This window comes from Phyllobates terribilis, unplaced genomic scaffold (assembly GCF_046119375.1).
Source record: "Phyllobates terribilis strain yellow unplaced genomic scaffold, ASM4611937v1 Scaffold_9__5_contigs__length_417890890, whole genome shotgun sequence".
Lineage (NCBI taxonomy): Eukaryota > Metazoa > Chordata > Amphibia > Anura > Dendrobatidae > Phyllobates > Phyllobates terribilis.
Genome location: NW_027362769.1, coordinates 108,499,277 through 108,640,346, shown reverse-complemented (window position 1 = coordinate 108,640,346; position 141,070 = coordinate 108,499,277). Strand labels below are relative to the sequence as shown.

At 42.9% G+C, this 141,070-nt stretch overlaps 1 protein-coding gene across 1 annotated transcript; it reads right to left on the bottom strand.

Annotated features, from left to right (window-relative positions):
• Nucleotides 1–19,545: 19,545 nt before the first annotated feature.
• CHN1 (chimerin 1) lies at nt 19,546–140,036 on the bottom strand. Its single transcript, XM_073646898.1, has 14 exons — nt 139,718–140,036; nt 139,543–139,629; nt 122,290–122,328; nt 118,957–119,012; nt 106,122–106,153; nt 102,101–102,214; nt 77,832–78,120; nt 40,843–40,920; nt 33,591–33,675; nt 28,235–28,408; nt 27,109–27,186; nt 26,612–26,749; nt 25,050–25,155; nt 19,546–20,677 (listed from the first exon to the last, which is right to left on the bottom strand). Exons 2-14 carry the CDS (start codon nt 139,598–139,600, stop codon nt 20,506–20,508), a joined length of 1,419 nt encoding a protein of 472 aa, XP_073502999.1. The 5' UTR covers nt 139,601–139,629; nt 139,718–140,036; the 3' UTR covers nt 19,546–20,505.
• Nucleotides 140,037–141,070: the final 1,034 nt, after the last annotated feature.

Genomic DNA, 141,070 nt, shown 5'->3' with positions numbered 1-141,070 from the left:
GCAGGGGAGTCTTCTGGCTGGCACGGTCCTTCCTTCTTAGGTTGCACGGGCCACAGTCTCTGCACCACCTCTCGATGGTTCCCCTCATGCCTACCCAGTGGAACCGCTCGCGCAGCAGGAACTCCAGCTTCTTCCATCCGAAGTGTCCAGCCCCGTCGTGGTATGCCTCCATCACCATGGCTGCGTCTCTTCGTGGCACCACTACTTGCCAGATTAGTTCATGCGTCCGGGAGTTAACCATTCTGCGGCACAACTTCCCCTTGTAAAGGAACAGTCTACTCTTTTCTGCCCACAGTTGCTTGGCTTCCTCCGGAGCGTCTGGGTCAAGGCGAGCCTCTGGCCGAGTCAGCATCTCCTTCACCAGCCGGACGGCAGGGTCACTGTCCTGCGTTTCCGCCCAGTTGTAGTGAGGTAAGGGGTTAAACGTAGCGCTTTGCTTACTCCTTACCCGATGGGAATACTGGATAGTCCCATGACGGTGAAACGCGGGGAGTTCGACTTCTTCCAGTCCCTCTGGATCTTCTCCTACGTCCGGTAGGTTTGGCATCCTGGACAGGGCGTCCGCGTTGGTATTGGAGCGTCCTGCCCGGTATTTGATGGTGAACTCGTAGTTGGACAGGCGGGCCATCCATCTCTGCTCTAGGGCACCGAGTCTTGCCGTGTCCAGGTGTGTCAACGGGTTGTTATCCGTGTACACGACGAACCGGGAAGAAGCGAGGTAGTGCTTAAAGCGTTCGGTGACTGCCCACACCACTGCCAGGAACTCTAGCTTAAATGAGCTGTAATTCTCAGGGTTTCTTTCGGTGGGTCGCAGTTTTCGGCTGGCGTAAGCGATTACTCGCTCTTTCCCCTGCTGGATCTGGGACAGCACGGCTCCTAGCCCGATGTTACTTGCGTCGGTGTAGAGGATAAAGGGCTGGCTGTAATCCGGGTACGCCAGGATTTCATCCCCCGTGAGGGCCATCTTCAGCTGGCGGAAGGACTCTTCTTCCAACTTCTCCCATCTGAAGGGCGGCTTCTGGTTCTTGGCCTTCCGGGACTGGCCTATCAGGAGGTCTTGCATAGGAGCTGCCTTTTTGGTGAAACCGGGGATGAACCTGCGGTAGTAGCCTACCAACCCGAGGAACTGCCGCACTTCCTTTACACTGGAGGGACTTGGCCATTCCTTAATTGCGGTGATCTTATCAGGGTCGGGAGCCACTCCGTCAGCGCTCACCACGTGTCCCAGGTACTGCACCTTTGGTTTCAGGAGGTGACACTTGGAGGGTTTCACCTTTAGGCCGTAGTTTGCCAGAGCTTCAAACACTTCCGCCAGGTGTTTCAGGTGATCCTCGTAGGTCTTGGAATAGACGATGACATCGTCCAGGTATAACAGGACCGTCTCGAAGTTCCGGTGTCCCAGACAGCATTCCATCAACCGTTGGAAGGTTCCTGGTGCGTTGCAGAGTCCGAACGGCATACAGGTAAACTCGCTAAGTCCCATCGGGGTGGTGAATGCAGTCTTCTCCCGGTCCGCCTCTGCTACAGGAACCTGCCAGTACCCACTAGTGAGATCCAAGGTAGAGAAGAAGTTAGCAGATCTTAAAGCAGCCAAAGACTCCTCTATCCTTGGTAAGGGGTACGCATCCTTGTGTGTGATACGGTTGATTTTCCGGTAATCTACACACATCCTCATGGTGTTGTCTTTCTTTTTGACTAAGACTAGTGGAGCTGCCCAGGGGCTACAGCTATCCCTGATCACCCCAGCCTCCTTCATGTCTCTAAGCATCCCCTTGGCGTGTTGGTAGTGTGCAGGGGGTACGGGTCGATACCTCTCTTTTATGGGAGGATGGTCTCCCGTGGGGATGTGGTGTTCTACCCCCTTTACTCACCCGAAGTCTAACGGGTGTTTACTAAACACTCTCTCGTACTCTTGAACCACCCGATAGACTCCCTGTTTCTGGTGTGAGGGAGTGGAGTCAGTACCCAAATGTAGTTGCTGACACCAGTCCTCCATTGGTTTCTTAGAGCCGTTACCTTCCTCTGGTTGAGATGGAGGCAAGGATTCCACGGCCTGTACAGAATTCTGGTTTATGGTGAACAATTTGGCTAGCGTGGCATACCGGGGCAGGTGTACTTCTCTCTCCCCGATATTTATGATGCGAACGGGCACCCTCCCATGGCGTACATCGACCACCCCCCGTGCTGTCAAAATGGTGGGCCTACTGTCTGAGTAGACGGGTTCTACCATTGCTTGGTAGTCTCTACCTCTCAGACCAATAGCTGCCCGACACCAAATCATCATCTCACTTTTTGGGGGCATGGCAATAGGGAACAGGTCACACATTCTCACGCTACCAATCTCACCGCCGGAGAGTTCCACCTGTTGCCGTCGCATCAGTGCCCGGATCTCTTTTTGGAGCACTCGCTGCTCGCCGGAGCTGGCGTTCTTGGCAACCTGCTGTAAAAGGAAAATCACCTCTGCAAGACAATTTTCAATCACATTAGTTCCCAAGGTTATTCTAGGGTGACTCTCATGACGGTCTATGTCCACTATCATCAGTCCTTGTGCCGCCAGTTCGACTTTACCGATCTTAATGGTCACTTCTTTGAATCCCACCTGCGGCACGGGCTGACCATTGCTGGCGATGATACTCAGGTCGTCATCAGCTCCCACAGGCCCTGCCGACAAGGGCGCCGCCTCCTGATGGTAAGTGGTAGTGGGGCGTCTGTGGGTCACAACGCCACCTGGTGCCGGTTCTCGGAGCACCCGGATGGCTCTGTCCTTGAACTGTGCAAATCCCAGATGAGGGTCCTGTAAGGCCATTGCCCGCAACTGGGTTCGGTGGGCATTGCATAGTAGACCCTCAATAAATTGTTCAGTCAACAGTTTATCTTCATTTCTCACGCTGTCAGGGTCTGCCTGCTTAATGGCTCTCAGGGCCTCTTGCAGGTTTAAAGCATAGTCTCTTATACTCTCATGTGCCTGCTGTTTGCACCCGTAAAATCTGAGCTTTATTTCGGCTGAGGTGTGGGTGTCAAATGTGTCTTTCAGCCGGGCTAGTATCTCTCTGACAGTCCTCTTCCTCCCAGGTGGCCAGGACTTTACCTCCCTTTGGGCTGCCCCGATTAATTGGGCCACCAGGATGCTCACTTTTTGCTCCTCTGTGAGGGGGTATACCTGGAAGAGGCTATCCAGTCTTTCTCTAAAGTCATTTAGAGTATGTGACTCCCCTGAGTACTGGGGTAGCCAGGTTGCCCCCGGGATATAGGGCATGGTGAATGGCATGACTGCTGCAGCGGTTGCGCTGGCGGTGGCTGTGGCAGTGGAGCTCCCCTCGGTGTCCGGCATCCTCCTCCCCCCTAGTGGACCGTGGCCTACCTTGCGATGCTCTTCTTCCGTAGGCCGCGGCTCCGCAGTCGATCGTCGGGGTTGAGGACCTGGCGTCGCGCTCCGATGACGTCAGCGTCGCTCTTCCTTCCTTCCAGGACCTTGCGCGGCGTCAGCGTGGGGCGGAGCTTCGGATCTCGCGCGCTTTCGGCGTCCACGCCCCTCTTCTTCCTGTGCGGCGTCCCGAAGATGGCGTCCGAAGGCGGGAAGCAGCTGCGGATGGCGGGAAGAAGGCAGAAGACGGCGGGAAACGGTCCAAGATGGCGTCTGATGGCGGGAATCGGCTCCGGACGGCGGGAAACTTCACCACAGGTAAGTTCAAAAGTCTTTTTCAGGCACGCAGTACCCGGTGGTTGCGGGCACGAAATCCTGCCGACTACGCCAAAGTTGACGCGGCCCCTGGGCCTGTGCTGCTGCTGCTGTGCAGGGGGAATACCCGGAGCCGGATCGCTGGGGGTTGTAGTTCTCCGTGGCGGTGACCCGGTCCGTGCCCAGGGCGGTCAAACCAGTGGCAGTCTAATTGTTGAAATAAGTGTCCGACTACGCCACCCGTGGATTGCGGTCAGTGGGGACCGCCGCTGCGCTGCCGACCGCTGAGGCTGATGTTGGTTGCGCAGCCGAGTATGGGATAACTCCCCACGGGAGGAGTATTGCCTCAGGGCAGCTAATGTGGATGATGATGGGAGTGATGGTGTGAGGGTCCCAGTGCTAATGGTGCTGGAGCGGCAAGGAATCACAGAGACGTGAGGTGCAGTTCAGGGTCTTTACTGATGGTACAAGACAGACCCTCCCGGGAGTACTGGCTAGTATAAGGGGCCTGGTCAGTCTGTGAGCAAGCAGGAGTTCCCCTGGCCAGGTGGAGTTGTAGGCCTCCCCGTTAATCTGCACTCTTCCTGGCTACCTTGCTGTCAGCGGTTACAAGTAGCCCACGTCCCTGAGTATACCGTGTGGTGCTCACCCGTATGGCTGGTGACTTGGGGCCTTCTGTTAGCCTCCGCTCCTGGATGGCGGCGCTGGTCCCTTCTCTGTGACTGAGCCTCCGGGCTTCTATGGCCAGAGGACCTGGAATCCCCTGCCGGCTGGTTTCTGCTGCTGGACCTGGATGTCTCCACAGCCTCGGACTCCTGTGTCCGGTTTTAGTATCTTCGTCCAGGGCGAACTCTCCTCAGCTCCAGCCCCTGGACTTCAGCTACTGCTCCTCCAGAGCTCCTGATCTCACTTTCCCTGTGTCTGCAGCTTCACTCTGACTCTGACTGCTCTAATCCCGCCCAGACCCAGTTTATAAGGGCAGATTCCTCCCCTCCCAGGTCTGGGCGGACCGTGTTGCATGCTTAGGGATCCTGACCAGAGAAACCTCCCACTTGCTCTCAGACATAATATCTCTATTACTGTGGCAACCAGACCCCTGGGGTGTCACATATACATCACAGGAGGGGCTGGGTGAAAATACATCACAGGAGATGCTAGGGGTACAGATATCACAGGAGACGCCGGAGAATATATACATCACAGGAGGTGCTGGGAGCATATATACAGTACATCACAGGAGGGGCTGGGAACATATGTACATCACAGGAGACGCTGGGAACATATATACATCACAGGAGATGCTGGGGTATATACATCACAGGAGACGCTGGGAACATATATACATCACAGGAGATGCTGGGGTATATACATCACAGGAGGGGCTGGGTGAAAATACATCACAGGAGATGCTAGGGGTACAGACATCACAGGAGAGGCCGGAGAATATATGCATCACAGGAGGTGCTGGGAGCATATATACATCACAGAAGGGACTGGGGGCATATATACATCACAGGAGGGGCTGGGAACATATGTACATCACAGGAGATGCTGGGGCATATACATCACAGGAGGGGCTATGGCTAATGCTGCGGTTGTCGTCAGAGCGCACTGACCATGCCCACATAGGACGTCCTGACTCTGGCAAATATCAGGATGTAAGCCTTCATTGCACGCACCGCAGTGTTCAGTAGTGAAAACTGCATGAGCATGCACTCAGTGTCGGAAGCAATTAAAGGGCTGGCGTTTTGCCGGCCGTCAGCCTGAGCACTGTGGTTCCCGGGAATCTGCCCAGGGGCTAAACAAAAGGACGTTGTGGGCTGTAAACGGCCCCTGAGCCGGAGGTTACCCACCTCTGCATTGGATAAAGGATATTCAAGCATAACAATTACATTATAGGACAATGCTTGCTCACATTTATAGAATGAAAATAGAAAGCGTCAGTTGAAAAATCCTTATTTAAGACAATGCTCTTATTGTACTAGATGTAACGTGCTGAGAGGTAAGGGTGGATTGGAAGTGGAAAATTCACATTGTAACTGTGGTCATAATCAGTGAGCATGTCATCCCTAATCGCTGCCCAGTCAGCAGCTGATAACATGGCAAATCTCAACTTTCAGCTGAATGCAGGAGATATGCTCAATCACTGTCGTCACTTGGAACCATTACCATGTGGATTATATTCGCTCACGACAGGAATCAGATTGACTCCAAATAAATATTACATGCACCAAAAAAGAACGGCAGAGCATCTTCTCCTGGTACGTGGGTGAAAGATAATCATATGTGGATAATCTTACATTAAATACAACATGTAAGATGTAACATAGATTTGATAATAAATTATTACTCCATCTAGCCGACACACAGACAGAAGAGGGCCCCTGTACAAGAACATTGGATGGGTCCTTTGCAGTACAATAATGCACCACTTTATGTGTGTCTATTAGATGCTGTTTTGTAGGTGCTAGTGGCCCCCTGTGCAGCTCCGCAGGTTGCATTAATGATATATCCAAACATCATTAATGAGATATGCAAACCCATATATCCATTTTATATCTATAATTCTTGTTTTCTTTACATTTTACACAGTGTACCAACTTTTTTGGAATTGGGGTTATATCTATTCACATCTACCTCTCCATGTCTGTATGTCTATTTATCTATGTCTACCTCTCCATCTGTCTATCTCTCATAACTTTCTATCCTTAGTGATTTAACAGGTAGACGCCTGCCCCCTACTGTCAGTTTTGTGTTACACATTGTAACCATGAGAGCAGGTCATCTGGACTCTTCTCATGGATGAACCCAAAGCTCGTGTATGGCAAACAATCATATCCCAGCTGTTATTTTTACACTGTAGGTTACAATATATATTTGAGCTTGCACATTTCACGAAAAAGAACAATAGTCTAATTGCATCTTAAATATTGGTCAAGATTAGTAAATCTGTCCCATTGTGGGGTAAGTTAGAGAGATAAAAGACTCAATGATAAAAGTGCTACAGCTCCTTAACGTTTGGAAACATTACTGTTAAAATCCCATTTTAGACTCAAAACAAACCCCCCATACAATTGTATTGACCTGCAGTAATAGTGTTAATCTGCAGCTAAATATCATTTTAAACATACAGTAGTATTCAAAATAATAGCAGTGTGTTCAAAAACATGAGCTAAGCACAAAATATTTATACTAGTTTTTATTTCCATGCATTGGGAACATTGCACACTGTTTTCGGATTCAAAACATGAAGAAAAATGTAATTTTTAACTACTTTACAGAAAATAAAAAAATGAACATTGGGCTCTTCTAAAATATAGCAGTGTCTGCATTTGTCTTTACAAACTTATAATATGTACTCTTTTTTTTGAAGATTTAGCTTTTCTGTCAATCAGTAACCTAATATTTAGTTGTATACCCACAGTTTTTTAGAACTGCTTCACATCTATGTTGCATAGAGTCAACCAACTTATGGCACCTGTCAACTGTTATTCCTGCCCAGGATGCTTTGACTACATCTCACAATTGTTTGCTATTTGTTGGCTTTGCCTCAGAAATGGCATTTTTGATGTCACCCCACAAGTGTTTTATCGGATTAAGATCCGGGGATTGGGCTGGCCACTCCATAACCTCAATTTTGCTGGACTGGAACCAAGATTTTGCTCATTTAATGTATGTTTAGGGTCATTGTCTTGTTGAAACACCCATTTCAAGGGCATATCCTCTTCAGCGTAAGGCAACATAACCTCTTCAAGTATTTTAATATATGCAAACTGGTCCATGATCCCTGGTATGCGGTAAATAGGTCTGGCACCATAGTAAGAGAAACATGCCCGTATCATGATGCTTCCACCATGCTTCACTGTCTTCAGAGTGTACTGTGGCTTGAATGCAGAGTTTGGAGGTCGTCTGACGAAGTGTCTATGGCCCTTGGACCCAAAAAGAACAATTTTACTTTCATCAGTCCACAAAATGTTTCTCCATTTCTCTTTAGGTCAGTTGATGTGTTCTTTTGCAAAATGTACCTGCTTCAGTACATCTTTTTTTTTTTCTTTTAACAGTGGGACTTTTAAGGGACTTCTTTCTAAGAGATTAGCTTCACAGGCGTCTTCTAACTGTCACAGTACTCACAGGTAACCTGAGATTGTCTTAGATCATCCTGGAGCTGATCATTGGCTGAGCCTTTGCTATTCTGGCTATTCTTCCAACCATTCGAATGGTAGTCTTTCGTTTTCTTCCACGTCTCTCTTTCCATTTTAAAGCAGTGTAGATCATTTTAGCGGAACAGCCTATCATTGTCTGCACTTTTTTATAAGTTTTACCCTATCCAATCAACTTTTTAATCAAAATACGCTGTTCTTCTGAACAATGTCTCGAATGACCCATTTTTCTCAGGTTTTCAAGGAGAAATGCATGTACAATCCCTGGCAAAAATTATGGAATCACCGGGCTCGGAGGATGTTCATTCAGTTGATTAATGTTGTTGAAAAAAAGCAGATCACAGACATGGCACAAAACTAAAGTAATTTCAAATGGCAACTTTAGGGCTTTGAGAAACACTAAAAGAAATCAAGATTAAAAATGTGGTACTCAGTAAAGGTAATTTTTTTCAGACCAAGCAGAGGGAAAAAATTATGGAATCACTCAATTCTGAGGAAAATATTATGGAATCACCCTGTAAATTTTCATTTCTGAAACTAACACTTGCATCAAATTAGATCTTCTCGTTAGTCTGCATCTAAAAAGGAGTGATCACACCTTGGAGAGCTGTTGCACCAAGTGGACTGACATGAATCATGGCTCCAACAGGAGAGATGTCAATTGAAACAAAGGAGAGGATTATCAAACTCTTAAAAGAAGGTAAATCATCACACAATGTTGCAAAAGATGTTGGTTGTTCACAGTCAGCTGTGTCTAAAATCTGGACCAAATACAAAGAACATGGGAAGGTTGTTAAAGGCAGACATACTGGTAGACCAAGGAAGACATCAAAGCGACAAGACCGGAAACTTAAAGCAATATGTCTCCAAAACAGGAAATGGACAACAAAACAAATGAGGAACGAATGGGAGAAAACTGGAGTCAATGTCTGTGACCGAACTGTAAGAAACCGCCTAAAGGAAATGGGATTTACATACAGAAAAGCTAAGCATAAGCCATCATTAACACCTAAACAGAAAAAAACAGGGTTACAATGGGCTAAGGAAAAGCAATCGTGGACTGTGGATGACTGGATGAAAGTCATATTCAGTGATGAATCGCGAATCTGCATTGGGCAAGGTGATGATGCTGGAACTTTTGTTTGGTGCCGTTCCAATGAGATTTATAAAGATGACTGCATGAAGAGAACATGCAAATTTCCACAGTCATTGATGATATGGGGCTGCATGTCAGGTAAAGGCACTGGGGAGATGGCTGTCATTACATCTTCAGTAAATGCCCAAGTTTACATTGATATTTTGGACAGTTTTCTTATCCCATCAATTGAAAGGATGTTTGGGGATGATGACATTATTTTTCAAGATGATAATGCATCCTGCCATAGAGCAAAAACTGTGAAAACATTCCTTGAAAGAAGACACATAAGGTCTATGTCATGTCCTGCAAATAGTCCGGATCTCAATCCAATTGAAAATCTTGGGTGGAAGTTGAAGAAAATGGTCCATGACAAGGCTCCAACCTGCAAAGTTGATCTGGCAACAGCAATCAGAGAAAGTTGGAGCCAGATTGATGAAGAGTACTGTTTGTCACTCATTAAGTCCATGCCTCAGAGACTGCAAGCTGTTATTAAAGCCAGAGGTGGTGCAACAAAATACTAGTGATGTATTGGAGTGTTCTTTTGTGTGTTTGTTTTTCATGATTCCATATTTTTTTCCTCAGAATTGAGTGATTCCATAATTTTTTCCCTCTGCTTGGTCTGAAAAAAAATTACCCTTACCGAGTACCACATTTTTAATCTTGATTTCTTTTAGTGTTTCTTAAAGCCCTAAAGTAGCCATTTGAAATGACTTTAGTTTTGTGCCATGTCTGTGATCTGCTTTTTTTTCAACAGCATTAATCAACAGAATGAACATCCTCCGAGCCCGGTGATTCCATAATTTTTTCCAGGGGTTGTACAACATGTGTTGGCTTCACCCATAAATAAGGGCCACCTGATTCACACCTGTTTCTTCGCAGAATGATTGACCTCACTAACTGAACTCCACACTGCTATTATTTTGAACACATCCCCTTTAAATTAATTACTCAAATACACAGACTCAAAAACCTGCAGATCATGAATGCTGAGTCTGATGGTTTTCTTAGAAGCTACTGCACCAACTGGTAAATTATTTGACATGTGGTAATATAATTTATACCAAAAACAGTAATTAATCTGGTTAGTTATATTGGACTGCTATTATTTTAAACACTACTGTATGTGGCCGCTTAATTGGAAGTTTAGCTGCAGGGAGAATATGAATTTTTTTACTCCCTGCAGCTGCTCACTTCCAGTCATCGGGACGATGCTGGGGCTATGAACAATCAGCACTCGGTGCACAGTGAACGTGCTGCAATCACGACTAGAAAACCTTGAATAACATCCTGCTCAGCAGCGCGCGCGCGTGTGTGTGTGTGTGTGTGTGTGTGTGTGTGTGCGTGCGTGCGTGTGTGTGTGCACACAGCAGGATATCACTCAAGAAACAGGAATGATTTCTGCACGCTCACTGTGTACAGGGTACTGACTTTTCACAGCCTCCAGTACTGCCCCACTCACTGGAAGCAAGTGGCTGCAGAGAGAATATCACTTAATTTTCTCTCTGCAGCTGAACATGTTTGAAATAGTAGTTACCTGCAGATTAACACTATGGCTGCTGGAAAACACCCTTTTTCCCTTTTGCTTACAGGTTCCGTTTAAAGAAACCCCAGCTTCACCAACATATGACATTATATAATATAGAAGAACAGAGCACAGAGTCACGTGTTTATGTAGAGTTCATACTGTATGCGGTCTCCACTAGAAAAAAATTATATCCCACTGTCAAAAATGTGGCCACCAACTAAACAAAAACAAATTAAGAATAACTAATGTATTAATAGATAATGCATTTCACATTTCTTACCGGTGCTGAGCCTTTGTTATTGTAAAATCCAATATGTTGTAAGCCCCCCTAGTGTAATAACCACTTTTTATCGATCGCCCAAGTCCTTACACTCAAAGGTTTAGTCATCAGCGCAGGAAACACTTTGTACATTGTTCTAGTTAGTACATTTATAAATACACATCACCTTCATGAATTCCTGCAGGAACGTGTTGATACTTTGGTGATTACAGCTGATCTTAGAACGCTTATATACAAAATGTACCGCCATCGGCTTCCCTTACTTCTGGACACTGCAGTAAACAGGATGGTGATTTACAACATTGGTGCATTGGGGTGATCTTGCAGTAAGGATCTACATAATATTATCTAGGATTGCACTGTGGCTGGAATGGAAGGCATAGGGCCAGTCATGTGATGGGGGTCTTGTAGATGCCATGCGGCATTATAAGTGTCATGGGGAAATTGGGGTTCTCATGGAGGACCAGCTGGCATCAGGGACATTTTGTGGGGGAAATCTGGCTTGCATGGGAATTATGTTTTGTAAAGATGAGGAGCATGAGCAAAAAAAACTCTGCAGAGGAGTGTCACAATTAGAAAAAAATAAGCCTATGTGTTAGGGTTGTTGCTTGAGTCTTTAAGAGATCAGGGGCACGAGCACTGATGCAGGTTTGTAATGCCAATGTTACCACCTTAAAGAAGCAGTCTAAATAAACATTTGACTAAGGCTAAAAAAAACGACTTCTGGTTCACACATAGGGCCCAGTTCATCGGCATTGTTCACACCGGTCATGATGGGGCATATTAGAGTTGGACACTCATGGTTCTTGAAGAGGTAACGCTTCTTCATAAATCTGGAGGATCTGATGAGTGGCGTGCGCCTCCGTGTCCTGCGGAAGAAATCTCACTCCAGTCAGGTACTGGAGTGAGATTTCTGGCATAAGGAATGAGACAGCACATTATGGTTTCCCACTCCAGTCCCCGCCCATTTTGGCGGAGATGGGAGAAACTGGTGTGAAACTGAAAACTTCACAAACTTTAGGTGCATTGCGCCTAAATTTAGCGACTTTCTAAAGCTTTTACTTGCTCCAGAATCCTGGAGCAAGAGTTTTTTCTGAATCGGGCCCATAATCTTTAGTGATGGCAATCGGTAAGTGTTTTAATGCACCTACACTACATAACACACATTTAGAAAGGATGAGGGACTTACAGTTTTGTCGGAAGTTCTTCTTAAAATAGGCTAAATAATACAGTCAAACTGTTACTGATCATACACCAATATTAGGAATAATACCTCCAAGTCATGACCACATAATATCACCACAAAGGCTAAATAACATTAATATACTTTTACTGAATTAAACAAAGTCCAATATTACCTCCATACATTGACCACATAGTTCTATACAAGAGCTCCACAGTTAATACACTACTGTAAAGTCAGTGTCTTAAAGGGGTTGTCCACTACTAGGTCAACCCCTTCTCACTCTGAATGTTAAAAACACCTATATTCACCTCTCGTGCCGTCGCCATTCCAGTGGTGTCGGCACTTGCATTCCCGCGGCTCTCGTGACGTTGTTACTTCACTCGAGCTCTGCGCCCAATCAGCGCTGGCGTCACTGTCCCTTCCTTCGGGCGTGTAAGTAATCATGAGGGAGTCAGAGCTGTGGCTATCCGCTCACCTCCTCTTGATTACTTATACCTTCAAAGGTGCAGAATACGCAATGTTAAACGACTGCCAACATTCTCGCCAATGGGCGTTGGTTTAGCGGCCTGTTTACACAGGCAAACCCAGCTCCAGCACTGAACGATCAGCAATATATCGGTTAGTACACATAGGCTGCCATTGTTCTCAGCAGCACGGGTTCTGTTTACCCACCAGCACAAAAAAATAATTTCACCCAAGGAACGAGTGTTTTGCTTGTTCATCGAGTGATCGGCAGCCTGTTTAGACTACATAATTATACTGCAGCTAGGAATGCTCATTCACAATAACAATGCAGTGTAAATGGACCTTTACAGGTTATGTCTTGCCTGGAGTCACTCTCTTTTATACAGTGGTGGCCAAAAGTATTGGCACCCCTGCAATTCTGTCAGATAATACTCAGTTTCTTCCTGAAAATGATTGCAATCACAAATTCTTTGGTATTATTATCTTCATTTAATTTGTCTTCAATGAAAAAACACAAAAAGAATTGTCCTAAAGCCAAATTGGATACAATTCCACACCAAACCTAAAAAAGGGGTGGACAAAAGTATTGGCACTGTTTGAAAAATCATGTGATGCTTCTCTAATTCGTGTAATTAACAGCACCTGTAACTTACCTGTGGCACCTAACAGGTGTTGGCAATAACTAAATCACACTTGCAGCCAGTTAACATGGATTAAAGTTGACTCAACCTCTGTCCTGAGTCCTTGTGTGTACCACATTGAGCATGGAGAAAAGAAAGAAGACCAAAGAACTGTCTGAGGACTTGAGAAACCAAATTGTGAGGAAGCATGAGCAATCTGAAGGCTACAAATCCATCTCCAAAGACCTGAATGTTCCTGTGTCTTCCATGCGCAATGTCATCAAGAAGTTTAAAGCCCATGGCACTGTGGCTAACCTCCCTAGATGTGGACGGAAAAGAAAAATTGACGAGAGATTTCAACGCAAGATTGTGCGGATGGTGGATAAAGAACCTCGACTAACATCCAAACAAGTTCAAGCTGCCCTGCAGTCCGAGGGTACAACAGTGTCAACCCGTACTATCCGTCGGCGTCTGAATGAAAAGGGACTGTATGGTAGGATACCCAGGAAGACCCCACTTCTTACCCCGAGACATAAAAAAGCCAGGCTGGAGTTTGCCAAAACTTACCTGAGAAAGCCTAAAACGTTTTGGAAGAATGTTCTCTGGTCAGATGAGACAAAAGTAGAGCTTTTTGGGAAAAAGCATCAACATAGAGTGTACAGGAAAAAAAAAGAGGCATTCAAAGAAAAGAGCACGGTCCCTACAGTCAAACATGGCGGAGGTTCCCTGATGTTTTGGGGTTGCTTTGCTGCCTCTGGCACTGGACTGCTTGACCGTGTGCATGGCATTATGAAGTCTGAAGACTACCAACAAATTTTGCAGCATAATGTAAGGCCCAGTGTGAGAAAGCTGGGTCTCCCTCAGAGGTCATGGGTCTTCCAGCAGGACAATGACCCAAAACACACTTCCAAAAGCACTATAAAATGGTTTGAGAGAAAGCACTGGAGACTTCTAAGGTGGCCAGCAATGAGTCCAGACCTGAATCCCATAGAACACCTGTGGAGAGATCTCAAAATGGCAGTTTGGAGAAGGCGCCCTTCAAATATCAGGGACCTGGAGCAGTTTGTCAAAGAAGAATGGTCTACAATTCCAGCAGAGCATTGTAAGAAACTCATTGATGGTTACCGGAAGCGGTTGTTCACAGTTATTTTGGCTAAAGGTTGTGCAACCAAGTATTAGGCTGAGGGTGCCAATACTTTTGTCTGGCCCATTTTTGGAGTTTTGTGTGAAATGATCAATGATTTGATTTTTGCTTCATTCTCTTTTGTGTTTTTTCCTTGCAAGCAAATTAAATGAAGATAATAATACCAAAGAATTTGTGATTGCAATCATTTTCAGTAAGAAACTGAGTATTATCTGACAGAATTGCAGGGGTGCCAATACTTTTGGCCACCACTGTACAGTGCTGCTCACAATTATTGGCACCCATTAATTTTTTTCATAAACGGTACAATATCTTCAGAGATGAATTGAAATGTACCAAAGTTATATCCTCAGGATTTTTTAATTAGTGGTCCAAAGTATTACAACAATAAAACATCGTTTTTCAACTTCCATGTTGCAATTTCAAAGAAGAAACAGAATAACCAGCATGTGCAGCAATAAAGGCACCGATAATTAATTCTTTGTTGCTCACCCTTTGGCATTGCTGACAGCCTTCAAACGTTTCTTGTAGTCATCTATAAGCTTCTTTCACTTCTCAGCTGGAATTTTCTCCCACTCTTCCTTTGCAGTTCGTTCAAGGTCTTGATTGTTTGCAGGGTTCTTTTTCCCAATGGCAGATTTCAGCTCACCCCAAAGATTTGCAATGGGATGGAGTTAAAGACTCATTGCTGGCCATTTTAAAACAGTCCATTTTTTATTTTTCAACTATTCCTGGGTACTTTTGGATGTGTGCTTTGGGTCATTGTCTTGCTGAAGGACCTATGATCTTCGACTCAAACCAAGTTTTCTTACATTGGGTAGGACATTTCGCTCTAAAATCTCTTGATAATGCTCTGATTTCATTATTCCTGAGAAAAGGTCAAGGCCTCCAGTAACAGACGCAGCAAAACAACCCCACAACATTATGGATCCTCCACCATGCTTAATTGTTGGTAAGGTGTTATTTTCCATATAAGCTTCATTGTGCCATCTGTAAAGAAACTGTTGCTTTGCATTGCCAAAAAGCTCTATTTTTGTTTCATCTGTTCACAGAACATTTTCCCAGAAGGATTGTCGTTTGTCAAGGTACTCTTTGGTAAAAATCAGTTGTCTTTTTTTTCCTTTTTATGTCTTTTCTTCAGCAATGGTTTCTTCCTTGGCCTTCACCCATAAAGCTTTGCTTGGTTTAGTGTGCGACATATGGTACTTGTTGAAACCATGACTGTTCCAGGTTGCCCTTCTGGTCTTTGGATGTTTGAAGTGGTATTTTTTCCACCATTCGCACCAACCTTCGAAGACATCTCGTCAATTTTCCTCTTTCCCCCATGTCCAGGGAGGTTTTTGATGCTTCCATGCTTGGCAAACTTCTTAACATTGTGCACTGTTGAAACTGGGATACCAAGGTCTTTGGAGATGGACTTATACCCTTTGGAAGTCTTGTGCTTGCTAATAATAGCAGTTCTGATGTCCTCAGATAGCTCCTTTGTCTTCACCATTGTGACAAAGGAACAGGGCCTACCATGTGGCTTTTTAAAACATTTAAGTCATCATTCATTGGCTAATTCATGTCACATGGGCACCGACAATTTATCACAGGAGAATTGTTTTTGTGATTTACCACAGGTGGGTCAAATTATGTTTCCATACTAAATTAATGTTAAGGATGCCAATACCAGTGAGACAGCAAGCTTTAGGTTTTTCTATTTTCCCCTCCCATTGTTTTTGGTTTTAAATTATTGTTTATCATTTGCTCTTTTGTATTTAACACGAGTCTCTATACACAAAAACTGTTTCACTTGATTCATTTTTTTCAGGAGATATTCCACATTATGTACTTAGACTTCATGGGTGGCAATAATGATGAGCAGGCCTATAACTATCCCAGACAGTTATATTTGTACAAACCTCATGAACCATTTTCATGAATTTGGCACACAAAAAAAGTCAGCAAATAACACAAGACAAAAAAAGAAAGACGACTTCAAAATGATGAATAGTGACCAAAGTGCACAGTGTATACTCACTTATCCTACACAGCGCTGGGCCTAAATACACATCTGCACTTTGTGATACCTGAATAAATCCTCTAATCTAAGCATCAAGTTGCCATCTGTCAGCTTTGTCCTTTGGGAAAATAATTCATTTACGCATTCATTTCCTTGCACAATTAAGCTTTAAACATTACATTTCGGTGAATGTTACAAATGTAACACTTGTATTAGATAAACCATGTAGAAATTGTTCTTCAAGAGCTCAGAACAGTCTGTGAGAACACCAGTTGATGCCAAGCAAAAAAAAAAATTGTTAATTTTTTTTACGCCTTTAAAGGCATGATTCTATTTGAGACCTGAAAACTAAGTTTAAAGTATTGCAAAAAAAACATAAGCAGATTTTGATGCAGATTTCATCCTCAGTAATTCTGCAGCATTGCTCCGGTGCTAAACGCCGAACATGGACTACTCCCGGAAGTCCGTTGCAATGAACCGAACCTCTGGAATAAAGTTTGGGTCGGGTATCAGAAACTGAACTTTATTGGGTCTGCTCATCCCTATTAATCAGTATCGCATCTGTATTTTTAAGCCAAAACAAGATTTTTAAACACAGCAATCTGGCTAATTTAGTTTGGAAATTTAGGACCAAATTCATCATTTCTTTTTTTTTTGTTTAAAGTATTTTTTTCTTTTATTCTCTTGCGGTATTCGTTGATTTTTTTTGTACCAGGTTCATTAATTTTGTGCAAAATCAAAAGTGCTATTTTATTTGTCTAACATTTTTTGCCCCTTTTTGGAGCAAAAACTTGCATGTTCCATTAAAAATGTTGTGTTCAACTTTAACATTTGCGCAAAAATTTCAGGCATATGAAAAAAAAACAATAACAAGTCACTAAATGGAGTACCTTTGCGCCAAAATTTAGCGATTTTTTAAAAAGTCACAAATGATGAATTGGCTGCAAACATCTAGAAAAACAAAACCACACCAACACTAAGTGGTATGAATGGACCAAAGCAGCGCCTGCAGCAAGACTTCATATTGTTTTTCTTCAATTATTTTTTTGGTAAATCAAAAACTGGCTTAAAATCCCAAAAGCAGGCAAAAAAAAGCCAGGTACATATGCAGTAATGAATTAGGCTCATAATGTATGGTCACCAGCAATATTCTGTGTGTGTTGAATGTTTTTTTTACAACAGTCTTGTTATCGTTTTCCATTGTTATAAGAAGGTAATGTGAACAATGAAAGAATCCCATTTTGATTTCAATGCAATTACTTTTGATCCCTTTATTATTTTATAGGAAAGCTCCCAAGTGATCTCATAGTCAAAAAAAGTAGATGGTACTTAGGTCAAGCATGCGACAGCGCACTACTAGTCAAGAGATGTTGGTTATACTGCAGTGAGAGGCCTTAGGACATACTCAGGACTGCGGAAATTGTTGAATCCCTGAAAGAAATAGAGGGGTTCAGGAAATAGAAAGTGCTGGTAGACCGCTTCCTCCTGATTTCAGTTGACTTCTGAAGTGGCCATACAAATATTTTTTTTCAGAGAGGATTCGGCAATTCTAAAAGTCATTATCAATCCTGTAACGAACCTTGCTACATGACTTATGATAAGAAGCCAAACCAGAAAATCCCTGTAGAATGCAAGCCCGCAAAAGCAGGGTCCTCTTCCCTCCGTACCAGTCTATCATTGTTAGTTTGTTTACTGTAAGTGATATCTGTATTTTGTATGTAACCCCGTCTTATGTACCGCACCATGGAATCAATGGTACTATATAAATAAATAATAATGTACAGACACGTGTTTTAGGTGTTTGCCCTTCATCAGTGCTAAGCAGACAGTTTGATTCGGCTAGGTGAGAGGCCTCTGAGAAGGAGTCTAAGGCCACGGCCCCACTATCAGTATTTTTTCTCAGGAATGGGAGCCAAAACCAGGTGAGGAACAATCAGAGAAAAGGTATAATAGAAACAAGTCACCAATTCTACATTTTTCACCCACTCCTGGTTTTGGCTCCCACTCCGGAGAAAAAATACTGACCAAATACTGATAGTGGGGCCGTGGCCTAAGGGATAACATTTTTCCTTGTGGAGATTGCCATGTCGGCGTAAGGAGACTTCTAGACCATGCAATACTGTCTGGGAAACCAAAGTCAGTATCGAACCTATAAAAGAGCGTTGCCATGTTGTTTAGGATAAGAAGGTAAGTCAGTCACTCCATTTGCAGACATGTTTCAGGGGAGTTGCCCTTCATCAATGCAAGGCAGAATGTCTTATTTGGATGGGTGAGAGACCACTGACATGAAGTCTAACTATTTGCAAACATTTGTCTACAAATGGTATGTCTGGGTTTTCACAGATAGAACTCTTATAAAAAATGAACGTCTGAATGAGCCCTTAGCTTGTTTTTATTTCTCATCTTCCATTTGCCCCTACCTTAGTCCCCGCCTCCTGTCGAATTGAACATGAAGAGGAAGTGAGATCAGATGCAGCCTGGACTTCCTCTTCATGTTCAATTTGTCCGAAGGTGGAGACAGTGACGGCAGCGCTGATTAGACACCAGGGTCACGTGTCACAACAATCACACGAGAGCCCTGCACTGCGAGTGCTGACACTGCTGGAATGGCGCCGGCACGGGAGGTGAGTAGAGGCTTTTTTATTTTATTGGGGCCAAACATTTAGATCAAGAAGGGGTTGTCCAAGTTATGGACAACCCCTTTAATTAATACAATTCCTCATTTTTTTTATTTATTTTTTACTTAAAAAAAAAAAAAAAAAAAAGTGTTAGAAAAAATGCAATGTTTGTTTTATTTTTCTTAAAATGTCAGATTCGTCCAGAAGGTGCGCCATAGTGAGGAAGTTGAGCGAAATGAACGAAGCACACAGAGATGGGCTGCTCTGCTGGAATAAGAATCTCTTGTCGTGGTAGAATTGAAGGTTTATACTAAACCACGCGTTTCGATGCCGGACCGGCTTCTTTCTCAAATGAATAGTCAACTATGTTCCATGTTGAGGAAGTTGTTGAACACTACAAAGAGGAGGAATAATGGTGCAGAACTCCCACCGGACGTCAGAATTACTAAAAATTCCCATATTGGTCTGTAATGATCCAACCAGGTAAAAGTCTACGTTCCGCAATGCACGAGATGGATCATTACACGAGGAGGTAACGCGTTTCAAATCAGGAATCTCATTATTTTATATTGATCTATGAAGGACATTGAGTTTACTTGGGGCGTCATGGGATCCTATAATTTCGGTGTATGCCGCAGGTTAAATCCTTGGATTATTCTGTGCTCTTTATCCTCTTCAGTGAATCCATGCTTATATACAGACTGTTGAATAGACACAGACATGGGTTTTCTAAAATCTAGGTTTAATAAATTAATAGGTGCATGCCAGATGAAAAATACAAAAATACATAAAAAAAAAAATAATTAACCATTGCAGCACATACCGCCATCACCACACAAACAGGTCAGTAAACATTGTAAAAACATCATCTCTCGATTCATGGAAAAAGAACAAAAAAAAATGAACCTGCCATAATATGCACAAAAAAAAAAAAAAAGAAAAGATGAAAGGAAGAGAAAACTGTGCGATAGAAATGTTATTAAGGTAACCGCTTCACAAACTCATTATCCTAATAGGATTATGCTGAACATAAAAGAAGAGAATCACAATAATGTTACACCGGGGAACAAACATGCTGATTTACAGTCACGACCCGTTTAGCTAGAAGATATCTTTTTAAGGAGAGCTCCGACAAAAACGGAGACATACATGCAGCCATTTACAATCTCGGTTACACTGTAAACCACGGAGCAGTAATGGCCGAGGGGGAGACATTACCGCTTTCACAATAGCATTGATTGCCACAGCTAAAACAATATAGAAACGGCGTCATTTCTGTCCTGTGTGTACAAAGCGCTAGTAAAGTGTACCCTAAGCCTTGATAAAGCGGAGGCAAAAAGTGTCTGATGCCTCAGTGATGTGACTAGCTCAGGCCGCATGCTTATGAATTCTGGCTTGGTCCACGACTTGTGCTCCTCCGGGTTCCTCATGCTTGAGTGATACTTAGCGAACCAGGAGGAGATCTACTAAATACTGTCTACAAGATGGAAGCCTCTACAAAGTGCGTCATGCCTCATTGAAGTCCTAGTGAACTGACAGATGGTTTCCTGGCTACTAAGAGTCCAAAGTATGGTTGGCGCACTACACATAGGTGACGAGCACACTTTAACGGTACGCTGTAGGGATCCGCCTTTCCTTCATCTTCCGGGATTACTGCTCATATTTTTTATTTTCATTTTTTCTGTTCAAAATAAGATGTCTTCGTTCTTGATGAGCATTTCCACCACTAGTCTCTGATAACGGATGTCATTTAGTGCCGCCATGGCATCCAGCTCTGGCGCTCGCATTAGAGTCGGTCCAAACACTATGCCAAGGTTCTCTGCGTTCATTAAGTTGTCCTTCTCGTTGAGAGTTACCCTGCAGGGGATACAAAATTACATCTCATTATGCCAGTCGTGCATCTAAATTAGGGGTTATCTGTAGGGCATTGCAGGAAAACCAGAACATGCAAATAAATCCACTTCTGCCCCAAAAGCATAGCGGACCTTTCGGTTCTAGTTTATCACAGGCGGTGACATTACTCAGAGGGAAAGACCTATTAGAGGTTGCTAAGACACGGCCTCATCGCTGTCATCCTGATGCCAAAAGGACGCGAGAACGCAATATAGTGCGGATTGTCTAATGAGTTAGTCGTAATAAAGCCTGTCACACTGCAGTGTAACAATGACGGTATTACTCACATTACACACGGATTTACATTAATACAAAACGAAAGGCCACACAGGGCACATCTGCACTAAGTCCTATTGTAATGGGACCATCCAGACTTGGAGCAATGGAGGAAGAAGGGGATTGTAAAACATTTTAGGGATGTCCATTGTTTCTAATAGGCAGTCTTACATATAGTGTAGTATTACAAGCCCATCATTTCAAGGGTTATTCCCAGGATTGAAAGTTATGTCCTATCCATATACTACAGGGGATAACCTAATGATTGCTGGGGGTCCAACCGTTGATCCACCTCAATAATCACGAAATGGCGGCTTGGAAACCACAAGAATGGAGCTCTGCAGACCTGTCTTGAATGAAGTGGTGGGGTGCATGGTGGAGCTCTGCTGGGAATGTACTCAGTGATGTACTCCGCTTTCTTCAGCAGGCAAGAAATGGAGATCGAACATGCACACCTCCACTCCATTCACACTGGGGCCCTGCAAAGCCCAGTTCCTGTGGCTCTGAAGCCCTGTTCCTGTGGCCCTGAAGCCCTGTTCCTGTGGCCCTGAAGCCCTGTTCCTGTGGCCCTGAAGCCCTGTTCCTGTGGCTCTGAAGCCCTGTTCCTGAAGCCTTGTTCCTGTGGCTCTGAAGCCCTGTTCCTATGGCTCTGAAGCCCTGTTCCTGTGGCTCTGAAGCCCTGTTCCTGTGGCTCTGAAGCCCTGTTCCTGTGGCTCTGAAGCCCTGTTCCTGAAGCCTTGTTCCTGTGGCTCTGAAGCCCTGTTCCTGTGGCTCTGAAGCCCTGTTCCTGAAGCCTTGTTCCTGTGGCTCTGAAGCCCTGTTCCTGTGGCTCTGAAGTCCTGTTCCTGTGACTCTGAAGCCCTGTTCCTGTGGCTCTGAAGCCCTGTTCCTGTGGCTCTGAAGCCCTGTTCCTGAAGCCTTGTTCCTGTGGCTCTGGAGCCCTGTTCCTGTGGCTCTGGAGCCCTGTTCCTGTGGCTCTGAAGCCCTGTTCCTGTGGCTCTGAAGCCCTGTTCCTGTGGCTCTGAAGCCCTGTTCCTGAAGCCTTGTTCCTGTGGCTCTGGAGCCCTGTTCCTGTGGCTCTGAAGCCCTGTTCCTGTGGCTCTGAAGCCCTGTTCCTGTGGCTCTGAAGCCCTGTTCCTGTGGCTCTGAAGCCCTGTTCCTGTGGCTCTGAAGCCCTGTTCCTGTGGCTCTGAAGCCCTGTTCCTGTGGCTCTGAAGCCCTGTTCCTGAAGCCTTGTTCCTGTGGCTCTGAAGCCCTGTTCCTGTGGCTCTGAAGCCCTGTTCCTGTGGCTCTGAAGCCCTGTTCCTGTGGCTCTGAAGCCCTGTTCCTGTGGCTCTGAAGCCCTGTTCCTGTGGCTCTGAAGCCCTGTTCCTGTGGCTCTGAAGCCCTGTTCCTGTGGCTCTGAAGCCCTGTTCCTGTGGCCCTGAAGCCCTGTTCCTGTGGCTCTGAAGCCCTGTTCCTGAAGCCTTGTTCCTGTGGCTCTGAAGCCCTGTTCCTATGGCTCTGAAGCCCTGTTCCTGTGGCTCTGAAGCCCTGTTCCTGAAGCCCTGTTCCTGTGGCTCTGAAGCCCTGTTCCTGAAGCCTTGTTCCTGTGGCTCTGAAGCCCTGTTCCTGTGGCTCTGAAGCCCTGTTCCTGTGGCTCTGAAGCCCTGTTCCTGTGGCTCTGAAGCCCTGTTCCTGTGGCTCTGAAGCCCTGTTCCTGTGGCTCTGAAGCCCTGTTCCTGAAGCCTTGTTCCTGTGGCTCTGAAGCCCTGTTCCTGAAGCCTTGTTCCTGTGGCTCTGAAGCCCTGTTCCTGTGGCTCTGAAGCCCTGTTCCTGTGGCTCTGAAGCCCTGTTCCTGAAGCCTTGTTCCTGTGGCTCTGAAGCCCTGTTCCTGAAGCCCTGTTCCTGTGGCTCTGAAGCCCTGTTCCTGAAGCCCTGTTCCTGTGGCTCTGAAGCCCTGTTCCTGAAGCCTTGTTCCTGTGGCTCTGAAGCCCTGTTCCTGTGGCTCTGAAGCCCTGTTCCTGTGGCTCTGAAGCCCTGTTCCTGTGGCTCTGAAGCCCTGTTCCTGTGGCTCTGAAGCCCTGTTCCTGTGGCTCTGAAGCCCTGTTCCTGTGGCTCTGAAGCCCTGTTCCTGTGGCTCTGAAGCCCTGTTCCTGTGGCTCTGAAGCCCTGTTCCTGTGGCTCTGAAGCCCTGTTCCTGTGGCTCTGAAGCCCTGTTCCTGTGGCTCTGAAGCCCTGTTCTCGTAATAACCTTTGAAACAAATGATCAATCCTTAAAGTTGAGCAAAAAGATTCAAACCTCCCTGGTCCTCTGTGACAGCCCAACTAGTGCATTCCTCACTTCTGTGGTTGGCTTCCTCGGCCCGGGCGGTGCAAATCATTTTGCTCAAATCAATCAACCATGAAGTGCATGGATGGAGACAGTCTTACAAATTGGCTCACCATTTTGATTCATAGATTGGGGTCCCGAGCATGATTCTGATAAGGCATATGGATGCAGGTTTTAGGGATGAGATAACCCCTATATAATCCTAATCTTGCAGATTAGTCTAGTGTACGGCTATTGCGACAGCCATTACCGAGCTGCTAGGATAGTTTTGATGCCTGGAGGTGAGGTTTTACACCATGGATCATTTGTTAGTGTTTTAAATAATCATTCCGTGTAAAGAGATCTTAAAAGGAGTTTTCCATGAGAGACTAAAATTAAGCAAAAGGCAGTAATACAGTAAATTCTCCCCTGTTCTGGTGGTCCCCGCTGGTATCTATTTCTCGGCATGTGACTCCTACTGCCAATCAATGGACTCCATGGTGGACAGCAGGAGACTGCTCACGCAGTCTGATTGGCTGCAGAGGTCATGGGGGTAGACAGTGTGTCATCGCTGGAATTAAAGGGAACCTGCCATGTGCCCAAAACTATTAACGTACAGATATAGGGTTAATTCTAAAGCTGCCGCACTGACAGCTTGGCTAACGGGAATAAATTGACCGATAGCCAGAGACTGCCGGGAGAAAAAGTTAGAGGTGTGCCGTCACGGCTTCAGTCACCGCTTAGTACATAGTGGGTGACAGCTGTAAGCATACCCGGATAACAGTTGCTGTACTGATACACCGCTGTGCCGGCTGTCAGTCAATGTGCCAGGGGGTGCTTATAGCCACGACTCACAGTATACTTAATGGTGACTGATGCTGCGCTGGCACGCCTACATGACTGAAAGCCGGAGGCTACAGGGAGGAATAAAGTTCATTTCTTCCCAGTAGCTGTGCTTTTAGTACGGCAGCTTTATTTGCAGATTAACCCAATATTTGCAAGTAATAGCGTTTGGGAACATAATATGTTCCCTTTAAGTAAACTAAGATCTTTAGTGATTCTAGAGCGCCAGGAGATTTATTGAGGCTTTTTGCGATTTTAAGCCATTTTCTACCTTTAGAACTATGGGGCATTAAACAAAATCATCTCCATAACCATAATCACAGCAAATTTATTGGGTCTGCAGTCTATCGGCAACGTCTAACCTTCAATTCACAAGTCAGGGGACCCTTGCACAATAGGAGATGCAAAGATTTTCTTCCTTACATTATAGGAGAGGTGATATATTCTAGAATCCGGATAGCTGCATTGTCCCGATAGGACAATAGGATCGGAGAATGTCTGCTAATTACAATTCACATCCTACTGACACATTTACCATTTTAAACTTTGCCATTTTTGAACAAGGAGGCAAAATATTCACATTAAACATGTTCTTACAGTAAAACGTGGCCGCTAAATGTTTGTTTTGGCACCTATTATTCCATCGGCTAATTCTGTTATCTTGTCGGCAGCACATACTCTATAATAGGACTGCGTGCAACGATAAAGGGAAGGGATTACAGAAAATGTATCATGTAGCTCAGCGTGACCAATTAGCAGTTAATGCTGTGAGAGCCCTGGGAACCTGGCAAACTGAAAAACGGTTACACAGCCAGTGGGCATGGAATAATTTCCCCCTCCTGAGGAAGGACTAAGAAGAGCTTTAAAGCTAAAACAATGCTCTGTTCCAAAAGCGTTCCAGCATTTGATGTGCTTAGCCGTATTTACCTTTTCAGATGGGCCATGAGATACCGCAGTGTTTCACAGTGTGCGGGAGGTAGCAGCTTCAAAGCTTCATGAAGAGCTTCTAACTGTGCGTCCGGGTCCACAGCCTCTGAAAAAGAAGAGAAAAACTGAGGTTAATCTACAGATTAAACCAGGCAATGATGAAATTAATCTGATTACTGCAGAGCACATCAACCGTGTATAGGGAGATTCAACTAGAAATGAGAAATACAAAGAACAGATGTGTTTTACAAAACTCCTGTAAAAAGCAGCCTCCATTGATACAGGCACATTATCACAGCTACCGGGAGACCATATTGTGTCTTTGTCAATTTTATCTTTAAATCTTTCAAGGTTTATATTTTATTTATTTTATTTATTTCTGGAGCTTCATTGCTGTGCTGGATCCATAGACACCTCCAGAACCCAATGGACCCAGTTTTGGGGCTCATCAGCTTCGGATAAGGAGCCTCTCAATGGAAACGCTACAAATCGTGCATTGCGATTTTCTCACAAGCAAATTAATCTATAATGGAGACTCTGAGGCAGATGTGATGGAAGTATCAAAAAATTAAAGGGGTGTTCCCATCTCCAAGATCTGGTCCCAATATGTAGTATGTGTAATAATAATATTAGCAAATGCCTCCAATTAGAAATGTAGTATAGTTCTTCAGATTAGCTACGTCACTTACCCCATGTTCGTGCCATTGCAGTAGCTTAGGTATGGCTACGTTATGACAACTAACTAATTGACTGTCTCTACATGAGTGGTCGTAACCATTGATATCTAAGCTATTACTATGCCCTGCACATGGCGTAAGCAACATAGCTAAGCTGAAGAACTATACTACATTTCTAATTGGACGCATTTGCTAATATTATTATTATTACACATACTACATATTGGGATAGGATCTTGGAGATGGGAATACCCCTTTAACAAAGAAAAAACCCTGTAATCCCCGTACCTGGGGTTCAGTCCCCTTTTTCATCTGCTATCAATCCCAATATGCATCAGCAGATGACTGCCTGATGTGGTAACACTGTGATTATCCTCTCCTACTGTATTCTCATAAATAAACTAATAGATTATAAGTACACAGTCAGGGGAGGCTGAACGGTGATCACATATATTAGAACTGTGTGCCATGCACTGTGCAGTCATCATCTTTATCTGTGATAGGAGTTTTATCCACCCTCTGTTGAGAGATCTAGTGCTATAATCCACATTTACAGTTTCATCATTTATTAAGTTCTGATGAACTGGCGACCCCCTTCAGAGTCATGCAAATCCTAAGGGATCACCATCAGATCACATGACCGAAAGGAAGATAAGTATACTGTGAATTTTGAGATAAAAAATAAGGTAATATTTAGTTGAATTACACATATTGGGGACCAGTGAATAGGACAAATGGAAGTAAAAACAAGATACTGGAGTGATACTTTATATGTTGGTTTTAATAATCACCTCTGCCCCATTCCATATTGTGGTTACAGATGTAAAGGTTAAGAACCTGATGCTTAAGAGACAGTAAAGTTAACATTGGTATTTGTGTACCTACTTGCAGACTCGAGGAACTTGGGGTAAGCGTCATATGTTATCAGTGGGATTGGCAATTCCCTGAAGTATAATTTCAGTGCACCAGTTATAATGTTTATGTCTTCATATACATTTACAGATATATCAGCCTTCTCACCATCTACAAAAAAAGAAAACAGGATGAACAGGATATTCTGCGTTAATTATTAAAGGAAAGCTAAGGCTAGGTTCACATTTGCAATGTAGGCTCTATTCAGAGTCTACTTCATATTTGACAGAAAAAAAATCATAATCAAGCAGCATGTAGCTCCATTCTCCCCATCAAAACTATGGACATCTGGTCAAAGCCTGATGGACCCCAATGTAGGTCAATGCGGTCTGTCCCTTGCTGACGGTTAAAAATAAAATGTCAAAAATGTGAACAGAGCCTTAATCCTATGATCTATGGTCAATTTTTACATTCATTAGAAATACAGGATTTGCAAATATAAAAGAAATACAGAGATTTCAGTGCTGTACCTCTGTCAAAGGCCATTTTGGCATCTTCAATGAGATCAGTAAAACCTGATATTCTGTATAATCCTTCTGAATTCAACCCTGTTAAAACAAATCCATAATAATGTAAAAAAATAAGAAAAGTCATTTTGTTAACATTTTTATCTGACTTTAGAGCAGGGGTCACAAACACGTGGCCCCTGATGCTGGTTCATATGGCCTGCAGGCATCAGAGCCCCCACGATGATCATGGCATTTTTGGGAAATTACTACAAGATGGGGATGTTGGTTTCTGAGTTGAACCAACTCTTAATAGTTAGATCAGTAAAAACTCTTCTGTACATTATAGATTTTACTGGATTTACAATAAAGATTATTGGACTACAAACCGCCCATCGACTACAAACCGCCCATCGACTACAAACCGCCCATCGACTACAAACCGCCCATCGACTACAAACCGCCCATCGACTACAAACCGCCCATCGACTACAAACCGCCCATCGACTACAAACCGCCCATCGACTACAAACCGCCCATCGACTACAAACCGCCCATCGACTACAAACCGCCCATGGACTACAAACCGCCCATGGACTACAAACCGCCCATGGACTACAAACCGCCCATGGACTACAAACCGCCCATGGACTACAAACCGCCCATGGACTACAAACCGCCCATGGACTACAAACCGCCCATGGACTACAAACCGCCCATGGACTACAAACCGCCCATGGACTACAAACCGCCCATGGACTACAAACCGCCCATGGACTACAAACCGCCCATGGACTACAAACCGCCCATGGACTACAAACCACCCATGGACTACAAACCGCCCATGGACTACAAACCACCCATGGACTACAAACCACCCATGGACTACAAACCACCCATGGACTACAAACCACCCATGGACTTCACCTGCAGGCTTGATCTACACATGCACATCAAGCAGCAGTATCTAACAATATTATTTATCTACAAATTATAAGGGGTTGGAGGAGGAAAAACATGGCTGCTTTCTTCTAGGAACACCACTACACTTCTCCATAGGCCGCCTGTTTAACCTGATACAACCCCTTTAGCAGCGTGCTACAGGACTTCTTATTGAGACGATGAACTCAAGTAGATCGTGAAGCCTTACCTCTAGACTCTATTTCTCGTATACACATGTCCACCACCATCGGCCTCTTCGTGTTGTGCGCTTTCACTAAAGTGGTGAGGTCACAGCTGTAAACTTTCTTGACGTGTTTCAAGTCCGGCTTACAGTCATTGGGAACCATCTTAGAACATTGCTTGTGAACGTTCAATCCACAATCTGGAAATCAAAATTAGAGGACATTGCAAAAAGGGAGTCAAAACGTTCCATCTACTCACTATCAATATTTAAAGGAGCATTTCCATCTTGTAAAGTGTTGACCCATTTGCTAGAATGCATCAGTTTAACAGATGGGAATATCCCTTTAAAAGGGATTATACGTTCCGTCCCCGCTCATTCTCCATACATCATCATCCTATAGAGATAATTAAATGGTCGTTTCTATAAAATCTATGCATATGTTTAGATAAACAATAAGTAACAAAAGGTTTACATTAAATTGAAAACACTTGAGCTGGTAATACAATTTTCTAATGTCCCGTCATCTTGACATCCCCAGAACTGGCAGGACACAGTGAAATGTCACAGAGCGTCAGTGACAGGGCTGGGTATTGAAGGATGACAGCAGATAATTATGAGCACTTAACATTTCGTGCAAGGCAAAAACTAAATATGGTCCCAACTAACACGCGACATTTTCCATGACACGATGTAAGGAGACTTCAGATCGCTTAAAGGTGTCAGAACAAGGTGTTTGGGGATTCGCTTTGTGCAAGGAAGCAATAAAATCCCATCTAAGGTAGAGAATAAAATCAAGATAACGATGGGGAAAAAAAAATGTTATGGCACTAAAGAAAATACTATATGGCGCTCCATTTGCAAGCAGATTCAATCATGTGTTTTCTGGCTTGCTGCCCTATATACATGCACACTCAGACGAGCGTGCATGTGTTCCCTAGGGAACCAGATTCTGGAGGCGGTTTATCTCCTCTGAGATCAAAGGATGGGGCATTTTGATTTTGAACATGTCCAATCCTGCATCTGATCTGCTGTCGGAGAACACCATAAATAACTAATGATTTAGCAGGTTTAGCTGATGTTCACTTGCAATTTCAGGCAAGTCTCAAAATAAGGTGTCGTGTGTACATGAGGAATAACACTATTTCTGGCCACTATATATGACTTGTCTCTTGCAGTTTTTCCCTCTGCAGGCTCCAATTGTCAGTTCTCTCTGAGCTGGTGGGTGGATACAAGCTGCTATGATGTTTCATATACACAGCACACACAGATTCCTGCTCTCCTGTCTCTACAGCACACAGACAGAAGCAGCTTTAAGGACATTATACAACACAACTGAGCAGTGTAGTTGTGAATCCAGCACTTAAGTAAAATAAAATTTGCTAGCTCGATCTGCCTGTGTCTGCATGGTCTCTCACTGCGCTGAACGTTCTTCACTCCTCCTCCTTTCTTAATAGAGTAGAATAAGTGTAACCTGACACCTCACTGTGGTGTCAGTCTGTCTTGCTTTGACCAGGAGTGGATGATAAATTCAGGAGGCAGTGGAAGAAGTGGCTAATAAGTGGAGAAAGAAGTCCATTTCTCTGATTATAAGAAACTTCATAATAATAATGTATATTAACAACTTTACTACTGATCCTTGCAAAGTTTGCTGAAATGACAGTGATTAATGTGTACGGCTACTCCAATCCCTGCCACCAATGCGCTTCAGCATAAGATAAAGGTGGTCTTATGAAGATGGGTCAGTAATAAGACGATTGCCACGGGTCCCGCTTTGAAAAATCCACTGACCAGATGGTACTGCCAGGGGGCGATGTTGTGCTTTTGGATAGTTGATCTGCCCCATCTTAATGTGAATATCGGTTACGCCTATGGGGCCACACTGTACATGTGGTAAGACCATGGACTTATACCTCTGTTTATGTCCCTCACTTACAGAAAGATTGTGTAGGCTTGCAATGAGGTTATGGCGATAGCTGACCTAGAAATGCCATGAATTAAACGAAATATCTGAGCACATTTATATTACGCACAGATGAGTAAACTGAAGAATTAATACGCTTCCACATCGGCTGACATTGGAGCTGAACCGTAGGCTGCAGATGGTCTACCGAGGTCTATGAATAGAATTCAGCTCTTGTCCTATCCCTGCATGAACTGGGATCTAACCATCCCCGAGGCTTCGAGTACTGGGAAGGAGCCAGCTTTCATGGCACGTTTCACTAGGCACAGGTTAGCACGTGAGATGTCCACACTGGCCGTGGACCTTAAAGGGGTTAATAAGAATAAACAGAAATGATCTCTCAAAGCTCTGCCTTGGTCTATGGTGCTCTCGTTAACCACAGTCGATGTCTACTCCGCTCAAATATAACATGACTCCTCAAACAACTCCTGTAACGGTTGGCAGATCTTGCGGAGAGTCGTCAGGTCAAGTCCCTCTGAAAATGCCACTTATGTTTGTGGATTATGGCTAGTATAAAACCTCAATTCAAGTAAATAGGACTGTACTAAGCTGTAATACCATGCACAACCCATGAACACGGGTGGAGCTGTTTCTGGCAGAAAAGACCCACTTTACTAACCTTCGATAACCAACCAATGTTTATATACGTAGCCCTGTTCACCATCCCAATCCCCTCCGCCCTTCACTCATGGAGTTGGTGGGGTCCCAAATATCGAACCCACAAGATCTTAAAGTGACAGCATATCCTAGTGGCTTCATGAGATGGTAAAACCTATCAAAAGTTGTTTGAACACAATGAAGCCATTTATGGATGTTGGCCTACTCCTACCCTGAAGCCTAAAACACCTATAAATGCCACTTCGAAAAGAAAAAAAAAGTCCACCAGCCATATATTATGCAGGAAAGCGCTCTTAGGCCATGTGCACCAGGAGTGTTTTGGACTCTGACACCGCTGCCGAGTTTTCCCAGGCAAAGCAACTTCAGGAAAATGCCGGCGGAGGTTTTCTTGAAGTGGCTTCACCGGAGGGCGTCTGTCACCCTGTACTGTTACATATAGAGAGAGTGGGTGGCTTCCACCAGGACAGAAGAATGAGAACGTCACTTCTTTAACCGCATCAGGGTTTCCATAACATAAAAGGTTTCGTCTTTTTTTAGGCTGTTTATGCCCGAAATACACCAGGAAAAGCACTCCATAAAATGTACGTAATAGACAGCAATTTTAAAACGAGTTGCTGTGCAGGTTTTGGGCACAGCAATTCGTTTTAACATTGCTGCGCATTATGTACATTTTATGGGGAGTTTATTCTGGTAGATTTCAGGCAAAATGCACCAAAAAAAAAAAAAAAAAAAAGACGCAGTGTTCAACTAGCCTTAGATTCGCTATTAGTGTTGAGCGAGTATGTTCTATTAACCCTTTCGCCGAGTATGCTCGGGCCGAGCTCCGAGTATTTACTGCTGCTCGGTGATATGGTTGAATCGCTCCAAGGTGCATGATTTGCAACTGTATGACCGCTTTATTACATGTGAGGAATGTGTAAGAAATAGACATTCCTCACATGTAATAAAACTGTCAAACAGTCGCAAATCATGCACACGGGAGCGATTCAACCATATCACCGAGCAGCTGTAAATACTCGAAGCTCGGCCCGAGAATACTCGGACAGAACATACTCGCTCAACCCTATTCGCTATGCATGCTCCGCGCCACTGAATGCTCCACACTGCTTTCTATAGAAATATACATCTTGTTCGTAACTTGGCATCAATCTGTTCATTTTCAAACTCAGACTCTGAGAAGTAGATTGAGGATAAAAAAAGCGGATGTACTGTACGTGCGGTACATAAACACAGATGGTGCACGGAAATTAAATAGTCATCGCCATCAACACATGGCGATACCACATATTAACAGGATATGTTCTTTTTCACAGTAAAATTGGAGATCATCATCTATATCCAGTTCATTAGTCAGTACTACAACCTACACAGATCAGACGTAGAAGAGCAGAATTTACCTTTTAACTCATTCACGATGATCATAATGACAAGTCAAAATAATGTCAAAAGCATTGATACATGTTGCTACCTCTTATCTGTGCACGATTGCTTTACATGTACATTATTTATGTGCTGTTATTACAGCTCTGAATAGAAAATTAAGTGATACTCTCCTACCGGCACCCACCCAAATCTTACACAGGAGGAGACGTCACCATTCCACCAACACTGAGGTTACTATGGCCTGTGATCGGCTGCAGCAGTTAGGAGACATGAGCAGCACACGTCCCCAAAAAAACATCCGATTAAGCACTTAAATCACCAGACCGCTGCAGCCAATCACAGCCCATGGCGGTCCTGTTGCTGGTTTAGTGGTGACGTCTCCTCTTCCTGTGTCAATATAAACAGCAGAGCAGCCTGCGCAGGGTCCAGGTGGGTGCCGGTAGGTGAGTATCATGGGTTTAGTTATTTTTTTTTACAGCTGGAAGCAACTAATGATCTTTTCACAACTCCTTTCAAAAGGTGAATAGTTATAATAAGCGAATCTGCTCCATTTCAATAGTTCCTAGAGAGTCTTGAAATTATCATATGAACAGTATAGTTTATTTACCACCAAGGAAGTACAGGTATCGCGTGAAATGTCCTGTAGACTACATAGTCAAACTGCCAGACGAGGGTTGAAGTAACATACCCAACGTCAGTAGGAAGACTTAAAGAATTTGTACACTCTTAAAAGGGTTGTCCAACCTTGGGGTACAAGTCTGTAGTTACTCTATGTGACTGCAGACTTGTGAATCCTCACAGCACGCACACTGCGCACTGTGAGGATTCTCCGATGTTTGCGCCGGCACTGGCCGCATTCCAACTAGACGTATCCGGTCACACTCAATAAGCTTCTATTGAGAGAGGCCGAATAAAGTCTAGTCGGCATGTGAACACATGTATGCAAATCACATACTTGCGGCCATGCGCCCACCGCTCCTAGTGCCGGCGAATCCTGACAGTGCGCAATGCTCGCGCTATGAGGTTTCACAAGTCTGCCGTTACATAAAGTGACGACAGACTTGTATCCCAAGGCCGTACAACCCCTTTAACTCATCTGGAATTGCATACAGATATACAATTGGTCATATTAGCAATTCAATACAATCTCAAAAACATAACCCTTAAATATGTTGTTTTTACATTAGACCCTCAGGCATGCATACAGTAAAAAAAATGCACATTTTATATTTTTGTTTTTTTAAAACCTGGGAGCAGATGGCATCTGTTCAAAATATATGGTTTTCCAATATTTGCAAATAATACCAAAGCGATAAGCTCTCCTTACCATCTATATGATGTACTAGGGGTCTCCCTAAATGTCATACATTTACTTTACCATGCAAGTATTTTATTTCCAAAAGACGCTAGAAGACATACCTGCACATTTTACTCCCTGAGCAATCAGCCCCCACATGAAGTTGGCACAGTATTCACACCAATGAGGACCCCTGAACGTGTGTACCTGTAAAAAGCAAAAAATACAATGACCATACAGAAAAGTGCCCAATCCTACATATAATCTCCATTTTATGCCGTATATGACGGCGAGTGGGAACCTAAAAATTGCTTTCAAAAGTTGTGAACTGAACCCAAGGGGGGTTATTAAAGTAGAATTCTGCGTACAATGACCCTTTGGGACATCATCCGAAACGTCAGTCGCAGTCTGGGTTGGAGTTGAGAGTGCGGCTGACTGCGATGTGATATAAAATCATGCGATCTTTGCTTACAGAATCAATTACATTGCCCTTTATACAGGCGGCAGCGTATAACTCCCCCACTAGTGTACAGATATGTGGGTGAACACTGAATCACACATGACTTAAATGCACAATGACTTATATGTATGATGGCACAATGGAAATCAAGCCATTACTCCGGCTAATTCAGCACAGCAGAAGACGTGATTATATAGTAGATTTTCATTGCTGTCAGCCTCGTGCATCAACAATCAGAATATTTTCAATCTCCTTGCTGCCAAAGGGAAAGCGAGTGCATTTATATTCATTGCCTGTGGCTGTCAAAGCTGCAAAAAAGTGACATTCGAGCGCTGAACTCCACTCACCAGCATAGGAGAGGCTGGAGAGAAATAGAAAGTGTCATTCAGGTCGGTGATGCTGACAAGGTAAAATAGCAAGATGACACCGTGATAAGGACACATACAACGAGCGTTAGAAAGGACAAAACCCTGAATGATGAAAAGTTTCCAGCAGCTATAGATATGACCAAACTATCCATCTATATAGCACTAGACTGCATTCACATGTTGAGTTTGCGGTAGAACTGTAGTGTTTTTTTGTGGCGACTTTGAAAAAAGTCAGATATTTTTTTTCAAGCAGCCACAATATGTCAATTCTGCATTAAAGTGGTTTTCTGGCTTTACGATGTTGATTACCTATTAGTGATGAGTAGTGTTGAGCGAGTATGTTCTGTCCGAGTATGCTCGGGCCGAGCTTCGAGTATTTACAGCTGCTTGGTGATAAGGTTGAATCTCCCGTGTGCATGATTTGTAACTGTTTGACAGTTTTATTACATGTGAGGAATGTGTAAGAAATAGACATTCCTCACATATAATAAAGCTGTCAAACAGTCACAAATCATGCACACGGGAGATTCAACCATATCACCGAGCAGCAGTAAATACTCGGAGCTCGGCCCAAGCATACTCGGCGAAAGGGTTAATAGAACATAATCGCTCAACACTAGTGATGAGCACAAGTGCTCGTTACTCCAGTTTGCCCAGGGTGCTCGGGCATGCACAGAGTATCGCGGGTGCTCGATTGACAAGTTTGAGTCCCTGCACCCGCATGTTTCGCGGCTGTTAGACAGCCACAAACTATGCAAGTATTTCCTGTGTATGTCAGGCAATCTCCTCTGTGTATGTCAGGCAATCCGTGCATGTTATGTGACCGTCTAACAGCCACAAAACATGTGGCCGCGGGGACTCGAACATGTCACTCGAGCACCCGCGATACTCGGTGCATATCCGAGCACCCTCGGCAAACTTGAGTAATGAGCACTTGCGCTCATCGCTCCTAACTATCCTTGGGATAGGTCATTAATGTCAGATCAATGGGGGTCCGTCACCCAGCATCCCCACTGATCATCTGTTTAGAGCTCCCGGTGGTGGCTGGATGAACACTGAGCAGAGCCGTGCTGTTTGGCTCCATACTCTGTGCAATGGCCATTCTCAGATGCTGAAGCTCCGCACCTATTAAATCTGTGCTCATGTCACAAACAGAGCGCAGATTTGATGCAGAATTTTAATATTGAATTCAATAGGGAAGAAGGAAATTGAAAATCAAGACTGAACAGCCCCGCAGCTGAACCTGCATGTGCTGATACTCATTCAAAGGGATCTGTCAGTAGGGTTTTTTGCTATGTAATCTGAGGACAGCATGAGGTAGGGGTTAAAATACGGAATTCAACAATGTGTCACTTAGCAAGCTGTGTGCTGTTATTTACTTAGTGAAGGTTTTATCACTAGGACATTATTGCCAGGACTAGCTGCTTAGTTGTCTGGCCACGCCCCTTCTCTGATAAGCAGCTTATTGTCAATAGACAATATACATACATAGCCTGGAGTGGGTGGGGTTAGCTTTCTCAGCTCTGCTTCATGCAATATCTAAAAGCTCGGATTGTGTCACAACTGCCGCTCCCAGTAATCTAAGTGATAAAATGTTGGAATCAGGGTCTCTCTTCCTCCATTATGCTGCTCTCAGATGAAGTAGCAAAAACCTGCTGACAAATTACCTTTAGGATTAAACGTAGACTTAGCTATCCCCTTGCAACACTTCTCTGGTCCTCGCTGGTCATCGTATAATGGCCTCCTGAGATGATATGTCAACACATATGACCATTGCAGTGACATGGCCAATCCAAGAGGCCAGGCAAGAGCAGCCACTGAGAAAAAAAGTGTTTCAAGTTGTCCTCTTCTGTTAGGTTGGTAAAGATATTCTCTAAGATTAATCAGACTCTTGATTAGATAAGTTTCCCTGTAAAGTAGTAGTGGATGATTCACCACATAGCTGTGCAGATTGGCCCTTCATGCATCTGGGAAACATGAATGACAACCCCTGCAGAAGCGCTCATGAAGTTCATGTTGCTTTCAAAGACTGTTTCCTGATTATCAGCAGGCCGGCAATCATCCGACAAATGAGTAAAATGCGCATTTGTTGGGTGGGACGGTTTTTTAGCAGGCTTAAAAAAAATAATCGTTCTTGGCAGCACATCATCCTGTGTAAACAGGCAATGTATTGCAGATAATGATATTAAATCTGTAAGGAGTTTGTATGTTCTCCCCGTGTTTGCGTGGGTTTCCTCCAGGTTCTCCGGTTTCCTCCAACACTCCAAAGACATCCTGATAGGGAATGTAGATTGTGAGCCCCGATGGGGACAGTGCTGGTAATGTCTGTAAAGCGCTGTGGAATTAATGGCGCTATATAAGTGAGTAAAATAAATAAATAAATTCAATATGCACAGAACGATAGTAAGGCTATGTGCCCACGATGCAGAAATGAAGCAGAAAATTTCTGCATCATTTCTGCATCTCCCTGGCAGAAAAAACGCATGCAGATTGTACATGCGGATTGTACATGCGTTTTTCCTGCCAAATATATGTGGATTTGAAGCGTTCTTCACATGCGTTTCCGCATGTGGATTGACAAGCGCTTTCCAGGCGATTTTAGCATCACTTGGAAAGTGCTTGACAACTAGGTCACACTGTATAAATCCATGCAACAGGCATAGATTTATATAGTGTGACCGTAAAAGAATGGTAAAAAATAAAAAAATTACCTTCTGATGGCCCACGGAGTCTTGCTGCACTCCTGTTCTGGCTGCCAGCTGATCGCGGGACACTGTACTGAAGGACCTGCCATCACATGATTGTGACGTCAGCGCAGGTCCTACAGTCCAACGCGATGTACCGGCAAAAGAGGAGAAGCGCTGCAGCGGCCGTCAGAAGGTAAATATAATCTTTATTTTTTATTTTGTTCTTTTTTCACAGGTACAATGGTACCCAGGTCTGGATGAGAGTCTTCTCTCCTCCAGAACTGGGTACCATCTGCACATTGAAACGCATATAATCCGTGTGTACAAATGTACTGACACGGATTATATGCGTCTCAATGCAAGTCAATGGCGGCGATTACGCTGCGTGTCCGCAAAATTAATGGACATGTTGCGGATTTTTTAGCGCAGCATAAACGCTGCAGAAAAATCCACAGCATGGGCATTGACAGTGCGGCTTGTTATTGGGGACCATGGGGGGCGGATTACCAAGCGTTTTTGAGGCGTTTACGCTGCGGAAATTCCGCAGCATAAACGCTTGAAAAACCCATAGTGGGCACACAGCCTAGGCGTTCCTGGATGTGTGGTCGTTCCGTCTAAAGAGACCATTAAACAGCCGCTGATTGGCTTGCATGCAGCCGACTGTCATCCGTTTAACGATCACGGTTGGCCAGCTAAAAGGGCCCTACATTGCATTCTTGGAAACAGGTCAGACAAAATGGACGAATGCGCTGCATATATTTTCTGCAGTGTCACAATCTGCAACAAATAGTTAGTCTTTTGATGCATGTTTCATATAGATCTGCCGCACTGAAAAAGTTCATAAACTAACATGCTCAGGATTAAAAATCTGCTCTGAAAGTCAATTTATGCTGCAGATTTCTTATATAACACGCGGATGATTTTGATAAATTTCTCCCACTTTGCCGATACTTTGAAAGACTGCGGATTTTTTTTCTCTCGCAATCATTAAAAAAATCCACAGTGTACAAGGAAACCCTAAGGCTTTGTGCAGATTGCTCTGCACAGGACTGTTTCCCTATAGCTTGGTACTGTGGAGCATTACCACTTAGGGGACCAAATTGTATAGAAATATGGTAACAGAAATGCCTCTATAGAAGAATATCTGTCATGTGGAATCTGACGGCACAACTTTTTTCCATATAAAGCTGGGAGCATACAGAGGAGCAGTACAGGCCATTAAACTTTTATGGTCTATCTGATATTTTGTCTTGTAAGGAGTAATAAAGCAAGAAATGGCTTTTTAGATTGGATAGAAGAGGAGATCTCAAGTCACTGGGCAATAAAACTGAAGTGCCCGCTGGCCTCTACAGATGCTGAATGGCACAGACTGCCCCATAAAAATATTCTCCATCTGCACAGGGCTCATTATGGCCATTGTTTCCCATTCTGTACTTTCCAAGTTGCAGTCCATATTGTACGCCATTTCAATGCATTGATTTCCTAGTGGTACTCAATGTACAGAAGTAGCCATCTGGACAAGCTTTACCCACATCCTAAACCAGAAATCAGCGGTAAGGTGACCAAAACCAAAAACCAACCAGACTGCAAATTGTGCAGATCTCTATATAATGATTGTTATAGTACAGCGAAACATAAAAATGGATTATAAGTGCTGAACCATCAAGGATCAGGCTCCAGAGGGAATCCTGTGCTCCCTACAATGGCAGCTGTGTCCTCAGTTCTTTTTTTAATTAAGAGGAGATTTTGTGCCCCATCTACTGTACGATGGACAAAGAAGTCCCCCAATCTGTCGCTGGCATGTACGCAGGGACAGATTTGCATATTAATTCATAGGCAGTACATATAATTAATAGGCAGCACTGTCTCAGATTATGTCAGGGCAACTCAAAATGTGAGAACGTCATTGTAAAAAAAAAAAAATCATTTACATTACACTAAAGACAGTATCTGCCAGTGTCAATTCATTCAATAGACACTTGTAGGCGAGTCAGGACACTTCATTAATCCCAGAGAAAAGCCAGACAAGAGCTCCCGACCATCTGGCTGATCTGCGTGGAGGAGCATATGTTTCTTCTAATGACGGATTCTAGGCTTACAAGGGGGAAAAAATGGCTCAAAAAGATCATTAAATAAAAAAAAATTATTATATCCGAGGATAATTGGCAATTACAGCAGGAGCCATTATTGATGGGACCTTAGAAAAGTTCACCTATGTATCAATGCGTTTATATGGAACATCTAGAGAAAGCCTAGGCTCTGCAAACACCATCACATCACTTAGGCCTGGTGATAACACAGCCGATAATGACCATGAAGTCATGTGTGTTCATAGTCAAAAGCCACGTGTTACCTATAAGGGCTCAGGTATTGAAGTAGTCACTGTGGCTAGAATGATCTTTTAGGGTCATTTTTGACTCAGGTATAGGGAAGGTTTTATGAAATTCGTTCTTAAAGTAGTTTAAGTGGTGCTAAGGACGCCTTCTTCATTTACACAAAATAATCTAACTTTTGTGCTACATTACCATAACTCTCAGGGCTTGTTCACATGCTGCGTTTTTGCCACAGGAAAAAATGCAGAGCTTTACAGTAACAGCTACGTGAATGAGATTTCTGAAATTCTTTTTTTTTCCCTTGAAAATTTTAGCCATCAAAGTGTTTTTCCACATATGCAGCATGTCAATTCCATTTAAGCGTGAAAAAGAAAAAGCAAGAAAAAGAGCTTGCAAAAAAAGTGTTTTTCCTGCTAACACATCTGCTGCCAATACAGTGTGCGCATATAAACCTACAATATTGTCGTAAGGCTATCTGCGGTAAAATATAACAGAGAATATCCTTGTGCAAACTCAGTTTTGCAAGTGGACTTTCTGAAATATGAAAGGTATAAAGGTCCAACAATGGTAAATGCATTGAGCCACTGAGGAGGTGCCCTTTAAAAGGCACTTGCAAATACAGCCTTCCTCTCCCAGTGATACAGGCCTCTTCACCCCTCAGTGATACAGGCCCCCACCCCAGTGATACAGGCTTTCCCCTCCACAGTGATCCAGGCTTTTCCCCCCAGTGATCCAGGCCCCCACCCCCCAGTGATATAGGCTTTGCCCCCAGTAATACAGTCCCCCCTCCCTCCCCAGTGATACAGGCTTTGCCCCCAGTAATACAGTCCCCCCTCCCTCCCCAGTGATACAGGCCTCCTCACCCCCAGTGATACAGGCTTCCCCCCACAGTGATACAAGGTCCCCCCCCCCCACAGTGATACAAGGTCCCCCCCCCCCAGCGATACAGGCTTCCCGCCCAGTGATACAGGCTTCTCCCCCCCCTCGTGATACAGGCTTTCCCCCCCAGTGATACAGGCCCCCAACCCCCAGTGATACAGGCTTGCCCCCCTAGTGATACAGCCCCCCCCCCCCAGTAATACAGGCTTTCCCCCCTAGTGATACAGGCTCCCCCCCCCCCAGTAATACAGGCTTTCCCCCCTAGTGATACAGGCTCCCCCCCCAGTAATACAGTCTCCCCCCCCCCCCTCCCCAGTGATCCAGCCCCCCCCCCTGCCCCCAGTGATACAATCTAGATCAGGTCCTGCATCATATCAAACACAGGAGAGGTGGTTTATATGTCGCTTGCAGATATATATGCATTGTGTCAACATTTTTGCCTTTGGTACAGGTCTTCCAATGTAAAAGCTAAGTCTGCAAAGGATTTAAAAAAAAACTGCTAAAAATAAATTTGATATATAGGATAAAATGACAGGTTAATATTCAATAATCAGAGATAATAAAAAAAAAAAAGCAAAAATAAACAAAAAACAAACAAACACAAAACACCAATGAAAAGATATGGCCAACCTGCAGAGAGGTCTTACCTTAAAATTGTGGACTTTCTCATACTTGGGGACCTGTTCGTTTTCCTTTAGGGTTGCTCTTCTTACCAGGGACGTTAGCTGTGAATAAGCAAACAGTTTCAGAGGTTGCCACAAAGTAGCTGAAGAAGTCTTCCGAGAGTTCAGCTTCACGCCCAGCGCGGCCGCCAACAGATCCTGCTGCTGGCTCTCATGTTTTCTGGGATTCCAACTAGACTTTACGTATTTTAGGTTGGATTGTGACTCTTTAGACGGCATTTTTGATATAATGTATGATTTTAAAAAATATATATAGACAAAAACTTATTTTTTGTATTAGTAAAATAAATAGAAAAATGATAAAAATACCATATACCAGCAAAAATGCCGAAAATAAATAATAGAAAAATAACACCAGAGCGTCTAAGAACACATCTCGTAGGTGGGCCTTATCAGACGGTCAGGGCAGATGGGAACTTCTCTGTGGTATTAGCTTGTGATCCAGAGACAGAAGCTTATTAGGAAACCAGGAGTATAGGAACTGTGCGCTTAAGAGATGCCAAAGTCGCTTTGCTTCCATTTACGGACCAGATGCAATAAAAAAAAAAATACATGCAAAAACCACAATGTCCATATGGTATGAAAAGCCCAGGCGGTGAATTAGAAGTGCAGCTCAGGAGGATGCTCTGGGAGACTGGAGATACCGGCTTAGAGAAGGAGGAGGGAGAAGGGGCTTAGTAGTCACGCTGCTTTACACAGACCACAATAAGAGGATATCTAACCAATGAAACCAAGCAGCAGTCCTTATGTATTCATCTACTCAGAAACCCACCCCCGTTTTCCCCCCTACGCAAGGCTTTTTTTTTATTACTTAACCAGAAGAGAGCTGAAGCACTGGAAAAATGTGACAAAAATATGGATTGCAGGAAGCGTCTGCCAACGAAGAGGTTAAGACGGCAGATATAGAGAACAAGCAGCAGCGATGGTAGTGAGCAATGGATGAGTAACACTTTCTTGCATTGTTATGTTCTGCTGCTCTCAATCAATGCTATTCACAATCATGGAAATTCCCAAGAAAAAGGACTTATTCTGGTAAAGAAAACACAGAGAGAGATAACCTATGGCTCCGGCCCCTGACAGCACATGCAATAAGTTACTATTTAAAGTGTAACCAGTCTGCGGTCAAGATTATCTGATACAATAGAAGTATAAAAATGAATATGTACAGTACAGATCAAAAGTTTGGACACACCTTCTCATTTAAAGATTTTTCTGTATTTTCATGACTATGAAAATTGTACATTCACACTGAAGGCATCAAAACTATGAATTAACACATGTGGAATTATATACTTAACAAAAAAGTGTGAAACAACTGAAAATATGTCTTATATTGTAGGTTCTTCAAAGTAGCCTCCCTTTGCTTTGATGACTGCTTTGCACACTCTTGGCATTCTCTTGATGAGCTTCAAGAGGTAATCACCGGAAATGGTCTTCCAACAATCTTGAAGGCGTTCCCAGAGATGCTTAGCACTTGTTGGCCCTTTTGCCTTCACTCTGCGGTCCAGCTCACCCCAAACCATCTCGATTGGGTTCAGGTCTGGTGACTGTGGAGGCCAGGTTATCTGGCGTAGCACCCCATCACTCTCCCTCTTGGTCAAATAGCCCTTACACAGCCTGGAGATGTGTTTGGGGTCATTGTCCTGTTGAAAAATAACTGATGGTCCAATTAAACGCAAACCGGATGGAATAGCATGCCGCTGCAAGATGCTGTGGTAGCCATGCTGGTTCAGTATGCCTTCAATTTTGAATAAATCCCCAACAGTGTCACCAGCAAAGCACCCCCACACCATCACACCTCCTCCTCCATGCTTCACGGTGGGAACCAGGCATGTAGAGTCCATCCGTTCACCTTTTCTGCATCGCACAAAGACACGGTGGTTGGAACCAAAGATCTCAAATTTGGACTCATCAGACCAAAGCACAGATTTCCACTGGTCTAATGTCCATTCCTTGTGTTCTTTATCCCAAACAAGTCTCTTCTGCTTGTTGCCTGTCCTTAGCAGTGGTTTCCTAGCAGCTATTTTACCATGAAGGCCTGCTGCACAAAGTCTCCTCTTAACAGTTGTTGTAGAGATGTGTCTGCTGCTAGAACTCTGTGTGGCAGTGACCTGGTCTCTAATCTGAGCTGCTGTTAACCTGCGATTTCTGAGGCTGGTCACTCGGATAAACTTATCCTCAGAAGCAGAGGTGACTCTTGGTCTTCCTTTCCTGGGGCGGTCCTCATGTGAGCCAGTTTCTTTGTAGCGCTTGATGGTTTTTGCAACTGCACTTGGGGACACTTTCAAAGTTTGCCCAATTTTTCGGACTGACTGACCTTCATTTCTTAAAATAATGATGGCCACTCGTTTTTCTTTACTTAGAATTTGTATTATGGCAAGAAAAAAGCAGCTAACAGTCTGTTGTATTGGACTATCAGCTGTGTATTCACCAGACGTCTGCACAACACAACTGATGGTCCCAACCCCATTTATAAGGCAAGAAATCCCACTTATTAAACCTGACAGGGCACACCTGTGAAGTGAAAACCATTTCCGGTGACTACCTCTTGAAGCTCATCAAGAGAATGCCAAGAGTGTACAAAGCAGTCATCAAAACAAAAGGTGGCTACTTTGAAGAACCTAGAATATAAGACATATCTTCAGTTGTTTCACACTTTTCTGTTAAGTATATAATTCCACATGTGTTAATTCATAGTTTTGATGCCTTCAGTGTGAATGTACAATTTTCAAAGTCATGAAAATACAGAAAAATCTTTAAATGAGAAGGCGTGTCCAAACTTTTGGTCTGTAATAAATATATAATATATAGTTATATATATATATATATAGCAGCGCTGGAGTCCTGGGTTCAAATCCCACCAAGGACGACATCTGCAAGCAGTTTGTATGTTCTCCCCGTGTTTGCGTGGGTTTCCTCCGGGTTCTCCGGTTTCCTCCCACACTCCAAAGACATACTGATAGGGAATGTAGATTGTGAGCCCCAATGGGGACAGCGATGATAATGTCTGTAGAGCTCTGTGGAATTAATGGCGCTATATAAGTGAGCAAAATAAAAAAATCTCTAAAAACTTTTGTCCTAAAATATTCCTAGAACATAAATCTATAGTTAAACTGAATGAAATTGTCTATTACAGAACTTGCCTATGCATCATTTTTACAGTACGCAATTTACAGAAGATGACGACACGAACAGGTCTATCTCCTTGTACATGTCCAGATGACAGATTTTTCAGGTTGAAAATTTCGAAACTGATTAAAAAGGCTAAACGTCGGATTTCTGCTGCAGATCAGCCTGCGTCAGAAACTAATCCATGTGTGGCAACATGCCAGTTCTTGAACCGGAAGTCACAACAGGTAAACTTTTCTTTCGTGAAGAGGATTTCAAATACTTTTGCAGAAAAAAAACTAGTGATAACGTGTCAAAATCAGCTTGAAAGTTTGGCAGTGCTAACGTGATCTTAGAAAATGTAAAAATAGTGTAAGAAGAGTAGGTACCTGAGATTTAATTTCTTGGAACTCTTTTAGCCTTGAGGACCAGAATACTTGTAATATTCATATCTTTTCTGTTTTTATATTTCGTTACCTACATACCAGTACATTAACCTGTGTACTAATAGCACACAGATAGTTGTCAGGACATACCTAAGTTTGCTATAATAGGGGTTCCAAATCTCTTTTCTCTAACAACTAGCGCAGAGTTAAAATGATGAAATCAGCTGTTACTTTCTCCGGGTCCAGTGCTGCCTCCCCGCCGCAGCTCCAGTCTTCATTTTGCTGGCTGCAGCAGTGACATCGCAACTACAGTGCACATCAAGCCTTCAGCCAATCACTTAGCTCAGCAGCAGGTACTATGTACATCAGCACAGCTGCTGCGCTCAGTGATTGGCTGCAGTGGTGACATCGCAACTACAGTGCACATCAAGCCTTCAGCCAATCACTTAGCTCAGCAGCAGGTACTATGTACATCAGCACAGCTGCTGCGCTCAGTGATTGGCTGCAGTGGTGAAGTGTACTGTAGTTTACACAGGCTTGAGTAGCGGTAGAGAACAGGCAACAGTGCATATAGTCAACAGTCCTAGGGTCCTTCAATGTACCCTGGGTCCTGATCACATCACAGGAATTACGTGTGAGAAGGTAAAAGGTAAAGTGGGGGTGGGGATCCCCTCTGTCTCTTCCTTTTGAATGAACAAGAAAAGTCCAATAAAACTTTTAAAACATAACTTTTCATTTGAAATTAAAAACATAGTGTTAAGAGGGCAAAAAAAGGTTAAAGAGAAATGGATCCATAAGTTTACGCGTTTCGGGTTAAGAACCCTTATTCATAGCAGTCACAGAGTAAAAAAGTTAAGTTTTAAATCTTTTTTTCCTGGTGCTAGAGCCCAGTCCTATTAGATTCTTCTCATTCATTTTGACCTGGAAGCCAATCCGGTGTGTTCCTTACACCACTCTGACCAGAGACTCTCTCTCAAGGGTTGGAACGTACAATATACAGTACAGACCAAAAGTTTGGACACACCTTCTCATTTAAAGATTTTTCTGTATTTTCATGACTATGAAAATTGTACATTCACACTGAAGGCATCAAAACTATGAATTAACACATGTGGGATTATATACTTAACAAAAAAGTGTGAAACAACTGAAAATATGTCTTATATTCTAGGTTCTTCAAAGTAGCCACCTTTTGCTTTGATGACTGCTTTGCACACTCTTGGCATTCTCTTGATGAGCTTCAAGAGGTAGTCACCGGAAATGGTTTTCACTTCACAGGTGTGCCCTGACAGGTTTATTAAGAGGGATTTCTTGCCTTATAAATGGGGCTGGGACCATCAGTTGTGTTGTGCAGAAGTCTGGCGGATACACAGCTGATAGTCCTACTGAATAGACTGTTAGAATTTGTATTATGGCAAGAAAAAAGCAGCTAAGTAAAGAAAATCGAGTGGCTATCATTACTTTAAGAAATGAAGGTCAATCAGTGCGAAAAATTAGGAAAACTTTGAATGTGTCCCCAAGTGCAGTTGCAAAAACCATCAAATGCTACAAAGAAACTGGCTCACATGAGGACCGCCCCAGGAAAGGAAGACCAAGAGTCACCTCTGCTTCTGAGGATAAGTTTATCCGAGTCACCAGCCTCAGAAATAGCAGGTTAACAGCAGCTCAGATTAGAAACCAGGTCAATGCCAGACTGAGTTCTAGCAGCAGACATATCTCTAAATAACTGTTAAGAGGAGACTTTGTGCAGCAGGCCTTCATGGTAAAATAGCTGCTAGGAAACCACTGCTAAGGACAGGCAACAAGCAGAAGAGACTTGTTTGGGCTAAATAACACAAGGAATAGACATTAGACCAGTGGAAATCTGTGCTTTGGTCTGATGAGTCCAAATTGAGATCTTTGGTTCCAACCACCGTGTCTTTGTGCGACGCAGAAATGGTGAACGGATGGACTCTACATGCCTGGTTCCCACCGTGAAGCATGGAGGAGGTGTGATGGTGTGGGGGTGCTTTGCTGGTGACACATTTGGGGATTTATTCAAAATTGAAGGCATACTGAACCAGCATGGCTACCACAGCATCTTGCAGCGGCATGCTATTCCATCCGGTTTGCGTTTAGTGGGACCATCATTTATTTTTCAACAGGACAATGACCCCAAGCACACCTCCAGGCTGTGTAAGGGCTATTTGACCAAGGAGGAGAGTGATGGGGTGCTATGCCAGATGACCTGGCCTCCACAGTCACCAGACTTGAACCCAATCGAGATGGTTTGGGGTGAGCTGGACCGCAGAGTGAAGGCAAAAGGGCCAACAAGTGCTAAGCATCTCTGGGAACTCCTTCAAGATTGTTGGAAGACCATTTCCAGTGACTACCTCTTGAAACTCATCAAGAGAAATCCAAGAGTGTGCACAGCAGTCATCAAAGCAAAAGGTGGCTACTTTGAAGAACCTAGAATATAAGACATATTTTCAGTTGTTTCACACTTTTTTTGTTAAGTATATAATTCCACATGTGTTAATTCATAGTTTTGATGCCTTCAGTGTGAATGTACAATTTTCATAGTCATGAAAATACAGAAAAATCTTTAAATGAGAAGGTGTGTCCAAACTTTTGGTCTGTACTGTATATCCGCTCTCCTCTGGATCATTGAAGCTTTTGGAGGATGAGTTGGAATTCAGTATTTATACATAGATATTCTTCTCTTCCTCTCGAACATCATGTACAGCGTTGTTAAACGGCAGAGACCAGAGAAATCTCTAATCATCTCAGGGCTTTGTCTAACAGTCGATGCTCGGTTCCTGATTGCATAGGTTACTATACATTATTAACATGGGATCTGGAACAACATAAGCTGCTCTAGGATTGGCTGTCCAATTTTGGGTCAACTTTAATAAACAAGCTCCTGAATATACGTATGAATTCCTAAAAAGTACCAAAAGGATGTGGCTTTGTTAAAATTGCTCTAAAAAAAATTACAGTATGACCATGTGTGAATACGGCTTAACACTGTTTTTGGAAAGCAGACATATTTCTGAGCTTTTAATATAATGCAATAAACCACGCAAATACAAAGTATAAGAAGATATTAAAAAAGATATTAAACATATAAACCCCCACAAAAAACACATTAATCTATGGCAAACAAAGAGCTCTCTCCCGAAGAAAAGCAGACAATATGGTTAATAAAAGTCTACAGAGCTCCGGGGGAGGTAATTTTCACTTTATAGAGGAGAAAATGGAAATGAGCGCGATTATTGCTCCACGAAAATCTATAATAAGTCCCATGGGAGCAGTAATTAGGGAAGTGAAACATGAAGAGGTGTAGGCACCACAGCCATACAAGGATCCTCTGCATGCAGCAATAATTACATGTACATGGGAAATAGTATGTTATGTACTGATATCCACCGATCTGTATCCTGAGATTGGTTTATGCTTGTGGGAAAATTAACAACTTTAGGTCACGTTCACACGTTCAGTATTTGGTCAGTGATTTACATCAGTATTTGGAAGCCAAAACCAGGAGTGGGTGATAAATACAGAAGTGGTGAGGTGTTTCTATTATACTTTTCCTCTGATTGTTCCACTTCTGATTTTGGCTTACAAATACTGAGGTAAAATACTGATCAAATACTGAACGTGTTCTTACAAAAGATCAGGTAACAACCAGAGCTGCAGGTAACGTCTGCATTCAGTGTCATGCGCACATCACAGCGGCGCATGGAGGCCGCACAGATTCATATTGACTTCCTGCAATGTGGCATCATGCCCATCCCTCCAGAAGCATTGATTCTAGGAATCCAATGGCGCATGGCACAAGATTTCTTTCGTCAGGGCTCTTTTTAATATCAGAGCCATAGAGATTAGAATAGAGTTTGTAATATGGTATATTGATGGAGCCATAATACATCAGGATACCTAAAGGCAAGTTCACTGATGCCAATCTGCACTGATAAAACTGGTTACACTACTTAATCTATAGAGTTGAAAATAACCCTTTATTTATCCACAGGATATGGAAACAATCCCAAGAATGGGGCTCTGAAATGCTCCATTCATGGCAACAGGACTGTCGGAGATGGCAAAGAACATACAGCGCTCAGTTATTTCCAGCAGTCCCATGGAGGAAAAAAAATGAAATATTTAGAGCACCTTACTCAGGATCAGTGTAAGTTTCATAAAGCATTAATCGTCAATACAAATGAGGCAGAAGAGTGGCGGAAAGCGTGGCCAGAAGAGAGGTGGAATGCGCGGCCAGAAGAGTGCCGGAAAGCGCGGCCAGAAGAGTGCCGGAAAGCGCGGCCAGAAGAGAGGCGGAATGGGCAGCCAGAAGAGAGGAGGAATGTGCGGCCAGAAGAGTGCCGCAAAGCGCGGCCAGAAGAGTGCCGGAAAGCGCGGCCAGAAGAGAGGCGGAATGGGCGGCCAGAAGAGAGGAGGAATGTGCGGCCAGAAGAGTGCCGCAAAGCGCGGCCAGAAGAGTGCCGCAAAGCGCGGCCAGAAGAGAGGAGGAAAGCGCGGCCAGAAGAGTGCCGGAAAGCGCGGCCAGAAGAGTGCCGGAAAGCGCGGCCAGAAGAGTGCCGGAAAGCGCGGCCAGAAGAGTGCCGGAAAGCGCGGCCAGAAGAGTGCCGGAAAGCGCGGCCAGAAGAGTGCCGGAAAGCGCGGCCAGAAGAGTGCCGGAAAGCGCGGCCAGAAGAGTGCCGGAAAGCGCGGCCAGAAGAGTGCCGGAAAGCGCGGCCAGAAGAGTTTCCGGAAAGCGTGGCCAGAAGAGTTTCCGGAAAGCGCGGCCAGAAGAGTGCCGGAAAGCGTGGCCAGAAGAGTTTCCGGAAAGCGTGGCCAGAAGAGTTTCCGGAAAGCGTGGCCAGAAGAGTTTCCGGAAAGCGTGGCCAGAAGAGTTTCCGGAAAGCGCGGCCAGAAGAGTGCCGGAAACCGTGGCCAGAAGAGAGGAGGAAAGCGTGGCCAGAAGAGAGGAGGAAAGCGTGGCCAGAAGAGAGGAGGAAAGCGTGGCCAGAAGAGTGCCGGAAAGCGCGGCCAGAAGAGTGCCGGAAAGCGTGGCCAGAAGAGTGCCGGAAAGCGTGGCTAGAAGAGTGTCTAGAAAAGTGCGGGTAACCACAGACCATTTTTGTAACTACCTATGCTGACTTTTTACATATCCTAGTGCTGATTTGGGGCATGGCACTTTTTTCTAAAGGTCTTATAGACTCTCATCTATCATCTTTTATAAATAATAATCTATTATAAATCTATAACAATGTTGTGAAGTAGGTGGCAGGGTGTGTGGTCGGTGTGCATACAGCATCAGAAAAAGAAATTCTATACATCATTTGCACTGGCAGCAGCAGTTACACCAGAGCATTACGTTTCCTTTCTACATCTACTTGTTCCTCCCCTCGGCTATCAAGTTTGACAAAGGTCTATGCTGGCCGAAACATCATATCTATATATTTTGATTATCTATATAAATTCACAGTTTATTTTTGGTGGGGGAAATCTGCTACAGAAAAATACGGTAAAACTAATATTTTGCCTCGTTGATCGATGCTGCCAATCAATTAAGTGGTAAAATCAAAAACTCTTATTATTAAAAACTTTTTGTCAATTTGTTTGCAGGAAATGGCAGAGCTCAAAACACGGGCGTCCCAGCAGCAGCGACTCCAGACGTCCCCTGCATCGCTGGCCAGATTAGGTGGCTGCAGACAAGTAGCAGTTAAAAGGATAAGATCTCTTGGCGTGCTCCTGACAGAAACAAGGTCTGTCTTTGATTCAGTGGACACGATTAGTCATACTTCCTAACCCGTTCTATATTCATGCTACTAATCTTTGGGAAACGACTGAGAGAACACAGACTTGTTCAAAATAACAACGTTCCTTCTTCCTATCAGAGTTCCTTTAAGATTTCATCGTCTTAATGTCTGGTGCAAGGTCTTCAAAACATGTTGCAAATCATTCTCCAGGCCTGTACCGTGTATGGAACAATGAGAACGTGAGATTTCATGCCCTGCAGAGGAAGTCTGATCGTAAACTTCTATATACACTTGATTATTTACTGGACATTCGAGGGTGTCCCAAACGGCATTTTCCACCACAACATTTTACAAAAGCTAAGACACTAATTCTGGAGAAACCATAGAGCTTTCCTACCCAAATACTATTCTGGTCCCAACAGTCACAAAACTGTACCTGATACAAGAAAAAAAAATCTATCATAAAATGGCTATAATCACGTATACTGAAATTAAAAACTAACTAGAACTACCTTCTTTCTTGGTGCAGCATCCCCAATAGTCAGCCAGTTGCCAAAGACCAGGCTATTGCATTCGCGTGACCAGGTTTAAAGTGATTGTCAAAATGAGATAAATTTATTAACACTTTAAATTTTCTAAACTTCACTGACGTCTCAATTTCAGACTCCATCACAAGGTCCTCAAAATGTAGCTTCCTGTGGCTTTCTAAACAAATCCAGGGAGTTTTAAGGGGGTTGGCTGTGTAGCTCAGTTCAATAACTAAAACCGTTGTCTTCTCAATCACGGATGATGCAAAAATCAGCCAAGTAGGCTGGCATAGCTAGTAAACTGTGCCCAATAACCAGCCCCCTTCATCATGTCACTGACAATAGGAGTGGCAAAGCTGTCTGCCGGCGTCGGAAAATCATGAGAATGAGAAGCTACATTTCTGGGACCACGTGATGGGGTCTGAAATCAGTAAAGTTTTGAAAAGTTAGAAAGATATTATATTTATATCTGCAAACCACTGAAGAACTTATTTTGTTGGACAACAGCTTTATTAAAAAGCTTATTGAGCAGAGGAGTTCCCCTCTGGGAGGTCCATGTTTCCTAAAACTAGCAGACAGTGTAAAAAAAATCTGACATATTTGAGGCAAAAAAAAAAGCTCCCACATTGGGAGAAGTACTTTATCCAAGTTTTTTTCAAGAAAAATCCAATAATAAAAAAAAAGGCAATACATCGTGGCTTTCGTACAAAGGATTTTTTTTTAAATGCGGCCACACATCTTGTAAAGTAGACAATCATGTTAATAAAAAGGCCACTTTCTTTTCCAATGTTACAGGACAAAAATTCCCTATAAAAAGGTTTTATTAACTGTAATACAATAGGATTAGTATATCTCAGATTGTAAGATTCAATATCAGACGCCCAGGTGTTTCTAAATCTGTGCTTACATCAGACCATGAGTAAGACCCGGAGTAAGACCCGAAACGCGTTTCGTGTCCTCTGGGGTTTCCTATTGGTGTGCCTAGCATGTCACTTATAATGGATATACAATAAATGTGAAGTTTTATCTTTATAATCAACGCTGGTGAATTTTTTCTACGTGCTTCCTAAAAGTTGCATCCAAAAGCTGAAAACCTGTCTCGATGATATCCATACAACCCAGGTACATTTTAGGCTAAGTGTACATAGTATTTTTATCTACAGTTGTGTGAATCCATTCTTGAAGTATGTCCAACAGTGGCCAAAGTCCGTATAGGCAAGTTCTGACATGTTTAAAAGAAAAAAAAAAAGGTATACCCCATGGCTTTGGTATGGTGAATGGGTCCTGGAGATGTTAAAGCCTTTTCAAGGGTATCCGCTCAGGTATGTGCTGATGCAGTGTGCACTTTATTGACAAATTATAAAAAGGATTACAGCTTTAAAGGGGTTGTCCAGGCTTAGGGCTCATGACTGTAGGCGCTCTGACTGCAGACGGTGATTTGCATACTTCCGGCCACATTCCAACTAGACATACCCAAAGGGTTGTGGAGTCGGTGTCCATTTTGGTGGAGTCGGTATAAAATGGACCTAATCCAACTCCTAAAATCTATAATAAATTGGACTCAGTAGTTCATTTACAGCACATCCTGCATTGTTTTTAAGAATTTGGGAAAGTTATGAAATGTCCTATAAATGTCTGTTCTGTTCCTGATCTAAGGATCTCGGCTTTTAGTTGAGATGAATCTGTGCTGCACTTTATGTACACGCTCAGTAGTGAGGCCGGTCTGTGCGGTTGGAGACTCAGAGTCGGTGTTTTGGCTTACCGACTTCACAGCCCTGCGTACCAGTACTCACTCAATCCACCAGTATTGAGTAAGGCTGTGCACGTCTAGTCAGCATGTGACCGCAAATTGCATACTTATGGTCACGTGCCCGCCAGCTCCCAGTGAATCCTGACAGTGTGCACTGTGAGGATTCACAAGTCTGCAGTCACAGTACATCTGTAGAGGGCATAACTTTGGAAAGGGCGAGCACAGAAGAAAGGTTGACCTTGATGGACCTAGGTCTTTTTGCAACCTGTGTAACAGTTGAGCAGCGCGAATTGGAGGAGATACTCTAAACTAAAATGTTCAGTAAATGGTTTTATTTAAGACGTGCAGTGTGTGGGGCTTCTCACGCCGCACTAGTGTTAAATGCTGTAAATGAACAACATTTGTATCTTCTATATTATATACTATAGTCCTGAGTTCAACTCCAACCAAAGACAGAATCACGTAGTTTGTAAGTTTGCCCCACTTTCCGGTTTGTCCCCTCTGAGTAGATTGACTTGTGGGAAGAAACCAAAGAAACTTTCAAAAACATACGTCTTATGAAACTGTACCAAGTGTGAGAGGAAAAGTGAAATCATACGAACCACTGGGGAAAGGGACTGATGTGAATGAGGACAATCTAGTTAACAAATATATTGAAGCTAAAAAAGGTTGATGCAACAATGAAAAAAACAAAAACCTGGATTAGGATTTTATCCTGTATAATACGGCCATTTACAGGTAATCAACAATTTCTCATATGTTAATGAATTATAGTTTTGATGTTAATTAGTAAAATATAAAATCAGTTTGTTAGTTAGTCATCTGGTAACACCCAACACCACAAGTGAAGGTCAAAAGTAATGAGTTAATCTGGTGAAAATGATAATTTTGCTTATGCAATCAATCATGTGAAAACATTCACGACATTGAGCATAAAGATCTTTCATTATCTTATCATAAAGGAAGACATCTGACATAAAGCTATGACCTTGGGAAAGGAGGGTTTTACAAGACTTTCTATTTCTGCTGCTTTTTTTAGCCAATTTTTACTAAAAAGTGACTGATAATAAAACAATAGGGAGCAGGAATCTGCTCCATGATAGGAAATATTTACTGCATATTTCCATTATATTTTATCATAGGTTTCAAATTTAAGCGTACGTACACACAGGGAAAGTTTGTCGCAGATTAATAAAGTGGATTTTACTGCAAATGAGCAGCAAAATTTATGTGTTTCACTTTGTGGCTAGTGTAGTGGATTTGCCATGTATTTCACACAATGCACTGCAAAGGGGAAAATCTGTGGTGAAAATACACATTGGCATGGTAAGGATTAAAAACCACAACACAAGTCAATATCAGAGCAGATTATTTTTAACATCATGCCCTCTGACTAAGGGGTAATGTTTCTCCTTGTGGAGCGTGACATCCCTGACATAGACCCCAGTCAGAAGCCTCTCATACAGCCAACTCATATCTCCAAATTCGCATTGCGTTGCAAAACGCAGCATGACCATTTCTACCGCGATTACGTTGCAAATTCGCGGCCATTGAGGAACATTGAAACGCAGCAAACCCGCAGGTATATGTAGATTTTCTGCGTTTCAATTAAATTCAATGGCCGCGAATTTGCAGCGTAATCGCGGTGCATGTGGTACCCGGGATGAAGAGGAGACTACAACTCCTCTTCATCCTGGCTACCACGCGGTGAAAAAAAGAAATAATAAAGTAAAAAAAAAAAAAAAACAGTATATTCACCTCTCCGGCGGCCCCCGGTCTGCTCCCGGTGGCGTCCTCTCTTCTCGGCGTCCCGCGGTGTACTGGCAGGACCAGCAGTGACATCATTTAGTCAGCTGATGGTCACGCGACCGCTGATGTCAGTGGACAGGTGATGGTCGCGTGACCATCAGCTGACTAAATGACGTCACCACAAGTCCTGGCAGTACACCAGGGATGCCGAAGAGAGAGGACGCCACCGGGAGCAGACCGGGGGCCGCCGGAGAGGTGAATATACTGTTTTTTTTATTTTTAACTTTTTAATTTTTTTTTTTTTTTTTTTACTATAGATGCAGCATTTAAAGCATCTAAGTTGGTCACACAATATAAATCCATGCCGGTTGCATGTATTTATATTGTGTAACCAACTTGTCAAGCACTTTTCCAAGTGATGCTCAAAAATCGCTTGGAAAAGTGCTTGAAAAAACGCATGTAAAAACGCTTCTCTCTGGCAGAAAAACCGCATGTAAATCTGCATGCGTTTTTTTCTGCCAGAGAGAGGCAAAAACGCTCTGCATCAACTCTGCTACGTGGGCACATAGCCTAACACCCCGCAACACGTGTCTACAAATAGATTCTTGTGTGGCTTTTATCCTAAGTCATCTGGTAAAGCTCATTAAAAGGGTCGATATTGACTTTTAGAATTGCTACTTGCAATAGGCGGCTGTAGAGTTCAAGTTCTCTTCCTCTCTAAAGAGGCAATTTCCAAGAGAAGCATTGCAAAGCCTACAAGTCTCCTTACACTGTCATGTCACAAGGAGAAACTTTACCACTTGGCAAAAGTCTTGGGCAGGTGTTGAAAAAACATTCTGCGATTTGAAAATTCTGATAAATTGTCTGATAGAAAACTAGCCTCAGCTCTGCTGATAACCATGAAACCTTTGTTAGGTACTAGTGATGAGCGAGCGTGCTCGTTTAACCCTTTAACCGAGCATGCTTGAATGCTTACCGAGTATCTTTGGCGTGCTCGTATCGTATATTATGTTCGAGTCCCTGCGTCTGCATGATTTATGGCTGTTAGACGGCCTCAACACATGCAGGGATTGCCTGTTGGTTAGGGAATCCTCACATGTGTTAAGGCTGTCTAAAAGCCGCAAATCATGCAGACACAGGGACTCGAACATAATATACGAGCACGCCGAAGGTACTCGGTAAGCACCCGAGCATGCTCAGTTTAACGAGCGCGCTCGCTCATCACTATTAGGAACCACATGACTCATTAAAAATTGCAATGAATGATGTTTTTCCCTTTTTGATTTTTTTTTTTTTTATGCGCTTAATTCAGTTGGACAGTTGATAAGAAATATAAAAATAAATCTATTGTTGATAACTGCAGCCGCGGTGGTAATTTTTTTTTTTTTTTTACTCATTTATCATCAATTCATAAATTAAAAAAAACAAAACAAACTTCGAATTCTGAAGAAAGAAAACGCAAAAAAAAACAATAAAACAATACATGATAAATTAGATGCATGTTTAGCCAAAAAGTCTTATGGTCGCAGAACAATACTGTAGAAAGCAAGTACTTTACAGTAACCCGTGAAATATATCACTCCTTCTCCAGGCCGATCTGCACAATGCCGTAATTGACTTCAATTACCAGATCCATAAAGAAACAAAAGAATTTTCTCTAGAAGAGACACAGGCACGATATTTATTGCTGTTCGTCAACTGGGATTAACAACATTTCACAATAAGGTTTTCACATGAAAGATTACATCAATAACTGGTTACGTTACTGCTGACATCTATTCTTCCATGATACAGTAAACTAGATTACTCAAGACTCGGGTGATAATGCTTAAATTAGCCATATACACCACAATAAAAGTCATATATACAGCTCCGTTTGCACATTCTCTCTTTGGGCCTACATTGCTTGAGCGCCAGAATAACGCAGTAGGCCATGAACTTCTATGGCAAAGCTCAGAAACCACATACGGTGAACAGCGGAGATAGCTGCGGCGCAATGAGAAACGTGTCCCATTCCAATATTGTTCTCAGGAAGGCCATCTAGGGGCACATATTGATCTCACATGACAGAAGGGTTCTGTATAGAAGACAATGAAGATCAGAGCTTAGGTCAGCAAACTGCAGACTACAGAGCAGACAAGCATTTTAACCCCTTAGTCACCAGGTCAACTTTTTCAAATCGGATATATGTCCCTTTAAGTGGCAATAACTCTGGAATGTAAATGCATGCAGGATATAGAAAGTTGAATAAAATAATACATTCATATCTGAGATCTGATTACTTATTCCAGAGAAATCCATGTTTTTCTTAATATGTAAATGAGCTGTTAAGATCTATGGGCCGGACATAGATCTCCCTGAGAATCTGCCTCCAGCGCTTATAATAAATGAAAGGGGGAGTTACCAGTGTGAGACGTGTAATGACTGTCAGTCTGCTCTCCTGATCTACATGTCTCACACTGGTAACGCCTCCTTTCATTTATTATAAGCTCTTCAGACAGATTCTCAGGGAGATCTATGTCTGGCCCACAGATCTGGAATAAGACATCGGATCACAAATATCATCTTATTCACCTTTCTATTACCTGAGTGCCCACCATATAGACGGCTTAGGAGGGTTGACCCTACTGACAGATTCCCTTTAAAGAATGTGATGTTCGCGCTGAATGCCAAAATGTATGGCCTAACGTCTTCTGCTGCCTTCGCCTTACACCTTCGAGTGTAATAAACATATTGTGAAGAAGTAGAATTTTTTTTATGTTTGTAACCCTGGTAGTGGTACATGACTTCTTACAAGTCTGACAGCTTCTGTGTGAATTCTTCTTATTTCTTACTTTTCTTATTAGGTTGGCCAAGGCCGCCATCAGGGCATTACTGGTGTATGGGGACCGGGGAGCAAAAGCAAAGAGGGAAGGCCTGAACTGTGTGAGACACGCTGCACAGCCTGATAGGGGATGCAGATTGTGAGCCCCAATGGTGACAGTGATGATGAGGTCTGAAGTTCTGTGGAATATGATGGCGCTATATACAGGTGCTTCTCATTAAATTAGAATATCATCAAAAAGTTAATTTATTTCAGTTCTTCAATACAAAAAGTGAAACTCTTATTATATAGTCATTACAAACAGAGTGCAGTAATGCAGTATATGATGCACAAGGAACCCGACCAAGTATTGAGGGCATTTACTGAACATACATTTCAGTAGGCCAACATTTCGGATTTTTAAAATCATTTTTCAAGCTGTTATAAAGTATTCTAATGTACTGAGATAATGGCTTTTGTGTTTTCATGATCTGTAAGCCATAATCATCAACATTAACAGAAATAAACACTTGAAATAGATCACTCTGTTTTAATGACTCTATATAATATAGGAGTTTCACGTTTTATATTGAAGAACTGAAATAAATGAACTTCGTGATGATATTCTAATTTAGTGAGATGTACCTGTAAGTGAGTAAAATAAATATTAATACACAATGTGTTTTGATATGTAAACTCTGCCTCTCGCAGTGCTGTTTCTTTAGGGCTGTCTATAGGCACGTTCCTATAATCCTGCCATGTCTTTGTGTAATTAATATGATGGAGTTCACCTTTATTCCCCAGAGATGTCTCAGATGAAACAATGTCTATGGATGAGGCAGAATCTCCGCCGTTGTCCCATTCATTCTGGGTATCATCAGTATAACACACTACGCGGCGTCACATTTCTTGCTTCTCTGCTAAGGTCACTAACCTATACAAGACAACCAGCAACTAAAATACAAACTAATACATTTTTATGTGCTGTATAAAACGGAATAAACCAGAGTAAAATAGTCTGTTCTAAATATATTGGAAAAATGTACTGAAAAACACAGGCTTTCCAATCAGCACGGCCATTCATCTGTCTGACGGACCCTTCCTGTTCAGCAGGGAGTCACAAGTAATTTCCCAGCAAGTTTCCTGCCTTAGAATAGCCATTTTCTCGCCCGTGTCATTGAAAGCGGGGGTTTGTTGCATAGCATCGCAGAGGAAAACTTCAATTCATTTTACTATATAATCTATTTACAAAATAAAAAAATCCATCAAGACAACCACACAGCGTGAATCCACCCAGGTGATGCATCAATTTAATAAATAATTAAATCTGTAGAGCAGCGCAAAACAAATGAAAAATTAGTGAAGGGGAGAGGAGAATTCCTTGGCGATTGGCTAAATACTGGCAGGAGCTTGCTGTAGGACTTGCTGGAGGGGGGATTAATAAAGCGTTATATGTAGTATGTTACATGGGTGGAAGATAAATAAATTCATAAACCAATATTAGAATTAAAAAAAATCCTGATAAAAAATGATTTTGTTTTGTTGTTTTCTTTCTTTTAAATTACTTTCGGACAGTCCAATGTGTTTAGTTTGACTGGGTTCAAACTGAGAAAACTTTTCCATTACAGCTTTCTGACAGCTAGAATAGAATTAGACTGTAAAGGGTGAAAAAAAAAAAAGGATAATGATGGATCTGTCAAATCCATCACTGATCCTATACAAATGGAGTGATGCCAGTGTGAACGGTGAACAAATGCGCAAATATTGTGAATTTGGTTCTTCGCCAGTATGCAGAGCATTGTAGGAGCAGTAAGGGCATGCTCATTTATGTACCATTTTTCATGCATTCTGGGCACTGCATTATGTTCTTTGGAATCACATCTACGCTTTACTGCATGCTGTAATGCAGACTTTTGGCCCATCTATACCTCCATATGTTCAATACTATAAGAAAAATTCACCGTAACTTTAAGAGGTTGTTCATTACTTTCTCATTGATAACTTATCCTTAGCGTAGGTCATCAATGTTTGATTGGTTGGGGTCCGACACCCGCACCCCCCGCTGGTCAGCTGTTATCGCTGTTTTCTGGAAGTACTCAATTGCGGAGCCGCTCCGTCTTCTGGTAGTGGCCGAGGCATGGTGCTGCAAACCCACCTCCTATTCCAATCAATAGGAGGCTAATGTGCAGTACCCAGCCGCGGCCACCATCAGAAGACGGAACAGCTCCGCAATTTAACATTTCTGGCCGGTGGCCACCAACATAAAACAAGCCCTTACACAGGTCCATCAATGAAAAACAAAAACTAGGAGGTCACTGCAAAACTATTTTTTTTTTTAATACAAATTTCAGAACAGAAAACTGGAAACGATACAAGCTTGGTAATACCATAATTCTACCAACCCAAGAATCATATTGCCCGGTGAATTTTACTACACGATGAACGCAGTTAAAAGTGCGTTTCACCATTGCCCGGCACATGGAATTTTTTTCCTGTTTTCACAGTACATTTTATGGTAAGGTGAACAGTGAAACTGAAAACTACAAGTAGTCCCACAAAAGAATATGCCCGCATAGGACTATGTTGATGGAAAAAGAAATTTGGCTGTAACAGAATGGGGTTAATAAGTCATGAAATAATGACAAGGGTCCTTACCAGTCCTCTGAACATGTCCTTGGAAGGTGCATCAGGGTATCTTCTGAGCATGCATGCTTATTAAATGGGGGTCGAGAAAGACGGATTTTGGTAAGACCTTACCTGTAAAATCCTTTTCAGCGAAGGAAGGAAGGGAGACACAGATCCATTACTAGTGGGTAGGCGGAGCCCCACAGGATAGTTCACCTCAGATTAGAAAAAGTGACGACCGGCCCCTCCAGCTTAGGCTCCTGCTACTCCCATGTTCCTCAGTCCGTACACAAGCTAAGGAAGAGCAGACAACACCAGCGGAACAACACAACCCCTTCCGAAAACTCAGAAAAACGAGAGAACAGGTTATGCATATAACAGAAAGAACACACAGTCCCAGGCACTACTCACTGGACCTGACAACTGCGATGAGCTGGCAATGCTGGAACAGAGCCCTAGCGCGCCGACCCCCGCCCAGATGACCGCCATCAGAGAGGAGTCGCGCCGCATCTGAAAAGCAATAAAACACTTCTGCCATGGGAGGGTGCTGTGTCTCCCTTCCTTCCTTCGCTGAAAAGGATTTTACAGGTAAGGTCTTACCAAAATCCGTCTTTCAGCAGCAGAAGGGAAGGAAGGGAGACACAGATCCATTACTAGTGGGACGTCCCAAAGCAGTCCAGAACTCAAGGGTGGGAAACAGTGGCAGAATCGCCAACACCCCAACAACTTAGATAAACGCGCAACCAGCGCTAAACACAAGTTAAAGAGATATCCTAAACCACCGCCGCCTGCAGGACCCTGCATCCCAAGGCCGCATCAGCGGAAGCACTGACGTCCACCTTATAAAACTTTGTAAAGGTGTGAACGGAGCGCCAGGTAGCCGCCCGGCAGAGCTGAGCTGCCGAGGCCCCTTGACGAAAAGCCCACGACGAACCCACAGCTCTCGTGGAGTGAGCTCGAACCTTAATCGGACAAGGCTCGCCCTTGAGCCGGTACGCCTCTAGGATAGCCGACCGTATCCACCGAGCTATAGTGTCTTTGGAAGCCCGCTGACCACGCCGACGACCAGCAGGAATCACAAAAAGAGAGTCCGACTTCCGAAACCCTTGCGTGATCGCAAGATAGAACTTTAACGCCCGTACTAAATCCAACGAGTGCAAGGCCCGCTCCTTTGAATTCCTCGGTTCTGGACAGAGGGAAGGCAACACGATGTCCTGATTGACATGGAAACGTGAGACCACTTTAGACAGAAAGTCACAACGGGTGCGAAGCACCACGCGATCCGGATGGAATTCCAGAAAATGGGGCGAGCAAGAAAGTGCCGCCAACTCAGAAACCCTTCTCAAGGAGGTGACCGCTACCAGGAAGGCCACCTTCCAAGAAAGCAAATAAAGCGTAGCAGAATCCATAGGCTCAAAAGGCCCATGCTGAAGAGCCTCCAAGACTATATTGAACCGCCAAGGAGCCACAAACGTCTTCAGAGGCGGAAACTGACGAGTTACCCCACGAAAAAAGAAACGAACATCCCTGCGCGAGGCAATAGCCTTCCGAAAAAGCAAGGATAGAGCAGATACCTGACCCCGCAAGGTACTAACTGCCAGACCCTTGTCCAACCCATATTGCAGGAAAGCCAATAAGTTGGGAATGGAAAAAATCCTCGGGTTTCTTGACGATTCAGAACACCACTAAAAGAAGGCCTCCCAAGTTTTGTGATAAACCCTAGTCGTAGCAGGACCTCTGGCCGCTCGCAAGGTGGAAATGACCTCGGCTAAAAACCCTCGACGGGTCAAGATTTCGGTCTCAAGAGCCACGCCGTCAAACGAAGAGACTTCAGGTCCGGATGACGAATGGGACCTTGGGTTAACAGGTCTGGACGAAGAGGTAGTGGAAACGGAGGCGCTGCCAGAAGAGACACCAGCGTTGAAAACCACGCCCTCCTTGGCCAATCCGGCGCCACCAAAATTGCCGAAATTCGCTCGAGTTTGATCCGCCGAATCACTAGAGGCAGTAAAGATACCGGCGGAAACACGTAGATCAGCTCGAACTGGTCCCACAGGGCTACTAGAGCATCTACCGCCACGGCCTCCGGGTCCTTGTACCTGGACATCAACGTCGGAATCCTGGCGTTCAGCCTGGATGCCATCAAATCCACTTGGGAAGTCCCCCAACGGGAGCAAAGCAGTGCAAACACTTCCGGATGAAGACTCCATTCTCCGGGATCCACTTGCTCGCGACTGAGAAAGTCCGCTGTGATATTCCACACTCCTGGGATGTGAATTGCGGAGATGGCTGGAACCCTGGACTCGGCCCATTCCATGATCCAAGAGACCTCCATCATGAGTCTGGAACTCCTCGGCCCGCCCTGATGGTTGATATACGCGACCGCTGTCGCATTGTCCGTCCGAACTCGGACTGGCAGACCGCTCAAAGGGACCGTCCAATGACGGAGGTAGAGAAAAATCGCCCTCAACTCCAGGATGTTGATCGGCAGAGAGGACTCTTCTGACGAACAGACCCCCTGAATCCAGAGATCGTTCCAAACTTCCCCCCAGCCCGTCAGGCTGGCATTGGTGGTTATGACCGACCACCGCGGAAGGAGGAATGATTTTCCCAGGGATAACACCTCCGGACGTAACCACCATCCGAGAGACTCTCGCACCCTGCGGGAGATAATGACACTGCGATCCAGCGAGGTCGGCGATCGATCCCAACGGGTCAGAATGAGATCTTGGAGACCCCTGGAATGAAATTGAGCAAAAGGTACTGCCTCCATTGTCGCCACCATCAAACCCAGAAGGCGCATACACCTTCGAAGGGACATTACCGACGACGACCTCATAGCTTGAACATGGTGACGAAGGCTCGCTTGTTTGTCCGGAGGCAGGGACACCACTGCCCGTACCGTGTCGAAGTGCATTCCCAGGAACAGGATTGACTGTGACGGCTCCAGTGATGACTTCTTCCAATTGACCAGCCACCCGAAGTCCTCTAGGTGCTGAAGGGAGAGATCGCGAGCTGTCACCGCCTCCTCCGCTGTGGACGACAATATCAACAGGTCGTCCAGGTAGGGGAGAATCGTAACCCCTTGCCTTCGAAGGATCGCCATAAGTGGCGCCAGAATCTTCGTAAAAACTCTGGGCGCCGAGGCCAACCCGAATGGTAGGGCCACAAACTGGTAATGGGCCTGACCTATGGCAAAACGCAAGAAGCGCTGGTGGGCCCTTCCGATGGGGACATGCAAATAGGCGTCGCGGATGTCGATTGACACCAAAAAATCGTACTGTGACAGGGCCGCCACAACAGAGCGAAGAGATTCCATGCGGAATTTCCGGGTCCGGACGTGAAGATTCAATTGTTTGAGGTCCAGAATGGGGCGATACTTGTCCTCCTTTTTGGGGACCACAAAGAGGTTGGAGTAAAACCCCCTTCCCCGGTCTTCCGGCGGAACCGTAACCACTACACCATTCTGCAGAAGAGAATCGACCTCCCGCAGCAGAGCAGCTGCCAGCTTGGGCTCGGACGGGATGCGAGACTGGCGAAACCTGTCCGGGGGTCGAGAATGAAACTCTATGAAATAGCCTGCCGACATAACCCGCGTCACCCAGGCGTCCGATACGTGGGATACCCAAGTCGACTCGAATTGTAGCAGACGACCCCCCACCCGAGAGCCCTCGGGTGAGAACCTGGCGTCAGTCCGCCTTAGCGGGCTTCTTGTCAGTTTCCAGTTTGTCTTGACGGAAACTCTGTTTCCAGGGAGTACGGGTTTTCTGAGAGGTCTTCTTTCCGGAAGACGAGGGACGACCCGATCCCCAAGAGGGCTGACCGAACCGTCCCCTGGGTCGAAAGGACCGACGACCACCACCGGCACTTGACTTGCCAGACGTAGGCTCCGCTGCGGCAAAGCCGTATCCTTTGCTTTGGCCTTAGCAATCAGCTCCGTGAGGTCAGAACCAAAAAGCTGACCACCCTTGTACGCCAGACTCCGCAAACTTTGCTTGGATACTGCGTCTCCAGTCCACAGCTTAAGCCACAGTGCTCTTCTGCCTGTGACGGCCGAGGATTGCGCTCTGGACAGAACCGAAGTAGAATCCAGAACTGCGTCTCTGCCATAACGGGCCGCCTCTTCCAACAACTGGATGAGCCCTTCTACCTCAGATAGCGGGGTCCCATCTTGCCACGCCGTCCGTAGCTGATCCAACCACCGCAGAGAAGCCTCACCAGCACACATGGCTCCTAAAGACGCTCGGAACCCCTGACCCGCGGCCTCGTAGATGGATTTCGCCGCTAACTCTGTCGTTCTGTCTAGCGGATCCTGCAGACTCGCCTTCCCTTTAACAGGAAGTAACGAAGATTTGCTCAGCTGAGATAAAGGTACGTCTACCTCAGGAGAGGGAACCCAATTAGCGATAGTCTCCGTGGAACAGGGATACAGTGCATCAAAAAGCCGAGTCACCTGAAAGCGCTTATCCGGACACAGGCGTTCTTTCTCCACTGCCTCGTTAAGCTCATCGAGCGATGGCAGTGTTGACCGAGTCCGACGCGACTCCTGAAACAGTCGGGTCGACTTACCAGGGCGGCTCGATACCTCATCAGGCAACTGTAACGCCTCTCTCATAGCCCCAATAAAGGCATCCACGCGGCCCACAAGAGAAGCAGAGCGACCCTGCCGATCCTCTTTGTCAGAATCGGAGATCTCCCCAGCAGAGCTTGTCGGATCTGAGGCCTCCGTCTCGCTGCGCGGAGGGGACAGTACTGGCCTGTGGCGCTTCTTGCCACGAGAAGTCTGTAAGGACTTAGCTGATACCCAATGACCTAGAAGGCCAGACAGGCTATCAATGGAGCGAGTGAGCGCCTCCACTTTAACATCACTGAGACCCCCGGCCAGCGTTGAACTAGACGCCGTCGAGGACTGCGTGTCAGATACGCGTGACTGATCCTGAAGCGGACCTGGGAGGCGGTCCGCGCCTTCTGGACCCTGATCCGACATGCCCTCACGCAGTAACTGTAAGGCCGAATAACCCCTTAAAAGTGTGGTCAGTAACTAGGACAGCGTGATCCCGTACCACAGCCTGTTCTTCACAAAAGAAACCAAGCGCTGAAGGGTTAAAGCTCCTCTTAGAAGAGAAAGCTACCCCAGCTGCCCGACAGGGGTTAATGCTGCCGACTAAGGAACAACCTCTGCTTTTAGGAGAGAAGAGGTGTGCGAGTCCCAGAAATACCCCATGAGAGGTAACCGCGGCAGGTACAACACAGTCTGACTACCTTACTGGGCTGCAGAGAGGTGCCCCGCGCTGCGGAGGCGAGAGAGGAACCTTCTGCCTTAAAGACAGAAGCGACTCACCCAGCTGGCCGCGGTGACTGCTCTTCCCGGTCTGGAAGACGCGGACCGGAGGGAGAGAGGCGAGCCAGGAGCAGGAGGACGCCGCACGGTGATGGCCACCGCGCGAGAAGAAGCTGGAAGAGGAGGGGCAGGAACCGCTCCAGCGTGCGCTTAGAGCGCTTCCTGTCCGCGAAAGACAGGCAGCCGAGGAGACGCGAGGCCACGCCCCCCGCCGCCGGTCAAAAAAGCGCGCGGCTTCTCCGTTCGCCTCATTGCAGGGATTCCACCTGCGGACAAAAAAAAAAAAAAAAAAAAAGCAGTCACTGCATTGAAAAAACGTGAAGCATTCACACATGATGAGCACTTACCCAGCTGAGCGCCACAGGGACCCCCAGGGATGTGTGGTGCGGTGGCCCTTAGCTTCCCCCATGGCGGAGCGCGCAGGGACCCCACAGGCGCAGTGTGCGTCTCCGCCAGGAAGCGCCCTGTATCCCCAGGGGCCGGCAGGGTTCTGCGGGGACCTACTTAAGGGGTACGCAGATCAGCCAGGGGAGGGGTGGGGGTCCCAGCAGCGCCGAGACCCCCTAAGACCTCTAGACCACGGGGGGGTCCAGGCCTCCGTGGATAAAAAATCTTCTGAGGAGCTGCAAAGGCAGCGACTATCCTCTGCGACCTCAAATTTTAGACTGGAGAATCATGGGAGTAGGAGGAGCCTAGGCTGGAGGGGCCGGTCGTCACTTTTTATAAATCTGAGGTGAACTATCCTATGGGGCTCCGCCTACCCCACTAGTAATGGATCTGTGTCTCCCTTCCTTCCCTTCTGCTGCTGAAGTTGAGGCTTTGTACGGCAGTTGTTGGCCAGTGCGCCTTTGAAACGCGTTGCCAAATATAAGTCTGATCGATATTACCTTTCCTTCTGAAATCCTTTTCCTCCTGTGTTGCGCCCAAATCCCCTCAGTTTTTTCTATTCCCGACTTCTTACAATATGGCGTGGGGCACCACGACCGGATCCAGAGGTGGAGATGCCGCCATGTTCAATGAAACGGGCTTAATTGTGAAGTTTTGCCCATCGATGCACAATCTGGACAAGTGAGCAAAAATCTCAACTTTTTTTCATACAAATAATACCTAGAACGCCCGGCCTTAGAGGAGCGCTGCTGTGATTTTTTTTTTCTTTCTACAGATCATTGTGTGTGTATGGACAGCTTTCAATGCAACTACATGGAAAAGAAGGAAAAAACTTAAAGAACAGTGAATACCACCCACCCCATCTCCCCACAAAAATCTAGTACTCCATTTCTTGTGCATGGGCCCTTTTTTAAAGTTTCAGATAACCCCAGTCTCAAAAAAAAAAAAAATCTCTAGTATAAACAGTAAGAAGACAACTGGGTAGGAGGGGGATGCAGCTGCAATATCTCCAATTGTGTGCAAGTGGATGAGAGTCTGCATTGTGCAAGAAGAAAATGCAAACGGATGGGTAGGTAAGGCATCTTTCGTGCTAAGAGCACACAGGACCATCAGAAGACCACCCACTCAGGAATGGAAAGGAGAATATGTGCATTTACCAAAATCCATAACATCTAATGTGTAAACCAGTCTAAGCGCGGATGTGGAGGTAATTACCGGTAGGTAATAAGATTAGCCGCAGACTACAAAAAGAAGCGGACAAGGATCTTTCCATAAAAATAATTGCTCAGCTTGCAGAAATTAAGACTATACAAGGGAACAAGCCAGGATAGCTGAAATGGCGGGATCAATGATATTGATCATCAGGACAATCCAACACTGAGCACTTGGCTGGGATCTATCTCCAATGGCAGCAATGTACATGGAACACTAAGCCAATTCTGCAAATCAGGCACCAGATATCCAATAACTATCAAAGGAGTATTTACAGCCAGTGTCTACTGTACGCTGAAGAAAACAGCTTGTGCGTCCAATATTGTGTTACAAATTGAAAATATGATTAATTTGGATTTCTATAAAATAGCAGAACGCCCGCTTGAGAATCAATACAGTTCTGACCACTTCAAAAAAGGGCAACATTATCCATAATGCAATCCAATGTAATTGGTAACAAAGAACTAGAGTTTTCCTAGCTGGAATGTAAAGAAATCATATTATAGGAGATTAAATAGTCATGAGGAATCGGCAGAATTGCGTAAATGGTAACAAGGCCATGTTGTGTCTATTTGTGAAGGACAACCTTGGGCAAAGTCTTAACATATTACTTTACCGCGTCTAACTAGATCGCTAGACCCTAAAGGCCAGATGGAAACCATCAACGCCATATCTAATTGGTATCATTTGATGACCTCAGATAGACTTGTTTGGATAAGAGGGGGCATTTCGATGGGTGGTCACACAATGGTCACCATCAGTGTCCCCAAGAGAATATATGGCTGGGACCGATACACCAAAATGGGAGCCACTGATGCTAAACAACTACAAATGCGAGGATCCCACTCCTCTGAGCAGAGAGCTCAGAGGAGGGGGATCCTCGCCTTTGATGCCCAGAAGCATTAATGACTTGGGGTGAACTGATAGTAAGTATAGGTTACATACTGTAGATTTTAGTGGCCGGTTAGACTACCCCAAAGGTTTTTTTCCCTTGTGTGCTTATGTGAAATAAAATCTAATTTACTGTAAAATTTGGAAGTGACAAAACATTATATTTCGGGGCCTTTGTTATAGGCTTGTTCTTGTTAGTCCATAGCCCATTTACCATAACCGCTATCAGTGATCAATGATTCCACTTCCCGCCGTCAGTTGCCCCAGACTTGTGTTGATTCACAGCTTCACTTAGATCCATGTTTCCACAGAAGTCGACTTGCCAAATTCTGATTCACAGAGGTTGTATCCTGTTTAGACTGCGATGGCCTCTAGTTATTTATATTAGCACAGCGTTTTACAGAAATCGTTTCCATTCATGATATATTGAACATGCAGACGTCACAGAAGACTGCAAGGTGCTGTAGGGAACACAACCTACTCTTATGTGTTCAATCGGAGACTTCTAAAAAGTCTTCTACTGCTCTGCAGGTAGCGTTAAGGTGATTGCAATTGTTATGAACCAGAAAGAAGAGCCACAGGGTCATTAATGGATTTGAAGTTAATATTGGCTTATGCTTCGTTTTTAATAGCGGATAGGAAACTAGAAGTCTAAGGTAAGAACAATGAGCCAAAAAATAATCAGACAAGCAGGAGATATAGGTAGATCGTAAATGCCGCAGACATTTTTCTGTAGAGCAGAAGGCAATGGCAGAAAGCAGGACCAGAAAGGACTAAGTGAACCATGGCGGAGCTCCAGGAAATGAACACAGGAATGGATGAAGACCACGTTGTTTATGAAGGTTACAACAGCTGAGGAGAATAGCCGGTTATAACATCTGTGCTTAACTAGTAATTTGCAAACAACTTACTTTAGATATTTGCTATATTTGTATGATCAAAATGAAAAACCATCATCCCAAATGTAGACATCAAATGATAAAAAAAAAAGTTTACTATAAAGTGTCTCAATGCATTAGTATGGGCTAAGGAGGTTGTAGACCACTTCTGCCCTCCACCTACACTGTATATGGAATATAGTTTAGACCCTCCTTAAAGAGACAACGCCACGTTAAACAAGGGCTTCTATAACATGCCAGAAGATGGTAAGGAGAGAGCACCTGCTGTACAGCATTCTGGAGTTCAGGGTGGGGTACACCAAGAAGTTATTGAAAAGGACGTGCAGTAGGTGCTCCTGGAAGAGAGTCACTGACACCCCTCAATGATGCCCAAGACATTCTAGCTTTCTTTACTCACTATACTAATTATAATGACCCTTAGACATCTTGTAAATGTCTGTAACTCAAATCTTTGTGTCTCAACACTGGCACTTTCAAGCCAATGGGGATATTTGTAAAAGTCCCCATACATATTAGATTAGCGTATACTGCTGGTTGGATGACTGCTTACACAAATTTAACAAGTTATTGTAAGGCCGATAGAGCCACACACATCTTAGCCATATTGCCTGTTGCAGTCATGTAATCCGGCTATACATATTCAATGACATCACACAACGAAAAAAACTTTTTGGGAAAATTCTTTGAACGAAAAATTGTCCACAGGCAAATCATCCTTCTCAGAAAAAAAAATCTACAGTCTAAAGAAAAACGATAAAAAAAAAAAATCTAAACACAGTCCACTTGATTTGAAACTATGACTATTTGTGATCGGTCGGCTAAAAAGATCATTCTTTTTTTACCCTATGAAAAATCATTCTGGTTAATTTTCCTCAACTTTAATGTGTATATGGGTCTTAAAGGGGGTCTGTCAACCCAAACTGAAAGTATAAATTAAACACATAGGATTTTAGGGGACATAGCCCCTATAAAAATTGCACCTTTATTGTTGTGATCTCTAAACGTCAGTTTCTGCAAAATGGATGCAATCATACATGCCAATTAGGGTGATCTTTGCCCTTTGGTGTGGCGAAGAGACTCAGTGCACCACCCCACAAGTTAAAATTGAAGATACTTAGCGCGTAAATTGGCCTATTCATGTGTACCCAATAGCCAACAACAAGGCGATCTTCTCTGCTGGGTACCTAACCCAATATGATATCGGTCCCAGGCTTAAAGCCCACAATTATCAATTTAAATCACAGCTTGATCCTACCTACCCATATAATTGTAGACTTTAAGCACGGGAGATGTATGAAATTAGGTTAGGCTCTCAGCAGAGAAGATTGCCTTGTCGTTGGCTATTGGGCACATACAAATTGGCCCATTTACACGCCAAGTATCTTCATTTTTAACTTATGTTCTATAGCAGTAATGCCATTCTAATTTCATATATTCAATGTTTGCATACTATGGTGTTACAGAATGAAGCTTTAATTTGTTAATCATAAATAATAAATTATAAAATTCCATGGAAAATAAAGTCCTTGTCAAGAGGGATCTCGGCTAATAACATTCTGTAACTCTTCTCACATGGTCACAAATAGTCATAAATAATGGATTTCTGGACCTCAAGGGTCTGTACTCCACGGTCCTTATTTCTTGGAATCAGAAATGTACGACAATGTCTTATCACTTTCTTATAAACAAGGAACCATTTTCAGACTTCTGATCTTGATACTGAGCCACAAACCTAGAAATTTATTTCCGAAGAAACTTAGCAGACAAGGGAGAGTTTTTTCATGTGGCTTATACAATCAGTTCTAGGAATGTAAATTCCTAATGGGATAATGTTAGTAAATAGGACACGGGATGTTATATACCGTGCAGTGTGTGACTGCATTTCAGGGGCGGCCGTGTTATATACTGAAATGTGCAGTATAAACAGACCCATAGAATGAGACCGCGTTTACAATCCACTTATGAGCAGCTGTTTAATCGCTGGTGATACTCGACATGGTTTTATATCACTACAATTGCCTTTTTAGAGTTGTGCTAGAAAGCAGTAGCGGGCACCACAGTCAAAGTTTCGCACTAGGAAAAAAATAAAAGTGACGAATGCAAAGGGAACTCTTTAGCAGAGAGGATCTGTCTTGACCCCCAAAAAGTAAAACTGACTTCTTTATCGACTGAGGTTCTCCAATTGCAGATGAACACTGAAGGTATAATGGGGATGGACCTGAGCGGTGGACACCGTCCAGTCAGTACGGACACCGCTCAGTCAGTACGGACACCGCCCAGTCAGTACGGACACCGCCCAGTCAGTACGGACACCGCCCAGTCAGTACGGACACCGCCCAGTCAGTACGGACACCGCCCAGTCAGTACGGACACCGCCCAGTCAGTACGGACACCGCCCAGTCAGTACGGACACCGCCCAGTCAGTACGGACACCGGCAGAACGGCTCTCTAGCAAGCAATCACACGCTCTGACACTGACCACAACGACTGGATGGTGTCGGGGGGGGGGGCACGTCAGGTTCTTGCCCTTTAAACACTAAGCAGTGAGTCCAGTTGTCAATTAATTGGCATATTTGGAGTCAACTGCAAGGAAAAAATAATTAATAAAATATAAAACAGCAATCAGAGAACCATTAGAATTGTACTACAGAGCGTCATGTGATGAGCAGCAAGAGTTCTAAAGACATTCAAGTCCAAAACATTTGTGCCGCTTGTCCGCAACTTTTTAAGTGACTATTTTAGAGCATGTGGAAATTGTCTTTTCAGAGAGGATTGTCTACTGCCACCTATTAGAAGCAGCAATCCTAAAAGTCAATAATCGAACCTGTAACAAGCCTTGCCACATGACTTAGGGTAAAATGTAATCATTTAATTTCCCAGAGGAGCATTGCACGGCCTAAATGCTTCGTTACCCTGGCATGTCACTCTCCATAAGGAGAAACGTTACCTCTTAGTCCTTAGTCAGTGGGCTCTCATACAACCAAATCAAATCTCTTGCTTTGCACTGAGGAGGGGTAAACACCCCGAATCATGTGTCTGTAAATTGAGAATCTGGGGTGGCTCTTAAGTCTTGTGGCAAGACTCGTTAAAGGGTCGATATTGACTTTTAGGATTGCTACTTCCAATAGGTGGCACTAGAGTTCCTGTCCTCTTACTCTCTGAAGAGACAATTTGCATATTTAATTTCCCAGTTGATCATTGTATGGCCTATAAGCCTCCTTACCCTGGCATATCACTCTCCATAAAGCAGAAATGAGATGGGGATGCATGTAGTAATTGTATGGGACTTATATCAGTGGTCAATCAATCTGTAACGATGCAATCACTGCAACTCTATAAATTATATTTTAACATGTCTATGATCAGTATCATACGCTGGATCATAAAATCGAGGGAATTTTAAACTGAGGATATTAGTGGACTATGTCCTCTGTCCCTTGCTCCTATCAGGACATCATACAGAGAACCCCACTGCTTGCCACTTGCACTGCCCAGATAACTGGTCCACGTGAATGGACCTTGGATGTACAATTTAATGTGTTCTGTTCCCTTAGGAAGGCGAATGGAGAATACACAGCACGTAGCTTTGAAGCCAAAGAACCCAATTACATCACAAGAAGTTTTGATCAATATCAAAAATAAAGAAAAAAAATACAAAAAAAAAAGTTTACAATATAACATTTCTGAGCTGCCAACTTCTGACAGTCGAGAGCTAGTCAGGTGAAAAGATTTCACGTTTTATATCCTTGATGAACAGAATAATTTACAGGCTGGTAAACTTTTCAGCTTCTGTTAAAAATATCCAGACAGTAAAGACTGCAAAAATCAGAGATGTCAACCCTTCCCCAAAATATTTTGTGCATGCTCCGTGCCTTTGAAGTACTGCGTTACTTGAGCAAAGCTTCAGAATACAAATGGGTTGAACTTCTGAATTTAGTACAGCTCAAAACATGAAAATTTAGGGTAATCTGAGGAATATCCTTCATGAGCTTAAGGGAAACAAGACCCTGGAAACCTACGTATCCACCAATGTAATCCAGAGAAAACAAGGTGAACTCTGCGGACACAGGGACTGCTAGTTGATGCGCTGCTTAAAGAGGACCTTTCACCAATTTTTACACGCTAAACTGGCCAGATGACGATAAAGTGGCTGAAGATCTAAATAAAACATTTTTTATTTCTCATCTCTGTTACTGAAATATTGGCTTGTAAAATCCATATGCCAATTTCCACTATAACCAAATAGGCATTAACAGAGATTCTTCTCTCGGGAGGGGTTTACTTTTTCCCTGCATGATGCTGCCCAATCACAAGTAGGAGGCGTCAAGCAGGGAAGAAAAAAAAAAGCCCTCAGAGAATCTTAGACCTTAGAACCGACTTTCTCTGTGTGATAGGCTATGTGCCCACGTAGCATTTTTCAAGCGTATATGCTGCGGAATTTCCGCAGCGTAAACGCTTGAAAAACACATGTATATCCGCACCCCATGGTCCCCAATGGGATTCCGCAAGTTCTATGCACATGCTGCGGATTTTTCCGCAGCGTTTATGCCGCGTTCAAAAATCCGCAGCATGTCATTTAATTTTGCGTTTCCGCAAGCGGAATTGCCTTTGTCCAATGCATAAAAAACGCAAGGCAATTCCGCATGTGGAAAACGCGTGATAAACGCGCGAAAAATGCGCGATAAACGCGTGCGGAATTCCGCATGCGTTTTTCCGGGAGAGGACTTGCATTTATGCAGCAGAAATTTTCTGCTTCATAAATGCAACGTGGGCACATAGCCATATGGGAGGACTGACCACACAGATCTAACTGATAGTGCCAGGAAGAGAGGAGAACTGTGTGTCAATACCCCTTTTTAGGTGAAAGCCATGCTGAAACACCCCCATACAGTAGCACCTTAAACCCCAGTGAGTATGACTTGGAGGAGACAGATATAGGACTGCTGATCTTAAATACTTTTTTTAGGCTTTGTATTAACTAAAGAAAAAAAGATGTAGAATATAACAGTATGACTGCATGATTGTCTTTAAAGTCACAATTTTAGAAAGTATTATTATTCAATTAGTTGAGTAGACAGAAAATACCTTCCCCGCTTGTATGTTTGATATAGTAACATAGTTTTAAGGTTGAAGGAAGACTAACTCCATCTAGTTCAACCCATAGCCTAACTTGTTGATCCAGAGGAAGGCAAAAAAAAACCCATGTGGCAAACACTAAGCTCCACATTGGGGAAAAAAATTCCTTCCCGACTCCATACGACAATCAGACTAGTTCCCTGGATCAACGCCCTATCAAGGGATCTAGTATTTATAACCTGTAATATTATACTTTTCCAAGAAAGGCATCCATGCCCTTCTTAAATTTTAACAGTGAATCCCTCATTACAACATCATGCGGCAGAGAGTTCCATAGTCTCACTGCTCTTACAGTAAAGAACCCGCGTCTGTGATTGTGATTAAACCTTCTTTCCTCCAGACGTAGAAGATGCCCCCTTGTCCCCGTCTCAGACCTCAGAGTAAGAAGATCAGTAGAAAGGTCTTTGTACTGTCCCCTCATATACTTGTACATAGTAATAAGATCACCCCTAAGCCTTCTTTTCTCCACAGTAAATAACCCCAAGTGTAATAACCTGTCTTGGTATTGCAGACCCCCCAGTCCTCTAATAACCTTGGTCGCTCTTCTCTGCACCCGCTCTAGTTCAGCTATGTCTTTCTTATACACCGGAGACCAGAACTGTACACAGTATTCTAAGTGCGGTCGCACTAATGACTTGTATAGAGGTAAAATTATGTTCTCCTCATGAGCATCTATGTCTCTTTTAATGCATCCCATTATTTTATTTGCCTTTGCAGCAGCTGCCTGACACTGGCCACTAAACGTGAGCTTGTCGTCCACCAATACACCCAGGTATTTTTCAGTGACAGCTTTGCCCAGTGTTTTACAATTAAGCATATAATTATACATTTTATTTCCTCTGCCCAAGTGCATTACCTTACATTTATCCCCATTAAAGCTCATTTGCCATTTATCAGCCCAAGCTTCTAGTTTACATAGATCCTCCTGTAATATAAAATTGTCCTCCTCTGTATTGATTACCCTGCAGAGTTTAGTGTCATCTGCAAATATTGAAATATTACTCTGTATGCCCCCCTACAAGGTCATTAATAAATATGTTAAAAAGAAGGGGGCCCAATACTGACCCCTGTGGTACCCCACTGTTAACTGAGACCCAGTCTGAGTGTTTTCCATTAATAACCACCCTTTGTTTCCTATCACTGAGCCAATTCTTAACCCACATACATATATTTTCCCCTATCCCCATTGTTCTCATTTTATGTATCAACCTTTTGTGTGGAACCGTATCAAAAGCTTTTGAAAAGTCCATATACACAACATCCACTGCATTTCCTTGGTCCAGTCCGGAACTTACCTCCTCATAAAAGCTGATCAGATTAGTCTGACAGGAACGGTCCCTCGTAAACCCATGTTGATATTGGGTCATGAGGTTATTCTTCTTCAGATACTCTAGTATAGCATCTCTTAGGAAACCCTCCAGGATTTTACCCACAGTAGAGGTTAAGCTTACCGGCCTATAATTTCCAAGTTCAGTTTTTGTCCCCTTTTTGAATATTGGCACCACATTTGCTATACGCCTGTCCTGTGGTACAGACCCTGTTATTATGGAATCTTTAAAGATTAAAAATAATGGTCTATCTATGACGTTACTTAATTCCTGCAGTACTCGCGGGTGTATCCCATCCGGGCCCGGGGATTTGTCAACCTTAGTGATTTTTAGACGCCGCCGTACTTCCTGCTGGGTTAAGCAAGTGACATTTAATGGAGAATTTTTGTTATCACTGATCATGTTTTCTGTCATGCGATTTTCTTATGTAAATAAGGTTGAAAAAAAATCATTTAGCATATTGGCTTTTTCCTCATCCACCATTTCACCCAGACTATTTTTAAGGGGGCCAACACTATCATTTTTTAGTTTTTTACTATTTATGTAGTTAAAGAATATTTTGGGGTTATTTTTACTTTCTCTGGCAATGATTCTCTCTGCCTCAATCTTTGCTGCCTTGATTTGGTTTTTACATAATTTATTTCATTTTCTATATTTATTTAATGCCTCATCACTACCTACTTGCTTTAGTTCTCTAAATGCTTTCTTTTTGTCACTTATTGCGCCCCTTACAGCTCTATTTAGCCATAGTGGTTTCCTCCTATTTCTAGCATGTTTATTCCCATAGGGTATATATTGTGCACAGGTCCTATTCAGGATGTTAATAAATGTCTCCCATTTGCTTTGTGTAGTTTTATGTCTCAGGATATCATCCCAGTTTATTGCACTAAGATCATTTCTTAACCGATGAAAATTTGCCTTCCTGAAGTTTAGTGTCCTTGTAACCCCTCTACTACACATCTTATTAAAGGTTACATGAAAACGTATTATTTTGTGATCACTATTACCCAAGTGACCCCCAACTCGTATATTTGATATGCGGTCTGGCCTATTGGTTAATATTAGGTCTAGCAGTGCCCCCCTTCTTGTTGGGTCCTGAACCAGTTGTGAAAGGTAATTGTCTCTCATAGTAGTCAAAAACCTAATTTCCTTTGCTGGAACTACAGGTTTCTGTTCCCCAATGTATTTCAGGGTAGTTGAAGTCTCCCATAACAATGACTTCTCCTTGAGTCGCTGCTTCATCTATTTGCTTTATGGGGATATTCTCCGCTACTTCCATTATTTTTGGAGACTTATAACAAACTCCTATCAGTAATTTATTATTTTTTCCCCCTCCCCTTATCTCCACCCACAAGGACTCTACATTTTCATTATATTCACATATATTCTCACGCAAGATGGGTTTTAAGGATGATTTTACATATAAACACACACCCCCCCTCGCTTGTTTGTACGGTCATTTCTGAACAGACTATAGCCCTGTAAATTAACTGCCCAGTCATGGCTCTAAACAAGACACATTGGACCAAAATTCAAGATATAACAAACCGGTCCAGTCCATCCAAGGGGAAAAAAATCATATGCTAGGATAAAACATGTGTTAAGAGCACTTACAAGAGCCTTACTAGTATTTAAAGGGAGCCTGTCAACTTGAGAAACACCATTTACCTGTAAATATAGGGGTAATCTGCAGGTAAATCATGTATAAATCCTGTGTAGCTGACTTAATAGAGAAGAAGCTGCAGGGAGAAAATTACATTCATTTTCTCTCAACAGGTACTTGGTGCAGTGAGAAGTTACAATCACCGCTCACTGTACAGTGAGTGTGCTGCAATAACTCCCTGTATAGATACAGAGCAGGCTATCAAAGTGACTGAGTGATTAGAGCCATGCTCACTTTGTAGTGAGCGCAACTATAACCGCCTCGATGACTGGAAGCGAGCGGCTGCAGGGAGGATATAAATTAATTTTCTCCCTGCAGCCACTGCTGGCTACAAAGGATTTAAACACTACTTGCCTGCAAATTACCATTCTATGTACAGGAAAAGAGTGTTTCTTAACATGACAGGTTCCTTTTAAAAGACAAAGTCATATAACAGTTTAGCGGTTTCCATGACAAATTTTGTATTTGAACAAAAAACGGATAGAAAAGAAAAGTACATAAAATAAATATTAAAAAAATGCTTTAATCTGATATGCAGAGGCCCCGATTCGTGCAGAATAATCATATACACTCCAGATCAAAACATAATTATAAAAAAATCACTTATAAAAGGTTGAGAACGATTAGAAGAATCACAATAAAATACGCTACAATACGTTTTTTTTTTTTTTTAAACAGAATAGTGTGATTTCGAGCCTAGTAAATGCGGAATTTACCATTGCTTTAAAATGGAGTATTCACAAAATTATAACCTTAAAAAAAGGCACAAATGGGGCATCTATTTTATTTGCATACTATGCGGCTTACAACCATCTGTCAGAGCTATATGTGGCCTTCAAATTAGGAAAGGTTGGGGACCCCTGTTCTAGATTTTGAGATGTCAGATTAAATTTATTAATTTTTTTTAAACTACTTACTCATTTAAGAGGAGATGTTTTCAATGATAAAGTTTTTAAAAATTCTCTCTACCTCTTTAGCTCACTGAGCCAAGCAGCAGTGTAATGACAACCAGGTCTTCCATAGCCGAACCCCTAAATCCTGACAGTTTGGGACCAGGTCGTGTGAAATAAATGGGTGTCCAGTACATTGCACAAATTGGGAAAGAGGGGGAAGCTATGTATTGACTTGAGTGCTGCTGGAGTGTTTACATGGGTCCACTCTCTTTTTTTTCACCCCAACCTCGGCAATTGTGCGATGGCCGCAATCACAATGCTCCAAAAGTAGAAGCGCCATTAGATCATAAATGTCAATGGCGGAGTAACTCGGCAGTTTGGCGCTCACTCTGAGGAAAACACCATGTCAAAAAAAACAGCCGCGTGAACTTAATAACCCTGGACAAGACTTCACATAATTACTCAACTCTTATCTAAAAAAAAAAGAAAGAAGGGAAATTAATGTAAAACTTACCCTTTTCTCCACCACGGCATCTTCTCCTGAAGACTCCTTCTCGCCCTGCTCTTCTTTCACAGCCGGCATTTGTTTCTTATGTGCCGGCTCTCTGTTCAAAGTTGTGTAGCCTATATGTTCATAAATTGGGTTTATTGTCATCTTGGCGATGTACTCGGCCGCCTTGGTCTCAATGTACAGGGTGATCAGGCCGTCTGTCACGAGGTCATGGATGGATTCAAATCTCTTCTCTCCGACAAAGTGTTTCCCGTCATGGTAGAGCCTGAAGTTTCTAGTCTGGTTTCCGAATCTGCCTCAATAAAGAAAGCAATGATTTTATTTAGAAAATAAATGACTTTTTTGCAATTTATATGGTAGGAAAAAAGAGCCAGAAGACCTTTTTCTTCTGCTCTGTGGAGTAATTTCTACAAGTCAGTTCATTACATTGGTGGAAAAAAAAAACATCAGTCCATCTGAGATTTTTTTTTTTTTTACAGGCAGAACTGTGGCTTCTTTTTTTTACCCGTCTGAGCTGAAGATGCCGCATGTTCTTACAAGAAACCCTACTATTGAACTTAATCAATACAGTGAACTGTTGCAGACCGAGAGCTTCAACGACCTCGTCATTTACTAGGAAAAGCCTATTCAGAATTCAGCTTGGCTCCCGTGCCAACAATTACACTGAAAAGCATCTGCTGCCAGAATCTCAGCAAAATGGGACAGAATGGCACAAGGGTAAGTATTCTTTATTCTTGGAGAGAGGCCAAGCGCTAACTCTTTGGTGTCTGACAAAAGAAGCTCTGTGGTGAGCCTGCTAAAAATCACGCTGTTTTTAGGAAACCTTTCATGTCCTGGCTGAATGACATAAGTGGTGTGACATGGTGGGGCTCGGCAACTTCAAAAATTCACTGTTCTAAAGGGCTACAAGGCTTCAAACCCCGTAAACAGCTCAAAGGGCTACTGTGCATCAGAAATAACCATGGATGCAGTTCATAAGAAGTCTGAGAACATGTGCCCCATACTGTACACTCAACTCTTAAAAAAGCCACTTAGAGGCCACATGTTAAGTGCCACCAGGCAAGTGACAAACTTTAACTAAATCAAAATATTTTTATGCAGCTCATCACACTAAAGTGGATTCTTTCAAAATGAACAATTTGGAAACTATAACATAGGGATCACAATGGCATAAGTTGAGCAATCTGGTACCCCGTTTTAAGAACTAGAATAAAAACAGGCATCAAGATGTTGGAAGGCTTAAAATACGACAGGACATCCTGTGAACTGAAAAGAGAAAGGCTGATGAATGGAATCTTCAATTATCATAGAAAAAAAAATTTAGGGGCTAAATGAGAAGTTTAACACTGGCTGCTATGATTCAGAGAAAACATGTCCAAAAAAAAAAAAACAGCTGGGTACAAGAAGACTCCACCGGGCAGATCCCTCCAGCTTAGCTTCACTGACAGATCTCTCCCTGTATGCAAACAGACCCGTAAATCAAGTAGATCTAGGCAAGGAGAAGCCAGCAGCTGCCGCGTAGTAGACTTCTGTCCCGTTGCACGACGCGTTTTTAGTCTGAAAGGCCATAGGGGTTTTAGAGTAAAGCATAGCTTTCTGAAATGTCAGAGCATGTCTAGATTTCACAAAGCCCATGTCTGGGGCAACATAATATCACTGATACAATCAACTTCAACTGTAACTATACTCCTATATTTAATTTTCTATTCTGCTTGTTGAATTAGATATGGCCTAACTGTGCAAATAAAGAATACTGCCTAAATAAAATCGCTATACGCCCCAAGTATAAGCAAGGTGGTTTTGTCAGGAATCAAGTTACCTTTTTTTTATACAAGACAACAGTTTTTATCTTAAATGGGATTTCTTATCTCAAAATGACGACACATACCACCATCATTTTCTGATAAGGAGTACCAAGAATCAACCAAGTGCAAAAGCCCCTTTACATTTTTTTCTTTCACAACAAGTGCTGCTGCATCCCCTTTCATTTTTAGGATTGTTGGCAGTCCAGTCCTTGATGTTTGGAGATATGCTCTCGCTTTACGAGAAAGGAAATTTTAAAAAGTTCTTCCAAACTTTTTTTTATTTAGAGAGAAAACCACATTTAGTATAACCATAGATGTTTAAGTAATAGATACAGTTAAGAAAACAAAATACTTAAGGTTAAATTATTAAACCAATAAAGCACAAACTGTATAAAAATGTGTTATGTCTTATAAACCCAGATAGGTATATGCAGAAAATGACATTATGGAACACGATAGTAGTAGTGATGATCGAGCATGCTACTTGCTCGAGATTTACGAGCATGCTCAGGCAAGCACCTATTATTTTCAGCGTGCTCGTTAAGTTTTCGTCGCTCCGTGAACATGATTTGCGACTCTTTGACAGCTTTAATACATGTGAGGAATGCCTGTTTTTTCAGCATTCCTCACATGTATTAAAGTTATCAAACAGTCGTAAATCATGTTCACAGAGCGAGGAAAACTTAACCCCTGAGCACGCTGAAGATAATAGGTGCTCACCCGAGCATGCTCGTAAATCTCGAGCAACGAGCATGCTCGATCATCTCTAGACAGTAGATGTAGGCATAGTCCTCGCTCTGCTCATAATCCGATTCTGCACACTCAAACCCATAAGCTAGCAAACAATAATTACTTAAATGAATTTTACTACAAAATTACAGTGGAACAAAAATTACAAACAAATTCGTAAGATTTCAACATAATATGGTCATTGAACTCAGCCAGTCAAGAATATTCTCCTACCTGCACTGTCCATGGGTTGCCAAACCTCCGGAAGTCATGCACAAGGGAATTATAGGGCGATTTTAGGGATGGTAGAATAAATTTCAAAGAAATATCCAAGCTAAAAGGGTTAACGATTCCACAATAACTTGTATTCTTTGAAGCCTTTCATATGAAAAGGAAGAGAACAATCAGTATATGATTGCAGAGATGAGGAAAAGATATGTACTAAAGGAGGATAATTGAGCACAGCTCAGGATCTTACCAAGACTCTAAGCTTTATATAATATGGAAAAAAAATACTTGGCATCCAAATGATTATACTTTGAAGTTAAAGGTGCCCAACTCTAATTTTAAGGTTGCAAAATTAATAACTGATATTAGAAAGTGTTTACATTGTGGACCTGTCCATGTTCACATTCTGGATTCCTGCCGCTGCCAGTAGAGGGAGCTAGCTGCACACAGTTACACATTTCTACTTAGCGTAATTAGCCAACTCATATAAATGATGCTTCAAGTGCTCTGGGCCTGTGATAGAGCTCTACTCCTGCCCAGTGCCACCTCCTTGCTGTCAGTCATAAGCAGGACTGAGCAGGTAATAGAGCTGGAGTGACAGAGGCTTCAGACCTGTAAATAGTCCTTCAGCCTCTTTTGCATATCAATTCAAGTGCTGATTTCTCAGTAAATGAGGAAGGGACTGTCCATGTAAAGATATTGCTGGACTTGTCTTTGAAAGAGCTACATGTGCATATAAATAGTATAGAGTGTGAAATCCTGCTGACAGATTCCACATAAGTCCTGGACACCTCCTTTAATAATAACACACTAAGCTCCAATGATCCCTCTAGTGTGGCTGCATACATCTATGTATATGCAGGAGGTCTCCAGGCTTGAAAAAAAAAAAAACAATTGGGTGCCTGTGGCTTCTAGATCTAAAAATATAGGGGCTTGTGACAAAGTCACTGGCAAAGTACTGGAGGGGAGATATGTTTCACTGAGGGTGTTAGCTTCAGTGATAAGAACCTAGGAAAATGCTCCAGCACATTAAGTGCTGAGAGGGGTTAATCAGCCATGTTTAGTGGTAGGATGATTGAACAGCTGTAGAGTGGAAGGAGTCCAGAGGATAAATACCCAGCTTTCAAGAGCATTCAGTGTTGGGTGGGTCTGGAGGTGCAAGCTTTGGAGCTGTGTTTTCATATTAAGGAAAGCTGAACCTTGTGTTGTGTGCTCCTGAAACAGGCGAATTCCCATAGTAACAAGGACTGTGCCATTCATTATGTTTTCCTGTTGGGCTGAGAAGGCCGTGTTTTGTTTTGCTAACATTGCACTAGTTTATGCGATTCTTTAAATCTTCCACTGGTTTATTAAAAGTGACAGTGTTCCTGAGTCTACCTCTATGTGCAGCCGAGTGAGCCGATCTAACACAGGGCTACATAAAATTTTTGGATGCATAGTCACAATCTGTCAATTTTGATTAAAGTATGCTGTTCGTTCTTTGTAGTTGAAGATGACCATGACGTCAGTGTTTAGAGGATGATCAGTGGCTGTGGGTCAGGAGGTGAGTGATGAGGCCAATCCGGGCCCTGAAGGCTCGTCCACATACGTGACTTAAGTAGGTAGACTTGGTCAGGACAAAAGAAAACACTTGTGCCTTGAGCACAGCTCACTTTCTTTTGCTTCAGATTCTCCTATCTTCAGCTGCACGTGCTCCTGAGTTGATCCTGCCTCGCCAAGCTAGACAGTCCAGGGCCAGCTTCTCCCATTCGCTGATGTCAATTTCCAGGTTTTTGAGAGACACTTTACAGCAGTCTTTGTAACATTTCTTCTGCCCCCGACTGCTCGCTTTCCCTGATGCAGTACTTTGCCTTAAACGATTGCTGTACAATCAGCTGTCTGGCATTATGACGACATGTCCAGCCCACAAGGCTTGGGATTTCAGCAGGAGAGTATAAAAGCTGCAGAGCCCAGCTTGTTCCAGGATTGCCGTGTCGGGGACATTGTTTTGCCCCCTGGTGTGGAGAAGTCTGCGAAGACAGATCAGGTAAAAGTAATTGAGCTGTTTGGCATGCCGTCTGTAGACAGTCCAGGTCTCACTGGCATAGAAAAGTGTGGTAAGGACCACCCCGCAGTAGACCTTCAGCTTGGTGGTAAGGCCAAGTCCTGTTCGCTGACGTCCTCACACAGTCTCCCGAAAGCGATGCTGGCTTTGGCAATTCTGTTTTTGACCTAAGTGTCCATGGTCAGTACGCATGCCTGTGTGCTGCCCAGGTACGTTAAGTTGTCAACTGCTTTGAGGTTGTGCTCCTCAACCAAAATGAGTAGCTGCTGGTATGGTTTTCCTGGAGCAGGTTGGTACATAACTTCGGTCTCGTTATCAATACTAGAAAGACCGAAGTTGTCACAACCTTGTGAAAAACAGTCCATTTCATGCTGCATCTGCTGCTCTGTGCTGGCGTGGAGTGCAGACTCAGCAAACAAGAGGTCATGGATGAGTGTCTCATGCACCTTTGTAACGGCCTTAAGGCGTCTGGGGTTGACTAGCTTGCAGTCAGCCCTGTACCTGACATGGATTCAGTCTTCACAGTTGCTAAAGGTATTTCTCAACATGGCAGAAAATAGCATACTGAACAGGGTAGGTGCAGGTACAAAGCCTTGTTTTACGCCATTTGTAACTGGGAAGGCCTCAGATTTGTCGCCATCATTCAGGATCTTCACCATCATATAATCATGGAGCTCCCACACGATTGTGATGAACTTGCTCGGGCAGCCAAACTATGCAATGATTTTCCATAGGCTGTCTCTGCTAATTGTGTTGAAAGCCTTGGTTATGTTGAAAATGACAAGGTTGCTGCAATGCTCCTGGCACGTTTCCTGGAGTTGACGTGCCGCAAAGACCACATCAGCTGTCCCACGTTCTGCATGGAAACCGCACTGGCTTTCGGGTGGTAGACCTTGCTCAAGGTGCTGGAGAAGGCGGTTGAGCAAGAGGAGAGCCAGAATCTTCCCAGCAGTGGACAGAAGGGAGATGAATCGATGGTTGTTGCAAGACAATTTTATGTAGGGGCTACATAAAATTTTTGGTTGCATTGCATAGTCACAATCTGTCAATTTTGATTGAAGTACATAAAGACAAAATGTTGTTCTTCTGAAGCAAAGAATTCAGCTGGATCAACCAACCACCGAATTACAAAGCCTGAAACTACTGTTTCCCAGGGAGGGAAGCCGCTGGTAGAGGTGTCTGGCAGCAGCCTACTTCATTTTGACACATCCACGTTTGCGCAAAATGAGCATGCATGTGTATGGAGGGGGGAGTCTGGAGAGAACTGTCAGCAAACTGGCCATGTAAGGTGCATGGCCGCATCTCCGCAGTGCAGGGTGTTCTTTACCTTCCAATGCTATATCTGGATTACCTCAAATAAAGATGTCACTCTGGATAAGCATATTATGGAGATAATATTTTATATATTTTTTCAAACTATTTCTCAGAATCAGGCACAAAAGGGAATAGAAACCATGGTAACGTGACACCATAACAATCACTGAAGGAAGAAAAGAACAGAAGGATCTGAAACACTAACACCTACTGTTGAGAAGACTAATTGTTTTCTCCATCTTCCCACGTACCACAAGAACTTTGAAGACAAGCTTTCTGAAATCTGGAAGTTTTGTAGGTGCATGTGTCAAATAATCATTAAACCTTTCCTTATTGATAAAGGGCCAGATACACAACTCATATTGTGTTTCTCCGAAAATAAGAGACAGTGTCTAAAATTATATTTTGCTTCGAAAGATGGGTTAGGGCTTATTTTCAGGGGATGTCTTATTTTTTTCCCCCATGAACAACAATTCACATTATTCTTGAACAAAAATCAACATTTATTCAAATATAATCATGTTGTTATCACACACACACACTCACAGCACATACATATACACACACAGCACATACATATACACACACAGCACATACATATACACAAACACACACACACACACAGTGGGAGCCTTGAGAAATTGACCAGTTTGCCCCTCCTACCCTCAACGCCAGTCCTGACTGTAACTAAGGCTTATTTTTAGAGCAGGACTTTTATTTAACAAATACGCTAAAAATCACGTAAAATCATGCTAGGGCTTATTTTTGGTAGGTCTTATTTTGGGGGAAACATGGTAATAACTTTCCGTTCTGTAAGTAGACACAAAATGACATGGCTGCTGACTGGCAGCAGCAGAACCACGACACAATGTGATGTGATGTGATTAAGCAGGGGTTGTCCCTTGAATGGCATGCAGTATAATGTCACAGGTCTACATTTAGGTCTACAGATACATATGTATCACACACATTTTTCTTTTTTATACTTGGCATCATTGAATGAAATACTGTCAGCAAGCTACATATCGTACCTCTTGAACTCTTCAGCTTACCGTCCATATATAATAATCATTACTTTTATATAGTGAGACTGGACGGCTTTCTATTTACAGTTCCACTCGCTCAGCGGTGGAACAAAATATAATTTTCTGGTTTGGATCAAGGAAGGTTAAAGTGACAAGTTTCCAGCTTGAAATTCAGTGTCATTATAAAATATCAACTAATGTCAATGCTGCTAAAGAGAAACCAATGTTTTAATTTTTGTTTGAAAAAAAATTAATAGTACACAAAAAATAAGTAACTCTGTAATATATTTTATCAGAGAAATCTGCTTCTTTCTCCGCCGGAACTGATCTTTAATTCTCAAAATTCGAAATTCCTGGTAAAATCTGTATTCAGTGAAAACAGACTTTCCCATTACTGCGATAGGAGATGACAGTTTCTACTGATAAGATTATATGTAGACAGGAGAGATAGGCGGAAACAGATCTGCCTCTAGCTCCTTCCCCTTCATAGAATCTTATATGCACCAACTGTCATCTCCTATCTCAGTAATGTAAAAATCTGTCTTCACCGAATACAGATTTTACCCGGGAATTAAGAAGTCTGAGACTAAATAATCAGTTCAAGAGAAAGAAGCGGATTTCTCTGATAAGATACATTCCAAGCGTTCTCATTTCGTATGTATTATTGATTTGTGAATTAAAAATTAAAATGACAGTTACACTTTAAGCACAACGTATCCAACTGAAATAGCACTTAAAGAGAATCTGTTACTAGATCAAAAGCAGCCAGTTTTTGCTTTTATTTTATTCCCGCTGCTCCCCAGTGTATTTGTTTATTTTATTTTTTTTGCGTACGAGATTTTTTGCGTTACGCATACAAGTGCCATCCGTGCTTTCCAAGGATAGCACCTGTACCTGTGATAGTCTATACGGCCATACACTTCGGAAAATCATGTAGACATGTCTGATTTTGATCCATGCGTCGGATCAAATTCGGCAAGGCAACTCTATGTGTCCATGGGAAAAATAAAATAATAATAATAAAAATATATATATATATATATATATATATATATATATATATATATATATATATATATCGGACTGCACTTGGATGACATCCAAGTGCTATCCAATTTTCACATACTGTCACATAGGAGGTGGATAAAAAAAATTATACCATATAATTATGGTAGGGTATGAGATATATTTTTGTCTTGCTTCTTTTTTGCTAGTGTGAACATGCCTCTGTTTCTTGTATGTCTGCCATCTTAGACCTCAGTTCACATTGTCTGGTTTTTTGACTTGTTTGCATTCTGTGCAATTTAAGGGTGTGGCATGCCCTTTGTTGAGCTGATTGGTATATATGTAGCTTACCACGGGCCTAGGTGGTCTGGAGTTGGGACCCGGTCCTATTTGTCTACCCTTTTATATGCATTACTTCAACTTTGATATACAGTAAGGTTTTTAATATAGGCAGTATAGGTACCGTCCCAATTTAGGGTCACCTTGCCGCTGGTGGGACGGCTTGTATACTTTTTTTGATCAAAAATAGTTCACTAAGTACCCTATATTTATTATGCAATTTTGCTTTACATTTATATATAATTATGGTAGGGTATGAGATATATTTTTGTCTTGCTTCTTTTTTGCTAGTGTGAACATGCCTCTGTTTCTTGTATGTCTGCCATCTTAGACCTCAGTTCACATTGTCTGGTTTTTTGACTTGTTTGCATTCTGTGCAATTTAAGGGTGTGGCATGCCCTTTGTTGAGCTGATTGGTATATATGTAGCTTACCACGGGCCTAGGTGGTCTGGAGTTGGGACCCGGTCCTATTTGTCTACCCTTTTATATGCATTACTTCAACTTTGATATACAGTAAGGTTTTTAATATAGGCAGTATAGGTACCGTCCCAATTTAGGGTCACCTTGCCGCTGGTGGGACGGCTTGTATACTTTTTTTGATCAAAAATAGTTCACTAAGTACCCTATATTTATTATGCAATTTTGCTTTACATTTATATATAATTATGGTAGGGTATGAGATATATTTTTGTCTTGCTTCTTTTTTGCTAGTGTGAACATGCCTCTGTTTCTTGTATGTCTGCCATCTTAGACCTCAGTTCACATTGTCTGGTTTTTTGACTTGTTTGCATTCTGTGCAATTTAAGGGTGTGGCATGCCCTTTGTTGAGCTGATTGGTATATATGTAGCTTACCACGGGCCTAGGTGGTCTGGAGTTGGGACCCGGTCCTATTTGTCTACCCTTTTATATGCATTACTTCAACTTTGATATACAGTAAGGTTTTTAATATAGGCAGTATAGGTACCGTCCCAATTTAGGGTCACCTTGCCGCTGGTGGGACGGCTTGTATACTTTTTTTGATCAAAAATAGTTCACTAAGTACCCTATATTTATTATGCAATTTTGCTTTACATTTATATATAATTATGGTAGGGTATGAGATATATTTTTGTCTTGCTTCTTTTTTGCTAGTGTGAACATGCCTCTGTTTCTTGTATGTCTGCCATCTTAGACCTCAGTTCACATTGTCTGGTTTTTTGACTTGTTTGCATTCTGTGCAATTTAAGGGTGTGGCATGCCCTTTGTTGAGCTGATTGGTATATATGTAGCTTACCACGGGCCTAGGTGGTCTGGAGTTGGGACCCGGTCCTATTTGTCTACCCTTTTATATGCATTACTTCAACTTTGATATACAGTAAGGTTTTTAATATAGGCAGTATAGGTACCGTCCCAATTTAGGGTCACCTTGCCGCTGGTGGGACGGCTTGTATACTTTTTTTGATCAAAAATAGTTCACTAAGTACCCTATATTTATTATGCAATTTTGCTTTACATTTATATATAATTATGGTAGGGTATGAGATATATTTTTGTCTTGCTTCTTTTTTGCTAGTGTGAACATGCCTCTGTTTCTTGTATGTCTGCCATCTTAGACCTCAGTTCACATTGTCTGGTTTTTTGACTTGTTTGCATTCTGTGCAATTTAAGGGTGTGGCATGCCCTTTGTTGAGCTGATTGGTATATATGTAGCTTACCACGGGCCTAGGTGGTCTGGAGTTGGGACCCGGTCCTATTTGTCTACCCTTTTATATGCATTACTTCAACTTTGATATACAGTAAGGTTTTTAATATAGGCAGTATAGGTACCGTCCCAATTTAGGGTCACCTTGCCGCTGGTGGGACGGCTTGTATACTTTTTTTGATCAAAAATAGTTCACTAAGTACCCTATATTTATTATGCAATTTTGCTTTACATTTATATATAATTATGGTAGGGTATGAGATATATTTTTGTCTTGCTTCTTTTTTGCTAGTGTGAACATGCCTCTGTTTCTTGTATGTCTGCCATCTTAGACCTCAGTTCACATTGTCTGGTTTTTTGACTTGTTTGCATTCTGTGCAATTTAAGGGTGTGGCATGCCCTTTGTTGAGCTGATTGGTATATATGTAGCTTACCACGGGCCTAGGTGGTCTGGAGTTGGGACCCGGTCCTATTTGTCTACCCTTTTATATGCATTACTTCAACTTTGATATACAGTAAGGTTTTTAATATAGGCAGTATAGGTACCGTCCCAATTTAGGGTCACCTTGCCGCTGGTGGGACGGCTTGTATACTTTTTTTGATCAAAAATAGTTCACTAAGTACCCTATATTTATTATGCAATTTTGCTTTACATTTATATATAATTATGGTAGGGTATGAGATATATTTTTGTCTTGCTTCTTTTTTGCTAGTGTGAACATGCCTCTGTTTCTTGTATGTCTGCCATCTTAGACCTCAGTTCACATTGTCTGGTTTTTTGACTTGTTTGCATTCTGTGCAATTTAAGGGTGTGGCATGCCCTTTGTTGAGCTGATTGGTATATATGTAGCTTACCACGGGCCTAGGTGGTCTGGAGTTGGGACCCGGTCCTATTTGTCTACCCTTTTATATGCATTACTTCAACTTTGATATACAGTAAGGTTTTTAATATAGGCAGTATAGGTACCGTCCCAATTTAGGGTCACCTTGCCGCTGGTGGGACGGCTTGTATACTTTTTTTGATCAAAAATAGTTCACTAAGTACCCTATATTTATTATGCAATTTTGCTTTACATTTATATATAATTATGGTAGGGTATGAGATATATTTTTGTCTTGCTTCTTTTTTGCTAGTGTGAACATGCCTCTGTTTCTTGTATGTCTGCCATCTTAGACCTCAGTTCACATTGTCTGGTTTTTTGACTTGTTTGCATTCTGTGCAATTTAAGGGTGTGGCATGCCCTTTGTTGAGCTGATTGGTATATATGTAGCTTACCACGGGCCTAGGTGGTCTGGAGTTGGGACCCGGTCCTATTTGTCTACCCTTTTATATGCATTACTTCAACTTTGATATACAGTAAGGTTTTTAATATAGGCAGTATAGGTACCGTCCCAATTTAGGGTCACCTTGCCGCTGGTGGGACAGCTTGTATACTTTTTTTGATCAAAAATAGTTCACTAAGTACCCTATATTTATTATGCAATTTTGCTTTACATTTATATATAATTATGGTAGGGTATGAGATATATTTTTGTCTTGCTTCTTTTTTGCTAGTGTGAACATGCCTCTGTTTCTTGTATGTCTGCCATCTTAGACCTCAGTTCACATTGTCTGGTTTTTTGACTTGTTTGCATTCTGTGCAATTTAAGGGTGTGGCATGCCCTTTGTTGAGCTGATTGGTATATATGTAGCTTACCACGGGCCTAGGTGGTCTGGAGTTGGGACCCGGTCCTATTTGTCTACCCTTTTATATGCATTACTTCAACTTTGATATACAGTAAGGTTTTTAATATAGGCAGTATAGGTACCGTCCCAATTTAGGGTCACCTTGCCGCTGGTGGGACGGCTTGTATACTTTTTTTGATCAAAAATAGTTCACTAAGTACCCTATATTTATTATGCAATTTTGCTTTACATTTATATATAATTATGGTAGGGTATGAGATATATTTTTGTCTTGCTTCTTTTTTGCTAGTGTGAACATGCCTCTGTTTCTTGTATGTCTGCCATCTTAGACCTCAGTTCACATTGTCTGGTTTTTTGACTTGTTTGCATTCTGTGCAATTTAAGGGTGTGGCATGCCCTTTGTTGAGCTGATTGGTATATATGTAGCTTACCACGGGCCTAGGTGGTCTGGAGTTGGGACCCGGTCCTATTTGTCTACCCTTTTATATGCATTACTTCAACTTTGATATACAGTAAGGTTTTTAATATAGGCAGTATAGGTACCGTCCCAATTTAGGGTCACCTTGCCGCTGGTGGGACGGCTTGTATACTTTTTTTGATCAAAAATAGTTCACTAAGTACCCTATATTTATTATGCAATTTTGCTTTACATTTATATATAATTATGGTAGGGTATGAGATATATTTTTGTCTTGCTTCTTTTTTGCTAGTGTGAACATGCCTCTGTTTCTTGTATGTCTGCCATCTTAGACCTCAGTTCACATTGTCTGGTTTTTTGACTTGTTTGCATTCTGTGCAATTTAAGGGTGTGGCATGCCCTTTGTTGAGCTGATTGGTATATATGTAGCTTACCACGGGCCTAGGTGGTCTGGAGTTGGGACCCGGTCCTATTTGTCTACCCTTTTATATGCATTACTTCAACTTTGATATACAGTAAGGTTTTTAATATAGGCAGTATAGGTACCGTCCCAATTTAGGGTCACCTTGCCGCTGGTGGGACGGCTTGTATACTTTTTTTGATCAAAAATAGTTCACTAAGTACCCTATATTTATTATGCAATTTTGCTTTACATTTATATATAATTATGGTAGGGTATGAGAGTGTGAACATGCCTCTGTTTCTTGTATGTCTGCCATCTTAGACCTCAGTTCACATTGTCTGGTTTTTTGACTTGTTTGCATTCTGTGCAATTTAAGGGTGTGGCATGCCCTTTGTTGAGCTGATTGGTATATATGTAGCTTACCACGGGCCTAGGTGGTCTGGAGTTGGGACCCGGTCCTATTTGTCTACCCTTTTATATGCATTACTTCAACTTTGATATACAGTAAGGTTTTTAATATAGGCAGTATAGGTACCGTCCCAATTTAGGGTCACCTTGCCGCTGGTGGGACGGCTTGTATACTTTTTTTGATCAAAAATAGTTCACTAAGTACCCTATATTTATTATGCAATTTTGCTTTACATTTATATATAATTATGGTAGGGTATGAGATATATTTTTGTCTTGCTTCTTTTTTGCTAGTGTGAACATGCCTCTGTTTCTTGTATGTCTGCCATCTTAGACCTCAGTTCACATTGTCTGGTTTTTTGACTTGTTTGCATTCTGTGCAATTTAAGGGTGTGGCATGCCCTTTGTTGAGCTGATTGGTATATATGTAGCTTACCACGGGCCTAGGTGGTCTGGAGTTGGGACCCGGTCCTATTTGTCTACCCTTTTATATGCATTACTTCAACTTTGATATACAGTAAGGTTTTTAATATAGGCAGTATAGGTACCGTCCCAATTTAGGGTCACCTTGCCGCTGGTGGGACGGCTTGTATACTTTTTTTGATCAAAAATAGTTCACTAAGTACCCTATATTTATTATGCAATTTTGCTTTACATTTATATATAATTATGGTAGGGTATGAGATATATTTTTGTCTTGCTTCTTTTTTGCTAGTGTGAACATGCCTCTGTTTCTTGTATGTCTGCCATCTTAGACCTCAGTTCACATTGTCTGGTTTTTTGACTTGTTTGCATTCTGTGCAATTTAAGGGTGTGGCATGCCCTTTGTTGAGCTGATTGGTATATATGTAGCTTACCACGGGCCTAGGTGGTCTGGAGTTGGGACCCGGTCCTATTTGTCTACCCTTTTATATGCATTACTTCAACTTTGATATACAGTAAGGTTTTTAATATAGGCAGTATAGGTACCGTCCCAATTTAGGGTCACCTTGCCGCTGGTGGGACGGCTTGTATACTTTTTTTGATCAAAAATAGTTCACTAAGTACCCTATATTTATTATGCAATTTTGCTTTACATTTATATATAATTATGGTAGGGTATGAGATATATTTTTGTCTTGCTTCTTTTTTGCTAGTGTGAACATGCCTCTGTTTCTTGTATGTCTGCCATCTTAGACCTCAGTTCACATTGTCTGGTTTTTTGACTTGTTTGCATTCTGTGCAATTTAAGGGTGTGGCATGCCCTTTGTTGAGCTGATTGGTATATATGTAGCTTACCACGGGCCTAGGTGGTCTGGAGTTGGGACCCGGTCCTATTTGTCTACCCTTTTATATGCATTACTTCAACTTTGATATACAGTAAGGTTTTTAATATAGGCAGTATAGGTACCGTCCCAATTTAGGGTCACCTTGCCGCTGGTGGGACGGCTTGTATACTTTTTTTGATCAAAAATAGTTCACTAAGTACCCTATATTTATTATGCAATTTTGCTTTACATTTATATATAATTATGGTAGGGTATGAGATATATTTTTGTCTTGCTTCTTTTTTGCTAGTGTGAACATGCCTCTGTTTCTTGTATGTCTGCCATCTTAGACCTCAGTTCACATTGTCTGGTTTTTTGACTTGTTTGCATTCTGTGCAATTTAAGGGTGTGGCATGCCCTTTGTTGAGCTGATTAGTATATATGTAGCTTACCACGGGCCTAGGTGGTCTGGAGTTGGGACCCGGTCCTATTTGTCTACCCTTTTATATGCATTACTTCAACTTTGATATACAGTAAGGTTTTTAATATAGGCAGTATAGGTACCGTCCCAATTTAGGGTCACCTTGCCGCTGGTGGGACGGCTTGTATACTTTTTTTGATCAAAAATAGTTCACTAAGTACCCTATATTTATTATGCAATTTTGCTTTACATTTATATATAATTATGGTAGGGTATGAGATATATTTTTGTCTTGCTTCTTTTTTGCTAGTGTGAACATGCCTCTGTTTCTTGTATGTCTGCCATCTTAGACCTCAGTTCACATTGTCTGGTTTTTTGACTTGTTTGCATTCTGTGCAATTTAAGGGTGTGGCATGCCCTTTGTTGAGCTGATTGGTATATATGTAGCTTACCACGGGCCTAGGTGGTCTGGAGTTGGGACCCGGTCCTATTTGTCTACCCTTTTATATGCATTACTTCAACTTTGATATACAGTAAGGTTTTTAATATAGGCAGTATAGGTACCGTCCCAATTTAGGGTCACCTTGCCGCTGGTGGGACGGCTTGTATACTTTTTTTGATCAAAAATAGTTCACTAAGTACCCTATATTTATTATGCAATTTTGCTTTACATTTATATATAATTATGGTAGGGTATGAGATATATTTTTGTCTTGCTTCTTTTTTGCTAGTGTGAACATGCCTCTGTTTCTTGTATGTCTGCCATCTTAGACCTCAGTTCACATTGTCTGGTTTTTTGACTTGTTTGCATTCTGTGCAATTTAAGGGTGTGGCATGCCCTTTGTTGAGCTGATTAGTATATATGTAGCTTACCACGGGCCTAGGTGGTCTGGAGTTGGGACCCGGTCCTATTTGTCTACCCTTTTATATGCATTACTTCAACTTTGATATACAGTAAGGTTTTTAATATAGGCAGTATAGGTACCGTCCCAATTTAGGGTCACCTTGCCGCTGGTGGGACGGCTTGTATACTTTTTTTGATCAAAAATAGTTCACTAAGTACCCTATATTTATTATGCAATTTTGCTTTACATTTATATATAATTATGGTAGGGTATGAGATATATTTTTGTCTTGCTTCTTTTTTGCTAGTGTGAACATGCCTCTGTTTCTTGTATGTCTGCCATCTTAGACCTCAGTTCACATTGTCTGGTTTTTTGACTTGTTTGCATTCTGTGCAATTTAAGGGTGTGGCATGCCCTTTGTTGAGCTGATTGGTATATATGTAGCTTACCACGGGCCTAGGTGGTCTGGAGTTGGGACCCGGTCCTATTTGTCTACCCTTTTATATGCATTACTTCAACTTTGATATACAGTAAGGTTTTTAATATAGGCAGTATAGGTACCGTCCCAATTTAGGGTCACCTTGCCGCTGGTGGGACGGCTTGTATACTTTTTTTGATCAAAAATAGTTCACTAAGTACCCTATATTTATTATGCAATTTTGCTTTACATTTATATATAATTATGGTAGGGTATGAGATATATTTTTGTCTTGCTTCTTTTTTGCTAGTGTGAACATGCCTCTGTTTCTTGTATGTCTGCCATCTTAGACCTCAGTTCACATTGTCTGGTTTTTTGACTTGTTTGCATTCTGTGCAATTTAAGGGTGTGGCATGCCCTTTGTTGAGCTGATTGGTATATATGTAGCTTACCACGGGCCTAGGTGGTCTGGAGTTGGGACCCGGTCCTATTTGTCTACCCTTTTATATGCATTACTTCAACTTTGATATACAGTAAGGTTTTTAATATAGGCAGTATAGGTACCGTCCCAATTTAGGGTCACCTTGCCGCTGGTGGGACGGCTTGTATACTTTTTTTGATCAAAAATAGTTCACTAAGTACCCTATATTTATTATGCAATTTTGCTTTACATTTATATATAATTATGGTAGGGTATGAGATATATTTTTGTCTTGCTTCTTTTTTGCTAGTGTGAACATGCCTCTGTTTCTTGTATGTCTGCCATCTTAGACCTCAGTTCACATTGTCTGGTTTTTTGACTTGTTTGCATTCTGTGCAATTTAAGGGTGTGGCATGCCCTTTGTTGAGCTGATTGGTATATATGTAGCTTACCACGGGCCTAGGTGGTCTGGAGTTGGGACCCGGTCCTATTTGTCTACCCTTTTATATGCATTACTTCAACTTTGATATACAGTAAGGTTTTTAATATAGGCAGTATAGGTACCGTCCCAATTTAGGGTCACCTTGCCGCTGGTGGGACGGCTTGTATACTTTTTTTGATCAAAAATAGTTCACTAAGTACCCTATATTTATTATGCAATTTTGCTTTACATTTATATATAATTATGGTAGGGTATGAGATATATTTTTGTCTTGCTTCTTTTTTGCTAGTGTGAACATGCCTCTGTTTCTTGTATGTCTGCCATCTTAGACCTCAGTTCACATTGTCTGGTTTTTTGACTTGTTTGCATTCTGTGCAATTTAAGGGTGTGGCATGCCCTTTGTTGAGCTGATTGGTATATATGTAGCTTACCACGGGCCTAGGTGGTCTGGAGTTGGGACCCGGTCCTATTTGTCTACCCTTTTATATGCATTACTTCAACTTTGATATACAGTAAGGTTTTTAATATAGGCAGTATAGGTACCGTCCCAATTTAGGGTCACCTTGCCGCTGGTGGGACGGCTTGTATACTTTTTTTGATCAAAAATAGTTCACTAAGTACCCTATATTTATTATGCAATTTTGCTTTACATTTATATATAATTATGGTAGGGTATGAGATATATTTTTGTCTTGCTTCTTTTTTGCTAGTGTGAACATGCCTCTGTTTCTTGTATGTCTGCCATCTTAGACCTCAGTTCACATTGTCTGGTTTTTTGACTTGTTTGCATTCTGTGCAATTTAAGGGTGTGGCATGCCCTTTGTTGAGCTGATTAGTATATATGTAGCTTACCACGGGCCTAGGTGGTCTGGAGTTGGGACCCGGTCCTATTTGTCTACCCTTTTATATGCATTACTTCAACTTTGATATACAGTAAGGTTTTTAATATAGGCAGTATAGGTACCGTCCCAATTTAGGGTCACCTTGCCGCTGGTGGGACGGCTTGTATACTTTTTTTGATCAAAAATAGTTCACTAAGTACCCTATATTTATTATGCAATTTTGCTTTACATTTATATATAATTATGGTAGGGTATGAGATATATTTTTGTCTTGCTTCTTTTTTGCTAGTGTGAACATGCCTCTGTTTCTTGTATGTCTGCCATCTTAGACCTCAGTTCACATTGTCTGGTTTTTTGACTTGTTTGCATTCTGTGCAATTTAAGGGTGTGGCATGCCCTTTGTTGAGCTGATTGGTATATATGTAGCTTACCACGGGCCTAGGTGGTCTGGAGTTGGGACCCGGTCCTATTTGTCTACCCTTTTATATGCATTACTTCAACTTTGATATACAGTAAGGTTTTTAATATAGGCAGTATAGGTACCGTCCCAATTTAGGGTCACCTTGCCGCTGGTGGGACGGCTTGTATACTTTTTTTGATCAAAAATAGTTCACTAAGTACCCTATATTTATTATGCAATTTTGCTTTACATTTATATATAATTATGGTAGGGTATGAGATATATTTTTGTCTTGCTTCTTTTTTGCTAGTGTGAACATGCCTCTGTTTCTTGTATGTCTGCCATCTTAGACCTCAGTTCACATTGTCTGGTTTTTTGACTTGTTTGCATTCTGTGCAATTTAAGGGTGTGGCATGCCCTTTGTTGAGCTGATTGGTATATATGTAGCTTACCACGGGCCTAGGTGGTCTGGAGTTGGGACCCGGTCCTATTTGTCTACCCTTTTATATGCATTACTTCAACTTTGATATACAGTAAGGTTTTTAATATAGGCAGTATAGGTACCGTCCCAATTTAGGGTCACCTTGCCGCTGGTGGGACGGCTTGTATACTTTTTTTGATCAAAAATAGTTCACTAAGTACCCTATATTTATTATGCAATTTTGCTTTACATTTATATATAATTATGGTAGGGTATGAGATATATTTTTGTCTTGCTTCTTTTTTGCTAGTGTGAACATGCCTCTGTTTCTTGTATGTCTGCCATCTTAGACCTCAGTTCACATTGTCTGGTTTTTTGACTTGTTTGCATTCTGTGCAATTTAAGGGTGTGGCATGCCCTTTGTTGAGCTGATTGGTATATATGTAGCTTACCACGGGCCTAGGTGGTCTGGAGTTGGGACCCGGTCCTATTTGTCTACCCTTTTATATGCATTACTTCAACTTTGATATACAGTAAGGTTTTTAATATAGGCAGTATAGGTACCGTCCCAATTTAGGGTCACCTTGCCGCTGGTGGGACGGCTTGTATACTTTTTTTGATCAAAAATAGTTCACTAAGTACCCTATATTTATTATGCAATTTTGCTTTACATTTATATATAATTATGGTAGGGTATGAGATATATTTTTGTCTTGCTTCTTTTTTGCTAGTGTGAACATGCCTCTGTTTCTTGTATGTCTGCCATCTTAGACCTCAGTTCACATTGTCTGGTTTTTTGACTTGTTTGCATTCTGTGCAATTTAAGGGTGTGGCATGCCCTTTGTTGAGCTGATTGGTATATATGTAGCTTACCACGGGCCTAGGTGGTCTGGAGTTGGGACCCGGTCCTATTTGTCTACCCTTTTATATGCATTACTTCAACTTTGATATACAGTAAGGTTTTTAACATAGGCAGTATAGGTACCGTCCCAATTTAGGGTCACCTTGCCGCTGGTGGGACGGCTTGTATACTTTTTTTGATCAAAAATAGTTCACTAAGTACCCTATATTTATTATGCAATTTTGCTTTACATTTATATATAATTATGGTAGGGTATGAGATATATTTTTGTCTTGCTTCTTTTTTGCTAGTGTGAACATGCCTCTGTTTCTTGTATGTCTGCCATCTTAGACCTCAGTTCACATTGTCTGATATATATATATATATATATATATATATATATATATATATATATATATATATCGGACTGCACTTGGATGACATCCGAGTGCTATCCAATTTTCACATACTGTCACATAGGAGGTGGATAAAAAAAATTTTTCTCCACGTACGAGAAAAACAGAGGACACCGACAGATTTTTTTGATCACACTTTGATCAGCATGTGGTCCATTTTTCTCATATGTGGAAAATGACGACATGTGAATGAGGCCTATATCAATCTTGCATAACTAATTGAATGGTTACGCTATAGTCACTGGACAGGTTCTGACTTTACTTGGTTGCACACCCTTTTGCATTGCTCACAGCCTCCAAACGTTTCTTGTAGTCATCTATAAGCTTCTTGCACTTCTCAGCTGGAATTTTCTCCCACTCTTCCTTTGCAGTTTGTTCAAGCTCTTGAATGTTTGCAGGGTTCTTTTTACCAATGGCAGATTTCAGCTCACCCAAAGATTTTCAATGGGATTGAGGTCAGGACTCATTGCTGGCCATTTTAAAACACTCCATTTTTTCTTTTTCAACCATTCCTGTGTACTTTTGGATGTGTGCTTTGGGTTATTGTCTTGCTGGAGGACCCATGATCTTAGACTCAACCCAAATTTTCTTACACTGGGTAGGAAATTTCGCTCTCAAATCTCTTGATAATTCTCTGATTTCATGATTCCTGTGATACGGTCAAAACCTCCAAGTACCAGGTGCAGCAAAGCAACACCACAGCATTATGGATCCTCCACCATGCTTAACTGTTGGTAAGGTGCTCTTTTCCTTATAAGCTTCATTGCGCCGTCTATAAACAAACTATTGCTTTCCATTGCCAAAAAGCTCTATTTTTGTTTCCTCTGTCCACAGAACATTTTCCCAGAAGGATTATGGTTTGTCAAGTTACCCTTTGGCAGAGATCAGTCGTTCCTTTTTATGTCTTCTTCCTTGACCTTCGCCTATAAAGCTCCCCAGACTGTTCCAGGTTGGCCCTCAAGTCTTTGGATGTTTGACATGGTGTTTTTTCCACCATTCGCACCAACCTTCGAAGACATCTCTTGTCAATTTTCCTCTTTCCCCCACGTCCAGGGAGATTTTTGATGGTTCAATGCTTGACAAACTTCTTAATAACACTGCGCACTGTTGAAGCTGGGATACCAAGGTCTTTGGAAATGGCATTATACCCTTTGAAGTTTTTTGTTTGTTAATAATAGTTCTGACGTCCTCAGACAGCTTCTTTGTCTTTACCATTGTAACAAAGGAACAGAGCCTACCATGTGGCTTTTTAAAACACTGAAGTCATCATTCATTGGCTAATTCACATCACATGGGCACCGACAATTAATCACAGGTGAATCTCTTTTGTGATTTACCACAGGTGAGTCAAAATATGTTTCCATACTAAATTAATGTAAAGGGTGCCAATACCAGTGACACAGCAAGCTACAGGTTTTTCTATTTTTCCCTCCCATTGTTTTTGGTTTTAAATGATTGTTTATCGTTTGCTCTTTTGTATTTAACACGAGGGCTCTATACACAAAAAACTGTTTCACTTGATTCATTTTTTCAGGAGATATTCCCATATGTACTTAAACTTCATGGGTGCCATAATGATGAGCAGGACTGTATGCCCCTCTGTATATCCATGTAGGACGGGGGTAATATTGCACTTGTGATCCAGCCAGCCAGGTTCTCATGCCCTGCCATTCTCTAACAATTCATAGCTCATATGGACACATGTAGAGATCTTCACATGATGAACAGTGACTGCTAGCTTACAAATTATGGTGAAAGAAGGGGTCCTCTGAATTTGCATACTCGTTACTTATTAATGACCATAGACATATTGATTCTAGACAAGACCAGGGGAGAGACTGGGCGAGAACTAGGCTGAGCAGAGGAAGAGACAAATGGTGCTCAATATCTGGAGATTCTCTGCCGGGGAATGTCCATGCGATGGCGAAGGAAGGATTCACTACTCATGAGCATTGCAGATTATCGGCACATAAATCTTTAATAAACCATCAATATGAGTGATTAAGAAAAGGTTAATAAATAAAATATATATAATTTGTGCGTATACACACACACAATTCTTCGAGAAGGGACATTTTGAAGATACTAAAATGAGAAGTATAAAGAAATGCAGTTTGTTTGTAGCAGAAACTATCTGACCCTATGCCCTGCACGCTGATATAGGACAAGACTCCGACCTACAATGCTTGGCTGTGAAATAGTGTTTGCTGAATGTAATTATATTCACTAAAAGGAATGCAGAACCCCCAGACATCACACAACCCCCCACCCCCAAAAAAACACAACACAAACTGACAATGCAAATAATATCCCTGTCAGGATTCCTTAAAGTACAGAACCCCAAATCAGACTCCCCGTAAATACACCCGCCATAACAAACTCCCCCTAAATACAGACCCTCAGAACAGAATGCCCCTAAATAAAGAGCACAAAACTGTCCCTAAATACAGACCAGATGTCTGATTAATACAATACCCAGACAATTTTACCCAATACCAAGCTCTCCAGCTCTCCCTATAAAACAGAACACAGGGCAGCCTCGGGCCAAAATACAACCCCTATATTTACAAATATAGACCCCAGACTAACCCCATTATTCATTACGTGAAGGTATACAACACTACTCAAATAGTGACCTAACGCATGATCAAAGTTACAAACAGGTCCAGAACTCATATGTTGCAAAGATATTTTGAAACTTGTAGAAATCTATGAATCGTTAAATAATTCAATGACCTTCCTTGGACAAATTGATTAGGGGTGAAGGGAAGGGGTGAAGGGCAGGGGTGTCACTCTTTTTCACCAAGGGCCACATCCACATAATGGTTGCCTTCAAAGGGCTGCTTGTAATTGTAAGGGCTCATGCAGACATACAACATGGTACAAACAAACTGCAATGCACAGACTGGCCAGGAGCTATAAGAGAGCTGACCCCGGGGCGGCAGGGCTAAGAGAGCTGACCCCGGGGCGGCAGGGCTAAGAGAGCTGACCCCGGGGCGGCAGGGCTAAGAGAGCTGACCCCGGGGCGGCAGGGCTAAGAGAGCTGACCCCGGGGCGGCAGGGCTAAGAGAGCTGACCCCGGGGCGGCAGGGCTAAGAGAGCTGACCCCGGGGCGGCAGGGCTAAGAGAGCTGACCCCGGGGCGGCAGGGCTAAGAGAGCTGACCCCGGGGCGGCAGGGCTAAGAGAGCTGACCCCGGGGCGGCAGGGCTAAGAGAGCTGACCCCGGGGCGGCAGGGCTAAGAGAGCTGACCCCGGGGCGGCAGGGCTAAGAGAGCTGACCCCGGGGCGGCAGGGCTAAGAGAGCTGACCCCGGGGCGGCAGGGCTAAGAGAGCTGACCCCGGGGCGGCAGGGCTAAGAGAGCTGACCCCGGGGCGGCAGGGCTAAGAGAGCTGACCCCGGGGCGGCAGGGCTAAGAGAGCTGACCCCGGGGCGGCAGGGCTAAGAGAGCTGACCCCGGGGCGGCAGGGCTAAGAGAGCTGACCCCGGGGCGGCAGGGCTAAGAGAGCTGACCCCGGGGCGGCAGGGCTAAGAGAGCTGACCCCGGGGCGGCAGGGCTAAGAGAGCTGACCCCGGGGCGGCAGGGCTAAGAGAGCTGACCCCGGGGCGGCAGGGCTAAGAGAGCTGACCCCGGGGCGGCAGGGCTAAGAGAGCTGACCCCGGGGCGGCAGGGCTAAGAGAGCTGACCCCGGGGCGGCAGGGCTAAGAGAGCTGACCCCGGGGCGGCAGGGCTAAGAGAGCTGACCCCGGGCGGCAGGGCTCAAGATGGTCTGCTCCCTATGCCAAGAACTGGCTGCGTTTGCTTGTATGCAAAGATGGAACCACACAAACCTTCTGGCTGACTGCATTCACCGTTTGCGCAGGCTGACTGTTATCACTGCAAGCAGAGGGGGTGAGGCCGGCACAGGGGGGGCAGGTGCCATCTTCGATATTAAGCTACAGCGCACACTTCCACAATGCTCCGACCATCTCTCTGTGCGGGGGAAAGTGGAGAGCCGATCCATCTGTGTCCTGACCTCGCGAGCCACAAAGAATGACAGGGTGGGCTGGATTAGGCCCGCAGTCCTTGGTAAGGGGGGGGGGGGGTTCATAAGATGAAGCAGCACTGCCAATAATGGACCTCAATGCTTACACTTCTTCCTTTTTGTACTCCCAGACACCATGATGATGGAGCCATCGCCAGAACATGGGGGGGGGGGGGGGATCTGAAATACTGTCGTAGTTGCCTATAATAACCAATCGCAGCTATCAATTTATACTGAGTTATCAAAAAAGCAAAAATTTTATCAAGATTGGTTGTTTTAAGCAACAAAGGCAGGAGAGACAAGCAAACCTCATGAGTGAGCACCCAAAAGAATTATCTTCACTTCCAGATCTCCTAAACATTTCCCAAGTGTTGGCAAATAGGAATATATGGTATCAGTCACTGTAACAAGACACGGTCAGCTGCAACAGAAATCATATTTCTTACCTTAAAGCTAAGGTGTACGTTCCAGGTTGTCGCTGACTTTCACGGATTAGGTAACCGCCTTCTGCAACACTCAGTAGTTGGTCAGTTTCTTCCCTTGAAATCATACCAAAAAATCTAAAAAGACATAAATAAGCAGATTGCAGTCAGATGATACCTTTTTACATGCCGTATAAAAAATGTTGTCCACCTTTAGGGACAATTAATGCATGAGCTTGGCGCTAAAAAAATCATTTTTGCATTTTGGTTTCTTTAACATTTTTGCACCACAGGCTCTTTGCTTTGCTGCATATTCAACTTTGATGTGGTCTGTGGTCACAAATCAGCCGAGAGGAGCTCAGAAAAAGAGACGTTACAACCTCTTATTGAATCTGATTGATTTCACTGACAGATTCTCAGTTAATTCATTCTGCAGCCAGCAATAAACAGTGCAACTAGGAGGCTACAGAAGGCAAATGGTGCAAAATGTTCAATGAAACTCCACTGTAAGGACGATTTTTAGCCCCATATGGATGCATTTAAGTTAAAAACAATATTGTACATATATCCCCCAAAAGGTGCACAACCCATTTAACTACTTTTGGACCATGCATAAACTGTAAACATCCAGGTAGCCCACACTTTTTAATTTTACTTTGCACTGACGTTTTAACACATAATTGCAACTCTGCACTGACGTTTTAAACACATAATTGCAAAGTAAGCAGCTGCTCCATATTGTGCAGCTGTGAGGTGACAGGAAGCAGGCTGTCAGACACAGCCAGACTCCCCAGACAGCATACAAACGTGGTTTATTATACTATGATTTCCTACCGGATAATAGTAATCACAACATTGAACCAGAGTTTGTGTATACAGTTTAGGAAGTACTGACATTGCTTCCTTCTCCGGACCATGATCATGTGATCGCTGGGTATACAGAGAGAGCAGGAGCTCCTGTTTCTTAGGAGACCCAGTCAGCTCCGTTATGCAGCCAGGAGGCTGGATTTTTCCTGTAACTGGGGATATTATACAAGCACCAGTTACAGGGAAAAAAATTATTTAAAAAATGTATTGAATATGTTAAATTACCACCACACCTCACAAGGTGTTTTAATCTTTTAAGACCTTATGGGGGGCACAGTGTGTGAAATGAATTAAATGAAATGAATTAAAAAAAAAGAATAAAATTGAGTTTCTGGTTCTGGCTTTTATCCTAATGTGACAAGGCTCGTTAAAGGGTCAATATTGACTTTTAGGATTGCCTCTTCCTCTAGGTGGCACTAGAGTTATAGTCCTCTTCCTCTCTGAAGAGACAATTTGCATATTTCCCAGAGGAGCATTGCGGCTTAAAAGTCTCCTCACCTTGACATCCTTAACATCTCACTCTTTGCAAGGAGAAATGTTACCCCTTAGATACCGGTCTGACGCCTCTCACCCAGCCAAACAAGAACTCAACACTTTGCATTGATGAGGGGCAATAGCTCGAAACAGAGTGTCTGCAAATTGAGTTTCTGGTTCTGGCTTTTATCCTAAATCATGTGACCAGGCTCATTAAAAAGGTCAATGTTGACTTTTAGGATTGCTACTTCCTATAGGTGGCACTAGAGTTCTAGTTCTCTTCCTCTCTGAAGAGACAATTTGGGAAAACTTATTGACTCGAGTATAAGTCTAGGGTGGGAAATGCAGCAGCTACTGGTAAATTTCCTAATCTCATCCCCAATCCTGGTATGCATGGCCCCCTCATCCCCAATACTGGTATGCATGGCCCCCTCACCCCCAATCCTGGTATGCATGCTCCCCTCATCCCCAATCCTGGTATATATGGCCACCTCATCCCCAATCCTGGTATGCATGGTCCCCCTATCCTGGTAAGTATGCCCTCCCCACCCCATCACTGCACACATGAAAAAAATAAAACACTCCTACTCACCTCCCTCCCCTCTGCTCCAGCGCTGAGTCCTGTTCTGCCAGCAACTCATCTCACCATCTGATCAGCGCATGACGTCACTGCCATGCGACCTCAGATGCAGAGGTGAGCTGCGGGCATATTCACTCCTCTCCACGCCGGGACTATGTGCGTGGAGAGGAGTGAATATTCTTTTTTCTTTAATAGCGCGTAGTGTCAGCTGAACTGCAGCTTCTGCTGCTGCTCAGCGATCTTCTGTGCCCGCTACTAAAGAGAATGAATATTCACTCTTCTCCAAGCCCATGGGAGTGGGGAGGAGTGACTATTCATACTCTCTAATAGCAGGCACAGAGGATCGCTGAATTGCTGCACGAGCCGGCGGCAGCGGCTGACACTGCACGTTATTAAAGAAAATGAATATTCACTCTTCTCCACTCCCATGGGTGTGGAGAAGAGTGAATATTAAATTTCTTTAGCAGCGGGCACACGTGGTGGCTTAAGTAGCCGGCTACTGCCTGTGAACTGCTCCTCTGCCGTCGCAACACCCCCGCACAGCAGTAATATACTATACTTGAGTATATACTCTAGTATAAGTCGAGGGGGGGGTTCAGCCTAAAAAATGTGCTGAAAAAGTCGGCTTATACTCAAGTATATACGGTACTTCTCTTCCACTCAGAAGTACCCAAGGCCTCACATGTCTGATGTCCCTGCCGCTATGTCTTTCCCATTTACAAGACAGTCAAAGGGATGGAGAAGCTTTTGCAAGCCCTATGTGGTCAATGATGGAAGACTAGTCTAACTCAGCATTACCACTACTTTTTAACCAACTTGTACTTCCGAGTCCAGCAGAAATAGGTTATTAGTTACATGCTTTAAATGGGTTGTAAAATGTAGACAACCCCTGCCTAAATGCCCAATTCGGGTATAGGAACATCAGAGTGGGTCTCCAACACAGGATCCTGCTCTATAAGCCAAATGGAAAGCCGCTTTGGCCACTACAAGCCGTGCATGTCTTACAAGGACGACTATTTATCTGAATGACCACGTCTGAGGAGAGAGGGGGGGGATCTCTAACGACACAACCTCTTCACCTAAATGATTCTGTCCTGCTTACAGGATCTTTTAATAGAGTGTTACTAATTTTAATCTCCCCGGGTGCACATTCATTACGACAGGACTCACGCTCGCTCTCTGCTGTACTGAAGATTATGGCTATATATAGATATTAATTATACACTCGATTCTAGGAGCTGATAGGTGTCGTGTTATGGTTTATCAGCAGGCAGAAATCAGGCTTTGCCAACGTCTATGTCGGAGGCTCTTTTACAAGTTTCAGTTTCCGCCTCCACTGATTTTTTGAAAGAAATAATAGGGCAGCATCCAGTGTTATTCTTCCATTAAAATGAAACACACTTCGCCCCCATAATAAGCGGCCCATCAGGCTCCTCTGGTGTCCACTGTGTGATGGCTCCTCCACTGCACCGTTGTTTCCACTAACCATGGACACCACCACACAGATGTTAAACCCTCAGGCTACATTTACAAAGCCAGTTTTCGCATCCATGCACTGAACCATTGAGTTTAATGAAACTAGTCACGCAATTTTTTTTCTCAACAGGTTTGTGCGCCCCTTCCGATAAACTCGGCGCATGTCCTAATTTCACCATTTTTGTGGATTAGGCTCAGCCATTCAAGCCTAATACAGATCTGACAAAAACAAACGGAAGACATTAGTTTTCCATCCATTTTTTTAACTGATCCATTTCTAAGTGTCAATGTAAAGACTTTGGCCAGTTTACCTCCAGTTTTTAAAAACTGGTGAGAAAAAAAAGAGATTGGAGAATAATGATCTTTTCATGGAAGTAAAAGTGAAAACAGATATGAGCATGTTATTTGTGAGGACAGTGACCTCAGAGCAGAACTCATAATGAAACCCAAACATTGAATCAGCTGTAGCATTAGATGCGCCTTATAATTATGTTCTCTGTTCTAGCTTCTGTGCCAGATACAAGAGCTGGACTATCACAATTTCCCAATACAGTAAAATAAAGTCATTCTACTTCAATAACTTGTCTTACATGAAAATAAAGAAATACCAGCATTTTAGTAGAAGATGGAAGACAAAGACATACTCACTCTCTTCCATAATACTTTGGTCTGTTTTCCACCTGCAAAATAAACACATCCATAAATAATCATGGTCCATTCAATGTGGTATTGTGGCTGTGGTACCCCGTTCTTAAGCTCCTTAGCTGTCCCAGCAGATGAAATCCTGACCATCCAGGATTTATCCCTTATGTAGTTGGAAAGGCGATTACTACTTTAGGTTGGGGTATCCCTATAACACACTATAATGAATAAATTCTCTGATCTCTCTGATTTCTTTAATTGACAAAGGTCTCACTAGATGGCATAGAGTCCCCCATGGTCATTTACAGAAGTCCCCCATATACAACAGAAATCTCCCAGGGAATAAAAAGATCACCGGCTGGAAATCTAATGTGCTGGATCCTTCTCTCCCCCAATATTATCTCTTGGGGAGGGGGAAGAAGTCGTGAGACCCTATAACCACCAGTGTATTTTAGTCTAATGTGTATGAGGGCCCTAAGGGGGTTAGGAATATTCAATTTGAAGCTGAACCATCAGCAGATTTGGCTTTCAGTATCATCTCCATGCTGATGAGACCCAACTTTACACATCTTCTCCTGATATCGCCCCTACACTGCCTGAAAATACCAGTGGATCTATGTCCGCTGTTTTTAACATCATGTCCTCCCTTAATCGGAAACTGAGTATTTCCAAAACTGAACTATTTACATTTCCCCCTTCTACAAACTTACCTACAGTTCATATTTCTATTTCCATATGTGGGACTACGATAAGTCCCAGAGAGCACACCTGCTGTCTTGGGCTTATATTTGATGCAAATCTTTCTATCACTCCCTAAAACCGATCACTCACTTGCTCATGTCACCCGTACCTCAAAAACATCACTTAAATCTAACTTTCTAAACTGTAAAAACTCTTGCTCTAACTCATATTCATGATAGTGCCGACTATGACAACTTACAATTAGTCGTCTTCTAGTTAAACTTTCCCTTTCCAATTTATAATGAATGCAGCAGCCAATCTCATATTCCTGGCCAGCCGATACACCGGTGCCTCCACCCTGTGCCAGTCATTGCACTGGTGGCTTATCTGACAGAACGCAACATAAACTTATCACACTCACTCACAAAGCTCTCCACAGTGCTGCACCGTCCTACATCTCCTCCCTCCATTGCTCTCCATTCTTCTATAGATCTAAAACTAAAATCCTCCTAGATCTAAAACTTCCCACTCCAAGAATTTTCTTGTGTTGCACCAGTTCTCTGGAATGCACTTCTCCAATAATCCTATTAATTCCCAGTATCCACAGTTTTAAGCATGCCTTACAAACACTTCTCTTTATGCAGGCCTATCACATCACCTAGATAATCTAACCATTCCAACATTTTTCTCAAAACCCTTATATCATCCGTCTCCTTCACACTCCATGCCCTCAGCAGCACTTTGGTAACCAGCCAACATCTGTGTATGTCCAGATACAGTTTATGGAGCTTTTAATGAATACCCTTATTTACTGAATTAAAAAAGATGTCTCGACCATACAAAACAAGCATACAATACTTTTTATCAGACATCAACTGATATATTCAGTTTGCTAGGTAAAAAAGTTGAGTCAAGAATTACCCCAAAGTGACATAATAGGAGAGGAGGATCATCTGCTGGGGGCTCCTGTCTATGAGGAACAGTAGAATGATGTAATGCTTGGAGGGGCCAGAGAAAGAGCCGCACATCGTGAACATAAGTCTTAAGGGGTCTTTATGGGACAACCTCTGACAGGTATGACCTCCAATGTAATAAAATGTACCGTATTTTTCGATCTATAAGACGCACCAGACCATAAGATGCACCTAGGTTTTAGAGGAGAAAAATAAAAAAAATAAAAATGTAAGCAAAAAATGTGGTCATGATGCACTTTTAAGGGGGAGGGGGGTCTTCTGCTGACACTGGTATAGGGATAATGTCCCCCAATTCTGACAATATCCCCCATCCTTGTATATATGCCGCCCCCCTTCCTTTTATATGTGGTCCCCATCCCCATCCTGGTATGCCTGGCACCCCTCATCCCTATCCTGATATGCATGGCACCCCTCATCCCTGTCCTGGTAAGCATGGCACCCCTCATCCCTGTCCTGGTATGCATGGCACCCCTCATCCCTGTCCTGGTATGCATGGCACTCCTCATCCCTGTCCTGGTATGCATGGCACCCCTCATCCCTGTCCTGGTATGCATGGCACCCCTCATCCCTGTCCTGGTATGCATGGCACCCCTCATCCCTGTCCTGGTATGCATGGCACCCCTCATCCCTGTCCTGGTATGCATGGCACCCCTCATCCCTGTCCTGGTATGCATGGCACCCCTCATCCCTGTCCTGGTATGCATGGCACCCCTCATCCATGTCCTAGTATGCATGGCACCCCTGATCCCTGTCCTGGTATGCATGGCATCCCTAATCCCCATCATGCTGCACATTAAAAAAAAAATTAACACTCCTACTCACCTCTCTTCTCTCTCCTCCAGCGATGCGTCCGGTCTGCCTGCACTGATCTCTCCATGTGAGCCGCGCATGACGTCACTGCCATGCGCGGCTCACAAGGAGAGATCAGCTGCCGGAAGTCACTGCTCCCCACGCCGGGTCTGTGTGTGCATGGAGCAGTGACTTCACTCTCCTTTATAGCCGGCACACAGAGTAGCCACGCTGCGGCTGCTGCTGGCTATCTCCTGTGCCCGCTCATTAAAGGGCATGAATATTCACCCCCTCCCCACGCCCATGGGCGTGGAGAGAGGTTGAATATTCATGCCCTTTAACAGCGGGCACAGGAGATAGCCAGCAGCAGCAGGAGCCGCAGAAGGCTACACTGTATACCGCTATTAAGGAGCATGAATATTCAGTGCTCCCCACGCCCCATGGGCGTGGAGAGCAGTGAATATTCATTTTCTTTAGCAGCGGGGACGGTGTAGGCTGCAGTAGGCGGCTGCTGCCTTCTGTTCCCCGCTCCTCCACCGACACCGTTCCCCCCACACCACACATAAATATACACCCCCCCCCCCCCCAACATTCGGACTATAAGACGCACCCCCCATTTTCCTCCAAAGTTTTGGAGGAAAAAAGTGAGTCTTATGGTCCGAAAAATACGGTACATTTTTTTTAAGCAATATCAGAAAAAAAAAATTATTTTGTATTTGTGGCATGAAATAAGCACTGAAAGAAATCTTAAGACAATCACAAGGTTTTATTAATTGGCTGCCCGCCATTCATGTTTCTATTATTACTTCTTATCTATTTTTACCTCCTCGCTTAAGAAGTTTACCATAACATTATAAGCACATAATACTTTTCCCACAATGAATCCTTACTCATGCTGCGCTCTACAGCTTTGTACATGTTAATAGGTCTTTATGTGTCTCCAAGGAAACATAACAAACGCAAAACAATGAATTATATGCAAGAGGGGGGGGGGAGCTAAAATGTTCAAATCAGTAGCACCGGACAGGTTACAGGTGGTTGTGCTGTTAGCTCTTCCGGTCTGGTGGAGACCATCAAAGGAGCACCGGAGTAAGGGTGTGGGGGGTAATATGATGGGTCTACTAACGGCCGAGCAGAGTGTGACTGTGCTTCAACTGCATAGCTGCAAGATTCACAGAGATCTGAGGATGATGTAGGACCTGTAATCCACATCAATCAAGCCGGGAGGACGGCAGCTGCAGGGATTGAGGAAGTGCCAATAAGGGGGGGGGGGAAAGACACAGATCAGATCGGGCCGTAAGCCAGAAGTATATAAGGCATTTTTTGGCATATGAAGAGGGGGCGTTGGGGGCTTCAATACAGGTCGAGCATACAAACACTTGCTGGTACGTACGTCGTGTATGTCAAGTGTGGAGACCAGGGCTGTGGAGTTGGTAAGCTAAGCCTCCAACTCCGACTTCACAGCCTTGCCTCACTACTGAGCATGTACATAAAGTGCAGCACAGATTCATCTCACTACCTCACTACTGAGCGTGTACATAAAGTGCAGCACAGATTCATCTCAACAAAAAGCCTAAATCCTTAGATCAGGAACAGAACAGACATTTATAGGACATTTAATAACTTTCACAAATTCTTATGAAAACATTTACAGCACATCCTTCATTGAACTACTGTACCAATTTACTATATATTTTAGGAGTCCGAGTTGGTTCATTTTATACCGACTCCACCAAAATGGACACCGACTCCACAGTCCTGGTAGAGATGCTGACTGCAACACACAGCCGACATCTTCCTGTAACAGCAGGAGCTGTTTAGCCATTTAAATGCCGCTGTCAATCACTGACAGCAACATTTAAATAGCAGGATCGGCAGCGCATCGGCTCCCATTGGAGCAATGTGAGCTCAGCGGTTCGATGGGCTGTTATGGCAGTCGGGGGACTACGGATGGCCCTAATGGCTGACATCTTTGTCATCCTGAAAAACCAAGACTTTAGGTGGGGTTCTGGTGGGGGGGGACATCATTTCGACTGTATACTGCAATACAACGTCAATGCAGGTATCAAACCAATGTTTTTTACTACTTAAAAAAACTATACACGTTTGGTATCGTTGCAAATTAGTCTGATCTGGAGAATCCTATTGCCAGGCCATTTTTTAAATACAGTAAATGTCGTAAAAATAAAGCCTAAGTAACAATTGTAGAGCTGTTTTTTTTTTCCTGCAATTACACCAAAAATTTCACCCATTTTCCAGTACATTTTATGGTAAAATTAATGGTGTGGTGCCATTCAAAACTACAGCTCGTCCCACAGAAAAAAAAACAAAAAACTCTTGTACGGCTATGTGGATGGAAGACTAAAAAAAAAGTTATGGCTCTTGGAAGAAGGAGAGGAAAAAAACCAACAAAAAAAAAACATAAATAACAACGGAAAGTCACCCAGCTGGAAGGGGGTTAAGGGAAAAATTCCCTAATATTGATTGGGGACATGAATCAAAGAACATAATTTACACTTATAGTTGTGTTTTCAAAACAAATGGACGTCCGTGGAAAGGACAAGGAATTGCAATCTGTAATGTAATATCCTATTCCAGCTGCTGTTTGTATACAGCACTTTGAAGATTTTGATATTTAACATTTACATCTGTGGGTGTTCAAAGGTTTAGTATACAAATGGTGAAGGTAGGAGAACAGCTGCATTTACATTATCAATAGAGCAAAATGGAACTATGAAGTATACACACATGGATTCAACTAAACATATAGCAAAAGGCAGCAGAAAGGGCATGTATGGGGCAGGAATATCAATCATGATGTCTACAGGCAGTAATACTAACATGTTCTTAAAGGGGTTGTCCAGTAATTATAGAATGATGACTTATTCTTGGTATAAGTCATCAATAGCAGATCAGTGGTGGTCCAAAACCATGTGCTTCCACTGATCAACCCCCACCCCCCAAATGATCCAATAGTGATGCATTATCCTAAAACTAGCTCAATATACAATTCCTAGAAAACTCAATTTTAAGCTTAGACATACAGTTAGGCCTAGACATTTTTGAACCGTGAGACAAATTTTGGCATATTAGCTGTTCACCAAAATATATTCAAGATACAGTTATATAATAAATATAGGCTTAAAGTGCAGACTCTCAGTCTTAATTTGAGGGTATTAGCATTAAAATTGGAGTAATGGTTTAGGAATTACAGCTCTTTAATATGTAGCTTCCTCTTTTTATATAGGCCAAAAGTAATTGGGCAATTATCTTAAAAGCTGTGATAATCCATAATCAATTAAGCCATTAAGGTCAGGAGCTGATTCCAGGTGTGGCATTTGCATTTGGAAGCTGTTGCTGTGAACCCACAACATGTGGTCAAAAGAGCTCTCGATGGAAAAAAAAGCAGACCATCATTAGGCTGAAAAAAAGAAGAAATACATAAGAGAGATTGCAGAAATGTTTGAAGTGGCCAAATCAACAGTTTGGCACGGTCTCCAAAAATAAGAGTGCACTAGTGAGCTTGGGAACTCAAAAAGGCTTTGATGTCCTGCAAGAAAACAGTGGTGGATGATTGCAGAATCCTTCACAACATCCACCCAAGTGAAGAACACTCTCCAGAAAGTAGATGTTTCAGTATCTAAGTCTACCGTAAAGAGAAAGAGAAGACTACATGAGCGCAAATACAGAGGGTTCACTACAAGGTTTAAACCATTAATCACCATTAAAAATAGAAAGGCCAGATTAGACTTCGCCAAAATAAATCTAGAGAAGCCGCCAAGTTCTGGAAAAGCAAAACTAAGATCAACCTGTACCAGAATGATGGGAGGAAGACAGTATGGAGAAGGCCTGGAACGGCTCATGATCCCCAGCACAGCACATCCTCTGTAACACATGGTGGAGGCGGTGTGATGGCCGGGCATGCATGGCTTCCAACGGTACGGGGTCACTAGAGTTTATTGATAATGTGACTGAAGACAGAAGCAGCAGGATGAATCCTGTGTGTACAGGGCCATACTTTCTACTCATATTCAACCAAATGCAGCAAGGTTGATTGGACGGCGCTCGCAGGACAGATAGACAATTACCCAAAATATCCTGCGAAAGCAAAGGAGTGAAATATTCTGCAATGGCCGAGTCATCACTAGATCTCAGCCACATCCATCAGCATTTCACAGGCTTAAGACAAAACTTAAGGCAGAAAGACCCACTAACAAGAGACAACTAAAGTCAGTGCAGTAATGGCCGGCACAGCATCTTAAAGGAGGACACCCAGCATTTGGTGACATCCAAACTCAGTTGTTTCATTTTAGATAAAAAATTGTGACCTGCAGAGCTGAAATCACGAAGATTCGGTCACTGCCTAAACATTTCTAGACCTAGCTGTCTGTATATACATGCTCTGTGAGAGGAAATGGTTAATAACAGGATGAATTTATGGGGCTGTATTTTTTTGGCCTCATATCTTTTTCAAGATAAATATTGACATGATGAGGCCGGGAACGTCTGTCCCTAGTGCCACCTCAGCAGGGAACGTCTGTCCCTAGTGCCACCTCAGCAGGGAACGCCTGCCCCTAGTGCCACCTCAGCAGGGAACGCCTGCCCCTAGTGCCACCTCAGCAGGGAACGCCTGCCCCTAGTGCCACCTCAGCAGGGAACGCCAGTCCCTAGTGCCACCTCAGCAGGGAACGCCAGTCCCTAGTGCCACCTCAGCAGGGAATGCCTGCCTCTAGTGCCACCTCAGCAGGGAACGCCTGTCCCTAGTGCCACCTCAGCAGGGAACGCCTGTCCCTAGTGCCACCTCAGCAGGGAACGCCTGTCCCTAGTGCCACCTCAGCAGGGAACGCCTGTCCCTAGTGCCACCTCAGCAGGGAACGCCTGTCCCTAGTGCCACCTCAGCAGGGAAAGCCAGTCCCTAGTGCCACCTCAGCAGGGAACAGGCTGAAGAGATCAGTCTGATGACAATTAAAAGGAGCTCCATTAACACAGATGCATGATTAAAAACAGAATGTAAATCCCTACGGGTGTTCATCATCATAATGAGCACTTATAATTGTAATGGAGATTCCTGCCCTCTGATATCCAGTACAGCTTTCTTCCCATGACCTTAATGCTTAAAAAAAATAATTTGGGTAGGAATGCTCATTCTCAATTTACATAGCAGACCGTGATCTAGATACATTTTAAAACTGATCTGTTGCCATCTTTCACAATACAAACTACATATTTTTTTAAAATAGCTCATCGGCCTGATGAGGCTGGTGTACATTTTATTTATTTATTAATCCATGCCGGATTGACATCTCCTTAGGGACCTCAATCGCCTCTCACCTAGCCAGACTGACAGCTTCTCAGTGTCCCTCCTCCCTGCTGAGATCTCACACTGCTCGGTACAAGCTGCAGCTGTCATTAAGGCTGGGTGGGTAGAATGAATACACTTGGGAGTCTTGAACTCTCTCACTATTATCCTACACTCATAAAATGCTCCCACCACTTAAAGTTATCGTCTATCTCAGGGATAGCCAATAACAGGGGATAAGTGGGGTTCTGACCCACACAAGCCCCAGTAGGGGATTCTGAAATAAGCTGTTGGAAGTGGGGATCAAAATAATGATACGTTTTGTTATACTCTGAACTCCTTGGTGAGGCGATATGGTAGATTTGAGCCCAATTACAAAAAGTTTTGTTATAGGGCATCATGGTCGCACCAGAAAGGCCAAGGTCAGAGAAGAACACAAAATGTTCTGCACCATCAGCCAATACATAGAATACAATGGGGTGAAAGAGGGAGAAGCGATTTTACCTTACAATGGAAATAAAATTTTCCATAATTTAATAAAGGTGCAGCCATAGCCTCACTGCATAGATTATACCTATACGATGATGGTCTCATCTCCCCCTCTAGTCGCTTAGCCACATACCCGACAGATAAATCAGGTTGAAAAAAAATGTCTCACAATACTACCGGGTGGAAGGCGTCACGCCGGGATCTGCACATGTAAAGGGGATGGACAAGTATTTTGAGACAACATGTAAATTCATTGGGGAGAATGTAAAATATCTGTACGTATGATCCAAATATAGTAATAACTAAATATAACGCATGGGTATATAAGACAGGTCTCCAAAAGTACTGAGCATGCAATAAATAATATGTATGTGCTACTCTGAGCTTCACCATGTTTAGCACATGTAGGGCATTGCATCTATTGGGGGAGGTGTTTTTATTCATTCAAGGCTTTTATAAAGGATACAATAGGTGTACTGAAATTAAAATATGTTCGTTGGTGGCAAACATCTGTCAGTATCTTAAAAAAATGGTCTTATAAGCATTGCAGTAGTAAAATTACTGTATATTACATGCTGTAATTCTTTTTACCACCACTAGAGGGAGCTCACTGCTAATGAATAGGTTATAGAGTTCTAGGAGAGCTGTAAAATTCCCTGTGCAGACTCCCCCTAGTGGCAGCTGCAATAAGACAGTTGAAAAGAAGATTACTATCTTCCTTTTTTTTTTCCTCCCCTCACTTACCCATAGACTTGCATTGGCAAGTTTGAGCCAACACATATCGGACAAGAGTCTGATAGAAATATCTGTCTCTCTATCTGAAAAAAAGTTTTGCATCTTTTACAAAAAATATATCTTACAGTTTTATAAGGGTCAGGGAAAATATTTAAATTTCCGAGTCCTCAGAGTCTTTAATGGCTAACTGAAAAGATGGTAACAAGTTGCAAGCTTTCGAGACTACTCAGGCCTCTTCATCAGGCATAGTATACCACAAAATCTGAATATTTATACACAATAGGACACAGAAATAATGCAATAGATGAGACAGGTGACGGAAAGCAGAACTATTACTATGGGAGAGAGATAAACCGTTCTGGCTTTAAACATTTTAGCAGTTCATAGATAAGGAGTGTGTTTTATTGTCCCTTGACTGAGGTCTGGTCTGGGGTTGTGATGACCCCACAGTTTTGAGGAGCACATTCCTTAGTTGATGTAGAATGACATAAATCCATGCGACACATTCATTCCTGCTCTGAAGGTGTCAAAAGTCACCATGAGTTTATATTCCTAAACTTTTTTGTTTCTCTGAGACTTGAAATTACATATTAATACCTTATAAAACTGTAAGATATATTTTTTCTAAAAGTTGCAAACTCCCTTTATAATGGGGGGTGGGGTACTTTTGCTGCCTAAAGAGTTTTCCCATTTTATAAAGGGAAGACATATCGCTAGAAAACACCATCACTTTATGATTGATGAGGCTGATGTTTTGGACCCCTGTCAATTCTGAGAATGGAGGGGTTACAGAACTGAATTAGTGGTGGATCCCCCCCCGCTCTGCACAGTGGCCACCGTTGACCACCCAGCTGGGCAGGGAACTGCAATGGGATTCAATTCACTTGAACGAGGGGGTAGTACTGCAGTTCCCTGGGCAGTGGGGGCCAAGGTGAGTAGTACAGGGAATAGCAGTATAGCAGGCATAGGGCTACTAGTCCAGCGCTGTGAAGAACAATGAGGGTCCCAAAGGTCGGACCCATACCTTTTACATTTTTGCCAGGAAGTCAACAAATCTCCTGATGTCAGCTAAGGACATCTCTATAAGGAGAAATTTTACCCCTTAGATGCTTTATAAGATGGAAATAAAACTTTTATTGTAGGTGCCAACATATGAGGAGTCTCCTTTAAAAATAATTAATTTTCTCCCTCCTTATAGTGCTGCGATTGCAAAGTAAAGTTCAGAAGAGTCATTTATTCTATACATGAACTACAGGAATACGTGGCTCATCCAAAGAAATTCATTTTGACTGCAGGAAAAGATCTTTGAAGACAATATCCTGATTACTGGACTAATACTAATAGGAAAAGCACAATTTATTTAACTTTGTGATGTCGCTTCTGTTTAAGAAAATATCCTTTTGAAGTAGGAGCCTTATATTACAGTCTCATTTATATTGGTTAGTGAATTTTTAATATAGTAATTTATTTATTTTTTTTAGGAAAAAAAAGTGCATAAAGGTAAAAATATACCATGAAATACCGGGTTATCTGTCTGAAAGCTACTGGTTGATACTGGGAAAACCACAAAATTGTTCCATGACTCCAATATTATTTAAATTTGGTCTATGCTGCCACCTACTGGTTATTGTGAATGAGTAATATAAAAAAAAAAAAAGAGCAGCTAAAATCCAGAACCTTCTGTTTTATTCACAAGCGGTCATCATGTATGAACAGTAATATTTTGCATACAGCAGTGTACGGAACTGAAACAGCAAAACTAACAACAATTCAAGAACTCTTTAACGGACCCACTTACTTGCATTGCCGATTTTCATCTGACCCTCGGATCAAAATCGGACATGTCTCTGCGATTTTAAGCTCGGACCGCGAACAATCACAGACATGTAAATGGCCCCATAGACTATCATAGGTATAAGTGCTATCCGTGAAAAACATGGATTGCACATGTACAGTACAGACCAAAAGTTTGGACACACCTTCTCATTTAAAGATTTTTCTGTATTTTCATGACTATGAAAATATGTCTTATATTCTAGGTTCTTCAAAGTAGCCACCTTTTGCTTTGATGACTGCTTTGCACACTCTTGGCATTCTCTTGATGAGCTTCAAGAGGTAGTCACCGGAAATGGTCTTCCAACAATCTTGAAGGCGTTCCCAGAGATACTTAGCACTTGTTGGCCCTTTTGCCTTCACTCTGCGGTCCAGCTCACCCCAAACCATCTCGATTGGGTTCAGGTCTGGTGACTGTGGAGGCCAGGTCATCTGGCATAGCACCCCATCACTCTCCTTCTTGGTCAAATAGCCCTTACACAGCCTGGAGGTGTGTTTGGGGTCATTGTCCTGTTGAAAAATAAATGATGGTCCAACTAAATGCAAACCGGATGGAATAGCATGCCGCTGCAAGATGCTGTGGTAGCCATGCTGGTTCAGTATGCCTTCAATTTTGAATAAATCCCCAACAGTGTCACCAGCAAAGCATCCCCACACCATCACACCTCCTCCTCCATGCTTCACGGTGGGAACCAGGCATGTAGAGTCCATCCGTTCACCTTTTCTGCGTCGCACAAAGACACGGTGGTTGGAACCAAAGATCTCAAATTTGGACTCATCAGACCAAAGCACAGATTTCCACTGGTCTAATGTCCATTCCTTGTGTTCTTTAGCCCAAACAAGTCTCTTCTGCTTCTTGCCTGTCCTTAGCAGTGGTTTCCTAGCAGCTATTTTACCATGAAGGCCTGCTGCACAAAGTCTCCTCTTAACAGTTGTTGTAGAGATGTGTCTGCTGCTAGAACTCTGTGTGGCATTGACCTGGTCTCTAATCTGAGCTGCTGTTAACCTGCGATTTCTGAGGCTGGTGACTCGGATAAACTTATCCTCAGAAGCAGAGGTGACTCTTGGTCTTCCTTTCCTGGGGCGGTCCTCATGTGAGCCAGTTTCTTTGTAGCGCTTGATGAATTTTACAACTGCACTTCGGGACACATTCAAAGTTTGCCCAATTTTTCAGACTGACTGACCTTCATTTCTTAAAGTAATGATGGCCACTCGTTTTTCCTTACTTAGCTGCTTTTTTCTTGCCATAATACAAATTCTAACAGTCTATTCAGTAGGACTATCAGCTGTGTATCCAACTGACTTTTGCACAACACAACTGATGGTCCCAACCCCATTTATAAGGAAAGAAATCCCACTTATTAAACCTGACAGGGCACACCTGTGAAGTGAAGACCATTTCCGATTACTAACTCTTGAAGCTCAAGAGAATGCCAAGAGTGTGCAAAGCAGTCATCAAAGCAAAATGTGGCTACTTTGAAGAACCTAGAATATAAGAAATATTTTCAGTTGTTTCACACTTTTTTGTTACGTATATAATTCCACATGTGTTAATTCATAGTTTTGATGCCTTCAGTGTGAATGTACAATTTTCATAGTCATGAAAATACAGAAAAATCTTTAAATGAGAAGGTGTGTCCAAACTTTTGGTCTGTACTGTGCATGAAAATCGGATGTCTGAATGAGCACTGTCAAGTTTGGGTCAAGAGACCCGTGCATTATGATCCGTACTCACAACGCAAGACATGTATGTGTGAATCCGGCCTAAGTTGTGTGGGGACGTCCCAACAGTCCCCCGACAGCAGATGTTAGGGGAAAGAAGGATTGGGCATGTTGGATTTTAACATGCTCAAGCCTTTGTTCTGGACGGAGATAAGCTACCAGAGCGGTTCTATTGATACATATGCACGTTCAGTCAAACTGGGTGTGCATAGGAATGAGCGGATCATGAGGAATAACTGGAAAAGCACCTAGCAGCAAAGTGAACTGAACAAAAAGATTTTATTCTGCACCTATTGCTTACAGTAAGATGGGCACTCACCTCCCGTGTGCAGGTGATCCTTCTGGGGTGAGGAGCTTCCTGCTGCAGCTGATACACTAAGAAGAAGAACACCGTAATTACAATTCTTATACTGAAACTCCATAACCTGATTAATGCAGCAGACTGCTCCCCATCTGCAGGGTTTAAGAGTTTGCACTGATTAGAGGCACTTTTTTTTGCAGACCATGCATGCGAGTGGGGCCTTAGCCATGTTCACACACAGCAACTGTGACGACCACCGCCGGCGTATACGTTCAAGAACGCAGTCCGGACATGTCTGTTACAGAATGAGGAGCTTCCCAAAGAATTAATCTTATAAGATCCTGATCCTTCCCAGTATTGTGTCATTCCTATATTATTCCTCCTGGAAAGGTATGAATAAATGGAGAGCTTGCACTTCGGATTAGTAACTGTTCATTCCTGGAAATGTGTGTAGCACATATTAAAGAAGCCCTCCTCCTCCCATCAAAGTTTTTATCATCTTAATATATTGCAGTCATCATATTATATAGCATGGTGTACTTACAATTGCTCATTTTACCTTTCTACCCAACTAATTCTTCTCTATGTAGAAACAGGAAGTCTCTTGTCCCTGCATTTATCACTCTTAAGCTCCTGACCCAGCTGCTCCCTCCTCCACTGCCAGGGACTTTTGCAGTGATGACTCATGCAGGGAAGAGGGACCTTCAGTTTCTACATAAAGCTTAGAAGGATTCGGCTAGTCAGTTTTTAATCACATGATGTCATAGACCTAATGGAAAGAGAAGAATTATCTGGTAGAAAGGTAAAATGAGCAATTGTAAGTACACAGTGCTATATAATAAGATGATTGCAATATAGTAAGAAGAAAACAACTTGATGGGAGGAGGGCTTCGATAAGTCACTTTTTTTTGTCTGGTGGCATTCTGGAGTTTCTTTCGTGATAAATTCTTGAAAATGGTGAAAGTGGGACATGAGTTTTGAGCAAAATTAAATATGCCCTTTATTTTTGTCTTTAACATTTCTTGCAACTTTAAAGTGGAAAAAAGTTGCATGTTCTACTAAATTGTTGCAAAATTTGCAGGGGAATGGGGAATTTGGAGGTACATAAAAATCACTCTTGAGGTTGTTAGAGGGGGGGTATGGGAGTGCATTTGCAGAAAAAAAATTGTTTTGTTTTAAATCGCAATTAATGAATCAGCTGCAAACATTTAGAAAAAGAAACATAGACCAAAAAAAAGGTGCAAATTTAAGGAGGTTGTTGCAAATGAAAAACAAGATAGAAACAAAAATGTAACAAAAATAAACACAAAGGAAAAAAAAATAATTGGGTCGTAAAAGCTTTTAATGTCACAAGTTCAACTAGTTATTAATTTGTTTTTAAAAAGTTATGACTAAATGTATCCCCCATTATTATAGGAGAGACGATGGATCTCTAGTGCTACAGCTCCACAAAGAAGCTGATCAACGTTCCAGCTTCTTCTAAGTGTTGTGAGCCAGGAAGGGTGTTGTCCCCTATATTTTTCCTCATTTTATTCCATGAAACCTTTTGGCGGCGCTCATCACTGCGACAATGGGGAGACATCATAGTCCTCACATCTGTGTTTGTCTCGCTGCTTATAATAGCAGCATCCATTCAATTATTTCCTTCCTGATTCACACAAATTTCCGGGTTATAGATTACAAACATTTGGTTGACGAAACAGGCAACTGGTGGTTGGGAGGTAACTAGTACAGACTGGAGGAGACCACCAGGCTGGAGATGATCAGAGCGACATGGCTGGTGCAGAAGACAGATCCAAGGGTAAAAGTACCTTCTTTTATCTAGGATCTAAGGGGTACGTTTTCTCCTTGTGGAGAATGACATGCCAGGTCCGGCACGCCAGAATGAGGAGACTTAAAGGCCTTGCATGCTCCTTTGGCAAATTAAATATTAAAATTCCCTCTTCAGAGAGGAAGAGGACTTGAACTGTAGCGCCACCTACTGGAAGTAGCCATCCTACAAGTTAATATCGACCCTTTAACGAGCCTTGCAATATGACTTAGGATAAAAGCCAAACCAGAAACACTGTCTGCAAATTGAGGTTCTGGTTTGGCTTTTATCCTAAGTCATATTGCAAGGCTCGTTAAAGGGTCGATATTAACTTGTAGGATTGCTACTTCCAATAGGTGGCGCTACAGTTCCTGTCCTCTTCCTCACTGAAGAGACAATTTTCATATTCTTTTATCAAGAGAGGATCCCATTGGTAACTTTAACCCCTTCAGGACACGCCCACTTTTGGATAAGTCATTTTTTTTTTCGCCACTTGTCACATATTGGTTATCCACAACTTTCTTTTCCCCTAACTAAATAGGTGCATGCAAGTTTTTTCAGTTTTTTTTTGGGTGGGGGGAGGGAAAGATTTTTTTTTTTTTGCAGTACATATAAACTTATTAACTTCTAGTAATTGTTCATGGGAAGGAAAACAATAGCAATTCTCCCACTTACTTCTGTACAGTATAAATGACATTTTACCTTTATTCCGTGGGTTAGAACAATTATGGCAATACCAAATTTCCAAATTTATAATTTTTTACTACTTTTGAACATATATGCATATGGATAAATAACTTTAAAAAATAATTTGTTTATATGTTTCTATATTTTGAGATAGATAGATAGAGATATATATATTTTTTAATGTCTGCGAGAACTTTGGGGGTTGGGTACTCGGGGTGGGCATCAAGAAGTAATTTTCCTTACTGCCATTGTAGGACATGCAAGATATAAAACAGAGCAATTCTGGAAAGTTCTTTTTTTGTTATAGTGTTATTACTTTTTCGCAGAAAAAGTTCATTTTTAAAAAATAATTTATATTTTTGGTCACCGTATTCAAAGCAGTAATATAAAATATGTCTTATTTCTTTGTACTTTTGTTTCGCCTATAAGAAATATTTATTAAAATAGCAATTTGTGGGTTTTATTCTTTTACATTTTTTTGTACAGCTACAGCTTTTATTTATTAATATTTATTTGTCCCAAAGGGGGACTTTTCCATGTGATTGTTCCATCGCTAACATAAACCACCACGCTATACGTCAATGTTAAACTGACAGGCGGTGTATTAGACCGCAACTCGTGGACCTCTAGTGTAACCACCTCCAATAGATGACACATTTCTTCTTAGAAAGTGGAATATGCCTTTAATTGTATCTATGCCTTATTAATTTTCTCATTATTGCTGTTTTTATATAGATATCCTGTTTGCCTCTGATTACAGCCTTACGGCAGCTGCTCTGACGCATGATCTCTCCGGTGTGGGGCAATATGTTCTGTCCTGGTGCAGAATATCAGATATATTCCAGTATACTTACAGTAAGACTTCCACACAGGAGGCCTGTACTCATCATTATCTGAAAAAAGAAAAAAAATGTAAATTACAGGCTACAATAGTAAGTACATACATGTAAAGATGTATTTTATGATGTATACTGTATTACAGGAACCCTAAGCTATAAAGCTGCAGCAAGTGATGGCATATCTCTAGCGTGTGCAGTAACTTGCTTGTTTTTTTGTCCTCAGTATTTTGTGCTTTGCATGTTTTTTTTGCACAATACAGCATGTCACTTCTTTCAGCAGTTTTCATCCATCGAAAGCAATAGGTAGTTGAAAAACGCAGGTATCAGGTTTTGCTGTGTTTTTAGTTAAAAAAAGCAAGTACACCAGTATGTGAAATCCATTTATTCTTGTGATTTTCCCAAGTTTTAACCATCTTGTCTTGGTTACCCGAGATGGCAGTTAGGATTAGTATAGTTTAATTAAATTAGGGATGATTAAAAAGTAAACATTGGCTGACCAAGGTGTGAAATTGAACAATGCATGTGGCACACCAAGGTGTGAAATTGAACAATGAGTGAGCAACTCAATGGCAGACCAAAGTGTGAAAGTAAACAGTGTCTTACAAACTCAATGCTCTGCCAATGTCTTAATTATACTTTTCCTGAACAATTCACGAGGGCTGTGGAGTCGGGAGTCGTAGCCCATTTTGGTGGAGTCGGTACAAGGGACCGACTCTGAAAATATATAATAAATTGGGTACAGTAGTTCAATGCAGTTTGTAAGGAATAATTTTTCCTAAGAATTTGGGAAAGTTATGAAATGTCCTATAAATGTCTGTTCTATTCCTGATCTAAGGGTCTAGACTTTTAGCGGAGATTTATCACTTAAACATGAGCCATGTATGAGGGAGTCTGAGTCGTGGAGTCAGTGCCATGGGGTTTGGCTTACTGACTCCACAGTCCTGCAATTCACCTCCCCACACTGTTACATTTGTAATTCTAGTTAATTTTGTTTCACATAAGTTTTCCGTGAACCAAACAAAACTTTTACATATATGTGTGAGAGGCTGTAAAATAATTTAAAGACGCCCTCCTCCCTTCAAAGATTTTATCCTCTTAATATATTGCAATCATCATATTATATAGCACTGTGTACTCACAACTGCTCATTTTTCCCTTCTACCCAGCTAATTCTTCTCTTTCCATTAGGTCTATGACATCACGTGATTAAAAACTGACTTGCCGAATCCTTCTAAGTTCTATGTAGAAACAGGAGGTCAATTTTCCTTGCATGAGTCATCACTGCAAAAGTCCTTAGCAAGGGGAGGAGGAAGCAGCTGGGTCAGGAGGTGAAGGGGGGGATGATTTATGCAGGGACTAGAGACTTCCTGTTTCTACATAGAGCAGAGAAAAGAGAAGAATTAATTGGGTAGAAAGGCAACATGAGAAATTGTAAGTACACAGTGCTATCTAATATGATGACTGCAATATATTAAGATAAAAACTATAATGGGAGGAGTGCTTCTTTAAATGTCCAGTTTAAATGTTGTAAGAAAAGTAAAGCAGTGAATGTACAAGCAGAGGGGGAAGAGATATATTTTAAGGTAAAATATGGGTGCAGGAACCGATCTTCACAATACACATTTATACAGCATGACTCCATAGAAGATTAAAAACTGATTCTAGAAAAAATATTATTATCCATGAGACGATAGACATGCAGACAACATCCGTCAGCTTTTGGCCACCATCCACTAAGTGAAGTACAGATCACAAAGTCTTCTCTTTATACCAGTGACCTCACAAAATTGGGCTTTAATTAAGTCTGGTCACAATGGCAGAGGAGCAGATCTAAACATGAAATGGGATTAGCATCACTGACAGATGTACACCATGAAATAACACCCTAATGGTCTGCCATGTCACAGGGTACACGGGCACAAAGACCTTATGAAAGCAGCATAATGGTGGATTAATCCCCACGGCAGGACTATTCAATAGCTGTGACCTGGCACAACCCTCCCGTATAGAGATCGACACATGTAATCGATGCTGTAATGACTAGTGAATTAGGGGGCGCTAAATGTGACCCCCAAAGTGCACGTTATGAGCATGCAGTTCCTGGTTGATGGTCACCTTAAATATATTATTACACGGGTGCTGTGGTTGGAATACTGTGTTTAATGTAATATATCATTATCAAAAATTGCCCTCTTAAGCAAGGAAATTTACTGCATTTTCTGTCAGTTTTTCAGAGGGAACATGTCATCGAGGCAACCCGTTTTTCTTTAAATAAGGTCGTCCCACTGTCAGTCAATGGACCGGACGACTTCATTGCAATGAGTGGTTGTCATAGAATCATAGAATGGCAGAGTTGGAAGGGACCTCCTGGGTCATCTGGTCCAACCCCCTGCTCAAAGCAGGATTCACTAAATCATCTCAGACAGATGTCTGTCCAGCCTCTGTTTGAAGACGTCCATTGAAGGGGAACTCACCACCTCTCGTGGCAGCCTGTTCCACTCATTAATCACCCTAACTGTCAAAAAGTTTTTTCTAATATCTAATCTGTGTCTCCTCCCATTTAGTTTCATCCCGTTGCTTCTAGTCTTTCCTTGTGCAAATGAGAATAAAGATGATCCTTCTACAATGTGACAGCCCTTGACATATTTGTAGACAGCTATTAAGTCTCCTCTCAGTCTTCTTTTTTGCAAGCTAAACATTCCCAAATCCTGCAACCGTTCCTCATAGGACATGGTTTGCAGACCAGTCACCATTCTGGTCGCTCTTCTCTGAACTTGTTCCAGTTTGTCTATGTCTTTTTTAAAATGTGGTGCCCAAAACTGTACACAGTATTCCAGATGAGGTCTGACCCCTCTACCGATCAGTGTAAATGCTGCAGCAGGCCATATGTTTCCCCCACAGCGATAATTGGGTGAAGTCTTTGTCTCATACAGTGATACAGACTTCTATGACGTCAAAGTTTTAATAAGGAGTCTTCTGAGCGGGACAACCCAAAAGGACCTATCGACTTCCCCAGTCCTTTTTATGTCTCTATAGTTTGTAAATTTTTGCATAAATTTTCAGGAAGAATAACAGAGGATTGTCACAAAGCAAAACAGTAAAGGGCCCTACACAACTCGACTACAGGGGGCCGAGCATGCCGGTATTGGTGGGGTCAGCTGACAGTCTAATGTGTATGGGGGCCTCACGACTCTCCAGTAACAAGATGATGTCAGGGAGGAGAAGGGTCCGGCCATTGTATTTCAGTTATCCTGTGGGAGATTAGCCACTGCCACAGGACTGACAGCTGCTCTCACATAGTCAACACAGGAGTGATTGGCCTAGGCGTGTGCTCTTGTGTATAGGGGCCTTAAGTTGATATAGCACTGATAGCCATCTAGTACGCATAGGGGGCTTAAAGGGGTATGCTCATCTCAGAGATTCTATCCCAATACATAGTAGGTGCAATAATAATATTAGCAAATACCTCCAATTAGAAATGTAGTATAGTTCTTCTATGTTCGCTATGTCACTTACCCCATGTGCAGGGCATTGTAGTAGCTTAGAAATCCATGGTTACGATCACTAACCGCTGTCACTAAATGAGTGGTCATAACAATGGATACCTAACCTACTGCAACGCCCTGCAGATGGGGTAAGAGACATGGAAAATAATCTCGAGTACTGAGATGCTTGGGCGAGTACCGAGCAGTGGCGAGCGTGCTCGCTCATCACTAGATAGGATCTTGGAGATGGAAATACCCCTTTAAGGCAAAGTGCTCCATTATCTGGTAAATGTAATCATTTACTAATTCAGACTGTTCAGGAGAGCTGCACAGGCAGAAGATGAGCATGGTGGAGCAAACAAGCCACGTACCATAGATTAAAGTTGGCCATTTTCAGCAGACCTAATGTGTATGGGGGTCTCCAAATTCTTCCTGGACAGATGGTATTGGGGGAGAGGAAGATTAAGCATTCTAATCCCCAATAAGCCATTACCCAAGGAGTCGGTCAGTGGTTTAGGGCTCCATACACTAGAGATAGCTGCCGGCCGCTATATCTCCCGACTCCTCCACACACAGGAGAGCGCGGTCTACTGAGAACTTCTGTGTTCTCGACGAGAGAGTCGCTGCCAGACTCCTCCTGGTTTGGGATTTTTCCTTTTTTACCACATTGGGGTGGGGGTTATGTGTAAACTTAAAGGGGTATTCCCACCTCCAAGATCTTATCTCAATATTAGCAAATACCTCCAATTAGAAATGTAGTATAGTTCTTCTGATTCGCTATGTCTCTTTCCTCATGTGCAGAGCATTGCAGTAGCTTAGGTATCCTTGGTTACAACCACTCATGTAGTGAGAGTTAGTTAGCTAGTTGCTAGTGGTTGTAACCATAGATACCTAAGCTACTGCAATGTCCTTCATATGGGAAAAGAAACATATAAATTAGAAATGTAGTATAGTTCTCCTGATTCACTATGTCACTTACCCCATGTGGAGGACATTGAAGGAAGTAGCTTAGAAATCCATGGTTACGACCACTAACTGTCACTAAATAAGTGGTCGTAACCATGGATACCTAAGCTACTGCAATGCCCTGCACATGGGGTAAGCAACATAGTGAATCAGAAGAACTATACTACATTTCTAATTGGAAGTATTTGTAATATTATAACATCTACTACATTTTGGGATAGGATCTTGGTGATGGGAATACCCTTTAAAGAAAAGTTAAAAAAAAAACAACCCTTATCAATTTGCAGAACTTCTAGACTTGAACTTTCCCTGCTTATAAAGGGAGGAATACTGATAATATAGAAATACCGGGAATGGCTGTTTGTGCCATTTCCTAATATACAAAATAATCAGAGCAAATGTAACAAAGAAAAAAACGTACAGATCCCTGCAGAGCGGAAACAATCTGATTTAACACTAGATTATATAACCTGCTGCCTTCTGCTGGGGTTTGTTATATTCAGCTTGGATCAGCACTTCCTTTCCTGTCAATTCAATACGACCTGAAAACTTTCACTCACCCTTCCCTTGTTGTGTCACTGGAGAACAGAAACGGAAACACTAAGGAAGCGGCTGCAAACCAAGCTGCTCATTGCCAGAGAAGAAAAAGAAGATGAAGATGGATTCTAGAAACTGTCAGTAAGAAATCTCCAATTAATTAGATAAATCTAAAAGACCTTGGGAAAAATAAGGACATTGCTGGGAGAGTAGAGCTGCTGATGGACAGTTGTAAAGACCGGTATATAATCTGTGTAATGCATCATTTACACACAAGGGTAAAGAAAAAAGTGCAAAATGTATCTGCATCTTTAAAGGGGTTAACAGAAGAGCGAGGGGGAGAGGGGTAAAGACCCAATTCTTGTAATCCGTCTTGGCGTCTCTGCTGCTGGAGATAGAATAATCTTGACAGCAAGTTAGAAGAGATACTCCTGGTGGCTGGCACACTGGAGTCATTTTTTGGGGGTAAGAAAAGTAATTTTTAAGTAATGAGCAACTTAGGAAATCTGCAAATCACTATCTATGAAATGAGATCGAGTAGGTGGAAAGTACAAGGACTATTTAAAGGGAATCTGTCAGAAGGATCAACCCTCCTAAGCAGTATACAGTTAGGTCCATACATATTTGGACAGAGACAACATTTTTCTAATTTTGGTTCTAGACATTACCACAATGAATTTTAAACAAAACAATTCAGATGCAGTTGAAGTTCTGACTTTCAGCTTTCATTTGAGGGTATCCACATTAAAATTGGATGAATGGTTTAGGAGTTTCAACTCCTTAACATGTGCCACCCTGTTTTTAAAGGGACCAAAAGTAATTGGACAGATTAAATAATTGTAAATAAAATGTTCATTTCTAGTACTTGGTTGAAAACCCTTTGTTGGCAATGACTGCCTGAAGTCTTGAACTCATGGACATCACCAGACGCTGTGTTTCCTCCTTTTTGATGCTGTGCCAGGCCTTCACTGCGGTGGTTTTCAGTTGCTGTTTGTTTGTGGGCCTTTCTGTCTGAAGTTTAGTCTTTAACAAGTGAAATGCATGCTCAATTGGGTTGAGATCAGGTGACTGACTTGGCCAGTCAAGAATATTCCACTTATTTTCTTTAATAAACTCCTGGGTTGCTTTGGCTTTATGTTTTGGGTCATTGTCCATCTGTAGTATGAAACAACGACCAATCAGTTTGGCTGCATTTGGCTGGATCTGAGCACACAGTATGGCTCTGAATACATCAGAATTCATTTGGCTGCTTCTGTCCTGTGTCAGATCATCAATAAACACTAGTGACCCAGTGCCACTGGCAGCCATGCATGCCCAAGCCATCACACTGCCTCCGCCGTATTTTACAGATGATGTGGTATGCTTTGGATCAGGAGCTGTACCACGCCTTCGCCATACTTTTCTCTTTCCATCATTCTGGTAGTGGTTGATCTTGGTTTCATTTGTCCAAAGAATGTACTTCCAGAACTGTGCTGGCTTTTTTAGATGTTTTTTAGCAAAGTCCAGTCTAGCCTTTTTATTCTTGATGCTTATGAGTGGCTTGCACTGTGCAGTGAACCCTCTGTATTTACTTTCATGCAGTCTTCTCTTTATGGTAGATTTGGATATTGATACACCTACCTCCTGGAGAGTGTTGTTCACTTTGTTGGCTGTTGTGAAGGGGTTTCTCTTCACCATGGAGATTATTCTGCGATCATCCACCACTGTTGTCTTCCGTGGGCGCCCAGGTCTTTTTGAATTGATGAGTTCACCAGTGCTTTCTTTCTTTCTCAGGATCTACTAAACTGTAGATTTTGCCACTCCTAATATTGTAGCAATTTCTCGGATGTTTTTTTTTCTGTTTTTGCAGCTTAAGGATGGCTTGTTTCACCTGCATGGAGAGCTCCTTTGACCGCATGTTTACTTCACACCAAAACCTTCCAAATGCAAGCACCAACCTCAAATCAACTCCAGGTCTTTTATCTGCTTAATTGAGAATGACATAACGAAGGGATTGCCCACACCTGTCCATGAAATAGCCTTGGAGTCAATTGTCCAATTACTTTTGGTCCCTTTAAAAACAGGGTGGCACATGTTAAGGAGCTGAAACTCCTAAACCCTTCATCCAATTTTAATGTGGATACCCTCAAATGAAAGCTGAAAGTCTGAACTTCAACTGTATCTGAATTGTTTTGTTTAAAATTCATTGTGGTAATGTCTAGAACCAAAATTAGAAAAATGTTGTCTCTGTCCAAATATATATGGACCTAACTGTATATTTGGGTTGCAGGTCATAGGAAGCTGAATACAATGACACCTTGATAAACATGATCAGTGTCAGACTGAAGAACATTGGGTCTACCAGAGGATTTGATTCTGAGGGTCCACCTTTCTCCCCCACTCAAGAGCCCCATAGCAGCTGCAAGGTTTGCACTATGAACTCTCCTGAAGAAGAAGCCAGGGCCCACCGGAGGATTCTCGGGTTCTCTGGTGGGTCAGCCCAACCCTGTATATGATCCAATATCTCTTTCACAGAAATTCAAGGTTTTCTTGATATGTAAATTAGCTGTTAAGATCTATGGGTCGGACATAGATCTCCCCAAGAATCTGCTTCCAGAGCTTATTTTAAATGAAAGGGAGAGTTGCTAGTGTGAGACATGTAAATCAAGAGAACAGACTGTCAGTCATTACATGTCTCACTCTGGTAAAGCTTCCCTCCTCCCCTTCATTTAAAATAAGCTCTGGAGCCAGATTCTTAGGGAGATCTATGTCCGGATCTTAACAGCTAATTTACATATTAAGCATATTAAGAAAAATGTGGATTTCTCTGGAGTAAAACATCAGATGGCAGATATCAAGGTGTCATTATATTCAACAGTTTACGACCACAATGCCTGCCCTATATAAACGCCTTAGGAAGGTTGATCTTACTTACAGATTCCCTTTAACAGATGAGTATTGGGCATGTGTAAATACATGCTGATTGAACTACGGGCAGCATGAATCAGACACTGGCTGTCATTATAGACGGGTGTGTTGTAAATCGTAATGCTGCGGTATTTCAGTGAATACACTTTTCAAAGCTGGTGCGGGACTAGTCGGGTGCGGGGCTAGTCGGGTGCAGTTGCTGGCTGGCTTCTCTAGTTGACTGACAGGTCTCCGCCATGTATGTTGTATGTACATAGGAGAAACCTGTTAAACTAGAACAGTACAAAGCCAGCCAAGGGACAATCTGCACTAGTCAGGTCCTTTCCTATAGTTGCCAGACGGTTTTTCAAACCATATTTCTCAGAAAAGCTGCATTATTTCATTTCATCATATAAGGCTACAATTGTGCAGCCAGGCTCTGATTCATGCTGCCCATAGTTCAGGCAACATGGATCTAATGACAGGTTCCCTTTAACAAAAGCTCCTTAATTATGACAGTTACCGTAGATTATTCAACTAGAAATAACCTACCTAAGGCTATGTGCCCACGATGCGGTAATGCTCCGGATTTTTTCCTGAGCGTTTCTGCATCTCCCTGGCAGAAAAAAAGCATGCGGATTGTACATGCGGATTGTACATGCGGATTGTACATGCGAATTGCACATGCGGATTGCACATGCGGATTGCACATGCGGATTGCACATGCGGATTGCACATGCGGATTGCACATGCGGATTGCACATGCGTTTTCCTGCCAGGGACATGCGGAAGTGAAGTGTTCTTCACATGCATTTCCGCATGCGGGTTGTCAAGCGCTTTCCAAGCGATTTTAGCATCACTTGGAAAGTGCTTGACAACTTGGTCACACTATATAAATCCATGCAAAAGGCATGGATTTATATACTGTGACCTTTAAAGAATGGTAAAAAATAAATCTATACTTACCTTCCGATTGCCCCCGCAGTCTTTCTTCGCTCCGTCCTGGCTTGCCGGCAGCTCGCGGTACACTGAAGGACCTGCCGTCACATGACTATGACGTCAGCGCAGGTCCTCCAGTCCACCACGATCTGCCGGCAAGCGAAGACAAGCGCAGCGGGGGCCATCAGAAGGTAAATATAACATTTATTTTATTCTTTTTTTTCACAGGTTCTATGGTACCCGGGTCCGGAGGAGAGTCTCTTCTCCAGACCCGGGTACCATCCGCACATTAGAAAGCATGGATTCCGCATCTACAGATGCAGTGATGAGGAATCCATGTGTTCCAATGAAAGTCAATGGTGGCGAAAACGCAGCGCTTCCGCAAAATAATTGGTAGTGCTGCGTTTTTTTCCGCAATGATAATCCGCAGCGGAAATTTCCGCATCATGTGTACAGCACATGCGGATTATCATTGGGGGACATGGCAAGCCTTCTACCATGCGTTTCTGCCACTGCGGAAACGCTTAAAAAACGCATCGTGGGCACACAGCCTAATACAGGTTAACAAAAGGAAAGTTTACCCCGGAAACCACACACAAGCCTTATGGCATCTGGCCTGAGATCAGACCTCACTATGATGCATATGCCACAAGAAGGTGACATCTGTGCAGTGTACATGTTAGTCGTGGCACCATATGGATAATTAATTTACCGGAAAGGACACGCTTGGCTGAAATATCACTTAGTTTAAGTGCAAGTCACAACTCCTGGCTCACAGAGGTCATTTTTTTCCCCCCAACTCCTCTAGCCATGCATCTATATATTGGCCAGTGAACCATGAAATACTGGATCATAAAATGGCAATACTAGTAAAGTCAGGTGTTATATACAGACGTGAGAGAATATATATCATATATGGGCTAAGCTGCCTATTACTGCAGGTCAGCCCAGTCATCCAGCTGATTGGTGAGGCTACGGGATGTCAGACCCTACTGATCTGATATTGTAGTCCTAGAAAAGCCCATTTAGGCCTAAAATACACATGTGGTATGTATATATGTATGTACATACGTACACACACATGGTGGGAGAAATAAGCATTTGATCCCTTGCTGTTTCTGTAAGTTTGCCCACTGACAAAGACATGAACAGTCTATAATTTTAGGGGTAGGTTAATTTTAACACTGAGAGATAGAATATCCCCAAAAAAATCAAATTGTATAAATTAGATACATTTTTTTGCATTTTGCAGTGAGAAATAAGTATTTGATCCCCTACAAACCATTATTAGTTCTGGCTCCTACAGACCAGTTAGACGCTCCTAATCAACTCGTTACCTGCATTAAAGACTCCTGTCCACAGACTCAATTAATCAGTCAGACTCTAACCTCTACAACATGGGCAAGACCAAAGAGCTTTCTAAGGATGTCAGGGACAAGATCATAGACCTGCACAAAGCTGGAATGGGCTATAAAACCATAAGTAAGACGTTGGGTGAGAAGGAGACAACTGTTGGTGCAATAGTAAGAAAATGGAAGAAATACAAAATGACTGTCAATCGTCATCGATCTGGAGCACCATGCAAAATCTCACCTCGTGGGGTATCCTTGATCATGAGGAAGGTGAGAGATCAGACTAAAATTACATGGGGGGAATTTGTTAGTGATCTCCATGCAGCTGGGACCACAGTAACCAAGAAAACCATTGCTAACACATTACGCCTTTAGGTTTAAAATCCTTGTAAACACAAGCAGGTGTAGTGCTATAGAAATTTAAAACTTAACATTTATTACCACTAGATAAAATATGTGCAATATACAAGGACCTAAAAACACAGATGTACTGTCTGTGGTATTAGATAGCCAAAATACTTCCATATATTGTTGCGTCCAAAGATATAAATATATGTCATATAAGCATATTGTATCTCCGACGCAACCAAGAAAGTGTGGCAAAAAGAAAATGATGGAGCCTACGGGACACTATAACAACTTATTGTGTCTCAGAATGTGAGAACGCAGAAACATTAACCCCATCAGTGGTAACCATTTAACCTTGCTATATATAGAAATGGAACATCCTCACCAATTTTGACATCCGTTCCTGCTCTCAGACTTCAAAATAGCTCCATATAATGGGGGCAGACCAAGTCTCATAGGGTCACCAGCCCATCACAATATACCGGTATGATGGGCGTTCTCATATATTGAGACACAATAAGTTGTTATAGTGTCCCGTAGGCTCCATCATTTTCTTTTTGCCACACTTTCTTGGTTGCGTCGGAGATACAATATGCTTATATGACATATATCTATATCTTTGGACGCAACAATATATGGAAGTATTTTGGCTATCTAATACCACAGACAGTACATCTGTGTTTTTAGGTCCTTGTATATTGCACATATTTTATCTAGTGGTAATAAATGTTAAGTTTTAAATTTCTATAGCACTACACCTGCTTGTGTTTACATTTATTTTTTTGTGTAGTTATTTCTAAAACCCCTACTGCTGTATTTTGAGGTTTAAAATCCTGCAGTGCCCACAAGGTCCCCCTGCTCAAGAAGGCACATGTGCAGGCCCGTCTGAGGTTTGCCAATGAACACCTGGATGATTCTGTGAGTTATTGGGAGAAGGTGCTGTGGTCAGATGAGACAAAAATTGAGCTCTTTGGCATTAACTCAACTTGCCGTGTTTGGAGGAAGAAGAAAGATGAGTACAACCCAAAGAACATCGTCCCAACTGTGAAGCATGGTGGGGGAAACATTATACTTTGGGGGTGCTTTTCTGCAAAGGGGACATGATGACTGCACCATACTGAAGGGAAGATGGATGGGGTCATATATCGCGAGATTTTGGCCAACAACCTCCTTCCCTCAGTAAGAGCATTGAAGAAGGGTCGTGGCTGGATTTTCCAGCAAGACAATGACCCAAAACATACAGCCAAGGCAATAAAGGAGTGGCTCAAAAAGAAGCACAGTAAGGTCATGGAGTGGCCTAGCCAATCTCCAGACTTTAATCCCATAGAAAACTTATGGAGGGAGTTGAAGCTCCGAGTTGCCAAGTGACAGCCTCAAAATGAATGATTTAGAGATGATCTGCAAAGAGGAGTGGACCAAAATTCCTCCTGACATGTGCACAAACCTCATCATCAACTACAAAAAAAGGGTGACTGCTGTGCTGCCAACAAGGGTTTTGCCACCAAGTATTAAGTGTTGTTTGCCAGAGGGATCAAATACTTATTTCTCACTGAAAAATGCAAATAAATTTATCAGTCATTACCCCTTCAGTCTGCTAATGAGCCACCAGTTAGATCCCTTCCTAAAAATTTTGTAGATCCAGAAAACCCCCCTTAAACTCTAGATGTTTGGTTGCACGATAGTCGAGGTAAAACAGGTTACTACAGCCATAAAAAAAAATAATAATCGCAATAGCCGCGCAGTAAGAAATCCCGCCAGAAAAAAATTCCATCTGAAGTAATAAAGCAAGTACTATACACTGGGGGGAGTGGGAGCAGTTCCTATTTTTCTGTCTATCCACTTAAAAAGTATAAGAAAAATTAATTTACAGAAGCTATGAACATAAAATAAACGCCAACAACCATCATTTTGAAAATCATATGCAAATGACTAGATTGTGACAAAAAAAAAAAGTGATCCGTGATGTAGGTTGGATTTTTCATCACCGGCTGAAAATTAGATGTGCGTTGCATGATGGCTGGATCAATCACAACTTTGCAAGCAATTTACTTTTTTTTGTCCTATATACCAGACCTGGAAGCTTAGACTGGCATGTCAATGGTCAGATCGTCCGGACGATAATTCAGCCACATTGAGGCCGATCCTAAGTGTATGGCCAGCTTTAAAATTTGTAACCGCTGGATTAAAGGAATTCTAAGGCAGCCATATACAAGATTATCTCGGCTGAACCCTCTGATGTCAGTGTGATTAGCCAACCATCTAATAGGGCCTTGTGACTGACCCTCGATATCAGATGGGCATGCTACATTTTGTTCTCGGTGCTAGAGTTCTAATCCTCTTCCTCTCGTAAGAGACAATTTGCATATTTAATTTCCCAGAGATGCATGCAAGGCTGATAAGTCTCCTCAATCTGACATGCCATGCTTGGCTTGTCACTCTCCACAAGGAGAAGCCCCTTAGTTCTCACAGGAGACAAGCTGACACCAAAAGGACCAGCAGAAGTTTCCTGTTGTCTCCTTGTGGATTGTGCACTGGTAAATGTATGGGGGCAGGGCGTGGGAGGAACAGCTGCCAGGGGGTGGGGGGGGGGGACGTGCCTTTTGCTGACTGCTGTATAGCCAGCTTTACTAATGACCAAGACATTAGACTTTTTAGGGCAAAAGTAGAATTTCTAAATAGTCAGATCAAAAAAATATAGCCACATGAATGGATCAATGAATACTAATTGTCTTAAAAATGACTGTGCAAACCAAGCACAGCTGCTCAGTGCACGGTTTTGTGCTCATTCCTACCCATTTGTTTTTCATCTATCTCCACCCACCTCTTTCTTGATTGACAGCTCTGGCTTTACAGGAGCCACAGAAGGAAAACAAGTATGGGAGAAAGAGTACTGAGCTGTTTGGCTACGCCAAGCTTGGTTTGAACAGTCGTTTTGTGCAGACAGGAGTTTTCTCACCAGAAAAGTGTACATTATAGGGCATGTTAGCTACAGAAAAGTAGTGACTTTCTGAATAAGTCACCGAAACTATGTAAACATGTGCCACGTCCAGTTATTCGGCCATTTCTGGATATTCCATAGGTCAGACTTTAGGTCACGATTCCATAAAGGTTTTTGGTAGGGAAATCATCATTACCAAGCTAGAATATACTATGAAGTAACAGACAACACTTCTATTTGACATATTAAGGTTTTCGCTTTTTTTTTTTTTTAAATAAATCGGGTGACAACCAATATGGCCGTCCAAAAAGCTCCAACAAGGGGTATAGACCAGTTTAAGGCTTCTAAATAGAAAATCTACCTAGTTATGCTCAATATAGAAGTGGTAAATGTATATAAAAAAAAAATAGACAAGTTTGTCATTAAAAATAAAGTTGGTGACAACCATCATGGGAGCTGTAGGAAGGCTCGGACTGGCCCACAGGAGAGCAGGAGAATCCTCTGGTGGGCCCCCATGCAGGAATGGGCTCTCCACTCCACCTATATGAGAAGTACTTGGCACAATACATTTGTTTCACTATATACAGGGCATCGTCTCAACCTTCACTTAACAAACTACCCTGTTTATTATTATTATATAGAAATATAGGCAAATTTGTGAATGAGGGTATTGTGATATTTACATTTATATATGAACAGTGGGCCACTAGAGTCGGTGTTACTGGTGGGACCTTAGCACCCCAGTCCGGCCCTGGCCGTAGGGCCCACAGCCAGTCCGGCCCTGGCCGTAGGGCCCACAGCCAGTCCGGCCCTGGCCGTAGGGCCCACAGCCAGTCCGGCCCTGGCCGTAGGGCCCACAGCTAATCACCAAACCTTCTCTAAACCCCCAAGTACAATATTTCTGGTAAAATTCCCTGTAATAAGACCCTTATCATTGCATTTGTTGAGATCATGAGCTCTGGAGATCTGCCCAGTGAAATATCCAGTATTTCCTCTCCTCCTCCGACATCTGCCAGTGCATTGATCTCTAACCCCTAAATGGAAACCCATTCATCACAGCAAAAGTCTAAACAGATAGTTCCCGTCTTAAATTACACTTGTAGTAAGTGCATTTACTCCATTAATGTGGACAGTCCATTACACATCTATAATATAGGTGTCATATAGTGGTGGCACATAATGGATCCTCAATTAGCCCGATTCAAATGTAAATCAAATGCAACAAACAAAGCCAGATAATCGTATGTTCCACCCTAATGATACAGATACATGAAGCCAATAGCTTGGGGTCATTAAATGTCTATTATCAACCCGTCGTCCAAGTAAGGACCCCCGACTGTACAGCTGGTCTCACATGGATTAGTAGGAGCAAGTCAGGTGCTATTCCTGCAATACGGCCCCTAAAATGAAGTCAGCAACAACTATTTAGTCAATTAAGTAAATTCTTGATATGCCTTGTCTTAAAGGAGTTTACCACTCTAAGAAAAGTGAATGATCTTATACACCTAAAACAATAAACAGAGCAGGTTCTCAAATCCTGAATCCAGTGACAGGGAGCCGGCGCTGCTAAAATCTCTGTGTTTGGCTGCAGTGGGTACATGTTGACAACGAGCATCACCACTTCAGCTTCTAGTGCCGTTTACATTACCACAGCCACTCAGCTCATTGATTGGCTGCAGTGGTGAGGTCAGCTGTTGATAAGATGTCACCGCTGCAGCCAAAACACCAGAGACCCGAGTAGCGGTGTAGGGATTGGCCCTGGACCAGGGGATTGCCTGTTTTGTTTGCTTCTTTAGGTATCTAAGAAAGTGTGGAGTCCACTGTCCTTAAAGGGGTATTCCCATCTCCAAGATCCTATCCCAATATATAGTAGGTGTAATAATAATAATAATAATATTAGCAAATACCTCCAATTAGAAATGTAGTATAGTTTTTCTGATTCGTTATGTCTCTTTCCTCATGTGCAGGGCATCGCAGGACCTTAGGTATCCTTGGTTACGACCACTGATATAGTGACAGTTGGTTAGCTAGTTGCTAGTGGTCGTAATCAAGGATACCCATGGTCCTGCAATGCCTGCACATGAGGAAAGAGGCATCACGAATCAGGAAAACTATACCACATTTCTAATTAGAGAGGTATTTGCTAATATTACATCTACTATATATTGGGAAAGGATCTTGGAGATGGAAAAACCCCTCTAAAGTAGAAACCCACCCACACACATGCACACTCTGCTAGGCATGCATGCAGCTTGATGGGCCATAATCACATGTCATGGCTGCATTTTGGCATATTTAAAAGTAAAGCTTGAGCCCTTTTTACCCTCCCATTTTCCTGTTTACCAGTGAAAACAAGTCAACCCCTACCAAAAGGATAGGCGATACCTTGCTGATCAGTGAAGGTCTGACTGCTGGAACCGGTAACGATCGGCAGAAGAGGCACTTTTAAAATGGAGCGGCAGTATGCATGTCCGATCAACGCTCCATTCATTCCCTATGGGGGCTACAAGCGCTGCACTTTTTCTGGCAGTTTCATAGGAAATAAACGGAGCGGTGGTGCCGCACTATTTTTGTAAGAGGGATAAAATTTCCTGGTGGGGGAAAAAAAAAAAATCCTGAATTGCCGATTGGTGGGGATCCATCCGCTAGAACCCACAGCGATCAGCATGTCACCTATCCTGCTTAAAGGAAAAACTTGTTTTTAACCGGACAACCCCTTTAATGTATGGCCCTGATGTAATGTGCACGGTAAACATTTTTATGGAGGTCACACAGCTTAGATCCATCATATTGAACATGAATTAAGCCATGATGGTGATTTTATAGTGACATGCACGCAGCTTTAACGGGAATCTGTCAGCAGGTTTTTGCTACCTCATCCGGAAGCAGCCTGATGTAGGCAAAGAGAAGCTGAATCTAAAGATGTATCACTTAGATTACTGGGTTCAGCTGTTCTGACACAGTTCTTAGATGTTGCATGCAGCAGAGCTGAGAAAGCTAGCCCCGCCCACACCAGGCTCTCTATGTATATTGTCTATTGACAATTTGCCGCTTATCACAGAAGGGGGCGGTGTCAGACAAGTGCCTGCGCACAAGCTAGTCACAGCAATGATAATGTCCTAGTGATAAAACCTGCAGTGTAAGTAAACAACAGAACACAGCCTGACATGTGACACATCATTGAATTCTGTGTTTTAACCCCTACCTCATGCTGTCCTCAGATACATAGCAAAAACCTGCTGCTTTTAAAGGGGGTTCAAGTCTGCAGTCCCTGTACGGGACTGCACACCGTCAGGATTCTCCGGTGCCTGGAGCTGGCAGGTGCGTCACTGCAAGTATGTGATTTGCATATATGTGGTTACGTGGCGACTAGACGTGTGCGGCCGCGCTCAATACAAGTTAACTGACACGTCTAGTCGGAATGTGGCCGGAAGTATGCAAGTCACAAACTGGCAGTCACAGCACTGGAACATCCTGACAGCGCGCACAGAGTGACCACAGACCTGGACAGCCCCTATAATTTTCCTGAGCCTCGCACCTCTGTCTTTTGCATGCAATATTGCAGTAGCCGTGCTACGAGCCAACCATGCATCGCCCTGCAGTTAATACGGACGTCCTACACGGCTCCGTGCTGCGATCATGCACATATTAATGCATTCGTTATGTGACCCCCAGGCAGAGGTAGGGCAATGGCCGCAGCCCCCCGAGATCATGGATCAGTAAGGGCTAATAATGGATGAGCCATTAAAGGGGCAGCACACGCCCAGAGGCAGAGCCTGCAGGAAACAATAGATAAGGATGGAAGAAAACAACTCACCAAATAACGTCAGAGCCATGGTCAGCCGGGGCAGGGGGCTCGGGGGGCTGCACTGCATCTAACGTCTTCAAGTTGCGCTGGAAATCACTGAAAGACATAAAAGTTACAGTGCAGCAGAGCATCCATGGAGCCAGGTGACACATGCAGCTCGGGGACATGGCGGCGCTCTGCTCACCTGAATGCACAAAGAGGGGAAGCATGGAGGAGGAGAGGAGCCGGCACTGCTGCCCCCTGAGCACTGACTCTCTGAATGGACGACCCGAGATGATCGCAGTCACACCGCATCCCTCCGGCTCCCGGCCGCCATCTTGCTGGCTTCCCCCCACATGACCAGACAGAGGCGGCGGTCAGGCTGGCGGCTGCCTGCGTTGTCCTGGCAACAGGAAATCCTCGCTACCTCTCGACCAGCGCCCGGCCTGTCACCCAGAACACGGAGATCACATAGAGCCTATGTTATATCACATAGAGCCTATGTTATAGCAGATCAGACAACTGCACAAAGAGCAATTCCCCATAGAGAAGCGTGGTCCGCATAGCAACCAATCAGGATCCAGCTTTCATATTTACAGTGCTGCTTAGAAAACGTTAGCAGGGATCTGATTGGTTGCTATTGGAAACCATTTTGCAGCTAAAAGATGGGGGAGGAATAATGGCTGAAAGCAGAGACAGACTGGTATCCCAGTGTCATTAACTTTCAAATGAATAGCGCCGATGACAATATGACCCTGCATACCTGCCGAGGTGCACGCGCAATACATGCGTATCACATACGTCTCAGCAGGTGTCACATCCGCTTTGCTTGAACAGTTTAGGCCATGTTCACACGCAGCATAAATGTTGCCTCGTTTTTTGTGCAGAAATTCTGCTGCGTTTAACTGTACGAGCAAAGTGGATGTGATTTCATGAAAGCTGCGCCTGTGTGCGTCCAACTGTGCAGTTTTGGTGCTTGTTTTTTTCTTTATAGGCTTTTATGCATGTAAAAAAAAATGCAGCCGCGTATTTAAGTGCCAAATCAAAGCTTTCTGTACTATAAAAAAGCATTAAAAACACTTCAAATTTGCACCAAAAACGCATCAAATAAGGGGGAATATGCATAATAAAAAATGAAGGAAAAATCAGTAAAACCAGAGACGATTGTTGCTGTGCAGTTTGGTGCTTTGCAGACACAAAAAAGAAGAACCTCATATAGTGAAGCTTATGTAAAAATTAAAGTTCTGGCTTCTACAACTATGAATAAATTAACAAAAAATAAATCCAGAGGTCCCAACTGTCCCGAATGCAGCGACACAGTCCCAGATTTGGGTCTACACCCTGCTGTCCCGGGTGGTCTGCTGAATGCCCCTCACTCCTATCATGCCCCCTCTGACATCTCTAACCAGTAACCACGGTATAATGGAAAGGTAAATGCCCAGTTCCGCCGATTGCTGAGGGTCCCTGAGGTCCGGCTCCCACCAATCAACAAGATGTCACTGTGGCACCCCTGAGGGTTCGGTCGCCACAGAGATACTGCATCTCACCCAGAGGTGTG

Bases quoted from the DNA above. Each gene is read 5' to 3' on its own strand.
- CHN1 (XM_073646898.1), bottom strand. From the start codon at position 139,600: ATGCAGTGCAGCCCCCCGAGCCCCCTGCCCCGGCTGACCATGGCTCTG. The intron at 33,676-40,842 runs GTAAGACCTCTC...TGCTTTTTACAG, and splicing joins AGAAAGTCCACAATTTTAAG to GTACACACGTTCAGGGGTCC. The intron at 28,409-33,590 runs GTATGTCTTCTA...TTTGATTTCCAG, and splicing joins TCAGGGAGTAAAATGTGCAG to ATTGTGGATTGAACGTTCAC.